This window comes from Ptychodera flava, chromosome 4 (genome assembly GCF_041260155.1).
Source record: "Ptychodera flava strain L36383 chromosome 4, AS_Pfla_20210202, whole genome shotgun sequence".
NCBI lineage: Eukaryota > Metazoa > Hemichordata > Enteropneusta > Ptychoderidae > Ptychodera > Ptychodera flava.
The window spans coordinates 27,575,989-27,720,167 of record NC_091931.1 but is presented as its reverse complement, the minus strand read 5'-3'; the positions used below and the strand labels follow the sequence as shown (position 1 = coordinate 27,720,167).

At 38.1% G+C, this 144,179-nt stretch overlaps 9 protein-coding genes and 1 long non-coding RNA gene across 11 annotated transcripts; 6 read left to right on the top strand and 4 right to left on the bottom strand.

The window, feature by feature from the left end:
* The first annotated feature begins 6,737 nt into the window (after window positions 1-6,737).
* On the top strand, window positions 6,738-17,268 carry LOC139132203 (uncharacterized). Its single transcript, XM_070698593.1, has 5 exons — window positions 6,738-6,793; window positions 7,623-7,738; window positions 13,346-13,399; window positions 15,102-15,152; window positions 16,670-17,268. Exons 1-5 carry the CDS (start codon window positions 6,738-6,740, stop codon window positions 17,266-17,268), a joined length of 876 nt encoding a protein of 291 aa, XP_070554694.1.
* A 28,353-nt stretch (window positions 17,269-45,621) lies between these two features.
* LOC139131354 (pirin-like) lies at window positions 45,622-68,932 on the bottom strand. Of its 2 annotated transcripts, none has more exons than XM_070697367.1 (8): window positions 68,798-68,932; window positions 58,173-58,505; window positions 54,421-54,594; window positions 53,283-53,489; window positions 52,104-52,233; window positions 50,462-50,544; window positions 49,507-49,573; window positions 45,622-45,971 (listed from the first exon to the last, which is right to left on the bottom strand). In XM_070697367.1, the coding sequence occupies exons 2-8, from the start codon at window positions 58,458-58,460 to the stop codon at window positions 45,856-45,858; spliced, it is 1,065 nt and encodes a 354-aa protein (XP_070553468.1). In that variant the 5' UTR covers window positions 58,461-58,505; window positions 68,798-68,932; the 3' UTR covers window positions 45,622-45,855. The 2 variants fall into 2 exon arrangements, with proteins under 2 accessions (XP_070553468.1, XP_070553469.1); XM_070697368.1 differs by having other exon boundaries at window positions 58,173-58,356; window positions 68,798-68,931.
* Window positions 64,101-66,186, top strand: LOC139132202 (E3 SUMO-protein ligase KIAA1586-like). The gene is made up of 2 exons (XM_070698592.1): window positions 64,101-64,472; window positions 64,864-66,186. Exons 1-2 carry the CDS (start codon window positions 64,116-64,118, stop codon window positions 66,184-66,186), a joined length of 1,680 nt encoding a protein of 559 aa, XP_070554693.1. The 5' UTR covers window positions 64,101-64,115.
* Window positions 68,933-69,195: 263 nt separating the features above from the next.
* LOC139131352 (uncharacterized) lies at window positions 69,196-84,106 on the top strand. Its single transcript, XM_070697365.1, has 17 exons — window positions 69,196-69,419; window positions 69,720-69,820; window positions 71,332-71,533; window positions 72,438-72,526; window positions 73,108-73,207; window positions 73,954-74,075; window positions 74,592-74,788; window positions 75,337-75,401; window positions 75,806-75,912; window positions 76,831-76,888; window positions 77,488-77,635; window positions 79,113-79,152; window positions 79,624-79,675; window positions 80,433-80,619; window positions 81,330-81,456; window positions 82,979-83,069; window positions 83,297-84,106. Exons 3-17 carry the CDS (start codon window positions 71,525-71,527, stop codon window positions 83,387-83,389), a joined length of 1,485 nt encoding a protein of 494 aa, XP_070553466.1. The 5' UTR covers window positions 69,196-69,419; window positions 69,720-69,820; window positions 71,332-71,524; the 3' UTR covers window positions 83,390-84,106.
* A 7,178-nt stretch (window positions 84,107-91,284) lies between these two features.
* LOC139131351 (uncharacterized) lies at window positions 91,285-100,790 on the bottom strand. Its single transcript, XM_070697364.1, has 2 exons — window positions 99,792-100,790; window positions 91,285-92,699 (listed from the first exon to the last, which is right to left on the bottom strand). Exons 1-2 carry the CDS (start codon window positions 100,677-100,679, stop codon window positions 92,385-92,387), a joined length of 1,203 nt encoding a protein of 400 aa, XP_070553465.1. The 5' UTR covers window positions 100,680-100,790; the 3' UTR covers window positions 91,285-92,384.
* Window positions 100,791-105,862: 5,072 nt separating this feature from the next.
* On the top strand, window positions 105,863-108,372 carry LOC139132201 (uncharacterized). Its single transcript, XM_070698591.1, has 2 exons — window positions 105,863-106,111; window positions 108,045-108,372. The coding sequence occupies exons 1-2, from the start codon at window positions 105,978-105,980 to the stop codon at window positions 108,370-108,372; spliced, it is 462 nt and encodes a 153-aa protein (XP_070554692.1). The 5' UTR covers window positions 105,863-105,977.
* Window positions 108,373-110,016: 1,644 nt separating this feature from the next.
* Window positions 110,017-112,848, bottom strand: LOC139131350 (uncharacterized). The gene is made up of 3 exons (XM_070697363.1): window positions 112,285-112,848; window positions 111,724-111,807; window positions 110,017-111,308 (listed from the first exon to the last, which is right to left on the bottom strand). The coding sequence occupies exons 1-3, from the start codon at window positions 112,729-112,731 to the stop codon at window positions 110,238-110,240; spliced, it is 1,602 nt and encodes a 533-aa protein (XP_070553464.1). The 5' UTR covers window positions 112,732-112,848; the 3' UTR covers window positions 110,017-110,237.
* A 5,452-nt stretch (window positions 112,849-118,300) lies between these two features.
* Window positions 118,301-121,613, top strand: LOC139130479 (uncharacterized). Its single transcript, XR_011551871.1, has 2 exons — window positions 118,301-118,591; window positions 121,295-121,613. It is a non-coding gene; the product is annotated as an uncharacterized lncRNA (long non-coding RNA).
* A 3,045-nt stretch (window positions 121,614-124,658) lies between these two features.
* On the top strand, window positions 124,659-129,503 carry LOC139132200 (uncharacterized). Its single transcript, XM_070698589.1, has 4 exons — window positions 124,659-124,667; window positions 125,060-125,388; window positions 126,081-126,268; window positions 126,859-129,503. Exons 1-4 carry the CDS (start codon window positions 124,659-124,661, stop codon window positions 129,501-129,503), a joined length of 3,171 nt encoding a protein of 1,056 aa, XP_070554690.1.
* A 1,278-nt stretch (window positions 129,504-130,781) lies between these two features.
* LOC139132199 (uncharacterized) lies at window positions 130,782-131,531 on the bottom strand. Its single transcript, XM_070698588.1, has one exon. It carries the CDS (start codon window positions 131,529-131,531, stop codon window positions 130,782-130,784), a length of 750 nt encoding a protein of 249 aa, XP_070554689.1.
* Between the last annotated feature and the right edge of the window lie 12,648 nt (window positions 131,532-144,179).

Below are 144,179 nucleotides of genomic sequence, written 5' to 3'. Positions count from 1 at the left end.
CATGCCCATCAGGGCTGGTGGCAGATGGACGACACTTTAGAAAAAAGTAGACTTTACTCTAGAGTCATGTGTGCTGAGTAGTTTATTGTATCAAAATATCAAAGTATATACATTTTGATTAACTTATCATCAATAAATATTCAATAAGCTTATAGCCTTTTTTCGATATTAAATGATCAAGCCATAGAAATAGAAAGAAGTTAATACTGTAATTAAACAGCAAGGTCACTTTCATTTGCTTTTTACAATGAGCCGGAGTGACAAAGCTATCCTCCTGTCAACACCTGAAAAGGTAGACATGATGTCTCCGATCACGCTGATCACTTCTGGCAGCCAATCTATTGTACTCACATGAACCTCGCCCGTTTTGCTCTTTTACCTGATCTAAATTGTAAGTGTTATACAGTCTTAGCTGCTGTGCTTATTAGATACGGATGATGAAGGGTTGATAGATCCTGTTTGACAAAATTATGACCTTTAAGCACGAGGGGAACGTTTAGTCGTTTCCCGTTTAAAGACTTCCTCGGCGGATCGTGGAAATTAAAGACAAGTGTTATCTTCGTCGGGGAAGTATACGAGGTTAATTGAAACCTTTCATATGTGGTGCATTAATGAAGGAGAGGGTCAAGTTTTCCGTGCGTCATGCGCACAGATTTTGACTCAACTATGAGTTCTCCCGTTATTTAGACTTATAATGAACCGATTAGTTGCCAACCATTTGCGCAATTAGATATGGCATCACTGTGGGATATGTATCTTAAAAACGTGCAAATTTTGACGAATATAACATTCTTATTTTGGTTCGTGCCTTTTACTCTTCATTCTATGAACTGATAAATGGGATCCACCTATTCCAAACATTAATCCTAATTGGCCGCTATGGTATATCTTAATTTGGGCGAGTCAGAAGGCGAAAGTAATTGTCCTTTGTGCAGTTCAGTATCTGTGCATTGATACAATGTATAGCATGCAACAAAATAAACAACAATAATCAAATTTTTTGTCTGTTTTGGAAGCTCCGACACAGTAGCGTACTCTTATAAGATATTTCTACCTTCTTACTATACCAGGGTCCTTCTTAAGGTACACAGTCACAACATTTTCAGCCACGTTGTTACGTTTGGTCTCAGTAAAAAAGAAAAGATGTGGTGCATTCATTGACGTGTTGTCAGTTCTGGCTGTTTTATAGCCAGGTGAAGCCATGACTGACAACACAGATGTCAATTATCCATGATATGACTTTGAAAATCTCCCCACACTTGGGGGCTACACTTTAACATGACAGCTGGTAAAACAGAAAGCTGTTCTATGGTGCTCTCCAGAGTTCTACGACAATCAGTCGACTGCAAAAGCTCAGATACTGTGCTATCACATCTGGTGCCATAGGACTATATTTGCTGGATGATTTTGACGGCAACATACGACTAAGATAGTGAAATATAAATGGAAAATTGATGGTTGACTTAAAAGATTATACGTAAGTTTACTATCATCAATTTCGTTTATTTTAACGAATACCCATTTCATCTACCGGTTCAAGACACATTTGAAAGTTGATATTTTAAGTTTATCTCTCTTCATCACTTTGTTTTCCACTTTCTTTTGTGTTTGAATTTATTTTACAGTGGTTCCTTAATGTAGGCATATCACTATTCATATTGTTGAAATCTGCCAAACGTTGTACATGTGTCATGAAAGTAAACCCCATTGAAAGTCAGAACTACTTCAGAATTTGTTCATAGAATGAACACTATAAAGGGCTATACATGATCTATGCTCCAAGCTTGTTTTTTACTCAAGAACAATCAAGAATACTTCAGATTTTCAAGTTCTACATATTTCTCACAAGAGGTAGACTTAGTGACTGTTGTGTGGAATCGTGATACAGAACTCCCCAATTACAAGGGAGGTACTTTTGTCGGTTTACCTCTCAATTTACCGAAGACTTGACGTGTAATGGCAAAGATCTAGAACAAGGACTAGAGATTTGAATGGTTTATTCGGTATAAAACAGTCAAAATAAATACCAAAAGCGAAATCAAAACACCAGGGCTAGTGTAAGAGAGAGATTAAAAGTGCGTATGCCAACAACAAATATCAATTTTGATTTTCACCTAAAGACAAAATTTAACATCGCTGAATTGTATTTTGATAGTAACTCTCATTCTGCTTGATTTTGTAAATGAGGAGTGGTCTTGGAAACATTTCCACAAAAAACAATATTTAAGTACGGTAAATTTTCAGTTGGGTTCGAACTTACGATGTAGTCACCTATTCACCTTCTTGCGGAGAAGCCACAGACAAAACCAATCGGCCAAATCCCCCACGCTCTAACAAGAGTGGTTCAATAATAGAGCTATGAAGCAGGAAGGTAAACCGACAAAAAGTACCCCCTTTTCTGTAAAAGTGGCATCTCGAAATTTTCAGAACAAACATTAGAGTGTAACAGCCGGGTGTCAACTGTTCTTTTTATAATGATTGGTAACTCGTCCAAAATTAATTTACAAGCGTGCTACTGGTCTCTATACTTCACCTAATATATAGATATTTTAACCCAAGATACAGTTAACGCATAGGCATTACTTACTAACACAGCAGTGTTGCCGGTATATAATCTTTATATGGTTAGATCCAACCACTACAATTGTGTTGGAAAGGCCTCTACTGAAAGGAAACACATTTCATAATGTGTGAATTTAAATAATAAAGGGTCATATATTGTTAAAAAAGGAGATGGTCATTTTCATTCCAAACTCAATTTAAATTCCACCGTTGCATAACCCGTAATAAATGAAGGCCCTCTTTACCAAACAAAGTTCGATTATTAAAGCGAACCAAAGTGAAAGAAATATATGCACTTAACAGAGAAAGCGACAATGATTGCTAAACATTGATTATAAAACACCTTCTTCGAGGTATAGAGCGTTAAGGTGAAGTACTACGAATTACGTCAAAATTAGGTTGTGGTGTCATTTTCTTGAAACTTTGCACAAATATTCTTTGAAGTTGTGCAAGTGCAAAAATGAAATAAAAAATGGGGGTCACCACGCTCGTTTCCATGGAAACGGACGTTAAAATGGCGCGTTAGAAATAAATAAAAATGATATAATTCACTTAAGCTAGAGAAAGCAATTATAAAATGCTTAGCAAATGAGTAAATTTTAATAAATACCAAGACTTAAGATCCATATCTATCGAATGTATAGTTTTCATGATGTTTGTAAAGAAAATTTAACATAAGTATCGATTACAAAATGACGATATCGAAATTATATCACTACATAATTTTCGAACTTTCTTCCTGTCGCTTTGAATGGTGTCATTTTGACCAAACTTGGCGAATAAAATCCTCACATAATACCATTTAGTTTACACTTTTAATAAAAGGCTGTCACCATGTTACTTTTTACAATATCTCCAGGTGAATGGGTAATATGCGCCATGTAAATGGCAGAGAAATGTTAATTTTTCGCTCATATTGAATAAAAACCAGCTTCCTAGGGGGTCAAAATATGACAAGCTAATAGGTCACATGTATTTCTAAGAGACTGGGTCAAAAAATTAGGTAAAAACGCAATTTCAACAATGACAGGTGATGTTAAATACATGCGCTACAAAATAACCCATTTGCGGCAGGCTTGAGTTAAATCTGCGCAGAAACGTTCTAAAGTGCGTGCGCGTCCGAATTCGTCGCCCTTTACCTTAAGGTAGTGTTATGCGCCTCGAAAGTGAAAGACTTAAATCTTTACTCAAACTTTCCTCAGGAATCTTTCAACAATTCCTTTTTCAATATCAAAAATTGGGGGTCACCGTGCAAATTTTGGTACTAGAGAAACAAATTACCTAATATTTACCGAAATTTGAAATTCAAAATGGCCACCACTCCTGTGTTAACTCTATGGAGAATAACAAACATTTCGAAAAACAAAGACCGTAACTTTTCTTTCCCAAAGAGCTTAAAATGAACCCCCACAGGTGGTAGATCAGAAAAGAATTGTGAAAGTTTGAAAGTCCGAATATATGTCCCCGAGGCGCATTCTACCTTAAATATAAAGTTTTCTGACAGTGTTCAGACTTCCATCACCCATTGATGAGTATCTCTGAACGTCAACTGTCTTTTACGCTTACACTATGTACTCTGCGAACAGTCACATGCCATTAACATAGATTTATGTATTTCTATTTGCCATTATCCAACAGTGAAGATCAACAATGACCTTTGTCATAGTACTAATACTTGGAGCTTGCTACGCCTACATCTCGGTTGCAATTACAGCAGATGTGTTGGACCACAAAAATGGAACATACATAAATAGTAATGTTCAATTGGTTTCTTAGCATTTTTAGCACTCAGGGGAGAGACTAGACTCTCCACAGTCGCTGTGCCTTGTTTTGTGCGCGCCCACGATGGCCTGCATTCGAAGACTACGCTGTGCAGCTGTGAGCACGCGCTGCAAGACACAGCGACTGTCAGTTTTTGCAAGGGTGTGAATTTCATAAGGGTACTGACCTCAAAAGAAACACCTATCTAACTGGGCGGAGAGAATATATACTAGTAGCCGGTAGACCTATATACGTGGTATGTTTTTATTTTTCATTTTTTCATTTTATTTGGCTATGCTACTTGTCATTTTTGTTTTGATTAACGGGTGTGTAGAGTTCTATAAAGTACCCGGATCAGGCAGAAATCCGACCGGTCGCTTGCAAGAACGTCCAGACCCTGGGATTCGCGTCGCGTCTCTGAAGGGCGCGCGTGTTCCAACAGGGGAGAACGCGAATCGCAGGGTCTCTGCCAGACTAGCGAGTTGCATACGTACATACATACACACATACACACACACATACATACATACATACGTACGTACGTACTGTACGTACGTACGTACATACATACATACATACATACATACATACATACATACATACATACATACATACATACATACATACATACATACATACATACATACATACATACATACACACACATACACACACACATACATACATACATACATACATACATACATACATACATACATACATACATACATACATACATACATACATACATACATACATACATACATACATACATATTTTATCCGTGTAAAGGTAGGCATGTATACCTTAATGAACCAATTTTTCAAAATGAGCGAAGCACCATCTACTTACTATACCATAATATTTTCGTACATTAAGTGCTGTTACATTACATGTATGTATGTATGTATGTATGTATGTATGTATGTATGTATGTATGTATGTATGTATGTATGTATGTATGTATGTATGTATGTATGTATGTATGTATGTATTTAATGAAAATGTATCATACATTTACACATATGCATATCGGTTTGTTATTTTGTGTGTATGTGTGTGTGCGTGTGTGTGTCTGTGTCTGTGTGTATGTATGTAAGAATCGTTCAAAAGTTTACTGAGTACATTTTGTTTTGTTTTCATAGCTTAGAGATTCTGTTTCTATACAGTTCACTGACGGAACATGAATGAAAGCGAGTGAAACTTATCACAATGTTGTCCTTTTTTATTTTAGTAAACGACAACATTGGTGATCTGTTGCATGTCAAAAGACTTCGTCGAAACACGAAATCGATTTTTGACTTGCCTGAAGGCACTGACCTGATTTATGTAACTGTCGACATGCTTTTAGTATTTGCGAACCATAACACAAAGCTTGCATATGGGCCATATGAAAATACTTTTGCTACTAGAGATGTTGACGTTGGCAATGATGTGCTGCTCGGAATAAGTCCATCAAATGAACTTCAGATTATGGAATCCGTGGCAAATGATGGCTGGGAATTGATTTCACATAGCTGTTGTGTAACAAGTGCCGCCTGGTATTGGCAAACAGTTATTGGTGTCAACGAAGAACAGGTGTTGGTCACAAGACAGGATATAAACGCTGCATGGACAACCCATCAAAATAGTAGAAAAATCCTCACTGTCGATTTTTCAAATGGCTTTGGTATTTTGGCTCTTGCGACGGATGGTAGACACATTCTTGGGCTTAATGAGGATCGAGCTGAATGGGTGATATTGTCCGATCCTTCGCCCGTAGGTATGATCGACTTTGCACTCTACCAAGGGAGTGTAATGCCTCTCTATGTGACGCAAATTCAAGACTTCACGTTTCTTGCAGTTTGTGCTGGATCTGTAACATTACCAGCTTCAGGCGAGGGCCAAAACACAGGTAAATAACCCACACAAAGAAATGTACGGATATGTGAGGTGCTCGCAAAAATGTTGCCCGACTTGTCATCACGTAATTGAGCTGCTCCATAGCCCCAGGTCAAAAAAGACAATGCACTCTTCGTTAAACTAATCAAGAAAACACTTTCCCTCCCGTCACATGTTCACATGATCAACATGTGGCACTTACATGATCAACTATAATAACAAAAACAGTATACAATTGTATTGCTATCTAATGCTAAGAATTTGTACACTATATCCTTGAAAGGACCTGTGCATCTTTTTCACTCAAACTTACATATGACGTGATCTGGTGGATCTACTTTGCGAGGTTTGATTCTGATGATTGTGTTAGTTTCCACATTTGACGAAGTAGTCTAGTCCATTAGTTTAACGAAAGTATATGACACACATGTAAATGTTTGGAGAAGCGTTTTACACATTCAAGATTCATGTAACCCAAAATCTACATATTCTTTGCGTAGCCTAGTGCATGTGAAAGGTATAAATAGACAACCATGTCGCTGACGCTCTCTGCAGCACTCCGGTCATTCAAAATGGATAATCAACGGAAGTAAAAATTCCCGGAGATTATAACCAGTTTTACACAATACGGTACAAAAACACCCGATGTCAGTATCATTTCCTGTACAGACCCGCTTTAATAGCAACTTACAGATGTCAGACATTTCTGAGACATGTTACGAAGTAAGCATCAAAGCCTCCGCAGTAATCAGTTTTCTTCTCTGCTCTCAACTTGAAATGTTTATTATCCGCAAAAAATAACCACACAATGCTTAACCGTAACAGTACTTAGGTGCACAGCAAAAAAAACATTTGCCACTGTAACAGGCCCTGTAAAGATCCTGACAAAACTCTGTGGTACAGGTCTTTGTCAGCAAAGACGTCCCACTGCTGTGACAGGGGCTGATATACAGGTCTGTGGCCCATGCTGAGATGACATGGCAATATACAGTGCTGTAGGAAGAGTGATGTGACAGGGCCTAAATTTCTGTCTTTCCCATCTCTGTATTTACACAGCAATGTGAATACAGACCTGTGACAGGGTCAATATTTTTAACATCAAAATTGGTCCATTATTCTAAAAATATACACCCCTAAAATCTGAAAAATTTGCAGACCCTGTAACAAGCCCTGTCAATTCACCACGGACACACCACTGTTTGTACACCAGTATTTCAGTCATGTGGTCACAGCACTGGATACATTCAGAAATTACGTCACTTTATACATTCCTTTAATACCAGGCCTGATACAGACCTGTTGATACACGCTTGATATCTGACAGATTTTACAGGTCCTGTAACATAGGTTATTTCTTAGGGACAATTACAGGTACCGATCAGACCATGTTTTAGGCATGTACTGAAATCTACCTGTAGTTTTCTTGCCGTGGAGGAGCCACCATACAACAACAACCACGTCAAGAACCAAAGCGACCACACCTTCCAATATTACCACGCCACAACCACCATCAACAACAACAACAGCAGTAAACGTAACGATAATAATAATAATAATAATAATAATAATTTAATGATAATAATAATAACAAGGCAGTATTGCTGAAGGCAATGAGTACTTGGGCCGAGATAGAGTAATTTTGAGGACAATATATACTACTATTCAAATATGGTCTTGATTTCCTCCTGTCAATTAGGCATTTGATTAACTGGTTATTAAACGAAGCAATGGCATGACAACGGCAAAATATGTCTAGCAACTTTTGTGGAGTTTGAGGCAGGGGTTCTTTATTTATAGTGAAATTGCTTAAACTCCTTAAATATTCAAATTACAGCAAATTTCTTTTGTTCTCGATGGTAGATGTCTAATATTTAGATGGGCATATTTAGATTTCTACCCTATAGTTATCCCTATATACCAAAAATCGGACATCCAGCTCTATGGCTTGCTCAGAATTAGATATGCGAATAATTAATGAGGTACAATATGTGGTGTCATAAGGTGTCCCATCATACCAAATATGAAGGGTGTAGCACTTGTGGTTACTGAGTTGTGGACAAATATATATATTTGATGTCAAAGGTCATTGAGGTCACGTGACATTTTGTCAAAATAATTGTATTGCTAAGTTATTCCTATATACCAAAAATCAGACCTCTAGCTCTATTGGCTCGCTCAAAATTAGATATGCGCATAATTAATAAGGTACAATATGTGGTGTCGTTAGGTGTCTTATCATACCAAATATGAAGGATGTAGCACTTGTGGTTACTGAGTTGTGGACAAATATGTATATTTGATGTCAAAGGTCATTGAGGTCACGTGACGTTTTGTCAAACAAATTATATTGTTAACTTATCCCTATATACCAAAAATCAGACCTCTAGCTCTATTGGCTCGCTCAAAATTAGATATGCGCATAATTAATGAGGTACAATATGTGGCGTCATAAGGTGTCCCATCATACCAAATATGAAAGGTTTAGCACTTGTGGTTACTGAGTTATGGACAATAATGTATATTTGAGGTCAAAGGTCACCAAGGTCACATGATATTTTGTCAAAATGTCCGAGATATCTGCGTGAACCGATGGACTCACTGATGGACTCACGGACGGATATGACCCAATCTATAAGCCCCCTGGACTTTATCCGTGGGGACAAAAAACTGTGTCACTGCATCCTGTAGGCAATATGAATACGATGAGAAACTAAATTTTATTTTTCTTGGCCTTATACATGAAAGTCTATGGGGAACTGCCTTATACAGGGAGTCTATGGAGGTGTAAACTAAAAAGTCCTCTAACACGGCCAAATTCTATCGCATTGTGAAACAAATCGACGTGCATCTGTATGGGGTTGGGTACTATTCTTGTGCAAAGTTTGAAAGAAATTGACCAGGGCATGTCTGAGATATCTGCCTGAACGGACGGACGGACGGACTGACATGACCAAACCTATAATTCCCCCAGGACTTCGTCCGTGGGCACTAAAAACAACGCAACAGTTATTACAGCTACACCGGCGGTAGGTTCATATCCAGAGCCCCGTACGGTCTGCCGCCGTCACTTGAAAACAATCTCATAAACCTGGCCATATGGGCAACTGTGTATGAGCAGCTGGATACTTGACTTCCCGGAGAAGGCGAGCTGTCACGTTCAAGCTCAGGATTATTTGTCGATCAAATTTCAGTAAATTTACCTTACTCAGGGCTCGAAATTAGCGGTAGTCCCGCGTCCACAGACTACCAACTTTTCCCTGGGGCTACCAAAGTCCATGAAATGGTAGCCCACACGGACTACCAAAGCCTGGGACAGGAAATTACTTAGTGGGCGACATGATGTTGATCGCTGACGCCACTACACATGCTATACCGACGATCATACAGTCAACCCAGCTGGACACAGAAAGGACATGTCGAATTTGTTGCGACAAACTTTCAATAAAATATCATTTATATCTGAACTGATGTACTTGGATAACAGGCTCGAGAAATGATGGCCAATGAAAATTCATTTTCATATTTATTTAGTCACAATTTATCAATCACAATTGGACACAAAATTATTCAAACTGCAAAGAAAAAGCTGTCGGGCCATCCACACATTTAGCTTTCCGGGGGAAATATAGTCAAAATTGCCACGAAAGTATTAGGAACATGACTGTACCAAGTTGTCATCCTGAAATTCATAGCCAATCTATTTTTAGCCATGTTATGTTTACACGTGTGAGTGAAAAGTCGTTGTCATTGCGAACATCAAAGCTCTGCGTATGTGTGAATAGGTCGTCAAACTTTGAGGCGTCACCGTCGTCCACTACACATGCTATACCGTTCTCCTAAGGCCATGATCAGCAGGTATTGATGTCAAATGACTAGAAAATTCACTCACTGGATAGAATCATGAAAAATAATCGTTCATTGTCTAGATGCTTTTGTGACATCGCGACTTGACTTTTGTAATAGTCTCCTGTATGGGATTCAAAAATACCAACTTGAAAATTGCAGTCTGTTCAAAATGCTGCTGCACGCTTAATTAGTCGTACACGGAAATGTGAACACATCACGCCTGTTTTAATGGATTTGCATTGGTTACCGGTAAAAGAAAGATTCAAGTTTAAATTCTTCTTCTCCTCACTTTCAAAATCCTAACCGGTAAATGTCCAGAGTATTTGAAATCACTGATAGATATTCAGGTTCAACGACGTGTTCTCCGTTCCTCTGATAACTTATTGTTAATTCGGCGCGATACGAGGAACACTACTGTAAACTATGGTTTCCGTGCTTTTCAGTTGCTGCTCCAATATTATGGAATGAACAAGCGTTTACTAATGCTATTTTAAACTGTTCGGTCCAATCCTTTAAGCGCCAGTTGAAAACTGATCTTTTTAAGGAATATTACTGTGTTTAATGATATGTTTTGATTTTCTTTTATTTTCATTCTTTTCATTGTTTGAGTAAAGAGAACTGAGACGAAGTGTAGTGCGCTTTTTAAGAAATAAATAATAATAATAATAGATATAAATAAAATATTCTTTACAAAAAAACCTCTTCATTCATGCATGGGCTACCAGACCTTGTCGCTGGGCTACCAACTTCAGAAAATGGTAGCCCACTGGGACTACCAGGGTAAAAAGTTAATTTCGAGCCCTGCTTACCTAGATGAAATTTTGTCTATATGCTGAAATTTCGCCGAAGTTTGACAAAATTGCATCGATTTTTCAGGTTCATATCCGACATTTTTGAGTTTTGAGTGCAGACAGAAATAAGTTTTGAGGCAACATGGCTGCGACCCATGTTGACCCCTAGCCCTGCGTACGATGCTATGTGCTATACAGCTAACACACAGCATCGTACGCAAGGCTAGCGAGAGAGTTGCCGACATCGACGGTTATTTACGAGAAGTGAATAAAAGACTGTCATTTTTGGAAGCGATCGAGTAGCTGAGGTAGGCTGGGATACGACTTGGGCCCAAGAACGCTGAATTTCGGCAGTAATTTGGCTTTTTACGTCAAGTCCCAAAATGGATTTGAAGTCACCGACCCTACGTACGCGTACGGTCTTTGCAGGGCTGTGGTGAGCGGGGCGATTAGCTGTAGCGGAACACACAGCATCGTACGCAGAGCTAGTTGACCCCAGTGAAAATGTGTTCGCGATCAAATCTTCCTATATTTTTTTCAGAATTTTCGACAAATCATTGCTTCTTACATCTTTTGTAAAATATAAAATATTAATATAAAAATGCGATGTGCCATGTCTCCAGATTTCTAAAATATCGTTCGTTGACCGTTCGACGGAATACTCATTTCGCAAACTTGTGACGCAGTTGAAATTCAATACTGACCGCCAAATAATCTTAATGAGACGAGATCATTCTAGACATCCTCCAAATTATCCAACCATTCGCGTTAGAATTCAGCTCGCTAAGAGGATCATAACATTCTTCGGCCTTCGTTTAGATCGACCCTAATCTCTCCCATTTAGGAAATAAATACACAAGCTACCTTGACAAAACTTCGTGCACCATCCAGGACCAAACACACTACAAATCTGTCTTGACGTCATCATCTCCTTACATGGTAATCGGCATACCGTATTTTTTAGCAAGGAGACACAGAATACGTCGGAGTATTCACGTTTCAAAACGTATTACATTGTGTGATGTTGTCAAAAAAGGTAATGTTACTGCAGTGGTATAAATTACAAAACACAAAAGTTCAAATCAGTTTATTTTGGACTGGCTTTACCCAACATTTCATATTGTTTCTTATGCCAGATTTGACCACGTGCTTACTGGCGACCCCTTTACATGCAAATTTTGTGTCAAATGGTGTGTTCTCCTGGAAAAACAAACGTACGATTTCTATATGAAGGAGGCGAAATTTGCCCTCAAAACTCGAAACCACCCCTTTATATGGGGTGTACCTAGCTATTTTGAACGAGCTTCTCGAATCTGCAGCTCTATTTCGAAATGATGGTCTGGTTTTCTCAGCTCAAGGATAAGTGTTCTCCATCGCTGTGGGCATTACTATTCTCAACTGGGGGTACAGTTTCCAGTCGTAATGTTTTTCATTGTGTCCGGGATATAAAACCTTTCCTTTTCACAATTTTACTTCGGTTAACACTAGTCCACATCTTGTCAGCGATTAAACATGTTTCAAGTTTAAATGTTAAATTCTGGTCTCGAGCCCTCTTGTTCGACCAAACTGAAATTACCCCTCCCACTTTGGCTCGTCCAGTGGGTGTAGCAAGGGTCGTGCAATCGCCTAGGAAACGGAGGGTGCATTAATTGTTGCATTTCGATGCACATTTTGATTATATTCAGAAGATTTTGTGGCAAAAACTCAGATAGAGAAGCATTAATATTCACATCTCACTTATTCAAGACTGGCTGAGAGCAGCACTTCCATTCAGTTAACATCATTACGCCATTTATTATGCCAAGAAAGATGAAGCCAAGACATTTTGCCCTCCCTGGTCTCAGCCAGGAATGGTTATACCTTACAGAGTTTTTTCCCACGGAATGAAAACAAATGTACTTGGGCTGAGGCCCAAGTACAATAATAATAATAATAATAATAATAATAATAATAGCAAAGACAACATCAACAATGCACTTTTATTGAAAACAAGCTATATGTTTGAACATTTTTAGTCCAGCAAGTATTTTGTTTGAGATTTATTCGTCTTATAAAAGCAAGGCAGTCGTTTTGTCTCAATGCCATACAAAACATTTAAGATATATATATTGTCCGTGGTTCTAAAACGAAAATTGATATCCAATCATTGGTTCATTTATTGATCGAGATTCGACGTGTATATTCCTCAATGATTAATTTGTCCAACTAGTGTTTCCGTAATTGGGAGCAATTCGGGCTTGATTGATTTTATTGTAAGTTTTTCAAAACGTGTAAAGTTTCTCAAATCCGTTCCTACATCCCTTATTACATTTGAGCATGTATACTTCAGCAAAAGCAAAAGGAAAGATTGTCCTCGATTCATGCTTGTAGTCTGGACTCTTGCCATATTGGTCAACATGGACGAAATAATACAGTATTTCGTGGGATTTCACCGATCTTGAACGATTTTTGTCCTGAACACTGAGCTCAGAAAATGTCACATGGGTAACAATCATTTTTTTCAGGCACACCTCAATCACCAGTAACGGAACCACCGTCAGGAATTAATGCGAACGAAGGTAAGTAAAACTCAAGTAATAGAAATACGACGACGACCTATGCTGTACTAGCAGAATATTCAGCAGAGCCGCCATACCAATTACTAGTAAGTAGCTTTCAGATGTTGACTAGCAAAATTGAGATTCCGCTTTGAAAAAAATGTTGTGTCCACATGCTTTCGTTCATATACTTAATGAAGTCACTATGGCGGGAAAGGAGCTGCCATGACTATGGACAGGTTCAGTCGAAAATTTAATTGATATCCATTACATACGGAATGAGTTCCATTAATGGCTGGGTAGAACATACTTAAGCATTTTCTTTGGCACTCTTTCCTCCTACCTCCGCCAAAATACATTTTGAGAGCCCCTAATTGTTGGCGAGTTCACCTTTAATGTAGCACTACTGGAATTAGCAGTGTAAGTTGAATGTTTCATCTGAGAACGATCTGAGTAGAAAGCCAATTACAGCATTGCTACTTTCTCATATACGGCTTTGGTTGAACGAAAGCGTACTCTTCGTGTAGAACGTGCACAGAAGATTGAGCTTAGCACTCATGAATTTTGATAATCCTGACGTTTGACTAAATTTGGTCATTTTGTTAGAGAATAGTATCTGTAAACGAGACACGTACGTGTTGATCTAATGACTCAGATCCAAAGATGTCATATCGTACGATGAATGTACGTTCGTCCTATGAACTGTATTGGAAGCCTGTGGGCCTCTCACTTGTAAGACTGATTGCATAAACACCATATTTCCCGATAAAGAATAAAATTTATAGGAAATCTTATTTGTGCATTGATGGGGACATTTGTACTGACAACCGAGAGTACGCGTGTTGGCGTTCATATCAGGCCGGTATCAGATTCGGCGTTGATAAGTAACCCCTCGATAAATACCAAGGCATTGCCAATTGGAACAATTCTATTTTTGCTTTGTTTTACCTAAAATTATGTAAAAACGTTTAAATGTCTCAGAAAACCTTTCACAAGTCCTCCATGTTTTGCGCATGTATATTACAGCGAACCTCCCTACAGTAAAGAAAAAGGCAAAAGGTTTGTCCCCGACCAACACAGGGCATCTAGTTGGCATTGGTTCCAATCGGTAAATCGGAAAGGGGTGAAATTTCATTATATTACCATGCCCTGCCCGTCGCATTTTGATTGGTCGAGCTGAACCACGTGACTGACCACAAAAACACAGTAATGGTCTGTTTACATGCCCGTGAATATGAATAATAAGATTAACAACTCAAAGTATCGTAACTTTACAGCTCAAACGTAAATCATAATCAATCACAAAATAAAATGGAGCACTTGTAGGTCAAGTTGAGATACTTTTTTTCTGAAAACATCTCCGGATTTGCCAATTTTTACAGCGCGCGTGACAGTGCGTCGCGTATTGCTCAGTTTCTGGGGCCCAGTTGTCGTTCGCTCCGGAATTTTTTGCAAATTTTGACGGTTTTCTCGGGTTCGCTGATAATATAATGGAAATGACAGACTCCGCTCTGACCATTAACGTTTATTTGTGGGCGCGGGCTCGAGGAAAGCCAAATTAACGGGCTCGGCAAGCCTCGCTCGTTAATTTTTGGCTTTCCTCTCGCCCTTGCCCACAAATAAACGTTAATGGTCAGCGCGTCGCCCGTTATTTCTATAATATCAGGAACGTTTTGTACACAAGGAGATCAGACACCTCACATCTGTAACATCAATTTTGCAGGCACACCTCAATCACCAATAAAGAAACCACAGTCAGGTATGAAGAACATAGGTAAGTAAAATTTCACTTCTGTAGCAACAAGTGTAACAAATTATGAGGTACCAGCAGAATATTCAACAGGACCGTCATATACATCAAGTATAAGAACTTTTTCCGATGGTGGCGCTAACTTTTCTAAGAGACAACAAAGTTTCGGCAATCAGAAATGTGGTGAGTTAATTTGTACTGTTAGCAAAAACTGAACCAGTTCGTGTTCTTGGCGATCACCACAAGGTTAACATATGTATAGCAAAACATTATATTGTTAATGTACTAAGTGGCAATACTACGGTAGCAGAGCATCCATCAGGATTTTTCAGTAGAAGATTGAACATAATTGGTGAACCAGTTCAATCAACGGTAAAATTTGGGGAGAAAATGAAATTTCTTTCGCACCCTCCACCCACACCTTCAGAAATGATTTTAGAGAGCCACCTAACCGCTGGCGTGAAAACATTTTCTTATGTAGGGGTGCTGTGACAGTGGTTAGCATATATTGTGAAACTTCAATTTTTCAATTATATAAGTATACTTTGAGCAGATAGGATGCACAGCATTGCAGCAATAAAGTGTAGGTAGAACGAAAGCTCTTCCTGTAGAAAGCTCACAGAAGATCGATTTTTTATGCAATTATGAATTTATATCACGATCTATTAACCAAACTTCGTCTTTTGGTGAGTGACAAATTGCTCGGCTGTTTACATATGCCACATATACTTTAGTCGGTCCTTTATCAATTTCTTGGTTTATCTGATGGTTTATTAATTAACTTGTGTGTTTCTTTGTTGTTTCTTGGGCTGGTTTTTTTGTCTCTTTTTTATCTGTACATGTTTCTCCTTTTGTTTGCTTAGTTTGTTATCGTGTCCGTGGTCCTCGAGCACAGCAGTTCACATACATTTTAATGTTACTCCAATCGACGGGGAACGACACCATACCTGTCTCCTAGATATGTAACACTCTTTCACAATCTAGTATCGCCGACATACATTCAAATCATAACAAGGTTTCTTCAAAATTTCAAGTTTCATGCATTTCTGTATTACGTCATATACTTGCGGCACCTTTTGCCTAAGGTAGAATGCATCTGGGGGACAGGTATTCTGACTCTTACACTTTTCCCATTCTTTTCTCATCTACCACTTGAGGGGCTCATTTTCAAGCCCTTGGAGAAAGAAAAACTTTCACCGTCTAGGTTTTTTTGAAAGTCGAAAATTTTGTTTTTCTCCATAGAGTCAACACAGGATTGTCGGCCATTTCGAATATCAAATATCGGTTAATCTTGGGTACTTTGTTCCTCTATTACCCAATTCGCACGGCGACCCCCGATTTTTACTCTCGATTTTGAAAGAGAATGGTCGAAAGTTCCTTGAGGAAAGATTGAGCAAAAGTTTAGGTCTTTAACTTTCAATGCGCATACTACCTTAACCAGCAAAGATTCTCCTTTGGTGCTTTAACATTAAGCTCCAACCATCGGTCTGAAGCTGTAATGCAGATAATCTTTCAGCATGATTTGTATATTGCAATTCCAGGGAAGTTCATGCTCTTTGTTGGAACAGATCACAATATCTATTTTGGCCCACTTATTGCAAATGAAGTTCCCAGAGACCTAGTACTAGAAGATACCGAGCCAGTTATTGACGTAGAAGTCCTGGCCAATGGGGACCTCGTGGCATTAGACAGTACAGGCAAGGTGAAATACAGAAACAGCGGTGAATGGTCAGATGTAATCGACACGTCATGCTGCATGATTGGTATCGCGGTGGCTGAGAATCGCATGGTAGGCGTTGGAAATGATTACATGTTGCACCCATGGTCAAAAAACACGTCATCGTGGGAAGAGGCAATACCGAACAGCGGAAGCGTCATAAAAGTGTCTTTCAGTCTAAACAGCGAAGACATCCTTGGACTGACGTCAGAGGGTAATGAACTAGTTATGTCGACTGCCTCAAGTATTTTCTGGAGTGAATACCACACATACAATAATGGCAAAGTCATAGATTTTGCACTTCTTCCCCATAATCAGGTTCATCCATTAAAATCTGGTGAAGGGTGGATAGCAGTTGCCTATGGTCCTGACTTCATTCCTCAAAGCTATTTGCATGGTGAGTGGAAAATTCATCATGTGTAATAGATAGATAGATAGATAGATAGATAGATAGATAGATAGATAGATAGATAGATAGATAGATAGATAGATAGATAGATAGATAGATAGATAGATAGATAGATAGCATAAAGATGCACGCACGCACGCACGCACGCACGCACGCGCACACACACACACATACATACATACATACATACATACATACATACATACATACATACATACATACATACATACATACATACATACATACATACATACATGTATATGAGAGAGAGAGAGAGAGAGAGAGAGAGAGAGAGAGAGAGAGAGAGAGAGAGAGAGAGAGAGAGAGAGTATGAGTTTAAATTCTGCATGCCCTCTGAAAATACTAATGGCGACATCTGTATCCTATTCAACGATGAAATTTTTGAGGTTATTATGCGAATTACAATTTATACACTCTTGTCATTTTCTCAAACTTTTGCTTCAAGAAATGTGTATTAGAAATAATAGTTTGAGGTCATAGCTACTCAGAGGAGTGGATAATGTTACCATTTTTAGAATTGAAACTTCTGTTTTTGTTGGTCTATTTTTCTTGGTCCATGTTGGGTTTTTGTTCTGATGTTTGACCCTAATGGCATTACTTGAAGTAATTGTAATTTTGTAACAGGTGAGAAGTTGGTTAAAGCAGAATATCAGATTCGTGAACTTAAGGTAAACCTCTTTCTGTGGACAGACCTTATCACTGACAGTTGCTTGGGTCCTCCTCCCCACAAAGCTCTCACTGGTTCTATTTCATTGTCAACGAGAAGTGGGCGAGAGAAATTGAGTGGTCAAGCTTTATCGCAATGAGAAAAGGCAGTGGCACAGGCCTAAAGAGTATAAAGAAATAGGAAAGTAGGCGGGTTCCAAATCCGTAGGACGAACTTTATGAAGAAACAGGAAATATTTAAGCAATAATGCACCCCCTCCCGGCCCATAATGGACGAAAGCAAACTTTGCACGCCATAATGTACGAGGCGAAGCCGAGTACATTATGGAGTGCAAAGTTTGCTTGAGTCCATTATGGGCCGGGAGGGGGTGCATTATTGCTATTATTTTATAGTTTTGGCAATGCCAGTGAATTTGTAGTTGTAGAAAACGAATAAAAAAGGAAATTTAAACTGAGTTTGAAGCCAGTGAGCGTCCTGACTCTGTACACATCACATGCACTCCACACTGCACTGCACTGAACACGCACGTTCAGCACAAAAAATGACCAACACTTTCACGGTTCAATTTTGAATTGAAAAACGATGTATTTTCGAAGGAAATGAAAAGGAACTGCATCCCTACCGTCTATATCAAACTTGAAACATCACCTTTAAATATCATGCCATTCAAAAAGCCGACACGGTGAAATGCCAGAGATGAAGAAAACGAAATGTTCATGCATCGACATCAGCATGATCAGCGAGCTGCATGCCATGGTATCAGCTGATCAATACGATCATTATTATGTCGCTAGTAGTACAGCATTCATTGCAAACGATATCAACAGAGTTCAACATTGTTATTCTAATGTTTATATTTCAATAATAATGGTGTCTATAAATTTAATTTTCGATGGCTTCTTGAGAAGAGCTATTTTATTTCGGCGAACGAGAAAACTTGACGTAAACGGGTGCTTGAAAGGTACAGTTGACAAACATACTGGAGGGTTTCCGTACCGTCGCGATATCGAGAACAAGGCAAGGTAAAACCACAGACAAGGAGAAAAAAACGATGAATGAAAGTTGTCTCCGATTACAGTCAGTGCATCAGAATTTAAGGCCGAGATGTTAGATCAACGGAGAAAAGGTCCACGGTCGTCATGACTGTTGGTAGTAGCTGACCTTGGACAGAGACTTTGAATGGCTCCGTATAGTAATTTCCGTAGACACTTCCGGTCAAGGTTGATGACAGCCTGAGCAAGCTGCCGTTGTTGGCCCGTTTACGGCTGGTTCGAGTAGCCTTTCACGCTTGCTTAATAGTTTACATGGCTACTGACATACATAGTATGCCATGTGTCAAACCCAGTATCGTCTAGGAGTTTGCAAACGTACTGAGTTCTGTTTCATCTATACGGCAACGAAGCGAACCATGTTGTAAACAAACGTAGTAGTACAACCAGCGTATCGGACGGGGACTGCATGCTGAGCGCCAGCCAGACAGACGACAAGTGCATGCGTGAGGACTCAAAAAATGTGATAAATCGTACAGTAAGACATTATTATCAATATTGTGCACCATTATCAAGATTTATAGTTTTGTGTATTACATGGTTTATCCGATACTTTCCCTCCTTTGAAATGCGCAGTCCTTTTTACGTTTTCAAAAGAAAAACTTGCTCGCTGTGGGGCCGCAATGCTGAATAATGGAATACATTATCAGTAATAATGTATGGATATGACGTCACAAAATTCACTGGTATTGACAAAGCTATAATATAATAGTGCATAACCGTACAAAGATGAAATTGTAACACATACAGAGCGGCTGACTCTTACGATCGAGTGTTACATTACGATGTTGAACGTTCGGTAATTAACCCTTTGCCAGTCAATCAAATGTGCTTCTTTCTCTGTCTGGTGATTTTTTCGCCCCGCAACAGCAATCAAATAAGTTAAATTGTTCAATTGACTGCGTGCGATCTACTGTGTATTAAAATCATTTTATTCTTTCATAATGTCGAAAATAATATTGTAAGAGGCCATCACTATTACATAAAGTGTGACAAGAGAATAACATAATTTACTTGTTTTTCAGAAAGCAAAAGTATGATGCCGCAAGTGAGCTCCTTTTTAAACGTGTCTATGACTGCTCGTGATTTTCTTGCCGTCGGAAGTGATCAGAATTTATACTATGGCAGGGCTACTAGCAATGGAAGCTATGTGTATGAGGGTCCACTTGACAACGCGTGCTGTATTCTGGATATCGACGTCCTGCCAAATGGCATGCTTGTTGCGGTAAGTGCAAAGCACGATCTACGCACCAGACGGTCAATGAGCAAAGCCATAAAGGGTTGGCAGGATGATGTTGCCCGCAGTTGCTGCATTACCGACATAAGTGTTATGAACAGCGGAGCCATGATAGCAATATTAATTGATAATCGGCTGGTAATGAGGACCATTCTGACAGCGAACTGGGCACCACTCCCACCGCAAAGCAGCATGTTGAAAGTGGAGGCGATGCCAGACGGTATTATGTTTTTCGGTGTGAGTGCAGAGCATGAATTGATGATTCTCATGGACGTTAGTGAAGAATGGATTGCCATCAATAATGATGTCAGTGAGATGGAGGAAAACATCACCGACATTGCCATAGGGGCTGATGGCTCATTTGTATTGCTTTCTAGTGGAATTAGATCGACCGATAACGTGACTATCATCGCTGCCTGCATCGCAAACTTACCCCATAGGTTAGGTAGGTTCCTTGATCAATGCATTGTCCATTTTCTGGATGGACCTATCACATTTTTAAGGGCAGGCTTGAAGTGTTTGGCAGGGGGCTCAGGAAGTTGGACTGCTTCGTAAGCATTCGAAACATCTGCTAAAATTATCGTGTTAGGAACGTTACCCATGTTGCACGGCGCCTCTTTTTAATAACCAAATTGCCATTTAATGGTCATTTAAAGTCAAAAGAACTCTTTCTTCCGATGCTAGAAATTGAACATTTGATATGACGCTAAAACCCCAATAGCTGCGAATGTGTAATCAACAGATCTCAAAATATCCTCAGTTTTCCAGTTTTCTTGGAATAAGACCCATGAAAGACTGAAAAATTGTATAACACTATCATAAGTGTCAAAGGTGACGTGTATATTCAAACGTTTTAACATCAGTTTAGATTTCCCGCCATTTTCAAAAACCAATGTGATAGAGAAAATAAACCACAAATCCATCATGCGCTGTGCATTCAAGTAAACGGTATCATGCTTGTTTTTTTATGATCACGATGTGAATGTGCAGCAAATACTTCATTTTTTTACTTTTCCGTAGGGGCGCCATTTTATGAGTGCGACGCCCATTTATAACCTGTCAAAATGCGTAGACATGGTCCAAATCAGCAAGCAGTCAGTGATAGTTCAAGCAGTCAGCGATAGTTCTATACATATCCTCCAGTTACCACATTTACACGAACCAACTTTGGTTTGAAAAGAAAATCATAAAAATAGTGCATACAATTCGCAGCTATCGGGGCTTTAACAACAATAGTATAGTATATTGTTTCAACAAGAGCAGCAAACCACTGACTGACTCACACTTTCCCAAAATAACTATTGCTTGTTATATTAGTACAGGTGAAAGGTTTGTCCAAATCAAAATTTTAAAGAATCAAGCTTTGATTGAGATAGTGATGTTAAACTTCAGTCGTTAAACACCCAAGTATGAAAGCATTTGATGCGAACTGTATGCAGCTGTGCAACTTTCGATCACATGTTGCAATCAATGTCTGATCTTTGAATATAGTCAAAGATGGCATTGAGTTTGTGATTTTCAAGAAAATGGGAATGTTCAGTTCTATTTAATCGATGTCAAAGCTTCTTGAAGACTGTGCGAGATGCCCCTCTTCCATGAGTGCCATGTAGATGTAGCCTACGTTCATGAACGCGGGGCTTTAAAAATTTGAGTGTACTTGAAATTACTTTAGGACTGAAGCGGTTAGAGGAATCGAAAAAATGCTTCTGCTAATTATTTGGAAGTATAATAAGGGACCAGAATTCAATGAAAAGTAACCAAGAAACAATATACTTTGACAAAACTATTCGCAGTTGCATACTCATTGTACACATAACTAAAATGTTCCTAGCGTCTTTCAGGCTCCGAAAACCTCGGAATTGCAGTAAGACTGAACATAGACCATTAGAAATTCTGTATTTTTCATCGGGTTCGAGCTCACAACATACGGCATCCAGTCACCATGTAGCAGAGAAGCAGCCGACACTAACCACTCGACCAAATACCCACTCTTAAAAAAGAGTGTTTTAATAACCTGGCTATTAAGCTGTCACATTTTTTCTGTGAAAGCAAGGTTTTTAAGGTCCTAATTCCCGAATGCGAAGTTTGAACCGACCAGCTGGTACAAAGTTTCACAGAGCGCAGCACATGGTGACGCCCATGTAGTGTTGGTTTCGTAAAAATATAACCCAAGGGATTAGTATATTGATAGCGCTGTTGTGATTTCTTTTACACAGCGAACGAAGTACAAAGACTCCTTCTTGATGTAGTTCCAGGTTCAGTCGAAGAAGGTAAGTTTCGATATTTCATTTCCCTTTACAATATTCTATTGTTCTTCTGTAGTATAAGCATGAAAAACTTTAAAAAGATCTAAAGAGTGGTTATGATGGAAGAGACGGGTATCTCACGAGAGGAACTTGACCTTCTGAATGTTTATGAAGATTAACACAAGATTTGATTATTAAAAAGGTTTAGAGAAGCAGAATTGATGTTGACATATTATGATAGATATAAATCGTTGATTTTTATATATTTTGTCATCATTACGCTAGCTAACTCGCCGATATATTTCCATTTGAAGACTTAAACTTTTGCTGAAACTTTCCTAAATGAAACTTTCAACCATTCTCTTACCAAATCGAGAAAAAAAATCAGGAGTCACCGTCCAAAGTTTAGTACTAGAGTTACCTAACATATACCGATATCTGAAGTTCAAAATGGCCGCCATCTCTGTGTTAACTCTATTGGGGAAAAATAAAATTTTCGATTTATGAAAAACTAAATTCTAATGTCGGTAATTTTTTTTTTACTCAAGGAGCTCTAAAACGAACCCCCTCCTCCCCGGCAGATTAGAAAAGAATTATAAAAGTTTGACTGTTAAAATATCTGTTCCAAAGGCGCATTCTACCTGAAATCCTTTTAGTTTCAAAGGTGGATTCTTTTTTCGTACAAGTTTGAAATATTCCTGCAACTTTAACGTCTAGATATCTAATGACCGTGTCATACAGTATATAAATTCGTTCATTTTGAGTCTTTGCTCAGTGCACGTAGTTCAACATACATGTAACGTGCAGAATAACAAGTTTACTGTAACGCATAATCACCCATTATCCAAGATTTCCTTTCACGTTTATTGGAGGTAATGTTGAAATATCTACCGAAGACTACGATGCGACCGAACCGGATATAGATGTGAGTAATACCAGCGGTATTGGTCCTGGCGGTCATGATTCAGGGTCCAAGAAATTAAATAACCAAACGTTGGAGGATACATTTGTTCGTGGTAAGAAATTAAACACATTCGGTTAAACATAGATTTTTTTATTTTGATATCAATATAAAGAAACAAATTATGACCGTCATTTGAATTCTCATAAATCGAAATACGACAGACCTTAAAGAGTCAATCAAATGTCTTCACAGGCCAGGGATACTGTTAAAACAAATAATTTGTGTTCCGATGACGATGATACATTTACTTGTATCTTTCAAGCAGGTCGTCAGTCTCATGTAGTGTTTTGAAGCTTGAGATACTGTCAAATGTTTGCATAGGCTCTTTCTTAATGAAGAAAATCTCATCCAGAATTACTTGTCATCCTCACATTTGGAAAATGAAAGAAATAGTTTTACATATTTACTCTTGTTGCTTGTCGCACTTTATGTACTCGTCCAATTCGCAGTTGGTGCTAAAAATTAAATTCCATGTATGCTTAAGGTTTGGTGCGCCTTTTATTTCTCACCAATAGATTTCAATTAAAATTTCTGGAAGTACCAGGAACCCCATATAGATTAATATTGTCAACAAAAATTAGGGTGTCACCATGAAAATTTTTGAGATATCCAATGATTAAAATTTATGATTTTTCATATATATGCACAGGAAAACAATGGACTGAATAATTAAGAAATAAACATGGCAAAATTTAGTATTTCCAAGCAATAGATTTTGATGAAACTTCCTCAATCGAGGGATAAGTGACCAAAAAGTATATCAATAAAAAAAAAATCGGGGTCACCACCTTAGTTCTTTAGATATAGCCAAAAGTTCTAAAACCCGGAGACTTTGTTGTTGAAGTGCGCCCTCTGAAGGCAAAGATGAGAAATTATGTTTCATAATTTATGGCAATATTTACATGATATACTCTTAAATTGTGAAATTTTTGACAACTTACAACGATAAAATATGTGACATAACAAGTAATTGCATCAATAAAGCCTTTAAATCAAGTTTACTTCAGCTTTTGAATGTTACTCTACCATGACAATCATGCATACAATGTTTTTTTTTGTATCAGTGCTAGCGCTGTGAAATTGCTGTAAAATTATTTGGACTGAATAATGATGAGATGTAGGTATCAATTTGCTTGAATATGTTGAATGGAAACATAATTAAATACAATGGAACATTTAATGAGGGTGTTTTCCTATCTTGAACTCAAAAACTCCTAGACAACATTGTAAGACTGAATTACCATCAGTGTATTGGTGAATGAATAAAATTTTATTCATTTTGAAAACTAAACTACTAGACAAGTCTGTAATGTGTAAGAAAAAACTCTCTTTATTCAAAATACACTGTTATCATATTAGGTACCACTGAAGTGATCAAACAATGAATCAATATTTTTTTTGTTTTTGGCTGGGCCATGGCCACTGACTGTGGCGAGCACGTGACGTCGTAGTTGTATTCGCGGTACATGTTTACATTTTTTCAAATGGATTAGAATTGGATAATGTTTCTTGAATACACGAAACAGGTCAGCTACGGGCATATAGAACTTTTTAAATTCACTTACATTATTTGGGAATCAATATTATTCGTGGGATTTTAGATTTGGCATCAAATTTGTTCATGTTTATACATAACATACGTACGCTACGTAAATCTCAAACTGTAATAAACGATGTTGTGCTGCTATGCCACTGACAAGAAACAAAGTACCTGTACGCCATTGAATTCGTAACCAAAAAAAAACATGAACGGGATAATAATAACACATGAGAGCGAGGGCAATATCACGATTTATTGCCTGCCCAAGGGATGGTGGTCATGATCGAAATATTGATGATGCCCGAGCCGTAGGCGAGGGCATCATCAGTATTTCGATCATGACCACCAGCCCGAGGGCAGGCAAAATATCGTGATATTGCCCTAGCTCTCATGTGTTATTGTTTTTATTAAACCGAACAAGCAAACATGCAAAGACACAAAAACACAAAGACTTCTTCGAGTACAGTTCGCCGTTCTGAGTCCGTACCTCAGCATAAAAACTAAAATGTTGTAAGTGCCGAGTCTAGGGTTGCCGCTGAGAGTTTGCCGATCTCCTCGGTGGCGTATCCAAATTTGTTGCTTGCATAGTCGCTGAACACAGAAATTGCATTCCTTGTTGCCATTTTCGTTCGTTTGCTGTTTACTTGCATCAAATATCATCTGTGCCGGTGACAGCTCTGCATGACGTTTCGCAGCCATAGTTGCCGACTGCAATTACAAGCGAACGACAATTTGTTGCGCGCAGAAAGGATGCGCAGTAAGTAAAATGACGTCATCCAGGTAATATCGAATGCAGAGGGCATTATCAAGTTCGCAGAGGGCATCATCACGTTTGCAGAGGGCATCATCACGTTTTGTAAACACCTCATCCGCAGTCTGTATTCTAATTCGCCAATTGATAGTCACGTGGGATGCGTTCTTTTTGTGCTGATCCACGTAAACGACGTCATCAGGCATCATTCGTTTGAACTGTTGCCTGCCAGGCATCAGTTCTGAAAAATGATGCCCGCTGACGTCAAAAACGATATTTGACGCGAACGCGGACCGGAATGTAAACAAAGATGTCGTCTGCGGCCGATCGAAACGATAATCCAGAAATTTCTTGGTTTATCCTACTTTCTGAAGAAGAATTGAATGCTTTGGTTTCCAACAAGGACTCGATACGGACAAAAACTATAATCAAAGGTGAATTGAACGTTTTGCAGAAGTATTGCGGTCTTTTTAGGAAAAACTTTTTCTTACTGAACCACTCCAACATATTACATCATAGACCTACATGCGACAAGTTTTGTGTATACGTTCTTATGCATGGTTACGGATGAGGTGTGTTACAAAACACATATTGACTGGCATGAGGGCAACAGCATACGTCTTTAACCCCTCGGGCCTGTGAGTCACCCCCAAAAACAGACTGTTTCCCTCGGCCTACGGCCTCGGGAAACAGTCTGTTTTTGGGGGTGACTCACAGTCCCTCGGGGTACAGACGTATGCTGTTGCCCTCATAGCCAGTCAATATGTGTATACTTTTACATGTCACGTGAGTCGTGTTTAACCAATGGCAGTGCACGCTGAATGAGTGAGGTGTAAAGTTCATTATGTACCTTGTTCAATTCTTCCAATTTTTTTTTGAGCTTGACTTCGCCTTATTATATTACTGATTTTCTGGAAACAAATTTTCCCTGCCGTCGCTGACGCGGACTGTTGCATAACGCTGCCATCTTGACTGGCCTCTATAGTGCGCAAAATACGTTGCACACTATAACGGGCGCACCAAACCTTAATCGATGTAAAACACCAAGTACACCATGCATACCGGTCACCCTGAACTTGTCTTCCTATTAAATATCATCATGTTATAAGACTTCGATCGTCGAGAAAAAAAAATTATTCATGTAATCATTTATTTATTTATTTATTTATTTATTTATTTATTTATTTATTTATTTATTTATTTATTTATTTATTTATTTATTTATTTATTTATTTATTTATTTATTTATATGTGTACCAACGGGTTGCCAGAATTACAGGTTCATTCCATTAAGAAAGAGTAAAGATAAAAACGACAATGACAAACAAGAAAACATAACCACGACAAAAATGGTTTATGAAAATAAAATATAAACTAAGAAAAGAAACAAATAAACAAGTGAAAAACAAATTACACCATATATGAATTAATCAATAGCTGATGTGAATTGCGTCTAAAAGTAATAAAATTACCAAAAAATTTCTAAATTTTGTTCATTAAAAATAGTATTAAAAAGTTTTGGTTCCTTGATAAAAAAAGAAAATCAAAATGTTAAATATTCGTACCGCAAGATGCTGGTCTAAAAAGGAAGTGTACGACGCAGAGTTATAGGCGAAACTATATACATACATAGTTTCCAGGCGCCCCATCCCTTGCGGCTGCATCTCCGCGTTCACTGTTAATAGGTTTCACCATTGGACGAGTGTCAGAAGATGATATTAAACATCTATTATCTGGTCTTGAGGGTGGCGCCCGTTTATTACCCAGAGGGGCTGTGCGTTACAAGAAACACATCGCTATTCGCTGAGGCCGTAGGCTGAGGGGTAACACTCGGGGTAACACACGGCACTTTGGCCTGAAAAAAGAGTAGGTCATGGGTGTTTTAATAACATGCTATACGCTAATGTTGTATTATGTTATGGGTTAAATGGTTTGATATTACGCACTTCAACAATCCATTTTGACTTTTTTACTACTCAGTGGCAACCGTAATACTGATTTCTTCACAAAATATTATCAGCATACACCTTGTCGTCGATGTCCTGTTCAAATTCAAATGCTGTTGGAACGGAAAACCATGCTGTTTTAGGGAGAGGCTCGTCGCTCATCACAGGCGGCCATCACGTCCTAGTCACCCGCCATTGTTTCAAAGCTGCAGGCGACTTTACGCGTGTGGTCACGAGACCGGGCACTTTTCAAAATTTGGTCAAAAGCTATTTCCCTAGGGAAACAGTTTAAACTACCCTCTGACGATACTTTCGTCGATTCAGTGCAGACTAGTAAACACCTATTACCTGGCCATGAGGGTTATAGCGCCCGTTTACCCCTCGGCCTACGGCCTCGGGGAATAGCGATGTGTTTCTGGTAACGCACGGCCACGAGGGGTAATAAATGGGAGCTATAGCCCAAATAAAGACCAGGTTATAGGTGTTTTATAACACACCACACGCTCATGTTGTATTGTGTTATAGTTTTTAATGTGCTTTGATATTTTGCACCGCAACAATCCATCATAAGTTTAATTGGCGATATTTCCACGGCTGTTACACAAGTAGATAGTACCACTTTCTTCCAAAAAAAATTCCAAGCATACCTAGCAACATCCTTGGTTGCACTTGAATCTTTTTCGCCGATGAGCTGTTCAAATTCCTACGCTATTGAAATGACAAATCTATCTGTTTTAGAGAGAGGCTCATCCCTCATCCCGGGGGCACATCACGTTCTAGTCACCCGCCATTGTTTGAAAGCTGCAGACGACACTACGGCCACGTGATCGGGCACTTTTCCAAATTTGGTCAAAACTGTTTCCCTAGGGAAATAGACTTTCAAAAAATACCCTTTGATTCACCCTTTGGGACTAAACGTGTTTATTTTCTTGTCATGTGACGTATTCTGGCGAGTCACAACTCGGAATTAGCATGTGGCGTGTTATAATTGGTTTAGCAAACGATGACCACATAGACTTGCAAATTGCAAAACTTTATTATGTCACAAAACATTGAAAGGTTAAATGAAACCAGCGCGAGGTCACACTTTCGTCAGGAAGGGAAATTCCCATCCCCACCTCTAATAGGAATATTACAAGATACCTAAGCTACTGCTTCGAATAAATATATAACATTCTTTTCTCTCTACTATTTGCAAACGATGTTAATAGGAGGCATCGACCGAAGCGCTGTCAAATTGGAGATACTTCTACCTGTCATCGCTCTCGTCATAGTAATTCTATATGCAGCTAGAAGATATATCACTATAAGGGCTAAACAAAATACGGAACAGCAAGAAAATGCCAGAAAGGAGAAGAAACGTACCGCTCGTGGAATCCGCAGCAGGCAACGATCTTCAAAAGACACATAAACAGGCAAGACGAGAATTTCTGTACAGGAATGTCGTCTGTCCCTGTGTTGAAATGTAGTACTTTCAAGTTTGAGCCAGCTTTTATAACGGTACAGAAATATAATTGCACCAACAAATTCTATCACGCAATTCTTTAGCCTCATGGATTTGTATATTCTAGTAATGATAGTTGTTAGAATAATGCTTTTTACTGATAAAGGCATTTTTACAGAAAAATAACGAGATTGACGCGGTTAAAGCGTTGGCATTATGCCTACATATAGAAAGTGGATACGGCAGGTTGTCAAATGAACTATCATTGACACTCTGTGTCAAACCGCATTATAACACAAACGTAAACAACAGGAATTACATCTAACTTTTATGTATAAGGTTTAGTAATGTTGTAAAATTCTTTATTCTCTTTGCGATCTCATCATGTGACGAAATCATTGAGCATAGGTTTGTCCTTGCCATTTATTTGTAAAATGAATATTTTCTATACGTGAAGATGGTTGTACATGTGTTTCTATAGTATGCTATCTATTTTTCTGTAATTCTTTGATTATAAAGTCAAGTATACTGTGAAATTTTTTAAATTCTTATTACTGATCTCAACTGACATGTGAATATGGGTTAAAATTCCACACCTATACGTAGTGGCAACAGTTCTGACGATTTCGGTTTCTGCCGGGTTCAGGGCTAGACTTATGGCAACGGAATATCACGGTTGAAGATACGAGACGGAATGCATGCAGGTGACTGAAATAAGTTTTGGAAACAGAAATTACAGTTCGGAAGTCTTTGACGTGACCAATTTACCTCATACGGACATACTGTTGTTGTCGCTAGTGTGTTTCCAGCTGCTGTATGCATGACATCACAATTTCTAACTCATAAGAGTGCGGATTCTTGCCTGAGAAGCGAAACGACCAAACAATGAAAATAATTAAACACGGGATTTGTGCGTCGGAAAATGTTTGTAATATTGCATATATTCATCTTACCTTAATGTAGATATAACTGCTCTTGTGTTCAAACTTTTGTGACGTAGCTTTGGTGCGATTTCTAATTGTCACTCTAGATCTAGGTAAAGCCTTATGGTTTTTGGTCAGTTTTGGTCCTCGAAGTTCAATGACAAAATGTGTCTGTAATATTTTTCCTCGTCCATCGACGCTTTCAGATGCAGCGGTTAAGGCACGGGTGAACCAACACAAGCTAATGTACTGGATTTTGGAAAACAATCCGTCTCGTCTCGATGGAAACGCATATTTTTGTTACACGGAAGTATTAATTTTTACAGAAGGTATATAACCATGTGATTATGTATCGTGTTGATTTGATTGGCGTCGTCACGCATAATAAAGGCTAAGACAATGCCTTCTTAAACTCAGCAGCTAATTTTGGAGTATCATATTGTTCGTGAAACTGGTGATCCTCAACATCAACAAAAACCTACTGTTTCTTTGAAGACAATGCCGACTTTGAAAAGTCTCGACTGCTCAGTGGCAATGAGATAATAGACTTATTGCAATACAGAATTGTATAGGTGCAGTCTAAGAAGGGCAAACAGGCATCGGACAATGGTTGCGTAATTTAGGTAAAAAAAACCTGTATAATTATAGGTTTTTATCAGAGGATGTCAAAGGTTCAACTTTTTCAAAAGACTGAATATTATTGGTGTTTTTCAATGACTACCGCATACTGCCGCAGCCTGCGCGGCGAAGTAGGACGAAGCTTGTCACGTGACTTGCATATGATCTCAGCTCAAAACAAATGTACAAAGTACACATACTCTCTACTCACCTTTTGTACCAAGCAGTAAATTCATAGTACGGGTCTTTGTCGAACTTTAGTCAGACAAAGTAGTTCCATTAAAGCATGTATCGTTTCTGAATTGAAATGTCCACTGAAAGGGTTCAAGGGCAGCAAACTACCGTAACCTTGTTACCTTGCGTGACCTGAGTGTCGTAATGTTGGAATTCTATCACATAGGTCTATTATCAGGAAGATAATCAAAATATAGTGTAGTGTTTACCATACCTTATTTGTACAGTCGCCATCTTAGAATATGTTGCAGCAAACAATCGGGAAAATTATGTTGGTCGTCCTCCAAAGCTGACATAAACTGAGGTTGACCAGACATTTCTCTCTCTCTCTCTCTCTCTCTCTCTCTCTCTCTCTCTCTCTCTCCTCTCTCTCTCTCTCTCTCCTCTCTCTCATATATATATATATAATATATATATATATATATATATATATATATATATATATATATATATATATATATATATATATATATATATATATCTGTAAGTCACTCGAAAAGCAGATATTGCATACATGTAGCACAGACGACGCCCGGAAAGGCAAACGACACTTCCATTTGGACACCTCGATACAGAATTTATCTGACCGACATAACCACTGTATCAGAGAAAATCTGCCTATGTAGTGACGTGGGTGACGTGGAGTTTGAGAATGATCGCCTCACAAAGTAATTAAACTGAAAATTTATAAGTTGGATGCGCGTACGCCTCGACACTGCCGTTAAACGTACGCGTAAGTGTAGCGAAACCTCTCTATATTAATACTTTCACTTTCACTTTATTGCATAACAACACACTTCGGAAAGTGCAGTATAGCAAAAACAAAACTAAACATTGCATAAAACATTGTTGTCTATGTCTTTACCTGCAGCTGCTGGGGAAACATAGTGTTTGTAATATATTTCATGAGAGATAGCGTATATCATCTGAAGTTAAAATGTACAAAAACTTATCTCTTTCATTTAAACTATCAAATAATAATACAACTTCATTGCAGAAAAGAGAACTTCTCTATCATACTTGAATCGCACTGAACTGTTATACGTCAAATATGTGAAAAAGCTTGGTACCGTGTCGTCATGCAGTACCGTTACTACCATCTAGCATCGGTATGTCCAATTAGGACGTGCTTGCTAGGAGAAAAAGTTCGCCATTTCATTTGATGGTATGATAAGGGCTTGCGTTACCACACATGATACAAAATTAAGCATTACTTTTTATATAGTCACCGATTCTTGTCGATCGTTGGCTGCCAACAACTAGCGTGATTTAAACATGTATTGATCCTGAAGTCAAATGTCGACCATAAAAATATTCAAGTGGGATGCAAACTAAAGTTGGAATTATGTCACATAGTTCTGTTTCCAGAAACATTCCAAACAGTTTGGTCACTGTTTGCCAAACTTCGTTTATACGTTCGCAATCTTTGAGTTAATTGCACCACTTAATATTAAGGTAAACAGTCACTCTATTCGGTCAAGCGAACGGAACTCCTCGCTCACTTTAGTCGCAAGGCCTCCGCAGCGTAGACTCTTTTCTCGGTCTTTCGTGTCATGGATTTTTCTAGGGAACGAAGCAACTGTGGCACCGCTGTACCGCGACTGATTTTCTTGTATCAATTGGATAAATAAAACATGCAACTGCAACTGCTCGTGTTCATTCTGTTCTCTTTTGTTGTTATAAACGCACAAAATTCGGTCACTACCACAGTGGGCTGGGGTTCTGGACCAAATATCAGAAGACGGAGAGCTCGAAGGTCGAGAATAGTGTTCTGCCCTTGAGCAAGGTACTTTACTCCTCGTTGCACCAATTTATGATAGAATTGAGGGTGCTTCATCCTGTAAAGAGGTCGAGAAGTCATATGATAAGTCTGTAAGTATACCAACAGAATCGCCAATACCAATTACATCGATCCCAATACTGCCTGATACACGTGGGAGCTTTACTGTGTAACTAACGTCTGTCGCAAACGTTAAACCAGAGTTTCAAATTTCAGGGAAATATTTACTTGGTTTTTTTTGCCTGTCATTGGGATCCAGAGGATACTTGGTTATTTAAACGGGGTAAAATCACTTAGGGTAAAAGACATCTCGGAGTCAGACTGGCTTTACAGATTGTCGGGACTCATTTTGAAGCTCGGGGAGTAAATAAATTTTTCGTCGGCCAAGTTTTGGTGAAAATCGGGAATGGTATTTTCCCTATGGATATAACACAGGGATGGCGGCCATTTTGAATTTCAAATACCGGTACTAAATATTGAGTAATTTGTGTCTCTTGTACAAAACTTTACACGGTGACCCCAATTTTCAGTCTTGACTTCGAAAGAGAATGGTCGAAAGTTTGCTTGAGGAAAGTTTGAGCAAAAGTTTAAGTCATTCATTTTCGGAAAAAGATATCCCAATGCCACCTCCATCATATACGGCCAATTATCAAAGCCAGGAAGGTTACAGGCTGGCTATACGGTGGAAATGAAGATGATGAAAAGAAAAACGTGGATTACAAAGATTGCTCTTCTGTACAGGTGAATCAGTGCTTAAATAGTGCTGAACATTACACATAGAGATACCAATGTAAAATATGGCTTAGACGTTTATTTCAGATTGATATCATTCCATACACTTCCCTGCGTAATGAAATTTTAGGATAATAGGTGAACTAATCGACATACTTAAAAATAGATTAAGGCGAATCGTATGCAAATAATAAGTTGCATAGCTGTTGTAATAAATATAAAGAATGATTACATTGCGATTCTTCACGTCCTGCATATAAATTTTCCTACCAATAGTTTCGAATATATGACAGAGCGAAAGAGGAACAAAGTAAGCCAACTATTTGCTCACAACAAGAATAATGGTTCTAATCCGCCAGTTTTTGGTTGTTCAGAATGGATCAGAAACCGTGTCTGGAAAACTTGAGCTCGTACGCATGCGTTCATGCCACCTATGTTATACTTAGTGACGACTCAGAGACCGCTCAGAAGCGATATGATTTGAGTTTCTTAAAGATATCTGCGTGGCATTTGAACCGTTCAGATTGGTAAGTCATACTATTACTCTAAAATTCTCGGTCAATCTGTGCTATTCAGGTGTCGGGTAGGACTAGGAAGTGCTCCTTGTAATCGTCGTATTTCATTTTACCATTTTCTTATCAGTTGTTTCTCAAGATTGCAAAAATTTCAACCTGCAAACGCTTCCGCATGGCAATTTTACTCAATGTACATGAATGATGGAAATCTTGATTTTTATTAAATAGCGAGTACAATGTTGCAATTAGACTTCAGTTTTAATCTCTATCGAATAGCATACACCAGTAGAACTACATATTAAGTGTTGTAAAACTTAATTGTTGTTATTAACTTAGTTGTTGGAGAAATCTCCCAGTGTGTAAAAAAAAACCCGAAAAATCACTTGCTGCCACATTTTCTTTGTCGAAAATGAAAATAGTCTATTTTTCACTTGGAAAATGTTCTCAAAGTGATTTTCATATCAAAATATTATCTTGCAATCTACAATATTTGGGAAAATATATTGGTAGTCCAAAGCTGTCATTAAGGTGAACAGGCATTTGTCAGTCGCCCCCCCCCCCCTCTCTCTCTCTCTCTCTCTCTCTCTCTCTCTCTCTCTCTCTCTCTCTCTCTCTCTCCTCTCTCTCTCTCTCTCTCTCTCTCTCTCTCTCTCTCTCTCTCTCTCTCTCTCTCTCTCTCCGTCTCTCTCTGTAAGGCACTTAAAAGCTAGATGTTCCATATGTGAAGCCTAACTACGTTCGAAAAGGCAAATGACAATTCCAACCTTAGTCATCATTAGTTCAATATACTAGACTAGTGTGAATTTTTCTCGTAGTCTTCTTTAATTTTGGCGAGCAAGCTTGTAAAATGTCCCTGTAAATTAGCAAGCATCTTTCATATCCTAACTTTAGTTTGCACCAGCACCAGAAGAAGTCAGACATAAACGAAATGTTGCTTTCTCAGTCCACTTTTCATCTATAAAGAAAAACTGCAGCCAATGTAATTCAAGTGCGGGTTTAGAGCATATTTGTCACATAAAGAAATTAAAATGAAAATTCACACATTGAGTTGGATACGCAATGACGCTGGTATGCGTAACGTGCAGCAAAACCTGTACGTCAAATATGTGCAACAGCAAGGCGCCATGTCGTCTTAAAGTACTGTTGCTGTACTACCATCTAGCGTCGGTATGTCGAATTAGAACGACGTTACGTGTTTGCGAAGAGAATTAGATCACCGTTTTATTTGAATATATTGTTCGGAAATGCCTTGCGTAGCAAAATAGATACAAAATGAAGCATCATTTTTGTTAAGTCAGTCCTATTTATAGTTACCGTGACGGATTTTTGTCGATCGTGGGCGGCATACAACAGGCGTGATTTACCGTAAACATGTATCGTTTCTGAAATCAAATGTCGACCATAAAAAGATTACCATGAGATGCAAACTACTGTAATCTATGTGTAATTTATGTCGTGTGTGAGTTATGTAAATTTGGAATTATATCACATAGTTCTGTTTCCATAAACATTTCAAACAGTTTGGTTAGTGTTAGCCAAACTCCAATTGTACATTCGCAATCTTTGAGTTAATTGCACCATTTAATATGAATGTAAAGGTCGTTCTGTTTGGTTCAGCACAAGAAATTCCTTGCTGACTTTACACCCGCAAAGCCCCGCACCATTTAGCTGTTGTTCTGGGGCTATTGTGTCATGGAATGTTCTCGGTAACGAAGCAATCTGAGGCACCACCGTACCAGGACTGATTTACCTGTTACAATATCAGTTAGAACAATAAATTATACAAATATTGCTTGTTTCGAAACATGGTTCCCATTGTTGTAACGAATGCGCACGAATTTCATTACAGCACAGCGGGTTGGATTATTAAATATCAGAAAATGACCAGCTCGTCTCGGCACAAGCGCAAAGCGTCCTGCCCTTGAGCAAGGCACTTCACTCCTTGACTCACCATTTTGTGATAGGAATAGAGGGAGCTTCATCGCTTTAAAGGGACTTTCTGCGAAGTCATCTGACAACTTAAAAAAAAACAGAATTACCAATTCTAATTACATCTCAATACTGCCTGATACACGCGGGAGCTTAATGTGAAATAGTGTCTGCGGTAAAGGTTAAATTCTAATTCATTTTTTTTTAATATTTACTTCGTTTGTTTGTGGGTTTACCATCAGCTGAAGGTCCAACGGATAGGGTTTTTGAAAATAGATAAAATGATAGTCAAGGAAATAAAAACATGTGAACACAATTATGAATTAAAATGTCAATAGCAGCTCAAAATGTATGCGACAGGTATTCCATAGACAATATAAAGTGAAACCTGTCATTGTGGTCGACCTCATCGAAACAGCTAATTTTTTCGCAGACTGGCTATACGGTCGAAATAAGGATTATGACAAGAAAAAGTGTTACAAAGATTGTTTCTCAATACAGGTGAATCGGCACTGAAATAGGGCTGGACTAATCTAAGATGTGACTTAGACGAATATTAATAACAGGCCATACATTTCACTGCGTAACGAAGGGAGTAATAGGTGAACTAATCAACATATTAAACAGAAATTAAAGTGATATGTCGAAAGACACCGTGGTTTCAAATCACATTACGTGCACGGCCGCGACATAGCTTATGAAGAGTTTGGCATTGTGCCACTATCGGAGCACTACCATTACTTCAACAGTCAAAAGTACTTTGCAATGGAGGTCAAAGGTCGCGAATAGACGTTGCGCGTTCGACGTTTATATACAGGTAGTCTGGACGTTACGGAATGTCAGGGATTGGTGCTCCCATCAGAAATGTTCATTTATTGCATCGAAGGCTAACTTAGTACATCTCAATGGGAGAGAGTATATTCCATTTCGAGACCTTATGTCTTCAAACTTTAAGCGTACTTTGCTCATTATTGTGTTTTGTACAAATTTTGTGAGTTCATGTACTTCAATTCAATGTTTTCCAGAGTTCGAAGACTTAAGAATTAACGTTGCGTTTATTTTGCGTGTAACCTACTTAGTGATCTATTTTAAAATTCAGAAGACTACTTAGACAGCAGCAAAAAACACGCATTGAGGGACGGGAGAAAGGGTTTGGCTCTTGAAAACTGGACACTTTATCAGGGAAGGGCTATACGGGACTTGAAAATTTAGTTAATGCCAAATGTGTACAGTGTTTATTTACATGTACCTATCTTGTGACAAACGAGAAACATCATGTAACGAAAAATGGAATACTGAAGAGTGACAAAGTAGAGACCAACAGGTGCTGTCGTTATCAAACTATCAAGGTGTTGAACTCCCAACTTTCTTTTTGTTTTCACAATTTCGACGCCTAATTTTTTAAATTACTTCGATTTTTTAAAATTATGTATCTATTGCCTGCTTTTTATCACCATGTTCACCGCCTATGAACACTATGTTAACCTGACAAGCACTGCTGCATCCTGGATCGAATTCTGGGTGGTGGTTCCTAAAGTATACTTTGGTAATACCTTCCTCCATTTCATGATTAAATCCAAGGTGGATGACAAACCATCTGGAAGTAAATATAATCTGAACTTGCCGTACCATGGCGCTAACACCAAACATTGTGTCCTGTCTGTAAGAAGTCATCAAGGACCCAACCTTTTCTGTCAAATGCTAATGAAGTGTACGCAACTGTATGTTTGAACTTGAGGCTCACTCATCACTCCTCCTCTTTTCGCTGTACTCCTCGCTGCTTGACCCGGGCCTGCATGCTCTAGCTCTAGCAATATAGAGCCCTATCATGCAGAGCTGGGGCTGCCCCTGCTCAGTATGCCGGGACTTATGTTACTACACGGTGTCACAACTAAAGCCCTCTTGAGCAGAGCGACAGAGCATCGAAACAAGCACTTGGTGTGTGTGCAAGTTGTACCTGAACAGAGACGATCACGACATCCCACGGAACTGCCGTATAGGTAGAACGCACAGGGTCTGAACTGCGGGACCTCTGGTGCTTGGACGAAGGACTGTGCATACATGCTAAAGTAAAGGACTAAAACGGGATCTACCTTGAAGATACTGGATCAAGGAATTGTGTGCTTAAAGAAACAGTGGACACGGCAACGACGGATGCTTGCCTAACCCAGGCAACTGTTTATAGACTGTATAACAGATTTCTGCCTCTACCCTATAAGCACAGGAGTCAGATAAATTTTCCTCCTTTTGATTATTGTTGTTAATAATATTTCCTTCACATTTTAGTTAAAAAGAATATGAGGATTACTTTTATTTTACATTCGCGCCTTGATTACTATTGTATGGAGCATAGCTGCTAACCGGCACTGATCACACGAAGAGTTCTGTACCCCTTCTACCCAAGGGTAGTTGAGATCTGGGCCTTCCAAATTAACCAATAAACAAAATTCCGCAAACAAAAGTAAGACCTTCGCAGTGGCCTGATATAAAAGTAACCTTTACACCAAGTTACTGCACAGATAGTAGAGCGGAACTTCCCCTTTATTATGTACAGTTACAGCAACTTATATAAAGTTAGATACTGGATGGAATTCTTGTGAAATTTCGAGCGCCACAGATCTTATCTGAGTACCTTTTCATGTAGCGTTATAGGTGCGTCTTCGTAAAGAGGTGGTACAGAATCCAAGTACATTGAATGCACATTTGAAAGCGTATGAACAAAAAAATACTATCGACGGCTGTCTTTCTCGTTATTTGGATGAATGTTAAAACAACCGTACAGACTCATTTCTTCCGTTGAAATGTTGATATATGAGTAATATTGTTTTCCACGATTCTTATATTTGTTATAGCTGTCTCTTACCAATCTTTACCGTTTCTGGAAATGCTATTCGTAGCCTAATCTTGACGTTGAAGTTTTTTCTTTGCAGAGGAACCTCGAATCTCTGAGCTGTGCGGTTTGACTACACCGAACATCAGCACAATGAGCCAGGATTCACGACAAGCCAATGCCTGGTTGACCGTTTGAACTCTCTCTTCAACAGTCTGGACGAGAAATTAACGTCAAAGGAAGTCCTGGCTATGAAACACCTACTCTCCAACAAGCAAGTACAGAAACGAGACGAGGAGGAAATAAACAACGGGTGCGACCTTTTCCACTATCTCAACGATCACGGGCACATCTCGGAAGATTCTCTTTATTTACTGGTAGAAATATTTAATCATATAAAGCGACCACAGCTGGTAAATGAAGTGGAAACGTTTCTCAAAGGAGGTACGGCCCCGTTGCACATAGCACGAAACCGTATTTACTGTAAATTTGTTTTGTATGCATATATGAGTTACATACGTACATATATGAAATAAAAAGGGCCACGGAAGGGAATTCAAAAGGAGGGGCATTTGACTCGCTTGGCTTCGCTTGAGGTACACAGGAACTTGTGAGCTGGAATCACTTGGGCACGTACTCAGTCGGAGACCAATTGCAAAGATCCTACCTATGGAAGGCCGTAGCTGTCTTAAGTGAAGTAGAATGATTATTTAATGTGCATTTGTTATAGCAAATGCCCATCACCATATAACAAATGTTCATCAAATCATCATTTTACGTCACTTAAGACAACTACGGCCTTCCATACCTACCTATTGATATCTCGTGGAGCCACCTTGAATAGTGCCCGCGTGGACGGCGATCATTTTTAATGTGCGCCAACCTTGGGCCTCAAAATCAGTATCAGTCGACAAAATGATATTCATACTGTTTTACATAATTTTTCATTTGGCTCTTTAGGAATGTCGAAACAAGCCGAAGAAGCCGCAACGAATTGCAGAGAAATCCTCATCAAACGCTACAAGCGAAACATGAGCAATATCGATGTAATTCCATGGTACCAGGGTCGCTTCAAAGTCAGTGACTTGGTCAATGTGTACACTAGATTAGAGCTACATGAAACAAGTCGGGTAGGAGAGGTTAAAAAAAATACTTCTTTTCTCGGAGTATTAGATACTGGTGACAGTTGCCAGCGGATTGCAATCGAAGGACAGCCTGGGATAGGAAAGAGCACTTTTTGTAGAAAGCTAGCGTTGGACTGGGCAAACCAGTCAGATCCGGCAAACCAGTCGGATCCCGTGTTAGGAAAATACAAATTGTTAATTTTACTAGAATTAAGGAAAATGGCGAATAAGAACATTATCGATGCCATATTTGATCAGCTATTTCCGAAAGACTTTGCGGAGTTCAAGGCGGCCCTCGAAGAGTATATTCTGCGACATCCGGAAAAAGTATTGTTCGTTCTTGATGGGGCTGATGAGCTAACTTTGGATATGAAAGACTGCATATTGGAGGTAGTTGACCAACAGACTTTACGGAATCTTCTGTTATCTTCTCATGTAGGAGTTTTCACTGCAGTGACTTAGTGAAATTAGCAGATACACATTTTACTATTAAGGGGTTTTCCAGCGAGAATGTGCAGCATTTTGTGATGAAATTCTTCAAGGACTTAAAAGTCAGCAGTGACCCGGGAGATTTCATCGATGTATTGAATAACGAAGAAAATATCGGCATCCTTGCACAAAACCCATTAAGTATCTTATTGCTTTGCGTTCTGTGGAGGAATATGAAAGGGGAACTTCCCAGTACACTATGTGATTTGTACAAATGTATAGTTGAAGTGTTATCCGTGGCTATCGAACGAAAAAACGTTCTCCGGACATCTACGATATTATCGATAAAACAAGACACAACTAATGCGCCTCGGAAAGATGGCCTATAGTGCCTTAAAAGAAGACCGTGTGATATTCAGAAAAGAAGATTTAGAAAATAATAGTTTATCTGAAAGCGATGAGGTGCTTTGCTGTGGTCTTCTACATCAAGACATTGGTACTGATTCACTTAGCGCTGACAAATTTTGGGTATTCGTACATAAAACATTCCAAGAGTATCTAGCCGCCTTCTATCTGTGTGAAAACGGTGAAATTACCAACACAACGGTGTTGAATACCTTAGTTGAGTGTGTTGAGCTTCATACTGTTTGCGCCTTCTTTGCCGGCATGATTGGGAAGACTGCGGCCCCGCTCTTTGATGAGATAAGGAAAGTCTTGAGCTTGCAAGCTAACCACAGTAAAATGCTTCGTTACATAGAGTTGGGCCTCAGATGTTTACACGAATCAGGCGGTCACGATATCCTGGCTAGCAAGATCGCTGACAAAGTAATCCAAAAGGAGACTATCTCGTTCGGCAATGACCCAGCAATCACAGTTAGCAAGGCCTGTCAAGGGGGCTTGACTACACTAATCAAATATTGCAATGCTCGTGATGTGAGTGAGGTTGAAAAAAAACTTGTTACTTTAGAGATGGGTCCTAATAGTGTATATTTGACTAATACATTATTTAACGTCTTGTCCGAGTCAAAAGACCTTGAATATTTGCAAATGAGTGTTTACAGTCAACATAAAAATCCCATTGAGAATTTTGTATCAGTTCCTGCTAAATATTTTCAACTTGCCATTTATTTTGGACATATCAGCGACTGATTTTGTATTTGATTTGACCAAATCACTCCAACTCAAAAAGCTTATCATTGCAGTGTATGATATGGAGTATTACCAAAACTTCAACATTTACAAAAGTGCAAATGAGAAATCGACTTCCATTCATCTGAATGAAGGTCTTGAATATCTCGGTTTCAATGGCCAGCACAGAGCAGAGGAAGTGTTCTGTAAATGGAAGAACAAATTGCCCATCACGGGTCGTTGAAATGCCTCTACAGCACGTTTGCGTCAAATGGTAAGCTAGAAGAGAGGAGAAGGGTTATGGCCAAAATCTTGAAAACAAATCAGTGCCTAAGTGTGTTGCACATAAACACCGACGTGTACAGTAATGGAAACAGCAGAGACAGCAGACGACTGTCCTTAGTGGGAGATTATGTCTTTGAACATGAAATTGCTCTTGACAAAATATATTCAGGGAATCGGGAGTTTTATGACGCTTTAAAAGAAAACAGATCTTTGAAGTGTCTAATCATTGACCACTGGGGTGAAGATGATGATTTAATATCTATATGCTACAGCATAAAGGAAAATAAAACACTACATCACTTGTTGGTATTCCTGGGCAAGGTGACGCCGGGGACAGAAACTGTGATATTAGACTCGGTAAAGAAAAACAGAAGCATTGGTCTATTTGGTATGGTAAGCCAATCACGAGTAGCCTGTGGGTTGGAGGGTTACCAACGAATCGAGTTGGAGCCGAATCCTGATTTTCGTTACCCCTCCGGAATTACGGAGGCTGAGGATAAAATGTTGTATCTACTGCGCAATCTGTACGAAGATATCTCCACTCTGAATGTCGGGGATATGAACTTCAACGCGGACGTAAGGGACAAGCTGGTCAGGGACACACTACCGGCTTTCGTGGGTGCTGACCAGCAAGTTGTCGCGTGGGAAAGGAAAGCCTGTTTGTGAAAAGGCCATTGGTAATACAGTTAAGATTCACATTTACAATACTACAGCAGAGGGTAGCTGACATATTAAGTATGCAACCTTTTATCAACACTGAGTCTTCGGTCGTCGTACGATTAGGATACCAGAGATCAACCAGAGTAGTGGCTTGTGATAAATAAGAATCTCTATGTCTTTGATAAAGATGCTGAAAGAAGAGCCCGCTGAAGATAAAAAGCTGCTATACTAAAACTACTATCCAAATCTTAGCTTAATTATAAATGCATATTCGATAAAACCATTATAATAACTCAAGGTGACACTAAATCATACAAACAACTCTAAAAACAATTAGCGGGCAGTAAGTTACATATCTTAATAAGTGATTGTATTCATTAAGAAAAACTCTCGTAAATTTGTTAACCACTAGCAAAAAACATATTATTAAAAATGTCTATCCTCAAACTTCAAGCTTGTTTAGTTTGACATCACCTTATGCTGACATCAGCTCGATTACTTGGTGGCTGTTCCAACAATTAAGCGTATGTCTAGATTATATGTAGATTGGTTAACACTTGGGTATTAATTAATCATCAATTTTGTGTTTGTCACTGTTTCCAATCAACATATGACCTGACCTTAACTTTTTGTCGTTTGTTACTGTTTCCAATTAACTTACAACTGTCCGCATTCATAAAGTCGGCTTACGTAAAATGTGTGGATGTGTGTGTATGTATATATATATATATATATATATATATATATATATATATATATATATATATCTTTAACTTAAGATTAAGACCCACTTGTCATTAATGACAGAATGTGATGATATGTATTTCTACTTTCTCCATTGTAATTTCTTACAGTCATAATTAATCTTTAAAACAACTGCAATTTGTTTGTCGATGGTGTAACTTGAAAATATCTTCGTGTACGAAATCATTTTACTAACTTGTGATTGGTCAATAAAGTTCTCGTCTAAATCACCTATTGTCCGTTCATTCTATAATGTCTTGCTAGATCCAACGGGGATCTCAGTTGACGCGAACCGAACTACTATTGATTGGAATCTGAACGCTAGTTAATAATCTGGGCAAATTGGTTGACGCCGGCGTTGCGACATCCATGATTTTCTCAAATTTGCGACAGCGCCCCCAAGCGACGAGCCGTTGTCACTTACAACGGCCGACAAAATTGCCGAATTGTAATCTCCCCACAAAGGATTTGAAATCAAACAGGAGATGAGTGTTCAAAGTTGCCATTTTTACTTTAAAGTATATTTCCTTCCAATTGTAAAACAATGAATCACCACTCAATATCACAAGAGAAGACACAACAGACTGCACTTTGCATATATAAATACTGTTACATTTAATTCAGTTATAGACAGTCATGTGTGCAATAATATGGTAGGTGCTCAGAGCAGATGGTAAAAGGTAATATTTTCTTGAATATTCACTGAAGCTATCCACAAAGACAAGTAGCAACAGGTGATAAGTATAAAATGTGTATTTTTGTTCCCTTTACTCGATAAACTTTACATTTCTAAACTAAGCACATGGTGTGAAAAGAATATTCTAGAAAAAACTTCATTATCAGCATGATCTATTAAATTTTAGACTTGACAATTCATACTTTATATTCACTTTGTCCACTTACTAGGAGATTGAATTTGTATATTGATGACACATTTTGTGTGGATCACCAATAAGTATTCCGTATCCGAATATTTCAACTTTGCAAATTTACCAGTGTGTGACTGATATACAAATTACTTGATATTGTCATTCTTTCCGTAGACACACATCGGACAATTTATTACATTCTTACTTTGCTATATAAATAATCTTTTTTTTGTTTTAAAATTTCAAAAGTTGACAAACTATATTTCCTTTAGAAAAAATACAATGTTACTTGGACGATTCCGCTGGCAAGAATATACATGAGTTAAAAATGTCCATTGAGACTGAATTTTGGGACATTGTAAATGGTAAAGGCAAGATTTTTCACAATGAGTGTACTTTCTATGGAGTAACAGAAGTTAACCCTTTCACCCCACTTCCCTGTATACAGGTCCAACTTAACCATAGAAAACAATGGATTTGGGACAAACCATGGTGGTGAAAGGGTTAAATTTTAAATGCATGATCCCTTGTGCTGAATAGATACTTAAAAACTGTCATAAACAGAAGAAATTCTCTACTAACAGTACTATGGTCATTGTATGGTACAAGTCCCACTGACTCTTGTATAAAATGCTTTTAGAAACACACCATTGCATTAAAACAAATCTAAATATCCCTGACATATTACCATGGTCACATTGGAAACTGTTGCAATGACATTTTATTATGATGAGCAAAGTAAACAAACCCAGGTGAGTGAACTGAAAGTCAGTTTTTACCACTGACCCTCAATTTTCTTGAGGGTCTATGCTTTTTTAAATTGAAACACATGGTTTTCCTCCGATTGATTGGTCAGCAATAAAGTCTTGTGATTATTTCAATTTTTGCAACTCACTCAGTGAAGCCACTATTTTCTATTCATAATTTGAATGTTTTGTTGCATTGTTAACAGTATACACAGTTGGTTGACCTCTTTGGGTCAAATTTCTATTCATTGTTACCAGAGAGATTTGCCTTTTAGGTCATTACATATTTGCATGCCTGGACTGAAAGTCTGCTTTATATCTATCCCAGCATGCATTAGGCAAATGGAAAGCATGCCAACACTAGGGTATACTTGTCCCTCAATGCTAATTAGCCAAACCACTGTCGCTCTCTATACTTTTGGATCCTACCATGGGCATAGAAATCTACATTAACTATAATGTACTCCTGCATGCCTACATGTGTGTAGTACCTGCGTAGAAGTACTTGGAGATATCAAATAGTTGCGAGTGACTGACTGGATATGAAAAACTTATGATCTCCTTGTCGAATATTTCCAGATTAAAAGACTTTGACAGAAAATGACAAACTTACAAAATGAGATATATTTACTCTCTCTATACCTACACTGACTTCTCACCTGTACTTGTTAAAAATATGACCAAGAAACTAATCGAATGGTGAACTTGAAATGACATTGAAACTTCCATGATGCAGTCATGCAAGATTGATATAAACTACAAAAGAAACACAAATAATACAAGACTTCAGCCTATCACTTGAGGTAAAACCTGCAAAAGTGTATAAATTTTGATAAACCCTTCATCCCTACACATCTACACACCTAAGTAACAACCTCTGGTGTAACTTTGCACTTTTTAAAATTTTACTTTGCACATTGTTAAACTTGTCTCTTAAACAAAAAGGACATCCATGCAAACTTAGAAATATACAAGCATAATAAAAAAAAGCAGTAACTCTTGAGACAATCTCTCTTTTCAAAAAAAATGTTGAAATTCTGTTTATATAAACATGCAAAATCTGGTAGTACCATGTGTGTAAGACCTCATGACAGTGAATATACATAACATAACCATACTGGTCAGTATTGCAATATCCAGTGATACTATCCAGTACATCTACGTGTATATTCTTTGCTTTCAGAATTTTTCTAAGCATTTCCTGCCTTTGACTTCCACATAGGAGCATTCTCGAATCCATTCTTTCCACTTCGGTAGTCATTGATGGCCTGCTCGATCTCTCCTCTTGTTGTCATGACGAATGGACCTGCAGAGAGAGTATAACAACGTAATGAGTAATGGTGACCAAGGTGGAGGGAATATGAGGAGGGGAGGGAGGCTGTGAAATTTTGAAGATCATCACATGCGTGTTTGTACACAACATAGATTTCATTCAATGAGTTAACTGGCTGGATGCTACTGAAGTGCATCGAACCCAAAACACCAGCATCTACTGTATGAAATAATCCTGAGAATATTACACCAGCCCTTTCACCACCATGGTTTGGCCCAAACCCATTGCAACCAATGATGATTATGGACCTGTTTACAGGGAATAGGAGAATGCAAAGGTCAAAGGTCATTTACTTGTGAACACTCGCAAGTTTTCTTCGAAGCACGGTGATAATTTAGTGCCATTCACTTTACTTGCACTCTGTCAAATGATTTGAAAGACAGAGTGCGCAGAACACAAATTAGAATGACGATGTACAATGTGTGGACTAGAGGAGTACGTGGCTCATCCCTTGACGTAACCTTGAATGACAGAAATTCCAAACCCCATAATAAATAAATATACATCTGAATGCCATGATGCCATGAAATTCTAGCATGACCATAGTACCCTTTCACAGTGTGTTTGATACAGCAATTATACTACATTGAGGTAGCCCAAGGCTTAAAGCCTACAAATAGCATGTAGCTGCTGCAGTTACTGTGGTAACTATCTCTCTGTGCAAAAATCACAATCCATGTGAAAAGAGTGAGCGTCTTGCTTGCATTACAGGATGGCTACGCTAGCCAACATGGAAGTGTACAAGGTCAGATAATTATCCATCTCTACCCCTGTGAGTTATGTAAATGTGACTTTCACACACCATAGATGCTACAACAAGACTCGCTCTTGGGTCTATGAATACATGTAACCTTTTTGCAAGCAATCTGTTAATGATTCAGATGGCATTCAAGGTCAGCAGTGTGTAAGTTATGCATGTAAATTAATATTCATTTGTGACTTGAATATTTCAATCATTAGTCTATGAATTCAATTTTGAAATCTCTTTGATTTTACCATATGTACTTATGACCGCACAGCAGGATTGTCAGTTGTAGTGATTTAGATTTGAAGTGAACAAACTGCTCTCTATATCAAATTTTGGATGGAATTTGTCACTGTATCCAGGCCCTTTAGCAAGAATTGATGCTTGTTTCTAAACTTCAAGATGAATATCCCCTTTGCCTTGACCTGTCAAGCACACTATGTTCTCATTTTGTAAAATTGAGTTCTCAAATATACAGACTTGCATTTTGTAGTTCTTGCCGTTATTAAAGACTGGGGTTGGGTTTCCTCAAGCAAAGCAGAGTATAAACATAAGTCATTTTCAAAGCAAGTAATAGTCCAACAATCTGATAAATCTATGTGTGATACCAACTTCAAACATTACAGACATAGACAAACATTACCTAATATCTTTAAACCATGTTGTTTTAAATCTAAAAGCCCTCAAAAAACACCAACTAATCAGACTACAATTTACTGAACCAGAGACTGAACCTCCATGGCCCAATTAATTGAATAAATGATTAATTTCTACATTGGACAACATAGTGATTCTCTGCAAGGATAACCATGCCCATTAAGACGTTAGCAGATAAAGACACCATACTAGTATTTAAGGTGGTTGGAAAGGCTATTTTTGCCCAATTCTTTTCTCAGAGTTAATGTCAAATTTCAAGTGTTAGAATCAAGATATTTAGTTCAAATTTTCAGGATAACTCCCTTAGTTAATATTTCTCCAAAGAATACAAAAATTGTATATTTGCAGCCATGGTTTTGAAATATGACACCAGTAAATATTAAAATTTAATTTTTCATATTTGTTTTACATATTTGAATTTAATAATAATTGGATAGTATTAATATTACCAAATAAGTTATAAATATGTTGACACTATTATTGTAAGATTTGTACGGCAGGATTTGTAAATAAAATTTGTTTTTATGATTTTACTTGGGTTTATATATCAAAAAATTATTAAAAATTCTTTCAATTTCAAAATGTGATTTTTCAAAAAGTACTTCAAATACAGGAAAATTGTGCCGTACAAATCTTATCTGTAACCTTGTTAATAGGCTGTAAAAATTCCATGTCCATATCTCATTTCAAAGTTGGATTAAATTGGTATACAATTATGTAGGAAAACTGTTATTCTGTCAAAAATGTTGAAAACAAGCCATATTTGCACCCCTCTTTTGAAGTCATAGAGCAGTCTTTTTTGGTTAATCTCACTTTTGACACCTCTTTGACACTCAAAGAATCTAAAAATGCATTTACAATAGCAGTCACTCACTCTGAATGCCAGCACCGCCTTGTCAACTTTCCTGAAAAACAGCAAATAATGACTTTCCCTTTTCAAACATTTTATTAAAAGCTAGGGGACCTCTACCATAGTTAATACACTAAGGACTCCCCAACTTCTTCTTATTTGGTCAGTTTTTCAGAAGTTTTAACAGGCTATAACTCTGCAATGCCTTTGTGCCCAAATGTCTAGTTTTTTATTCCACAGAGAATGTTGACTACTTTTATATTTTAATAGTTTTGTTGAAATTTATAACTGACGCTCTAGCCTTTCCAACCACCTTAAAGTGGGTGTTTTTGTAATACATCTGCACAATGTTGTCACAGCTCTGCATCTTATTTTTGATTTACTGAACACAGCACACTGCATTTGAGTTATCTTGCCTTTATTAAGGTTTAATGCACCTCGGGGAAAGATATTTGGACTCTCAAACATTTTCAATTCTTTTTCTGATCTACCAAATGTAGGGGTTCATTTTGAAGCTCTTTGAGTGAGAAAGACTTTAACTGCCTAAGTTTTTTTTGGAATTCGAACATTTAATTTTTCTCCACAGAGTTACCACGGAGATGGCAGCCATTTTGAATTTCAAATATTGGTTAATCTTGAGTAATTTGTTTTTCTAGCACTGAAATTTGCACGGTGACCCCTAATTTTTATTCTTAATTTTAAAAGTGAATGGTTGAAAGATTCCGTGAGGAAAATTTGAGCGAAAGCTAAGCTTTGTACTTTTGAGGTGCATACTACCTTAACACCTTCAAACCATGTTATTTTAAATACAAAAGCAAAAAAAATACACCATGGTCTTGCAATTCAATTGCCTGTCAAATTTTTTGAAAAGATTTAATTTTCGCCACTGGCACTCTTTTAATCTGAACTGCCGAGGTGAGACTATTTGAAAACAAGTGAGAATATGGCAAGCTGCAGTGTAGTGGCATTATGCTTTACTTCTTGTGGACTTGGGAAATTAGTATCTATCAAAATGATAACACCAACCTTCAATGTGTGTCTGCTCAACATTTCAAACACTTGTGAAATGTCAGATTCTGAATGTCAAATCTCTTTTTTCTCAACTTTGCCAATCGCAGAGCCAAAGTTAGACTGTTAATTTTGAATTGACGTGTTCAAAAATTATTACGAAAAAAATTGCAGAGCGTACAAAGCAGCTGTGCGTTAGTAACATGAGAAAGTGACGCAAGTAGAAGCCTGTGACACTGTCTACCTACCATACTGGGAGACTGGTTCACCGATTGGCTGGCCAGCGATCACAACAAAGTGGAGTTTCTCATCGCCCTGGAAACAAAATTTGCAACAAATATGATCACAATAACAACTTCATGGTGTGGACTTTGGAATTTGTTCTACCACTTTTTAAAACGCAACATGAGAAAGTCTTACTTTTGAAAAGTATTTTCAGGATGTGTTAAATAAGATATCTTTGATCAGGTAACCTTTGAGATGTCACCTCTAATAATATTTGATCTTAATCTTTTTTTACTTTTTTACTTCTTTCTTATGAACGGAATTTAATTTTCAGCAGCATACATGAGCTGACATTCCAATATGCGTGTGTTTTATGGGGCAAATATGAACTGTTGAATATTGAATTATTTACAGTAAATGTTTAAATGTGATGGTAAAAGAAAGATTACTTTGCAGCCTATGAGGAAACTGAGACAGAGCAACTAGAAGTTTGCACAGAGAAGAAATTTTCGGAAGAAAAAATGACTAAGACTTATGGTATACTGCATCTTTGTATGGCAATATACTACAGCCAGAATATTGATACATAGAGGTTGAAAATAAAAAGCTATCAATTGAACATAACATTTGCCTCGCTGGAAACTTTGATATTAAGAGTCAGATCCACCAGATAAAGCTGCCCATATCTCGCACATTAAAAACCTTGATATGAATCAGCTAAGATTGTCCACTCACAAAAGAGCCGAGTTGTTAATCATTTCAGTTACTATGGAAACAGCAGCTAGATTTCCACATCAAATAAAAATGTGCAAGTCTGCAAAGCTGGTCATTGAGACAATAATACGCAAATTAATCAAGGAAAACCTACAATGATTTCAGAAGGGCACACTGATTTCGCCCCAGGGAGTCTAATTAAACATGCATGCATGTACATCGTAAATGTCGTGCAATTCATCTCCATGGGTTGTGTTCGCTTACCTTGTTTTCAGCCTCTAGAGTATCGCCATCACTTAGCACTAAGGTATAGTGCGGTTCACTCTCTTTGGCGTTACCTGGAGGCCCTGGGAAGAATGTAGACACATAAAAGATGCTCAATGCATTAACAATGGAGTGTAATCAGCACCGTGAGAAACACACACAGACACGCACACAAAGACCGTCAGTGATGTTATTCCTTTCACTACCCAAGTGTGGTTCAGTCCAATTGTTTTGCATACGGTGGGTGGATCCATATATCAAGAAATGGGTGAAGCGGTTACAAACAAAAGAAGTGAAACGCAGACCTATTCAGTTTATGTCTACACATCTCAGTATCACGCACAAAATCATTTCATAATGAGAAAAGATGCAGTGTGTTTAGCAGTTTTATTTCCCTCTTTATAAATTTCATGCACCTCAAGAGCCCTTGAGTAGAAGGGTAATATCTTGCCAGCTTGAAGCAGTTCCCAGCAAAATGTTGATTACTGACATAAGAATTTATTTAAACTTCTATGTGAATTGCCTGCTGTATATCTTGAAAAATTATGATAACACTGTCTAATAATCCTACATTTCTGTGAATATACCGGGTTAATTAATTTTCAGCTTCAATTATTACAGATACAAATTCACAATAAGCTATAGATGTGTAGCCGATAAAAATGCACTGATGTATTTCTATGTCAGACCGAAGTTCAAATATAAAAATGGAAAACCGCTGCAGGGTAGCCTGATTAAAAAGCTGCAAGATGTGACTTGGTTGAATACACACTTTCTAACTGCTCTGAGCATTTTTTTTTTCATCTGTCCAATTTCAAAGGCACTCACTGGGTTGGAACTGTGTTGAAATACTGACTACCCCTGATCTGAAAATAGAGTCATCGTTACAAAATTTCTGGAAGTGTTATTTTGATGACAGCATCGTGATGATGGTACTTGGCAATATTTTGCAAATGTGCTCCTTTCATATGCTTGTGAATTTTATGCTACCGGCGCAGAGAATATACAATGTAAAATCAATATCATTTCCAGATGTTCATAAGAAATTGATTTTTTTTCTGTAGAAAAATCTTTGCCTTTGAGAAAAATAACATATTTACTTGTACTACAGCCTAAATTTTCCTGAGAAGGATGTAGTTACATGACACCGACATAAAAGAAGAGTCATCAAGAAGTGAGGAAGATCCAGAATTAACCTTTTCTATTTCCGGAGAATTCTATTTTCAGTCGTGTATTTAATTATGGAATTAAAAATTTCCTTTCAGGAGTGATTACTCTATCAGTGAAATATTTCATACATTAAAAAATATTATTTACAGCCCCTCTCAATGATAGCATTTACAATTTTATGTACATGTATGATTGGAAAAAGCTTGAAATGGCCTCTAATCCTCTTCAATATAGGTATTATAGATTTTCTTTCATTTGTATGTTCTATGATCTACTAACATTTCTTGAAAAAAAAATGTTTCAAAGGGAAGTGATATGAATGTATCATATGCTAATGAGGAGGGTAACTTTCGTTGAAAGTGAGAAAATGAGAGAAAGAAAATGACGTTATTTGCGATAAGTGCTATTTGTAGTATACCTTAGGTACCTATAGTAGAAATTCCCATAGAATAAAAGACTACATATCACTTACCAAAATGGCCCTTGCCTGCTAATGTATATACAAATGCATTCCAGCCCTTTGGTAATGCCTGGGTCATCTTAGCTCCTTTGTCAAGTTTGAAATCGAGGTAATACGTTGGTGTCCTGGTTCTTACAGGGGACTATGAAACAGAGAGGAGCCATCAAAATGGAGTTACAATGGAATAATTATCATTCTATAAATAAAATTGTCCCTGTTATCCAAATGTTTGGCATTTATATGTTGAAAATGTGTAATAATTAATGTTAGTGTAAAATGCGCATAAAGGACATTTTTAACGAAACTTTGTAAATTTTTTCCGGTTTAGTGATTGAGGGGACTTATTTTGGAGTGTGTGGTGTCTGGAATTTTCAGAATGATCTACTCACCATGTTTTGGCCTTAATATTGCTAAAACACCAATTGTAAGAATTGTGACTAATTTGCAGACCTTTTTGCCTTTGGCATGGGAAAACTGACAGTGTACTTTACAGAAGTGTTGTAAACAGCATTCTAGCTTTACGTAGCGCAGACAATCCAAAGTGCAACTGGCGACAATGTCAGTCTTGACAAATATGCACTCGTGAGAGACTGTCACCTGTACACGATATCAGCTGCCCTGCCATTTTGAATTTTCAACTTACTGGAAGAGTTTTCCAGGAACAAATTTTTTGACTGTATACGTGAAGCATCATCAAAATCTTTTCAAATTTTGGCAAAATGCTTTTACGAGAAGATGCGTTATCCAACAGTTGCATTTTTTGAAGATTGATAGTTTACTTCCTGCAGTTTTTATGGGTAGCTAGTTTTCCGTATACATTAACGCAACTTCACCCATAACTTTCTGAGTTTTCCAATACAAACACTGCTATAAACATATTTCTCTTTTGTTACTTTAAAGAGCAATTTTTCATGGTTTCATTGAGCCAGATAGCAACAAACGTTAACTTGTTTTTATTGTCATGGCAGATATATGTATCAGTTTATACATTTGACAAAACATTTACATAGTGGTAATACATATATTAAGGACTTTTAATTCTGAGTTGCACATGCTAAGGTCTAAGAGAACACCGAGGCTGTGATATTTTGAATGATGTGAATGAAGTGGCCAGTGTTGACTTAAATTTGTTCATAGCAGCAGTTGCAAGCTCATGAAACTATAGGTTTAATTTTTGTACAGCATAATTACCTTTATACCCATAGACTCCCCGGCAATGACCTTCACCGTAACACCATCTTTTGTAACCTTTGGGATGTCCTTATCTTTGAGCTCCTGGTACTGTGGTTTTGTCATTTTCTCTGCCGATTTCAAATTCACCCAAAGTTGCAAGCCGTGGGCTTCTTCGCTGCCGTGGGGCATCTCAGAGTGTAAAATTCCACGTCCTGCCGTCATCCACTGTGCAAGAAAGAACAGATACAGAGCTTTGTACATCAGACAATATTGGAGACGTACATGTACAATACGCATGGAAGCACTTCAATATCGGAAGCATTTTGTATTTCGATTCTACGTCACAATCAATCACATACAGTTATTAAAGGGAGGCTGTCGTCAGAACTCTGCTCAAAGGTTGCTAGGGACCCCTGCGACCGATGTAAACATTGTATCTAGGGTACGTTGGTGATTGATGAAAGTTAAAACATTTTTGTTTAACAATAAATATCGTTAAATTTAAATTTTGCAGCTACACTGTATGTTGACGTGATGCATTTAGATATCATAGGACAGCCTCCCTTTAAATTGCTTCCAAAATGGAGACTGGATCGAATCTGTTTTTTTCAACTTTATAAGATTCTGCATCATCAACAGTTGTTTATTACATCAATCTATGACAAACAATGTTTTACATTCTTTTTTAATGACTATCACCTTCTAAAGAGAACTTTATATGTATTATGTACAATACTTGAAAACAATTTTAACAACAAAAATTACAGCTTGTTATATCTAAGAAAACTACAATATGCAACTAGATGATAAGTTAATAATTAAGTGACTCAATAAGGCTTCTTTGCACCAATGGCTGAAATTACAATTTTATATGTATTATTTTATGATAGCAATTATAATTAACAGTCAAAATGTGTGTTTTGGATTGCACAGTTTGACTCACAGCAGTAGCGGCATGATAAAACAGAACCATCTTTTCTCTACATTTATTTGGTATAATGAACCCAGTAATTTTTCCGGTAAATTTGAATATTGATAGAGATAATGGAAACGGATTGAAGGGCTTACAGCCTGAGCAATTATAAACAATGTGGCTGACAAAAAAGAGGTAATACAATGTAGTTGAAGGGGTAACCCAAATCTTGACAGGCCTTACTTGTAAATCTCCAGGGAATATTGTACCGGCGTGGCCGCAGAAATCTTCGTGTGTGAATGCCCCTGACACCATATAGGTGACGGTTTCAAAGCCTCTGTGTGGGTGGTCTGGGAAACCAGCAGGCTTCTTCACTTTGAACTCGTCCAGCATCAAAAAAGGGTCGAAACTTTTCAACTGATGGATACAAACATACAATAAAGCATCAAACAAGACAGTTTGACAAAATTCAATTCAGAATTAACATATCTCAATACCATACCATCCTTTGCTATTCTACAACAGCACATACCCATCTAGAAACTTAAGGAGAAGTTAATGTTTTCAATATCTCCTTTTTCCCCCCATACTATTTACCATGACAACTGGCCACCATTTTGAATTCTCACAATTCATATATGTTTTGCTTCAAACGCTGTTGCTGTACATGGTATGAAACTTTAGAAAAACATAGGGCCAAAGTCCCTGAAGCTACTATAGACATGGATACAAAATTAAATATTTCCTGACTGTATGAAATTATCTCACTAAGGTCATCCTAGGGACATGTAAACCAAATATTAAAGCTGTCTGACCAGCGGTTTTGAAAAAACAAGCGACTCAACAGTTGACAGAGCTCTGCTGTGTTATGTAGAGAATAACCTTTTGTGACACATGTATTGATGAAGAAGGTGGATATCTTGATAGCTCATTTCAGGATGGCCTGACCAAAAATGGAAAAAATTCCGTAATAATACAGATTTGCATATTTCATCAGACTATATTAGTCTATAATACATGTAGCAAATAAACGAGAGTTAATTGCATTCTAATTAGAGTAAACAAGGCTTGTAAAAAACAGCATATCTGTCAGGTTTTAAAGAATCCTGAGCTGGTTATCTTTTAATATCAGTATTTTAACCCTTTCACCACCATGGTTTGTCCCAAATCCATTGTTTATGTTAAGTTGTACTGTATCAGGGAACTGGGGTGAAAGGGTTAAAGAATCCTGAGCTGGTTATCTTTTAATATCAGTATTTTAATCCTATTAACGAAGCACATTTTAACTTTCAAATTAACATCATAAGTTCTGTTGAATAAGTTGAGCCTGTAGGTAATCAGAGAAAGCACACAGAAGAGACAAATGTTTGAAACTTAAGAAGTTCAAGGTCATCAAAAGCATTATAAGGAATCATGTTACACTTTCATTGCACTGTTTACACAGATTGCATAATTGCTATAAATAGCACATGAGGAATCTTACAGCCCCGCTTTACCATAAAAACCCTATCACTTTGACCACTCTTTTAATTGACCACTCTATTTTTTTCCTCAAAAATAATCTTATTTTCTCCTTTCCAAGTCAACCATAAATGGAAATTCGAACTTTCTCTATCTCTATTTATTTGACCACCCTATCATGACAAACTATTATGAGCAATTTCTTTTAGATAACATAAATGGTGGTTCAGAATGTATCAAAGTTGGGATTCAGGAAAGTTGCCTTTACATGTTTTAATCCTCAATTCACTATGAACTTTCAAAAAAAGTTGAACTTTCTGATAATTCCACACCAAATTATTTTGGCTTTGATGATTTCCTATTAATTCAATTATTTAAAATCATATTAATTATTTTTTTCCGGGTGAATTGATAGGGTTTATACAGTACAAGATTACATACAATGTAAGTCAAACTTTGACCAAAAATGACAAAAAAATTCCTTAAAAATACACATTTGCATATTTCATCACAATTTGAACAAATCTAAGTTGGGTTATCCCTAGGGACCTGTATACCAAATAACAAAGCTGTCTGACCAGCGGTTATGAAGAAGAAGATTTTTTACCAAAAACACCTTTTTTGGCATTAATTTGCCTATTTTCAACAATATCAAACATAGGGCCAAAGTCCCTGAAGCTACAATAGACATGGATACAAAATTAAGTATTTCCTGACTGTATGAAATTATCCTAGGGACTTGTAAACCAAATGTTAAAGCTGTCTGACCAGCGGTTTTGAAAAAAACAAGCAACTCAACAGTTGACAGAGCTCTGCTGTGTAATATGTAGAGAATAACCTTTTGTGACACATGTATTGATGAAGAAGGTGGATATCTTTCATTAACATTGTAAGTGAGTTCTGTTGAATAAGTTGAGACTGTACATACGCAGAGAAAGCACACTGAAGAGACAAATGTTTGAAACTTAAGAAGTTCAAGGTCATCAAAAGCATTATAAGGAATCATGTAACTTTCATTGCACTGTTTACACAGATTGCACAATTGCTATAAATAGCACATGAGGAATCTTACAGCGAAGCTTTACCAAAAAACCCTATCACTTTGACCACTCTTTTAATTGACCACTCTATTTTTTCCTCAAAAGTAATTTTATTTTATCGTTACCAAGTCAACCATAAATGGAAATTAGAACTTTCTCTATCTCTATCTCTATTGACTATTTTGAGCAATTTCTTTTAGATAACATACAGGGCACAATAATGACGGTTCAGAATATGTCAAAGTTGGGATTCAGGAAAGTTGCGTTTACATGTTACAATCCTCCAAGATGGTAAGCATTTCACTACGAACTGTCAAAAAAGTTGAACTTTCTGATAATTCTCCATAAAAATTATTTTGGCTTTGATGATTTCCTAATTAATTCAATTATTTAAAATCATATTAATTATTTTTCTGGGTGAATTGATAGGGTTTATACAGTACAAGAATTACATACAATGCAAGTCAAATTTTGACCAAAAATGACAAAAAATTCCTTAAAAATACACATTTGCATATTTCATCACAATTTGAACAAATCTAAGTTGGATTACTCCTAGGGACCTGTATACCAAATAACAAAGCTGTCTGACGAGCGGTTATGAAGAAGTAGATTTTTTTCAAAAACACCTTTTTTGGCATTAATTTGCCTGTTTTCAACAATATCAAAAAATTAAAAAAACGGTTTCTCAAAATCCTATTTTTCATCTACACAAGAAATATCAAATCAGTAAGTACTGCGGTTCTCAAGATATTTGAGTGGACGGACGCCTCACAAACGGACATACATACATACATACATACATACATACATACATACAGACTGACGACGGACGCCGGACGGATACCCATCCCAATAGCTTCTATAGACTATAGTCTATAGTAGCTAAAAATTAAAAAAAATCGGTTTCTCAAAATCATATTTTTCATCTACACAACAAATATCAAATCAGTAAGTACTGCGGTTCTCAAGATATTTGAGTGGACGGACGCCTCACAAACGGACATACATACATACATACATACAGACTGACGACGGACGCCGGATGGACACCAGTCCCAATAGCTTCTATAGACTATAGTCTATAGTAGCTAAAAAACGATGATTGATCGTCCCATAATTATAGCTTTTACCATTCAACATCAAACGCTAGGGTCCAGTACAATTTCATTTCAAACATACAGAGCACGACATTTACGATTCAAACATCAATTGTTGCTTTAGTGCAAATTTACATGTAGCAAGACCCAATACATATATATTTTGTACTCATTAAGATGGTAAATATTTGAGAAGCCACATTCTCCTTATGAATTATCAATTATTAACTAAAACTTGTGCTTGTAAAGCATAAGGTAAGTGCATGGGTTCTCTGTAAATATAAGTTATGAATAACGGTAGCCACAGTGGTACATTATCCCTGGCTTAATTCCTACAGAATATTAAATAAAGAACAGAGAAGGACACAGAATGGAAAACAAGAGAATACCACACCTCAGGCCGGCCCACACTTCTCCTAACTCTAGCACCGACACCTTCTGATTGCTCCACACTCAAGATGGCCTTTGCAACTGTCCTTGATGTCATAGTGGAATTGTTGGCTGTGAACACGAATTTGTCGCTGAGGGGTGAGTTGGGGTGGAATTCACGCTGCGAATCAGCTCCAGCAGTCCTGCCTCTGTTTAAAGACAACACGGTAAAAATAAGGAAGGTGCGACTGACTCTGCTGTTGATGCTGTGACCAAACCGGAGCAGGGAAGCTCTTGCAAGCAAGCTATTCATCAAGGTTAGAATTGCAAGCCAATGACTGGTGAGCTGTCTTGAAGCCTGTGTATCAAACAAATGGAAGATAGACACCGGTGTCAAGACCCTCACATGCCAAAAAAGGTGTAAATTGAGCTTATCAGCTAGAATGAAATTTGAGCATTAATGAATAAACCCATACAATTTCTTCTTGTAAGAGTTTATAAGAATCGGATTTTGATAAGTATTTTTATGAAAATTAGTTAGCGTGAGAATCTGATAAGATTCTTATAAGTATTTTATATGAAAATTAGAGTAAGAATCTTATAAGATTCTCAAAAACTTCTTATAAGAAACAACATTTCTTACATAATTCTCATAAGAAAATAAGTTGGAGGAAAAATGAATAAGAAATCTTCATAAATGAGTTTAAGAAATTTTGTTTGTTTCTTGTAATTTCCCTAGTCAAAATTGGTTTGACTACAAATACTTATAAGAATCTTATAAAATTCTTACTCTTAACTAATTTGCCTAATTTGCATTAAAATACTAACAAGAATCTTTTAAGATTCTTATGAGAATCTCATAAGAAGATTTTGTAGTTTCTAACTACATTAGACATTAATGTATTTTAGCCCATGCAAAGTCTATGATAGAGATTCACATAATATGTAAGACAGATTGAGATGGCTGAAAAAAATTCAAGTTTGTCAATGTGAATTGTGTAATGTCCAAAATTTCAAGATCATCAATCTGTAGAAGGTTCTGGTGGTAATTTGAATTGTCAGTAGAAAGTTAGGTAACCCATTGGAGGAGATTAGAAATTTAAAATGTGTGTCAAGCCTTGTCAGTATTTGACTTAAATGACGCGGTAGTGACAATGTTATGTAGGAAATCCATGGTTAGTAAATTACACATCAAAATCTTGTCATCATTTACTGGGTATAAAAATACACTGCATGTATTAATCCTCTTTCTCCCAAGTGGTTTTTATATTTATGGTTTGTCTATGGGGCCTGGTGGAAAGATTAAGTATAAACATAGACTGAAGGCTTTGATTCAAAAGGCAAAAGGTAAAACATCATATAAAATTTATGCAAATTGAAAATTCTATTACTGAGATTCACGGAGATTATATGCCAGAAAGAGATTGATGATTTTACAATTGAAATAATTTCCAGATCTTCAAATTGTGAAATGTCCTGGTGGTAATTTGAATAGTCAGTGACAGTCACTCATCTAAAGAGATCAGAAATTTAAAATTTAATGTTGAGTCCTGTTGGTGATTGACTTAAATTATGAGTTAACAACATGTTATCTAGGAAATCCAAGGTTAGTAAGGGATCGTCTCAGATTGCCGCATAAGTTAGAAAGGAAAAACTCATTTGTTTATAAGGGAAAAGGGGGTTTGACCTCCATTCAGAACTTTACTTTCACACTTTTATCTCGTGATCACAAGTTCTGTTTACATTGTGTGTAAAGATAAACAAAACTGCACACTGGTACCGACAAATATAATCACATAATAATAATAATAACGGTAACCGCTTTCAACTTGTTCGTTTCATGCTATTATGTTTACTCCAAAACGTAACTTACCAACTGCAACATTGTATCATAAACTTTTCATTCATCAAATTATAAAGATAACAAGGATCATTGACAGGGAGAGGGGTTTAGATCTAAATGAAGGAATTTTGTTTCTTGAACTTTAATATACGAAAATCTGAGGCAGTCCCTAAATTAGACAAAATCTTGTCATCATTTACTGAGTATAAAAATTGACTGAAAGCTTTGATTCAGAGTAACACATTCTATAACATTTTATTTGTAAATTATCTGTGGATGTATTCCACTATAATTCCTGTAATTTGTACTCATATAAGATTATAGATAAATATGAAATTAAGCAACAATATTCTCTTGCTCCTTTACGTTATGATTAGATTGCAGTGCCAGAGTACAAAAAATTCTAAGTGCACATGAGGAACTTTGTCTGTTTTTGGCAACTGGGAACTTATTAGGGTGTCATTTGTACCAATAATATCTGAAAACTATTAGAAGTTCAAGTTCAAAACAATTCAAGATGGTACGGATAACTTCTGATATTTAAAAGATGAACATTTTTTATTCAGACCATTGATAAGCATCGAAGAGATGATAGTTTCAAATCAAATGGAACGGTGGAAGGAAATGTACTGAAAGTTCATCAGAAGATTCTATTGGGCAAAAATTCAACTCAGTCAGGTAATTGTGAAATGTAGATTTCCCATAATTCATTATGATTTGTATTCTAAGAGATTCCTCAGTGAAGTCTACCATGTCTCCCATGTGTAGACAAATTCATAGACATGGTTGTAAAAATTCTGAAAACATATTTTTAAGCACACCATTCTGAACAATGCTCATTTTAATGAATGAAATGTAAATGATTTGTGTAGGCTTTTAATTTATTAAAAATTTCCTGAATGGCAAATAATAAAGAAACAGGAGTGTCTTATATTTTATATTTGACTAATGGCATGCTATAACCTTACTGTATTTGCTAATGCAGTGAAAAAATCTTAATTTGAATAAATTTGCATTATTTATTATAGCCCTCCTAAAAATCAGAACCACATACCCGTATATTTTCAAGCAGGGGTGACATTCCCCCCCCCCCCCGTCGTTATTGAAACCTGTTGAAAGTACTGCCCTCCACCCCTCCTCCACATACTATTTTCACCCAATAAGACAACAGACATATTAAAGGTAGAATGCACCTATTCTGACTCTCAAACTTTTACAATTTATTTTTTTTGGCCTACCACTTGTGGGAGTTTATTTTGAAGCTCACTCAGTAAATTAAATTTTATTTTTCACCAGGAGTGAAAACAGAGATGGCAGCCAGGTACTTTGCCTATCTAGTATCAAATTTTGCATGGTCATCACGATTTTTTATTCTTGATTCGAAGGGAAATGGTGTAGAGTTTCCTTGCAGAAAGTTTAAGTCTTTAAATTTTGAGGTGCAATACTATGTCTTTAATGGGACATGGAAACTTTCCATGTTACATTTTAAAATTGCACATGTAAAGATTGGCAAATCTTTACATATGCAATTTTATGCAACATAGCTGTCTTTCAATATTACACTATTAGTTGCTAATAGCCACCGTGAAGTGCACTCTAGCTATTAGCTAACCAGTGGTGATTGCTGAGAATTCCTGGCAAGTCAGCTATTCAATCTATTAGCTGTTATTAGCTATTTTAAGCTGGCTACCAGCTTGCTGCCAGCTAACTAACCAGTGGTGATTGCTGAGAATTCCTGGCAAGTCAGCTATTCAATCTATTAGCCGTTATTAGCTATTTTAAGCTGGCTACCGGCTTGCTGCCTGCTAACTAACCAGTGGTGATTGCTGAGAATTCCTGGCAAGTCAGCTATTCAATCTATTAGCCGTTTTAGCTATTTTAAGCTGGCTACGGCTTGCTGCTGCTAACTAACCAGTGGTGATTGCTGAGAATTCCTGGCAAGTCAGCTATTCAATCTATTAGCCGTTATTAGCTATTTTAAGCTGGCTACCAGCTTGCTGCCAGCTAACTAACCAGTGGTGACTGCTGAGAATTCCTGGCAAGTCAGCTATTCAATCTATTAGCCGTTATTAGCTATTTTAAGCTGGCTACCGGCTTGCTGCCTGCTAACTAACCAGTGGTGATTGCTGAGAATTCCTGGCAAGTCAGCTATTCAATCTATTAGCCGTTATTAGCTATTTTAAGCTGGCTACCGGCTTTGCTGCTTGCTAACTAACCAGTGGTGATTGCTGAGAATTCCTGGCAAGTCAGCTATTCAATCTATTAGCCGTATTAGCTATTTTAAGCTGGCTACCAGCTTGCTGCCTGCTAACTAACCAGTGGTGATTGCTGAGAATTCCTGGCAAGTCAGCTATTCAATCTATTAGCCGTTATTAGCTATTTTAAGCTGGCTACCGGCTTGCTGCCTGCTAACTAACCAGTGGTGATTGCTGAGAATTCCTGGCAAGTCAGCTATTCAATCTATTAGCCGTTATTAGCTATTTTAAGCTGGCTACCGGCTTGCTGCCTGCTAACTAACCAGTGGTGATTGCTGAGAATTCCTGGCAAGTCAGCTATTCAATCTATTAGCCGTTATTAGCTATTTTAAGCTGGCTACCGGCTTGCTGCCTGCTAATTAAAGGAAAACAGCAATTTTCGCTCCATATAAACAGTCAATTTCCACAAGGTCTCATGTCAGAACAAGGTAGTGAGGACTGCAACTTTAACTTTCTCTGAGTTCAAGAATCTATATTTGGCATTTAGTAAGTTCCGCATGAATGCATCATTAAATAGGCATTTACATGCAAAATAAATATATGAGATGGGAATGCTGCTATTTCAAAATTGATCAAACACCCTGAGATATTTATGTAAATATTTGTTCTGTAGATGTATTTACTATAATTACATGTATGTGTTCAGTACTACATCAACAGGATTGGCTGTTTCTTTCTCATTAAAATCAACACATTCATGGTAGAATCATATTTATGACATTTCCCCGACAGTTTTGCATAGATTCATAGATTTCCTTCAAGGGTGTAACGGGTATACTGTGCTCTCGCTGTCGCTCGTAACGCTCGTAAATTACGAACAAAAATGAAAATTTACGAAAAAAAAATGAATGTGTGATCGGCCATTTACGAACAATTTTGTTATTTTTGAAGCATGATTTTCGTTTGAAAATATCAATCACATCTTGATTCTAGGCCGATGGTCGAATGCAAAATTTATCCTGTCATTTTTGAAGCCGGATTTTCAGTTCAAAATAAAAATCGAGTCGCGATTGCCGGCCGATAATCGAACGCAAAAGTTATCTGGTTATCCTGCATCGCGCATGTACATGTACACAAGTCACATGGTTATTACCCTTTGACCGGCCTCCGGCTACATGAGCATGCATTGCGCTAAACGTTTCAAGATCCCCGTTCTGTACGCGCGATAGTAGTATGCTTTCATGGATCACCTGTATCAAGGTAGTTTCGAGATACCCTACATTAGCATCAAAATTGAAAATGGCAGGAAGGAGTAGTGAGTCTGCTTGATCGAAGTGGACATTAGCAGCGGTAAAATGCTAGATACATACTTACCTGAGCTAAAAATAAAAATGACAATCAAAAACAAGCTAATCAGGAAACAACAGAGAAAAGTAGAAAGGTGGATCGAAGTTGCACAAAGTTCTTGCCTGAGTCGAAGGTGAGTCGGTCGGTCATTTGACATGTTATTTGAGCTGGGTCACATGTTTTTTCCTCGCTTGGTGATCGAGTTTGCAAAATTTGAACGCATTAATCAAATCGGTTACATTTTAAAAACTATTTCTATCGAAATCCACGGCAAATTTAATTACCTAGTTTAGTTTTCCATTGATGATATACTATTTAAAATGTTCATTTTTGTTCGTAATTTGTGAGCACACGGCGAGAGTACAGTAATGGAAAGTACTACTGTCAAAAAAAAATTACTATCGGCAGCTCTTTGTGGGGGAAATGGTTTCTCAAAAAAAACTAACGAGGACCCAAGATTCAGTCATGGGTCAGTCAAAAGTATTTCAAATGCTTTGATGAGCATCAGTCTAGTCGGGAGTCGGACACGGCCATTTATTCACATGTCAATGTGATAACACTCATCCCCTGAACTATACACTAGATGATGAACAATTTCACTTTCCCTCTCAAGGCATGTTTTCCGTGGCTAGAGTATGACCAAGACTCAAAACTTATGAGCTGTAAATGGTGCAAAAAGGCTGGGAATAGAAATTCGTTTACTAGTCCTGGGTGCCCATATCTCCTGAAAGATTACTGCACAAAGCATGCCAGGATTGGTGACCATAAAGCTGCTGCTGATGCCCGAGTATACGCGCCTGCCTTTCAAGATGTGGTGTCAAATGCTTACTGCAAGGAAGAAGCCACTGTGAAGGCTGCCATGACCAATATTTACTACATGGCAAAGAAGAACTGTCCAAATGATCATTTCAGTGACCTGAACTGGCTGACCATAATGCAGGTAGGGTTTCTGCTGAAATTTTTCGGATTTTATGCATAGATTCAAAATTAAAATAAAGATTTCTCTTAAAATTTGTGTTTATGAAAACACTGCTGATGTAAATAAAGTCAATTTTTCTCGCCTTTATAAAGTATACCCCAGTCATTTTTTTCAGATTTTTGCCAAAATTTTGATAAAAAAGAGTAGCCAATCAAATATGATTTCCATTTGATCAAAAATTATCAATAAAATTACAGAAATATCATAAAATTAGTAAAATAAACTACTAAATTTTGAAAAATCACAGCATTCAAATGGTTAACCTGTCTTTGTATAACATGTCTTTAAAACATATAAAAAAATCAGTCAGAAACATGATACAATTTTCATGTTTTCATTTTCTTATTCATAGGGTTGTGATGAGCTGAAGGGACTAAAGGTTGATGCACATACTAATTATGAGCACCCTAATTCCATCCACAGCTTCCAAGAAGCCATGAAACTGGTAATAGATGAGAAGATGGTATTGGAACTTCTGCAGTCTGAATTCTTTGCTGTACTGACTGATGAGATGGCAGATATAGCCATGGATAAAACTGTTATCATTTATTTAAGATACCTTGTACAAGGCACAATCAAAGTTAGATTTTTTGAGGTTGTAGGTTTAGATGGAACTTCAGCTGATGACATTTATAACACAATTGTCAGTGTTTTGGAGGGCAAGGGTTTGAAACTGAATAAAATGTGTGCTGTTGCCACAGATGGTGCCAGTGTTATGACAGGGAAGCACAAAGGTGTCACAACTTTACTGAAACAGGACAACCCATTTATTATCAGAACACACTGCATTGCTCATAGGCTTGCCCTTGCAGCTGCTCAAGCTTCACATGCTATACCATACCTTGACAAATTTGGAGAGAAACTCAACCAAATTTACAATTACTTTCACTACTCAACCAAACACAAATCAAAACTGACCAAGATCTTCTCTGTGTTGAATATGGAATTAAGGAGACAATTTGTGCGTCCCTGTGATACCAGGTGGTTATCTGTTGGTGGAGCAGTTGATGCTGTTTTAGCTAATCTCAATCCTCTCATCATGTGTCTATCAGATGATGCCTACCCTAACACTGGGACTGGTGATGCCACTGCTGTTGGATTGTTTAAATATGTGACAACATACCAGTTTCTTGCAACTTTACATTTCATGTCAGATGTTTTAAAACAACTGAATTTCCTGAGTAAGACATTCCAAAAGTCTGACAGTGATTGTTCAATTGTGTACTCACATGTTACAGCTAAAAGTGACACTTTCAAAAATATGAAAGTAAATGCTGGTCAGAGATTACTTGAGTTTCTGAATATGGTACCCAATGAACCAGATGAAACTGGTAAATTTTACCTGAAGATGTTTGAGGTAGGCAAACCTGTTCAGCCATCATTTGTTCTCACTCTCCCAGAAGGGGCAGAGGGTATTGCTATCAGTGACAATCAAAACTACAGGAAGTGGTTTCAGAGTAGCAGGGAAAAGTACATAGATAAATTAGTATCAAACCTCAGTGACAGATTTGATGATCTTGGTCTGCTTGGTGCATTCAAAATTTTTGTACCAAGTAATTATCCACCAACTTCTAGTGAGGAGTACAAAACATATGGTGAACAGGAGATAGATGCATTGTGTGAGCACTATGGTTGTGAAAGAAATGGCAAAGATGGTAGAATTTGTAAACAGTGATTGATTCTTCTGCTTTGAAGGATGAATGGCCTGATGTTAAAGGTATATTGTCTTGCAACTACAGAGGCATGCCCTATCAGGCAACTTGGCAGCAGATACTGAACATGAATGTTTTGAGCTCTTATCCCAATGTGTCCATACTAGCAAAAATTAGTCTTATCATACCAGTCAGTACAGCAGACTGTGAGAGGGGTTTCCCGTTATAATTTGATCAAAACAAAACTCAGGGCATCCCTAAAAGTATCATCTGTCAGCTGCCTGATGACTCTGGCGATAGAGGCTCCCCCTTTGAGAGACATGAGTACTTTCAACTTTCACAGGGCTTTCCAAATATGGGGTATGAAAAACAGGAGACTGATGTACAATGTTCAGTCTAGAGGTACAACTGCTGATGATGTGGTGGTCATGACCTGATGTGTAGATTACTCAATAATATTCAAAGGTTGGCCAAAATGGCACACTGTTTGGGTGAGGATATCCCTGAGGATGAAACTTAGAACAGTTGAATTGTATCATGACTAATGTATTCTGTAGTTTTATTGAGTTTTGCAAATGTGTTCAGCATTAATAACAGAATAAATGTGTGAAAAGCATGAAGTGTTTGTCAATTTTGTATGTCTGTCTGATTAGGTAACTGAAATGATCATTTGGGCAGTTCTTCTTTGCCATGTAGTAAATGTTGGTCATGGCAGCCTTCACAGTGGCTTCTTCCTTGCAGTAAGCATCTTGAGATGCTGGAGTAATACTTGGGCACCAGCAGCATGCTTTGTACAAATATTTTAGTATTTGTGTCTTGATCATACTCAAGCCACAGGAAGCACACCTTGAAAGGGAAAGTGTGAAATTGTTAGTTTATAACTTCTATGTAATTTCCAATGATGAAATATGGAGTGACAGTATTGGTTTGTAAAAATCGGGGGGGGGGGGGGGGGGGGGGGCTGTAATTGTACTTACTAATTTTTTTCAACCTAAATTCGTAAATTTACTAACAGTTTTGAAAAGCCAGGGAGAGCACAGGTATATATTCACGTGAGTTTATGCCCATTTTCCAAATTCAATGTTCAGTTTTTCCCTGCACAAAAAACCATTTTTATTGTTCCACCCCAAAAATATAATGGTACAGACTGTTGGGTGGCTCTGTGCAGCTGTAGCAGGACAATTGAATTGACATTATGGGCCCAATATTACCAGGTTGTTTACAAATGTGAAAGGCACAAGGCACATCAGTCTCCTTTGGGAACTGGTTGCTATTTTTTTTCTACACAGACCAAAAGTTTCTTTTTTCATTCAAATAATTAAATTATCTAAATATTAGACAGTTGAAAACCTTTGCTTATGACAATGGTCCATGGAAATGCTGACCAATGCTTCACTCGTGCACCATTACAAAGTAGTCATGATGAATCCTTGAATATGCTGTACTCATGGTTACTGGAAATGTCTGAGTTGCCATAGTGATCACTTTGAGGCTGATAATTTGACATACAGGCTCACTTACTCAGAAAACCCCACTTTGCCATGGATGCGGTTTGAAGCACAAACGTGGACCATGGAGGTACAAAAGACCTTGTGCCTTGAGGCTTCATGGTTAGACAAACAGTGGCCATGGTACCTTAATAGCACTTGTTCGATAACCATTCTCATCGTATACGCTGCGTGATTACACAGGGCACTCACCCCCGTACCGAGTGAATCATCGCCAAGCTGGTCAACAACAGCCACCGTGGGTCGATGAGAGAAAGTGCTGAGTCAGCACATCCTTTGGCTTGAAAGTTGGCAATATCTCGCTCCTACCTCAATAGCCGAAGTTATACACTGCAGTGTCACGACAACTTTATGTTTTCATCTCAAAAATATTTTTCCGGTAACGAAATTGCAACATGGAATTACCGTATCATGAAAGAGAAGCTGTCTTCGCGACCCTGCTGCTGTGGGCTGCATGTGCACGGATAACATGCATCCAGCTGCAAAGCTGTAGCTCGAGGTTTTGCCTAGGTATTTGGGTCGGACAGCAATTGCCGTCAGATCCAGCTACTGTAGATAAAAACTGTCCATTAAAAAATAAACTGATGAAGAGTGTGACTTTTCCCCTCCGTCACGTTACAACGTAATGTGAGAAAAAGCGTGATCACAATGACTCGACAAAACAAGACCTAATTTTTACGGGACAGCGGACATTCAACTTTTGCCAGTTTGGGGTTTCATGTAAAGTCAATTCAAATTGTAAACTGTAGCTTTCTCTCCCGATTCTGCAGTCAGAATGAAACATTTAACCTGCATTTCCTGAAAAATTACTAAGATGATGTTACACTTTTACGACAGAACGGTACAGAACCACACACACAAGGCGGGGAGCTGCGAAAGTCCTCGACCGTGGACAGTGTAATTTACGTCTGCCAGCTACAGCTGCCGCGCCCCACGGCGGCCTATACAGGATAATTATGTACAGCGCTACACTGAATGGCTACAATGTTCGTAATCGCATGTTCATTGCCACGGTACATGCACTGGTATCGTAGTACCACTACTACGGTCAGTGCTATGAACGGCTCGGATTGTACATACAGATGCACTGGTAAACCTTCATTGAATAACATAGATTCGTACTTACCGATCTAAGTAATGTTGCAGCACCCTGAGTTTCCTACGCGACGTTATTACTGACGGTAATAGCCTTCGTCGCCGTCCAAATCGATATTTATACACAAACAGTCGAATGATGACGAAGTTTCGCGAAGTATCGCGGCATACATGACAAGACGACTATAAAGCAGGGGTGATTAGGTTGTTATGCAGGGTTTTGGAACAATTCAAAATCTTCGAATATTATTTCCGTAAAAGTCATTAAAGATTAAATATAAACATTCATCCTTATTTACATCCCCTAATAACTTGACCATGAACCATAATGATCCATTGCATGAATACACATCTATCATACCTCGACACCTCCCCGCTTTACATGGTCGCTTCTGGGGGCGGAAAACAACCACAACACTAGCTACAAACTTCGACCTTTGACCACAAGATGGCAGCAGTCGTCTGCATTTCAGCACTCAAAAGTGGTTCAAGAAATTGCGTGAAGGAACCATATTCCTCCTTTAGAAAATGGAGGCAAAGTTGGTCCTTGCTTGCTCAAGCTTCAGTCCGTCGCCAGAGCGGGGGAGCGACGGACGAGAAAGCCGTGAGAATTGGATGTGCTTCGGGGTTTTGGGGAGACACAGCGTGTGCAGGTGAGTTCTTTCAATAATGTGACAGGATACAATTATACAGGTATTGGTTGAAGCTCATTATTTGGGCAGATAACCCTGCCAAGTTCAGATGGGTCAAGGATCCCTGCACGAATATGAAGTCGTAGTGATCAGCTGGCCAGAGAGAAACGTGTGACAGTCACCCCCGGCCAGGCAGGACTTCACTGCTGCTCGTCCCAGCAGAAACCTGAGAAACATTGATTGATGCACTGGATCACATAATGGTGCTCAGATACTTTGCACATTTTAATTGTGTATTTTCGATCTTGTTTTGATTTTCAGCACCACAACTGGTCCACAAGGGCGACATAGATTACTTGGTGTTTGATTATTTATCAGAGATCACCATGTCATTGTTAACAGCAGCAAAGCAAAAAGTGCCGGTGAGAGTAATTTTAAAGAAATGACCGTATTCAAAGTATGTTTATATCATTTGTAGCATGAAGGCGGTGTTCACTTAACAAACACACTTTTTTCAAAGCAATATTTCTTATCAAAGATGAAGTGAAAACCTAATACTGTATTTTCAAAATGCAGAGAATTTTAAGTTCAGCATGGTAGCAATAGTTTACTCCTAGGAAGAAGGGGATACACATTTGGAATATAAAACCTAAATTTTGGTATTAATAATTAATGATAAAAAGTTATTTCAGTCAAAAAGTTGATACCACTTTATGAAATTTAATATTTCATTTGAAAGAGAAGTATATGAAGAAAAAACTGACAATTTTGTTTTGCATTATCTATTCTCATTTCTCAAATGGCAGGGGTTGAAGAAAGTGATTAAATTAAGTCATGATAGCAAAATTGAAATGACTCTTATTCAAAATTTGAGAACTTCATTGCCAAATAAAATTCTCTTTTTTATTGTATATAAAAACATACTGTGAAAACTTCACAAAATTTGACTCAGCCTGAGTGAAGTTAAATATTTTGAAATGTTGAAACTAGGAGAAAAAAAGAAGTAAGGAAATCAGGTGATTTGCATAAATTTGCATAAAGTTACAGTTCTTTCTCATCAAACTTACGACTGTTTGTCATGCTAAAAGGTGAACCCAACAAATATTTTAATCTTGGGTTAACAAATTAATGAAAATTGAATGGATCTTTGCAAAAAAAGTGATTTTGAGCAAAATAAGCTGTGATTCGTGCAACACCACCTTATAATTAATCAAGGATGTTTATTTGCAATCCTTAACCATATTACTGTTATAGGTGAACAGAAACCAACCAGTTCAAACAAAGACCTATATGTACAGTAGACTATCGACAGTTCCTTGTGTCTTTTCTGTCTCTCATTGGTGTAGTATCTCACACATACGACAGTAGGGGGAACAGAAGCAAAAGCATACGTTGACACTGGGAATGCCCAGCTCGCGCCTTTGGCGCTACACTTGCGATTGTGCAAGAGACTACACCAATAAGAGACAGAAAACACACAAGGGACTGTCGACAGTCAACTATGTAGTTGAGCATCTGTTTTTCAAAGAACACTGCAGTATTCAGAGAACAAAATTTATTCCAGTGTAAGGCCTAGTGTGGGATTTCAGAAATGGGAACCTTTTTCTCTTGTTTTGAGCATACAGTGCATCTTTAACATTACAAAATCAACAAGAGGAAATCAAATGAGTATGTAGGAATACATGTAGGCAGACTTTCGAAGTTTCTTTTTGCTATGAAAACTTCTGAATCAGTGAAAGTACTTCTAAACATTGGCTTAATTATAGTAGGCCTAATGGCTGTCTCCCTATACATTTCATGAAAACAAGCATTTTTATATTTTTTTATGCAAACTTCTGATTTAGAGATCCTTCGAATAGCAAGTGGTAGTGATATAGTTAGATGCAATATTTTGGTCGACAGTGCTAGTTAGTCTGTTTATTATTCCTTTCAGAAATTTGGTTACACACCAGACTTTGTTTCAGTTGTCATGGCACCACTCATGAAAGATATCAAACAGAAAGGTATAAAAGTGATCAGTAACGCCGGCGGTGTCAAACCCACATGGCTGCGCCGCAGCTTTGCAAGAAGTAGCAAAGAAACACAATGTGGATCTGAAGGTTGCAGTTGTTACTGGTGATGATCTGATGCCTGTGGTAATATATGTTTGAAGAGTACATTGCACATTTGAAATATTATGTGAAGTTAATTTTTTTTTTTAGGGGGGGGTCTTTTTGCATTTACATGTTACATTTTAACACTAGGGTCGGCATTGCTTTTATGATTTTATGATTGAATCTACAGAAGGAAATACATGTACACATATTTAATTTGGGAATGGTCCTAATTTACTTGCCTCTACCATATACTTACAGCTACAAAAGGCAAAGACATAAATAGAATGTATACTCAGTGATCACATATGTTTATGCATCAACACATTGCTGATAACCGTCACTCATGGCACATGATTATGTATTAAGGTAGTAAATGACTCGAAAGTGAAAATATTAAACACTTGCTCAAACAGTCCTCAATGAAACTTTCAACCATACTCTACTAAATCAATGAAAATCAGGGGTCATCGTTATCGGCAAAATTTGTCACTAGAGATACAACTTACCGTACATTTACCATTATTTGAAATTCAAAATGGCTGCCTTCCCTACGTCAACTCTATGGGAAGAACTAAAATTTTCGGCCTTCGAAAAACTAAGACAGTAAAATTTTTTCTTACCCTATTAGCTGTAAATTAGCCTCCTCTTGTGGTAGATAAGAGTTGTAAAAGTTTGAGAGTATGAATATCAGTTCCTGAGGTGCATTCTACCGTAAGTCAAATTCAAACTACAGTGTATGTGGTTATTAAAAACACACTACATATATACACTTTTCTGTTTACTCATATTCTAACATATTTACAAATAATTTTTTGGCAAAAGAGATTGTCAGTTGAAAGTCAGATATAAAAAGAATGAAAAAGCTATTTCCTAGAGTTTTAACTACAACGTCACTGTGTCCTTCCTCGGAACATTGGCACTCATGTTTCTATATCAAATACAGAAAGGAGAACTTGCATCACAAGGTATCACAGAGATGAAATCTGGACAACCATTTCCCAAAGCAATGCACAGTATGAATGCATATCTTGGGTAAGCTTTTAGTGAACACTTCCAGTCTTACCTCGGTCAACCAATCACCACCACCAATGCTAGTACATGTACGATGTATTGCTACTACTGCACATTTATCTTGAATGCATATATATTTTCAGTAAGGTTGATTAACTCATCTAGGATGTGGTGGCCATGATGAAAAAGACACTCTTTTCTCTGTCATAGAGTATATGGCTATTGTTTAATTCAATAAACTCATTTACATCAGTTTATCAAGTGTTCAGTCAAAGAGAGTACTAATAATCAAATAAATATCTTTATATTGAAAAGAAAAACTACCACATGTCAATGAATTCTGCAACAAACAAAGACAAATCAAAGCTAGAAGTTACCCTGACAACTTAGGTATATAGCATCAAAAAGCTTCGAAAAGGAAACGTACCTATCTTCAATATGACCAGTGCTTAAATATTTGTCATAATGTCATACATGTACATAGGAGTATTCTTGCTTGACAACGTTACTTTTTAAAAAATCTTGAAAACTTTTGGACAATCCCTTACTTGAGAAGCTGAAGGACCCTGAAACATGGAATTATTGTTTTGTATTGATATTAGGGCTGGCCCTATTGCCAGGGCGTTGAGTATTGGTGCTGATGTGGTGGTTACTGGGAGATGTGTGGATAGTGCCGTGGTGTTAGGACCTCTATTGCATGAAGTAAGTTGCTGTTTTGTTGGGAAAGGGGTTGAGTGGGTTGTATCTAGATGCTGTATCATGTATTTTTCTCTGTGACCAGTTTGTGTGGTGGAGTAGAATTTGAAACCTTTATACTCCTAACATACATGTATTTGTGATAGAAAAGCGTTTGTCAGAACAGTGCATTTGTGGATGACTTGGAAAATACTGGGCTATAAAATAAACTTCTACCTGTACTTTCTTGAATGTACTTTTTGACTGAGTATTAAGACACGAACAAGAAGACAAATCCTAGCCAATTAGTATCAATGAAAGATATGATAGTAGTATATCGCTAAGAAGGAATCATTTTACAAGTACATGTAGTCAACTAATCTAGTACCAGTATTTTATACAGATTAATTCATCGCCTTTATATGACATCTTGATACAGACCTAAACTTTTGTATGAAAAAATTGTTCTGTGTTTTTTCCATGTTCTGTGCTGTAATCTTTTTTTCCATGTGAAGTTGATTTGTTTGACTGATCCTTTTTGAAAGAGCATATCACATGGAAGGACTCTGTATTAATATCATCGGTTTTTATACAGTCATGTCCTTGAGCTCGATCTTTACAATTGCTTTGAGATTGTAAAGTAGGCAATATTTCTCAACAAAGGTACTCTGTTACATGTACTTGCTGCTCAAGGGTTTTTAGAGTGTACTTTTACAAGATCGCACATCTGAGCCACATGAACTGATCCCCTTTGATGTGTCTTTTTTTCTCAGTTTGGATGGAGTACATCGGATTATGATCGCTTGGCTGCTGGAAGTCTCGCTGGCCATCTCGTTGAATGTGGAGCACAGGCAACAGGGGGTATCTTCACAGACTGGCATATGGTCCCAGGATGGTAGGATACACACATGTTTGAAGAGAATCTTTCGTTTCCATTTCATCAAACTACCCATTGTACAAATACATCTAAATTTGTTCATTTTGTAATATATTACTTTGCTGTTTGTCAGTATGATGAAACGCATCACTCAAAAGGGATTATAAAATCTTTTTTTAAATGATTGTGTTAGTTTGGTTCAAATTTTTTGATCAATTTTATAGAAGAATAATATAAACCATCACTTTTAGCTTATTCAGCATTGTCTTTTCATTTCATGATTTTTTTCAGCAGGTTGTAAGTGAAAGGTCAAAGGTCAAACTTCTGAAGGGAATTAATTTACTGTTAAATTTTCAAGTAGTCAATCTTAGTTGTGGATGAGCTTTCTCAGTGAAACCATGTTCAGCATTTTAAATATTTCAAGTACATTCAGCCATTTCCTAACTTTCAAACTTGCTCTAAAATATTCTTTCTCTGATATAAACTTTCTTTAAATGTACAGTACATGGAAATATTTTTCTCCAATGTTTGCAGGGACAACATAGGTTTTCCCATTGTAGAATGCTCTTCAGATGGAAGTTTCATTTTGACAAAGCCGCCCAAAACTGGCGGTTTAGTCACATTTGGAACTGTAGCAGAGCAGCTGGTGTATGAGATAGGTGACCCAAGGAAATACATGTTACCAGATGTGACCTGTGATTTTAGCCAGGTCCAGATTGAGGAAATAAAAGGTGTGTGGATATTGGCATACATGTATAATTATCATTAAATGTGATTTTGACATGCACTTTAGGAAGGGTAGGATTTGTATGACTTCTTGGTTGTGTAGATGTGATAATGAAGATTACAGTGGTTTGCATTGAAGCAGTCACAGTACAGGAACAAGACATACTGTCTGAATAGAGGAGTTTCCAACTTTACCAAGTGTAACTATCAGTTAAGCAGTAGTATCAGTCGAGTAACAAAGAAATCAACTCTTCAAAAATTTTAACATTGTCTTGAGGGGGTACGACAGTATATCTCGTTCCTGTATTGCCACCAGTTCAATTCAAACCACTATAATGGTGCACTTGAAGGATTCAAACGTACAAATGTCATTGGTTATTTTCATGTGTTTTTACACCTTTTTGTCTGGCACTTTTTGGCTTTATTAGTTATCTCTACAAAGAATGAAAATGCAGTGCAGTTTTCTGGTGAATTTGTCTGGCAAAAGTTCCATCAAGTCATAAATGCTTTCAGCTAATTAAAAAAGAGCAACATTCTTCTGTGACTTTTACAGGTAGAGAAAAGGAAGCTGTGCTAGTGAAAGGTGTGAAGGGATCTGCTCCAAGCAATGATTACAAGGTAAAAAATTGCAGATTTGTATCCATTGCATTATCCAATGACCATCATTCAGAAATGGTTTGAAACATGGGAATAAGACAAAAAATAGCGGCTTATTTCTACCATGCTTTCCGAAAAGAAAACTGATACATTTGTCAATGACTATTTGCTACACTATGTGTATTGGTACTCAGTGAAACAATTTATGAGTTTCATGTCTGAGAAACACATGTCACTGTGGCACTGGTACAATCTCAGTCAGTTTAGTAAGGGAAAAATTATGTACATGTATGAACCTTAATATCGTGCATACAATGCAATACCAGTTTGATATTATGAGTAGTATTGCCCATCATTAACAAGTCTATCTGCACTGATCAAAGTGCCTGATTCTGACTTCCAGTGCTTTCATTTACAATCAACAGGTTAGTGCCACCTATGCAGATGGATACCGTGTGACCGCTGTCTGTCCAATAGGTGGTCCATGGGCTTCAGAGAAAGCTCACAGAACAGCTAAAGCCATACTCAAAAGGTAGTGTGCTGCAGTAATCAATTCCTCTCAGTGTTCTGTGCTCTGTAATCCACTTCACAAAGATTTGGTTGTACTTGTGGTACACCAAACTGAAAATTATGGTTGTGTTGTACAAGTTGTGATGTAAGCACAGAAAGCAGCAACAGCTGTAGTATTATCAGACAGACCACTCATGCATTTTGATACTTTAAGAAACCTGTAAGATCTCAAAAGCATGTTACTGTATTAGTAATCTTTACTGTATAACTGCTTCAAAGGAGTCATTTTGAAAACTAATCTGGAAATCAGGTGCTTGTTATCTTACAAGCCTGTATGCATATCAAAACTGACAATGGGATTTTTCGTCTGACATGATCCATTGTCTGTTGTACATCATGAATTTACAGGTTATTTATTTTTTAAGTAGTTTGGCTCTGTGTCTTAAAGTCTACAAAATCACTACAATTTTTTTCTTGGTATTTAGCAAAAGGAATAGGGTGGTTTGTCATTCTTAGTCTCTCTAACAAAATGATGATGTGATGGAGCATATTTTATGTATTTGTTTATTTATTTAGTTTATTTTGTTACTTTATATATATATATATATATATATATATATATATATATATATATATATACTGAAATAACAAACAATAAACATAAAGACTTGTCAACATTCATGGCATGTAAGATTTCATGGAAACAGCCCTTTTAGGCTCAGAATAAAAATCTGAGCTTTTCTTCATAAAACTGAAGCCAGATACACAGCGTCTCAAATATCTATATCATCATTCAGTATTCGCAAGCACGACAACTCTAGAAACTGTACCTATATTTGCTATGTAAGTACCTTTTTCATTACAGAGCTACACATAAAAAATTGATACTAATTTCATTTTTCCACATAATCTTCCCCCGATTCTCATTCTGTACCTGTAGGACACAGAACATGTTCAAGCAGCTAGGAATTGCCGATTACACTGATACACTGATTCAGGTAATGGACTGTTTGGTGCATTGTACCACATATGTGCACTATTTTTCAAAATTTTATGTTTCTGAAGCAGCCGGCACAAATGTTTCTGAAGCAGCACACTGTAAATGACATCATGGTAAGCCTGGATGAACATTTTTTGCGAAAACTTTGATTTTTTCCATGAATAAGTCTAAAAGTGTATTTTGACCCATAGTTGGACCATGGTCATCTAACTTATTGGCTAAAATTTAAGACTAAAATGAGCGTGTCTCATACTAGTAAGACACAGACAACACAAAGTCTGCACTAAATAATATTTTACCTTTTCATCCAAATGTTTTTGCTGATCCTGCTAAAAACATTAGAATGTTGCCAAATTCTGGTGGTTAAAAGTTTGAGTCAGCTGTCACCACAAATCTTTTATTCCCAGCAGGAAGTGACCAACCTACATCACAGACAATTTATTTTGGTACAATTTTTCCATAATATCGTAAATTAGTCTTTGCCTTCATTGGCCATTGTACAGTAGAGTTGTTCCAAATGTCACAAAGACATCATTAGCAAGCATGTAGCACAAACTGAACTGTGATCATACATCAAGCTATGTGTTCTGCCTTCAGGTGGTAGGATCAGAACAGACGTATGGTCCCAATGCATACATGGACAACAATCCACGAGAGGTTATGCTGTGGCTGGCAGCTCACCATTCTGATAAGAGAGCACTGGAGATTTTGTCCAGGGAAGTTGCCCCGGCTGGAACTGGAATGGGTATGGTAACTTACAATATTGTATTTAAAGGGGAATTTGAATAATATACTTAGTTGATGATTGTGATAAATTCAGATTTCTGTGATGATAAAATTAATTATTGTATTTGAAATAGCCACTCTATGAATGGTACCTAGTGGCTACAGGTATATGTGTGTATGCTGCCAGTTGACCATTTTACTGTCTTTACTTTTCCTCAGCACAAAAATCTAGCATCTTTGTTTAATCATTGTTCTAACGCTCACTGAAACAGGAACTTCCCCTATAAAAGCCGGATTATCGTAAATCTGTGCAAATGTCAAAAAAGCCACGCTACCGATTGGATGTGCCATGTTTGGTCCCAGAACCCTGTAATTTTGCCATGTTTCAGGCGTTCAGTGTCTCTTGCATATGAAGTCTGTATAGCGACTAAACTTGAGTTGAAAATAAACTGAAAAAAATGTTCCAATTTTTGTCGGAGAAAGTATATGTTTCAAAATGTGTTCCCTGTATGACCATTTGATATCTCTTTGCATATGTCACATAAGTGCCGATCATGATTATTCAAATTTCTCATACGGTCAAAGCGATGTTGTGAGAATTCAAAAACTCCTGTCCAGTGTATGCAAATGACTGCATCATCAGTAATCCCCCTATTGTGCCCCAACGGTTCTGTAACTTCCCCTTGAAGGAGAGGCTTAATGACATGGGTTATATGACAAAAATTTCAACATTGTATTTATATGAGAGATGAACCATAGACCCTCGAGAAAAACAGGACAGGCAACTGCGGTAAAGATCGATTTCTCGAGGGTCTATGGATGAACTTTTCATGTAAAAACTTAGGAGTATCTCTAAAATCAATGAATTAATGATGCAAGGTACGGAGTTGGACCAGTTATTCAGTCTTATGGAAGCTGAGAGAGTCTCAAACAGCAAACAGTGCAGCTACACACATAAACATGTTTCATTTCAGGAATCTCCACAGTGAATTTTTAGAGGTGGGCCATCCCCCTGTTTTTTGGAGTAATCTATTCATATGTTAACAACATGTATAAAACTACATTTTCATAACAAGAGGATATGCAAATTATGTATTGTTATGTAAATATCACCCACCTGTTTTTCCAACCTGTGGAGGACACTTCATTTACGTCTGTCCATGATATGAAATAGCTGCTGTTATTGTTAACATCAACATTTAACTTGTGCATTTATCATTACGGAAAGACTATTAACTTGCATGGTACCCGAAACCTGGATCCTTGCCTGACCAACTCGGGTGACAAACAGAAGACTTTCAATACCCCAAGGTGTTAATGTTCCATTGTTACGTTTATCTTATCCAGCTGCTGCCATTGTAGGAAAGTCAGGTCTGTGAAATTGATCCTCTGATAACTAAGTAGGGAAGAAGGGTATTCCTAAGTTAATGGAGCTCTCCCGTAATGTATACCAGAAATCACACTATGGACACCCTTGTTCTACTTTCTATCCACAGCTCCAGGATTTATGACACTGGTTGGTGGAAGGCCAAGAGTGTAAGTACATTACAAATTTCATTACTCATACTCTTGAAACAAAATAATGTACTTATTTATCTTGCAAAATGTTGTTTGCAATGCAGGGAAACGGTACATATTGCTTGCAACGTTGCTTTTGGAAAGACATCTGACTTTATCGTAGTATCATTCTGTGTTGTTTGATAATATTTGTTGGTTTGAGTTTCAAATTTTGTTTGAGAAAATAATGTATAACTTCTGGCACCTTTGTAAACTCTCCCTTGCACATGAAATTGTTCTTATTATTGGGCATTGCTTTGTTGAAACTTATCAAATACAGCTTTCAAAGAGTGTCCGGCCTTGATTACTTCTGGAACCTGTGTTAACCAGAAACATATGACTTCACAAACAAAGAGCCTTTAGAGTTGAGGGATCAAAAGACATATCTCCACATACATGTATTGTAAAATTGATTGTACGATGAAAAGCTAACTGTGTGTTTGTCAACAGATCTCCTGTGTTGAAGCTGTTCTCATTCTTGTATCCTAAGGATAAACTTCAGGTAAATTATTGTAGATTCATGACATGCTTTTGGTCTTCTTGTGGCAAGTAATGCAAAATATAGTGAATTTCAAACTTTAATTTTGGATTATTTGGACGAAACATCAATACAAGTTGTTGTGCATGTCACATTGCAGTCATACATAACACTGTGCAAGAAATCAAGTGTATACTTAGCTCTGAACAAAGTACATGTACAATACCAGAAGACATTCACCAATGTGGGAACTTGAATATTTCAGTACTTAAAGTGACAATAAATATCGCTTCATATTATGTACAACCAATAAATGTGTTAGTGATCATGGCAGCACACCGTACATGCACCATCATGATATGGGCATCAAAAAGTCGGTATGGAATAGAAAAGTTGTATATATCGTAATGTCAGCACCTTTTTTATGTAGTATTTTTTTTGTCATTGTTACCCCTAGAATTCTACAGATTTCTGCAAAATGTATCATTTTTTTGACATTTGTAAAATGTATTATATTTTGAAATGCAGAATTTCAATGTTAGCAGAATGGTTTGTTTGCCAAGAAAACGATCAGTATCAATTTTTCAAAAGCCAATTTAATGAGATATAATTTAATGAAGAAAACATGCTCATAGTTACTTCAAAATATGTCATTTTTTTTTTAACTAGTAAACAAGCAAGGCCAAGCCTTGCCCATGGATCACTTTACTTAGACATCAGGAAAAAAAGACAAATGCAAGTTGTAATTTGTTTTTTTTCATGCTGTCATGCTACCGTTAAGGTTAAAGTTCATTGTGATGAACATGAGGAAACCATTACAAGTCCAGTTGTCCCAGAGAGTACACAAGATGAAGTCCAGGAGTCAGTGACAGAAGAGGGACCCCAGCTTGGAACGGGTACCCATACCTTCAGCCTGGGAGACCTGGCATACACCAGGAGTGGAGACAAGGGAAACACATGCAATATAGGTTAGACATCGGTTTTGTTGGACTATTGCTGGACACTATACAGGGGCTGTGTCTGGAAATAGTAGATTTGGAGTCAGTGTAGTGCCAGGGTAGAGGGAGATCACGATGCGTCCCAAGACCCAAGGGACTTTACAGCATAAACTCTGTGAATATGAATATTCGTAACTATGGTACAGTGTGAACTGTATGTAACATTTTATATGAACCTGAATTAAAACAGAAATAGGGAAGGTTTGAAATGAGGGCATACAGAGTGCCTACATTGATATCCTTAGTCTTTGAATATGAGGCAAGACTAGACTGTAAAAATATGACATAAATTGCACGGACAGCTGATCTACATATATGTGATACTGTATATTTATATATACATGTAACAAACAATATACAGAGTCTTTACAATGCATGTACAACACATATGAATGGCTGTAATATGAGGATATTTCACACCAGTGTTCCAAACTAATTTGGGTACAATAATTGAAATTCAAACATGTCATTTTGAACAAACACATACAAGTAGCCTATTGAAGCAAATATAACAGCTGTAAAAGTTGGTGGACTATATTGTATTGTAATATCTAGAAGTGTTCAAAAGTATCTTAAAGTGTACGTGTTTGAGATATGAATGGATCACAGGCAGGAGATTAAATTTACATGAACTTGCTGGAAGAATATGATTCATTGTGTCTGTCTATTGTCCTCAACAGGTGTTGTAGCCCGCCATCCATTTTATGTGCCTTACCTCCGCCAGGCGCTAACAGAAGAGGCCGTTCAACAGTATTTTGATCACCTGATCGACGCACCAGACAGTAGAGAGACAAAGAGTGTCACAAGGTAGGTACATACTAAGTTGGGGCTGTAAAGTTACTCTACAAATACATGTATCCATCTCTCATTATATTACCATGCCCGGCTCATCACATTCTGATTGGTCGAGCTGAACCACATGACTGACCACAAATACACAGTAATGGTTTTTTTACATGCCCGTGAATATGAATCATATGATTAACAACTCAAAGTATCGTAACTTTACAGCTCAAAGGTAAATCATAATCAATCACAAAATAAAATGGAGCACTTGTAGGTCAAGTTGAGATACTTTTTTCTGAAAACATCTCCGGATTTGCCAATTTTTTACAGCGCGCGTGACAGTGCGTCGCGTATTGCTCAGTTTCTGGGGTCCAGTTGTTGTTCGTTCCAGAAAGTTTCGCAAATTTTGACGGTTTTCTTGGGTTCGCTGATAATATAATGGAAATAACAGACTCCGCTCTGACCATTAACGTTTATTTATGGGCGCAGGCTTGAGGAAAGCCAAATTAACTGGCTCGGCAAGCCTCGCCCATTAATTTTTGGCTTTCCTCTCACCCTTGCCCATAAATAAACGTTAATGGTCAGCGCATCGCCCATTCTTTCTATAACATTATGTACACTCATAATGCATTGGACATACCTAGTTTAACTCCTCTACCACCATGGTTTGATCCACTTCTGTTGTTTTCAATGGTAAAGTTGGACCTTTACAAAGAAAAGTGGGGGTGAAAAGGTTAACAGTACCAATGCAGGTATTTGCATTAAGGCCATCAACGCTGTTATTATTTTGCCTTTCTTGTAGCAGCATTATGGTGATAAAAAGCAATTCCAAGCAACAACAAAGTTCACTTTATAACATTGCCAGTTTGAATAGAATGGCTTGACTTGCTTGAATAATGTTACTGTGTGAAAACATTTGAAACTGATAAACACTTCAGAGGAGTCACTAAAGTACATCAACCTAAATAGATTATAAAGTACCCGCATGTAAGTTTCCAAGGTAAACTCTTGCATTTCTGATTTGTGACATCATGGAAAAAGAGGTAGAAACAGACACAGTGTACTGAATTCAACAATGATTATTCTTTAGTAGAAAATATATGCAAGTACTAGTAATAACTGCAAGTAACCTGGTATTACATATTATAGCTTTGTCAATACAAGTGAATTTTGCGACGTCATCCCCCTAGATTATTACTGATAATATATCCGATTATCCAGAATTGTGGCCCCAGATGTTTTCTTCATCTACAAATTGACTGGCATCGCCAAAACTATAAAATAATTGCAATAATGTACCCCTTCTCAGCCCATAATGGACCCAAGCACACTTTGCACTCCATAATGTACTCCTTCACTGCATACATTATGGAAAGCGAAGTTTGCTTGAGTCCATTATGGGCTTGGAGGGGGGTACATTATTGCTCAAGTATACAGGTCATATGTCTATTAACCCTGACTTGGACGTCCTATACACAGTCATTACACTTACAGTAGTCACTTTTAAACGTTGCAATTATCCTTTTTTTGTATTCCCTCACAGATACGAGCTTCCAGGAGTGTATGGTTTCAACTTTGTGCTGGATAACGCATTGGGAGGCGGTGGAATAGCTTCTCTGAGATGTGATGCACAGGTTAGAATACAAATTCCATATTCATGTGCTGGTACTTTCCACATGGAAATAATCCCAGGTCCAACATTCTTCAATACATGTATGTGCCAGTTATCGATGCAAAGTGTGGAAACTCAACATGGTGTGGGAATCTGTTGTCAAGTTCAGTTGGATTACCATAAAAACAAAAGAAACGTAACAATAATTTTACATCCTACATGCATTTTTATTCTCTCATCTTTTCTCAGGGGAAGGCTTATGGACAGATGTTTCTTGATTTCAAGATTGAAAATGTTCCAGACTTGCCAACATTGGCAAAGAAAGAAAGTTCAGGACCCTAGATCTACATGATTTCATGTGTACTGTACAAATACAGTAGCTTTATACCAAAGCAGGGTGTTCAATTCCAAAACCAAAGTTACAATTCTTCAAACAATAAAGAGTGGTTTATGTTTTTAAAAAAATGAATAAGGCGGATCATTTCAGGGATAGAGATGTGATTGTGTTGTAATATACATGCATTTGCAAGGGGCAGGCAATGTCCCTCAAACTTCAAGGAGTACAAAATGATGTTTTTTTCTAAATTTGTATCCTCGTACAAAGAGTAAAGGTTTCCTGCATCACAGTTCCCGCTGTTACACCAAAGGAGTGTTTTGGGAAATTATATACGGAATGCATTTACCTCTACATGACTGCTTGAAAATACCCCAGCCCTGGAAATTTTTATCATCTTTTCATTTATCAATGCAATTCCTACAAAAGATACATTGTCAGGTGATGCGACAGAGCCAGTGCCTTTTAATTTTAGCCTGTTTGGTTTCTTTGGACAAATTTTATCAAAGTTGCAGTTCAGATGGCATATGCTTTCTGCCGCAAGATGATGTCAGTTTCCATTGCTCTGCTGTTCTTTTTGATTTATACTATCATTTGATGTTATTACAACAAAGTCTGTAAAAAGTTTGTAAAAAGCCATGTCTCCAGAACTTCCGGTGTGCTACACATGTAAAAATGATCAGAAGTCATGAAAAAAAAAAATAAAAGTAAAATTTTGAAACAAAGTATTGTCTAAAATTGTATATTTTTTGCAGTGACTGACAAATGAGAACAGCAAGAACGCCTGTAAGAAACATACATACAAATAAGAACTGTTACAGTAATAGGATTAGTGTATGTATTCTAAAGGCTAATCTGTTGTCACCATATGTGATTCAATGATTGTTTTAAGGTGGAAAATCCCTATACAGGGCTCGAAAATTAGCGGTAGTCCCGTGTCCACAGACTACCAACTTTTCCTGGGGCTTACCAAAGTCATGAAATGGTAGCCCACACGGACTACCAAAGCCTGGGACAGGAAATTACTTAGTGGGCGACATGATGTTGATCGCTGACGCCACTACACATGCTATACCGACGATCATACAGTCAACCCAGCTGGACACAGAAAGGACATGTCGAATTTGTTGCGACAAACTTTCAATAAAATATCATTTATATCTGAACTGATGTACTTGGATAAAGGCTCGAGAAATGATGGCCAATGAAAATTCATTTTCATATTTATTTAGTCACAATTTATCAATCACAATTGGACACAAAATTATTCAAACTGCAAAGAAAAAGCTGTCGGGCCATCCACACATTTAGCTTTCCGGGGGAAATATAGTCAAAATTGCCACGAAAGTATTAGGAACATGACTGTACCAAGTTGTCATCCTGAAATTCATAGCCAATCTATTTTTAGCCATGTTATGTTTACACGTGTGAGTGAAAAGTCGTTGTCATTGCGAACATCAAAGCTCTGCGTATGTGTGAATAGGTCGTCAAACTTTGAGGCGTCACCGTCGTCCACTACACATGCTATACCGTTCTCCTAAGGCCATGATCAGCAGGTATTGATGTCAAATGACTAGAAAATTCACTCACTGGATAGAATCATGAAAAATAAATCGTTCATTGTCTAGATGCTTTTGTGACATCGCGACTTGACTATTGTAATAGTCTCCTGTATGGGATTCAAAAATACCAACTTGAAAAATTGCAGTCTGTTCAAAATGCTGCTGCACGCTTAATTAGTCGTACACGGAAATGTGAACACATCACGCCTGTTTTAATGGATTTGCATTGGTTACCGGTAAAAGAAAGATTCAAGTTTAAATTCTTCTCCTCCACTTTCAAAATCCTAACCGGTAAATGTCCAGAGTATTTGAAATCACTGATAGATATTCAGGTTCAACGACGTGTTCTCCGTTCCTCTGATAACTTATTGTTAATTCGGCGCGATACGAAGAACACTACTGTAAACTATGGTTTCCGTGCTTTTTCAGTTGCTGCTCCAATATTATGGAATGAACAAGCGTTTACTAATGCTATTTTAAACTGTTCGGTCCAATCCTTTAAGCGCCAGTTGAAAACTGATCTTTTAAGGAATATTACTGTGTTTAATGATATGTTTTGATTTTCTTTTATTTTCATTCTTTTCATTGTTTGAGTAAAGAGAACTGAGACGAAGTGTAGTGCGCTTTTTAAGAAATAAATAATAATAATAATAGATATAAAATAAAAATTCTTTACAAAAAAAACCTCTTCATTCATGCATGGGCTACCAGACCTTGTCGCTGGGCTACCAACTTCAGAAAATGGTAGCCCACTGGGACTACCAGGGGTAAAAAGTTAATTTCGAGCCCTGCCTTAAAGGGTGAAAATGTAAAAACTCCAGGGATTGGGCCCTTCATCCCTCCAATATACATGCAAATTTTTTATTACTCGTGCGCATTGCTTGACATTATAGTACCATGCCCTGCCCGTCGCATTTTGATTGGTTCGAGCTAAACCACTTGGACTGACCAACAAATACACAGTAATGGTTTGTTTACTGCCTTGAATATGAATAATAAGATTACAACTCAAAGTATCGTAACTTTACAGCTCAAAACGTAAATCATAATCAATCACAAAATGAAATGGAGCACTTGTAGGTCAAGTTGAGATACTTTTTTCTGAAAACATCCCTGGATTTGCCATTTTTACAGCGCGCATGACAGTGCATCACGGTATTGCTCAGTTCTGGGGCCAGTTGACGTTCGCTCCTGAAATTTTCGGAAATTTTGACGGTTTTCTTGGGGTTCGCTGATAATATAATGGAAATAACAGACTCCGCTCTGACCATTAACGTTTATTTGTGGGCGCCGGGCTCGAGGACAGCCAAATTAACGGGGTCTGCAAGCCTCGCCTGTTACATTTTTGGCTTTCCTCTCGCCCTTGCCCACAAATAAACGTAATGGTCAGCGCATTGCCTGTTATTTCTATATTATTGTACGTGTTTGTTTTCAGTTGCTATAGCAGCAAAACTGTTATTTTGATACAGTAACAGGTAGTTCCAGCCCTAGTTGTGATGACACAGCTTGACCCAATATCATGTATAGGGAACTTACAGTGTATATATAAGGTATTCCACTTCACCCAGGGCTAACAACACTTTTTGAAAATGGTGGGGAGAGCAAGATAAACGTCTATGGCTTATTGTAAAGGAGTTCAGTGATAACCCACTAAAGTGTGATACTAAGGTTTCGTTGAAGGAGAGCTTTGAGTGAAGTAAAAGACAGTAAAGTGCAGGTAATGTTCTCTGCTTACAAGCGGTATTTTATTTGTCAGGTATTTATTTGTTATTTTTGCTGGACTTGAAAATAGGAAGGTTAGGCAAAATGGCAAGCAGAGATGCACTCCCTGTGAGTTATTTAAAAGGGTATGTAGTGAGAGTGGTGGACTCACATGAGTGCTTACTCATGGCAAAGAAGGGGTATGCGTTATTTCATAGGTGGGATTGTATTAGAAACTTTTTAATGTGTCACTTATTGACCAGACTCGTAAACAAACAAAAAGACAAACAAACAAACAAAGACCTTTGTTGACAAACATGAAGACAAATACAACTCTTTATTGGTTCTTTACTGGATATGGAAATAATATGTAACAAATATACAAACACGCATAAACAAACAAACAAGGAGCCAGAGTTCCCTTTGCTAATACTTACATATCACCATATGAAACCATTAAAATGTACATCAATATTCTTTGTGGGAGTGGAAAGAATAACTGATTGATTTTCTGTAAATAGCAGGCTTTTGCCAGTGTCACTAATTCCCATTGCCGTTGAAGAGATGTATATTCTAGCTATGCACCAAAATGCTTTTTTCTTGTAGGGATTCAAAGAATTGAAAATTATGCGCATGTAGTAGCCCTGAGAGGAAATTCACCAACTTTGATAATTCCATCACTACTAATATTACCTAGTCATTGTATGATTCAGTTGTTTACGTACTTGTAGCTTTGTTGCCCAAACAGAACCCATCGGGTTGTAAAAATACCGGTATACACATAGCAGCAGTATGTTATTTTGTTCCAAGCCTGAAAACCCTAATCTGCTTGCAAATATGCCAGATGAGTGCCATCTCCCATACTGTACTCTGTCAAGTATCACTGTCAACAAAATTAACCATTACTTCCTAAAATCTCAGCTAAATTTCATTTGGTGTGAAAATTTGCTTTCAGGTATTGCTGTAGCATTGGAACAAACTCTTTGATAAACCAGAAAGAGTGAGTGTTCACATACATGTATTAATTAGGCAGGTGTTTGGCAATTGGTTGAAGAACTATAGAGTTAGCTCAGCCATAAAATGCAGAGTTTGAATGAGTGAATGCTGGAAAATAGTGTGAAGGTCAAAGTTTATGCATGGTGTCCTTTCTGTAAGTGTACCTCATAAATGTGTGATTACCTGTTTGATGAAAGCAAGGACGTTGAAATGACTTGGATAATATTGCGTTTGGGATCAATCAACCCCATGGTTACATTTTGATAGGATTACTGTACGAGTACTTAAAAAGTAAATACAGCATTTACAGGCACCAGCAACTTGAACTTTATGTGCATGGCTATGCAGTTGCAAACCTACCTGCTTTGAGATCACAAATCCCCCGATATTGCATACATTCATCACTTTAGACTTTGCTATTTACAACTCACCAAGCAGAAATAATGCTGGCGTAGTCGGATACTGCGTAAGACACGGTGAATATACAGAGGTTTATTTACGTCTCCCAAAGCGTGTACTTTGAAAATGTGCCATTTCCCTGTGACGACATTCTTGTTACAGTTTTTCCTTCAGTTTCAAACTTGAAACAAAAACAAATATTTAAAGTTTTCAGCAAAATTTTTTCCACTTCGGCACTGAAACAAAATATCCTGCATAGAGAAACATCTACACACAGATGAGCTGAGTTGACTTGCACCTGTCAGTGTAGCCACTTGATGAGCACTTCTGCCGCTGCCAAGCAAACAGAAAATATGATCTGTCAGGCACATTTGGAAAGAGAGCAGAAAAATGTGTATTTTTATACAAACAAGGTCTGTGTGCATAACTAAACCCTGCCACACACAACATTTTTCTTTATACAGAACTAAAGATTGAATCAACAGCTTTTGGTTGAGTGTATTTATTTTATTCAATTTTTGTGTTTGTTTTTCACTATTGAAGTATGGGGAAACAAAACTGCACTCTAAATCCTTGGAAGTGGATCAAAGTTTACTCCTAAATGTCAACACTAAATGCATATACTTAATGTGTAATGTTTCACAAACATGATCAGTTAACAACTCCAATCACATTCACTACACGGATTTAAAACCTTGTACAGCTCAGATCTGAAACAGCAGTAACTCTTAGCGGTGAAAATCAGCATGATTAGCTGAGTATACGGTGTCTGGTATGCTGTACGCCAGCTGTCTAATGAGAAAATAATTCATAAATCACAAAGCTATCAACAAATATTGGCTGAATGACTACCGTAAGGACGTAGTCCTGGTACCAGTAGATTTACGCAAAGCAAAGAGAAAAACAAACACTCTGAAACAACCTCTTCAAAGAAAATGTGCAATTCACATTTTAGTTCTCTACGATGAACTTTGCCCCACCCCACTCATTCATTTCTTAGTTTGGTTCGACCCCATGTATTCAAAGCCTATTGAAAAGTGAAGTACTACTTTCGGCCACAATGGAAAAGTTCAGAATATTCACAAACTTTGATTCAGTAAAATGGAGCTCTTTAGATAGGGGTCACTTTTGTTAGAATCACAAACACTGCACTACAGACTTACTTCAAAATACAAAACACTTTTGGGTTTTTTTTAATTCTTAATGTTGCAGTATCGGATTAGCTGAAAGATGCTGACGGTACTTTCAGAACCGTTTTTAGTACTGGTAAAAATTCTCAAGCACACAGAAAGTAAAAACAGCTTGATATAGACTTGTACATGTAAGCATTTGAATTAAATTATGATCTGAAAGGTAAAATTTGTTATAGCCACATTATTGGGTAAAAAACAATCAATTGCACTGAAATTTAAAACTTTATTACCGTGATAAACTCTCTTGTAAGAACAGTTTGCCTAGTATTGCACAATTCAGTTTTATAGCCATTAATTCAATCTCAACCCTTTGAGCACCAAAGTCAAATTTTGTTGCCTTTATAAAATATACCCCAGTCAATTTTTTCAAAATTTTTGCCAAAATTTTGATAAAATACTGTAAGCAATGAAATGTGATGTCCATTTGATCCAAAATCATCAACAAAATTACAGAAAAATTTCATAAAATTGATGAAATGTTGCACAAAATTTTGGTGGGAAAATTTACAGCACTCAATGGATTAATTCCAAGCAGTACAATAGTTTAGGCTACACGAAGCCAGTAAAATGCAGTTTCTCTTCAGAATTAACAGTGAGTTAATCACAGAATACGGAAATATGTGCTATAAAGTGTGCATTCTTTGATTCTGTCAGTGTAATTATCTACATCACTTTGTTGTCATGACGATGCAGATTGATACAAAAAATGTTTTTGAGACTCGAAAGACTGGTATGAAGATGATAATTGACAAGTACAGGCCTTCAAGCATTAAGACCTTGTATATTCCTATCCAGATGTACTATTGATGTTGTTGTCATTGTTTTGTAGAAATTACAACATCTGTAGATTTCATTTTTATCTTATCACTGCCATTAAATTACACAGAGATACACTGAGTTCAGTTGACTTAAGTACTGAGAGTATAAGTCTCATACTTGCATTTTCAGGCATTTTAATCGTAAACAACTTAAAAGTACTGGCTATTAGAATATATGAACTTTAAAGATTATAAGCTTTGGCCTAGAATATAATTGATGGTCATACTTGAGTATTTAAAAAAATTCTGCGCACATCTGTGCAAAAAAGGTTGACTCAAAAGAAGTTACTGATGTATTGAATATATTACCTTTGGTAAGAAAGCCATTGAGATTGTTTTGAGCACCATTATCTCTGCAAAACACGACAATCTGTCTGCTTCAGGTTTTAGAAAGATCAAACCATTTCAAGGCAAATATTATACCGAAAACAGACACTAAGTTTTATATATTTCCTGACCGCCATCTTCATAATGCTCAACCTCAGTAAACCTCAGTAAATGTCACCTTTAATGATCATTATATATGTATATATATATATATATATATATATATATATATATATATATATAATATATATAATATATATATATATATATATATAAATATAATATATTATGTGTGTGTGATATAATATATATACACACATACATATATACATATATACAATATATATATATACGTATATATATAATATATATATATATATATATATATATATATATATATATATATATATCCTATATATATATATACAGCATGCTGACGTTGATGTCAAGTGCTGCGCAGCTTGTCAGCAAAGCCGGAAAATTTGATTTTTGGTGAACTGTCATCATTGAGAACTGAATTTCTTTCCAGACTTGATTTCACTTGAATTTAGTTGAATTCAACAATAATGATGCGCAGTACCTGAGGAATTGGGTGCACAATACTGAGTGTCTCAACCAGTGTGAGCATTACACAAAGAAGTATAAAGTAATAAAGTATATTGTCAAATGTACTGGGGCGAGGCTTCAAGAGAAAGCAGATCAAAGTAAATGAGAAAATAGTTGCAATATTTGGAATTTGTGCATTAGATGTCTCTGCATAGTTTCTATGCTGTCCTGGGACTCTACTACTCAAACCATGTCACATGTACGGCAAATCTCAAACTTTTAAACCCAAAGTAAAACTCAAACCTCTCGCAAAATAAGTTTTTCAACTGTGACACTCACAAACAGAAACCTGCAATTATTTCAAAGTGACATGTCCATTTGTACAAACAGTCAAATGGCAAATTATAAATTAATTCTCAAAAAATAAAAAAAAAGGCATCTTTCGGCTTTTAGTTTAACCAGCGTTAAGGTGATTTCAGGTTCTAACCCGAAATAGCCAGACTGTACATGACCTCACCCTTCTGTGTTACAATACGTATAGTTAAGGTAGAATGCGCCTCGTGGACAGATACTTTGACTCTCAAACTTTTACAATTCTTTTCTGATATACCACTTGTGGGGGTTCATTTTCAAGCTCTTGATGTAAAAATACTTTTCACCGTCTTATTTTTCCAAAAATCGAAAATTTTATTTGTTTTCCATAAAGTTAACGCTGGGATGGCGGTCATTTTGAATTTTAAATATTGGTAAATCTGGGTAATTTGTTTCTCTAGTACTTAAATTTGCACGGTTAACCCCAATTTTTATTTATGATTTTGAAACAGCATGGTTTAAAGATTCCTTGAGTAAATTTTGAGCAGAAGTTTAAGTCTTTCACTTTCAAGGCGCATACTACCTTAACCAAACACACAGGTGCGTGGAGTTGCTGTGTACAGTATACGTACAGAGGTGGCAACTTCACGCACCTGTGACCAAACATATGGAAGAAAATGACGGAAATAATAGAATCCTCTATATAAATGACACTGGAATTGAAAATTACAGAGGAATGAGATGTACCTATAGACTTGGTTCAAGTTGACGAATACAAAATGAGTTATTTTTGAAACAGCCTTTCGTGCATGTCTTCATGTCATGCAAAACATTTGATTTCGGTTGACTTTCAGTTCATGACAGATTAATTAGCTTCAGAACGGAGTCTACACAGCAGGGCAGGCGTAATCCAGCAAAAGCTGCTCTACTCGACGTCGCATTCACAGCACCACTCAAGGTCAAGTATTTCAGCTTCAATGCATCACACGAAGAGACTGAATAATCATGCACTTGAAACAATCATAGATGCATCTATATAGACAGCCTTTTTTCAGGCATTGGCCCTTTCACTACAATGGTTTGGCCCAACTGTATCGTTCCCCATGGTGCATATGGACCCCTGCTTACGTAGAAACTGGCCTGGAAATGTTAATAATCAGCTGGATAGTTCATACCAAGTCTCATGTCTGATAAATTAAGCCGCCTTATTAGATCTTCCTCTCGACGAAGCATACCTTCCTTGTTGCCGTAGCTACTGATGATAAAGATAGCTGCCTGCTTGCCCAGCAGGGTTGCCAGTGCTAGGCAGGCTTCCATGGTACTGACGGGACCCGGGTAGGGAATGAAGGTGTCGCCCGGACAACTCCTCAGGTGTTTCAAGACTGCCGACACCGCCTTGCAATGCGCGTGGGAATCATGGATCCAGCGTTGAAGAGTACCGTGGACAGCACTGCCGATGTACAGCTGAAAGAAAAACGTGAAAACACTGTCAGATACAGCATTGACTGCATTTTTCAGCAGATTAGCTTGTTATGTATAAAGTGCTGACTTGATGCAAACGTGTTAGTAGTCGTGTAATTCGTTTGAATGAGGTACCACACGTGCATTGATGATGGCAGAGAAGGAAAGAACTGCCTGCATGTCAGCCCTGGAATATATTTTTTGCACTGGAAAGGTGAAGTTTACAGTTACCTTCCCATGGATTGGTGGAAATAATATCTCAGTTTTTGAGTTCTTGAGATGGGGGGTGTTACACTCAGTATCCACTATGGAAGACATTTAAATGTAAAATGGCAGGTATTATTTGGTCAGACAGGGAAATTTTAAAGTTACCTGAATGTCTGGTTGTGATTATCTGCAGATCCCTCACGCGCCGTGGTGCACTGATATCACTACATGTATTATGAACAAGCATTGTACGCATACGCATGGGGACATGGCTTTGGTAGAGAGGAACAAACAGAGCGGATGACGAGACGAAGTGATATATGAGTGTGGGTGTGTGAGTCAAGTGCAGGACCTCCAAAGTTATTTTACTAGTGACCGGAGGAACAGTGAAAATGACAAACAGACTATAGTGTGAAATAAGTGTATGTAGAAATATATAACAACTCTGGTGTAATTCTATATTACCAGTCCTGGTAATAACAAATAATGAACGGGATTTTTTCACTTCCATATGTAATTGTCTGTAATGAATGTGTCAACACCATCAATTTGTGTGCAAAGAGTGAACAATTATACATTTAGTATTCCGTATTTAGGACTTTTATTTGTATCGTGGTGAATTCAGTGACCTTAGTTGCAATCACCTGCCTAGCTGTTGACAGTTAGTTGTCGTACATTTTCACTTTGTATTTGGGTGACTTCTACTTCTGTCAGACCGCTAGGATAAGATATTAACTGGCTCAGAACAAGAGCTTTCTTGATGTGTACAGGCAGATTGTCTATTCACACTAGTCTAGCATCTCGTCTTTTGGCCTTCGTCCACTCCAAAAGACGAAGCCGAGATGCTGTACCAATATACACAACGCATACACATATACCAAACTATGCCAAATAAAAGCATTTCTGCCCCACCATATAGGCAGTAGATTAAATTACAAAAAAAAAACATATAAGTAAAACAATAAGAAAAATCCTTGCTTAAAATGCTCCTTTTTTCACATAGAAATGAGTTTTTCATCATTACGTGATTACATTTTTAGAGGTCACAAAATGTTTGTGATAAACGAACGATCCGCTTGTTTGTTGTCTTTTTTCCATTTTCTTTTGTTTTTGTCGGTATGGCATTTGCAAATTTGACATAATTTTATTCATTGATAATAATTAACTCACATCGGTAGATTAATAAGCGTCCCACTGACTCTATAGTGCGCTCTGTGCGAGGAGAGTTTTGCCGAGTATGCTCCTCCTGGAATGGTCAAAGGATTAACCGTTAGGGGTTGACCAGTACATATTTAAGGGGAATGTTGGGGGGGGGAGGAAATCTGCAGAGATGCGACTTGAAAAGTTGAAAATAAGAGCGCACACACATTACGCTAAACAGAGAAAAATAACTGGCCAGTGTCGGAACATGAAAAATAGCACCAATGGCACTTGATCACAACTGGCACATTGTGAAACTACTCATAATTAATGAGGTACAATATGTGGCGTCATGCGGTGTCCCATCATACCATATATGAAGGGTGTAGCACTTGTGGTTACTGAGTTATGGACAAATATGTTATTTCAGGTCAAATGTCACTGAGGTCATGTGACATTTTGTCAAAAAAATTGAATTGCTAAGTCATCCCTATATACCAAAAATCAGACCTAGCTCTATTGGCTCGCTCAAAATTAGATATGCACATAATTAATGAGGTACAATATGTGGCGTCATAAGGTGTCCCATCATACCATATATGAAGGGTGTAGCACTTGTGGTTACTGAGTTATGGACAAATATGTATATTTGAGGTCAAAGGTCACCGAGGTCACGGGAGATTTTGTCAAAATATTTTATATATCTGCGTGAACGGAGGGACATGACCCAATCTATAAGGCCCTGGACTTCATCCATGGGGACTAAAAACTGTGTCACTGAATCCTTTTTGCAATATGAATATGATGACAAACTAAATTTTTATTTTACTTGCCCTTATACATGGGATTCTATAGACAGCTGACTTATACATGGTAGTCTATGGTGGTGTAAACTAAAAAGTCCTCTGACATGGCCAAATCGACGTGCATCTGTATGGGGTAGGGTACTATCCTTGTGCAAAGTTTGAAAGAAATTGACCTGGGCATGTCTGAGATATCTGCGTGAACAGACGGACGGATGCACACACGGTGCAGGCACGCACACACGGACATGACCAAACCTATAAGTCCCCCGGACGGTGTCCGTGGGACTAATTAGACAGACCACGAAGTCAATGAGCAACATACAGCTGAAAGACTATTTTTCACATTGCGATTTTAAGCCCATTTTTATGAGAAAAGGGACATGTATATGTATGGAGAAAAAAGCAGAAGACATATTTGTAAATTGTTTGTTAAGTGACAATCATATATGCATCTCTTGAAATTTTGTGGTTATAAGGTATAACAGTAGTGTAAGAATAATGAGGTTAGAATAATAAGTTAGTAAAGCTAAGTTGACAGTAATTAAGATTACAAAATATACACTAAGCTGAGGAAATCTGAATGAAATAAATGTTGAAAAGTAGCAAAGTCATGGTCATCTTTTGTCTAATACCTTGTGTAAGTTCATGAACTTTACATAAATCTTGCTATAGATTTGTTGCTAATGGGCAATAACTGTGTTTCAGATCATTTGAGAGCAATCCATCCATGACAGGTTTAAATTGTTATATACTTCTATTTAAAGGAGAGAAACATCTCAAATAATTTTTTCCCTGTAATTTGCTGTGAGAACACATGGACATGCGTAGGACTCTATGCTGGTGCTACCTTGCAACTTGTCATGGCATTGTATAACCTGTTCACCCCAATTTCCTGTAGACAGGTCCACACTCACCATTGATAACAATGGGTTTGGGCCATACCATGGTAGTGAAAGACTGTAACATGTGAGGTCATGGATACTTAATCTCAGGAATGTCAAAGTCTGTATATTGACTCAAGGATGTTTACATAACAAATGCTTAGGGTCATCTCAAAAGTGAGAATCTAAACTATGAAATATGTTTTTTTTTATTGCTTTTGATACCCAAAAGAGCATAGAAATCTCTTATACTTTGAATCAGCCATCCTGCATATTTCTAACATTCATCAAAACCTCATTTCTGTTCCACAACTCATAAAACAGTCCACAATGCAGGATTGGTGTACATTCCAAAACTACATATATGAAAGACCCCTAAAATCAATTAGTTAAAAAGGGGGGTTAGAAATTTCCCAAAACTATATAACCTCCGCTCCGTTTGGCTCCATTTTTCCGAATTGGAACCTTGGAACCAGTCTATGTATCGGTACCAAATATCAACGCAGTCTGTTCAGCAGTTTTGACTTTTTGTCGTTTACGGAAATGGACGACATCAAACACCGGTTGAAACCACCTCTATATCACAACTTCCAGTTGTGATAAAAAACCATTCATGTTAAAATCCTAATCCACCCTCAACGTTGCAATGATTCATACCTTTCGGCGTGAGCGGTACATATACTGGAAGCGAGAGTCCATACAAGTACGCCGACGAATGGCTTCAGCGCGCACTCCCCAAGTAAAAGTTGCCTAGCCAACAGCTTTTTAGATTCTTTATTTATGCTTAACTTGAACTTCTTGCCTCGTGCTGTTGTGTATCTTGAAAGTTTTATTTCTCCCCAAGAGTTACCGCAGAAGATGGTGGCCACTTTCACTTCAACATACTGAAAAGTTTTTGATGATTTGTTTGTTTCTCAGATGCGAAAAACTTCATTGATGCCTTATTTTTATTCTGCGGCCTTAGGAGATAAAAGGCAACGTTTAAGTTTGAGATTACGCCATTTTATTTTCCTTTTCGACACACCGACTGGTAAATATACACCCTTATCGCGTTGTCCCCGGAGAGCGACATGTACAAGAGAGATAACTACGGACATGCGCAAATGTAACTTTGTTCTCCACGTGCACCGACCGTATCGATGTTGATGCCATAATAATAACTCAAGGGCAATATTTATTTACAGAATGTACCCCGCTCGTAATGCAGTACTAGTAAGAGTTCAGGAAGTGTGCAGAGAGATGATAAGCTTACAACAACTGTCTGACATGGCGATCTCTTTATTTTACCTTTGACGTAAATATACCTGTCCGGGCAGGGTACCCTTGTGTAGAAAAGCTGATCACGTTTTTGTTGTTTTTCGCTGTTTGTTTGTTGTTGTTGTTTGCGGGGGTCTTGTTCCCGGCATCGCGTGTGCAACATTTGCCGCTTAGAGATATTCGATCAATTCTGTGTACGTTTGTCAGTTTGAAGTCGAAGACCTCAAAATACGTGATTTTGTGCAAAGCTTAAAAAAAGGAGGACAGTATGATGGCTCAAGGGGAGCTGCGACTGGCCGTCACAATTCATTACTGACTCGTTTGCAGCAAAATTAATATTTTGAAAAAAGTTTCAGAAATTTCTCGCATCAATCAGTTGGTCTCCAGCTCTGTAGAGAATGTCGATTATATATGATTTAGCGGTGAAAAAGGTAAATAACTTAAAGTGGAAAAGAGAAAAACATGCGACACACGAAATTAAGGCTTATACTGTTTCCCTATAAAAAGGTTTGCTTAACACTGAAATTAAATGTCGACCAGCACACCTCTCTCTGTGCTCAAGAAGCATCTTTAGTCATCTGCAATTTATGTGTGGATTGCCACATTCAGAGAAGAAGGAAGATTTATCTCACCAGGGGGGAAGCTCAGTAGTGTCTTCTCCGTCCCCGGACAGGGCTTTGTCATCTTGCAAGCCGAACTCCAAAACGGTTCAAAGTATGGGACCGGCCCGTTGGTTTGTTTATCGATGGACACTCGCGATTGTCCTGACTACCCAGTATTTATCGAGATGCGATGCAAAAAAATTGTTTGCATTAGCTAGCTAAGCTGTCAAATTGATACCCGATGACCCCTCCTGACCCTCGCACATATAGATACTATTGGAAACTTTGATGATACCACTGACATGTATGCAATATCTCGACATCTAGCTAAATATTAACGATGATATTTGGTCAGGTCTCGCCATCAAAGGTGCACCTGTCAGATTAATCAAAACAAGGCTGCTTTTTTCGCGATTTAATACACCGCTGAACAGAGCGTACCTGACACAAAAACGGGACAAGATGTGGAGTTTTAGATATTCAGGCCAATTGTGTATCTGCCCACAACTTCTGTCGGGACGACTTGGAGAACATGATGATCTTAAAGTATAAATTTCGATTGTCCTTCCCCTCACCTTCTTCTATTATTTTACAATAATGTAATGAATATTTCACATCTCTGGTGAGTACAAAATTCCGAAATCGGCTTGTTGACGTGCCCCTGGGTATATCCTAGCCACCAACATCGTAAATCGGGTAGTTCACGCGACCTTCTTAGTGACTCTCACGTCTGTGTCAGATTTAAACAACAATACTCTATGATTGGATTTTGTCATATCGTACGACGAAAATGAAAGTAAAAGTTTAGAATTGATCATAGGACTCCATGCAAACGAGTTGATCATTCAATTGCATTATATGATGAGCTAAACAAAAATATAGTAATTATCACATCGCGTCATGTCACGTCGCACGTCACGTCACGTCACGCTCGTCACACCACATCATACCATGAAGGTGAGGTCACGTATCGGCGTAAAAACACTGTTGGCTACGCGTGTATGGATTCATCTAATTCACCATCCACTATTATATTAAAAACTAAACTCGATGGAACTATGCTTTTGCCCCTGGCCCTCTTTGGTGGCCAAGCAATCTACAGTATCCGGAAAGGGGGTCGACCACCTTTAAACACCACTGATGAACGTGCCGGTCAAATTAACGTGCCTTGACTTTAAAAAGCAAACAAAAACTTCAAACTTCCCAAATAAAGTTATACGGTTTGCCCTTGGTGTGTCAGCAAGAGCACACCTTGAATCGGTTCACTTCAAACAAATGGGATGGCTACCTGTTAGCCACAGAGTCGCATATATAAAACTCAATCATGTTCATAGAGTTACATTAGGATTAGCACCGAAATATTTGTCTGATAATTTTGTTTTTAACAGTCATGTCCATAGAACGAAATCCGGACCCTATTCTATTTTTATTCAAGGTGGGGCTCGGTTTTATCAGAATAGTTTTGTATATACAGCTAGTGTTGAATGGAACAAAGTTCCAAGAAATATACAGAGTATTACTTCAAATTCTCTGTTTAAAAGAAAGTTAAAGAAGTATTTTTATGAAGCAATGATTCAACGTGAGCAAAATGATTTCGTTTTTTATTAATTGTTGTCGTGCCGATTTTCTTGTGATTTTATTTATCGTGGGACCACAGTGGAAATAAGTTTTTAACTTTTCTGTGTTATCCCAGCACTTCTGTCTTTTGTCTTTTTTCTTGTTTGTACTGTATGGTTTTTTAAGTGCTAAATAAATCAATCAATCAATCAATCAATTGGTCGATGCATTGACAACGGCAGTGAAGAACACGAAATTTTGTACATAAACTACAAGTACCCGAACAAATAAAACGTTACAGGGATGGGTGCTCAGAGTGCGGACTTGAATTTTTTTCCAACCGTTCCAAGATTTGACATGATTTTTAAAGGGTGAAACACATGCACATTTTTTCAACAGTTACAGGCATGTAACTGTCTTTGTTTCCGATATGCGAATATTTTTTTTACCAAGACTGAGGAGGTACAACTGCTGAAGGTGTCCCAGTGGGTAGATTTTTCCACTTTGCGACGACTCCCTCGAAATATCTAATGGTCGATACTTGAGAAGAAAGGTTGTCGTATTGGCAACATATCCCCTAAACCCTTGTCTGCTTTTCTCTTGAAAATTACTTATTCTCATTGGCACCGTCGTTGGTTCCCTCACCTGTAATTCCCTTTGCCCTTTCTTACTGTCTTTGCCAGCGCTCCTCCTCTTCCCGTACAAATCATCCTTCAAAACAAGGCAGTACACGGCAAAGTTTCCGTGGACGTAGCACTCCTCCTGTGACTCTGCATTGAGGAAATCCTGGATTTCCTTGTCGATCCAATGGGGCAACTCTCCGATTTCTGTGCGCAGTTCGGGTAGTTCCTGCCCACTGTTTACGAATGTCCATTCGTACCAAGATCGCCAGGCCATCGTTTTGGCGTAAATCGGGGGACACAGGTTTTCGAGTTGGTAGTGGTCGTGAATTTGACCCCTCTCTTTGAATATTTGGTAAATCGTCAGCGCCTTTCGGAGTTTCCAGGCCAACACTGGCGGATTACGGAAGATCTCGCTATGCGACGGAAAGCCCGACTCCGTCTCCCAAGTTATATCCAATTGGTGGTTTAACAACATATCGTGGACATAGCCCGGTATCTTCGTTGGTAAAGCATCTGCGAGGGCGTTCGGCCCTGATATGCAAAACCCGTCCTTGTACCTGAGCTGCAGTATCTTGTCCACGAGGACTTTCAGTTTGTCTTCCATTTTCGGGTCGCGTTTCTCGTAAGCCAGAAGGTCTCGCAATTGTTTCAGAAGGACTTCCTTGCTTGAGTACCTGAAGTCAAGCTTGAGTCTGTGCGGCGGTGCAAAACTTTTGTAGACTTGCTCCAGCGTGGACTCAATCGGACCATCGCCATTACTGGATGACCCCAGTATCATCTGCAACTCACGGAAATCGCTGGTACCTTTCCTCGCGTCAAATTCAAGCCGACCGTAAAACTGCCTGACTCTCGCCAGGACGTCCACGTAGTCCTTGTACAGAGAAGAACCCGCAGTGTTTCGGCTGGTCATGTCTACACCGTGCGCATGGTGTCATTAAAGTGTCCGGAGACCGAGAAACCAGCAGATACAGGCTGTGTGACCTAACCACGGGACAAACCACGGGCAGCTGATGTTTTGACCTTTGGCAGGACACAAAGCTACACGCCTCGTTGAACTGAGCAAACAAGGGGTCTCGTGTCACACGCACACCGTCCGCACGGAGCTGCGCAGCAAGGATTCAAGGTTACTGTATCACTCTAACTCCACGCTCTCTACGATTAAACAACAATGTTCGTCTCTACATGACGGAGCAAATACGGAACAAAGTGAATCTCATTATTAGTACGATGTTTGAAGTGACATAGTATCACCTCGTCGCGACCAAAGCTGGAATATTTCCAGTTAACTGTATTCGAAGCAAGACTATGTCTATGGCTCGCGTAAAAGCTTGCATTACTCTAAATAAGCCGTAAGAAAACAAACTACAAATGTCACATGCAGAAAAATTACAGGAGATGAAATCGCGATCCATAATATTGAGCTTGCCTCTGAATTTTGTCCGCGCCTGTGCAAAAACTCATACATGAACTGACATGAACTGAAACTGCTCTCGTGTTTCATTATATAAGATTCGTCTAGTTTTGTCGTGTCTTCAGATATAGATCCTAATCAGGAAAATTCGTTAAATATGGAATTAGTAATTAAAATTGAAGTAAAGATGGTAAATGTTTTCAATAACGTTGTACCATAGTATCTTCAATGTACATAGCAAGCTTGGTCAATTTTGATCATGTATATCCAGATATCCCTAAGCAGGAAAGTTCATAAAACATGCAAATTAATAATTATCTGCTGTCAAAATGCTTAATGATTTTCAATAATGTGATCTCATACTATCTTCAATGTACATAGCATGTTTCATGAACTTTGATTAAGTCTATTCAGGTATATAACAAATTAGGAAAGTTCATTAAATATGTAAATTAGTAATTAGCTGAAATAAAAATGCTAAAGGCCTTTCAATAATGTTATACCATAGCATTTTTAATGTACAATTTTCGTCAACTTAGACCGAGTCAATTCAGATATACATCCTTAATCTGTAAAGTTTGTTAAATATGAAAACTTTTAACAGCTGGAGTAAAAGTCTACAATAAATGTCATTTTATCATATGAGAGAATCTTCAACGTACACAGCAAGTTTCGTCGACTTTAATAAAATTAATCCAGATATAGATCCCCAATAAGGAAAGATCGTTGAATATGCAACTTAGTAATTAGCGGAAGTAAAAATGCCGAATAACTAACAATGATATAAGACCATAGTATCTTTGATGCATACTAAGTTTCATCAACTTTGGTTGAGCCAATCAAAGTATATATCCCTAATTAGGAAAGTTCACTAAATATGAAAATTAGTAATTATTTTTCTCCTTAATAGCTTTCATGGTTGATATATCCTAATGTGATCAATATTTATAGCAAATCTCATCAAATTGTGTGAAGTCGTTCAGGTTCTCCATGTATATCAGATTTTTTTCTAATAAATCACTAATTATGCTAATAGGCAAAACTACGCAAGCCTTACCTATCAAAACTAGTCGCTTTTTGCCATTCCTAAACAGAATGCATGTGATGGACTTCATTCCAATACCAGTCTTGAGATGTCGCGCCAACAGAAAGACAGACGACAGATGTCGGTGCGACATTAGCTCAAGTATGTGAACACGTGGGCTAAAAGGTATATTCTTACTGTCTTTCTTTCTTTCTGTCTTTCTTTGTTTCTTTCTCTCTTCTTTCTGTCTTTGTGTAGCTATATTGACAAAAATCTGATTTCTAGGTCACCGCCGACCAGTCTTAATATTTAAATTCGTATAAATTTCACATACACGTTGCTTAAAGTTTTAGCCTTTCAACTTGATTATTTTCAATTTTTCCTCAGAAAGTGCACGTGCAAATTATCGAAGAAATTCACTACCACTTACTCCTGAAAATTGATATTCCACGGAACTTCAACATGCCTGGGCTGCGGAGGCAGCATTATTCTATATAAACATGTAGGAGAAGTGTGTGTACTATAAGTACATGAGCATCGAAATTAAAGTCTTGCTTCTACTCTTTATGTTATAAGTAAACAACTTGCTGCCCTTTCCTTTAATTAATATTTACCTGGTCGTTCAAGCAAATTGTCGCCTTACTGGCAGATACATTTCTGACGCCCGCGCGTCCGACCCACAGCCCCAGGAAAAACCTCGTTCAATACCGTGTGCGTACTTATGGTCCAATGACATGCACGTTAGACATTTTAGACACGTTAGGTGTGTACACGTTAGGTTTGCACGATACACGATAGGTTTGCACGATTGGCATGATAGATTTTGACCCGTGTTTAGAACCTAAAATGACATGCACGTTAGACATTTTAGACACGTTAGGCCGTAGACGTTAGGTTTGCACGATACACGATAGGTTTGCACGATTGGCATGATAGATTTAGACTCATGTGGAGAACCTAAAATGACATGCACGTTAGGTATGTACACGTTAGGTTTACACGTTACACGTTAGGTTAGCATGATTGGCATGGTAGATTTTGACCCATGTTGAGAACCTAAAATGACATACACGTTAGACATTTAGACACGTTAGGTCCGTACACGTTAGGTTTGCACGATACACGATAGGTTTGCATGATTGGCATGATAGAAATTGGAGTCATGTGGAGAACCTAAAATGACATACACGTTAGACATTTTAGACACGTTAGGTCCATACACGTTAGGTTTGCACGATACACGATAGGTTTGCATGATTGGCATGATAGATTTTGACTCATGTGGAGAACCTAAAATGACATGCACGTTAGACATTTTAGACACGTTAGGTCCGTACACGTTAGGTCTGCACGATACAAGATAGGTTTGCACGATTGGCATGATAGAGGTAGACCTTACCGTGTTTGTAGGCCATCACGTGAACCTTGAGAAAGATCGTATAACGTGCCGACCTAAGATTCACGGAGCTAACGTGTCTAAAATGTCTAACGTGTATGTCATTTTAGGTTGCCCTCACTTGGGTAATTTCAATACCAAGGAACGTCCCTTTGACCCTATATGGGCATATTTACATAACAAGTGACTGTATACCTTTAATCGACTACATCGCATTCACTAAATTAGTTTTTTTTTATTCACAGACTTGTGCCAAGTATCAATCAACTTTATTCAGTACTATAATAGGCCACAGGCCTTTCGAGTACAATACATACATTTCAAAAGTTTTACAGTCACTTGAGGTCTTATCTAGGCTGTTACAGACTCAGTAATATCGATCAAAAGCTGTTTTCGTTTTTTGAAAGAATAAAAAAGGTATCTACCAAGATTCTCTAATGTGTGTGACTTATCTGTTTGAAGGAGCAAAATAAATTTCCATTCACATGCTGGGGAGTAGTAGAATTTTGGAATAAATCTGTGTCTTATATCTTGATAGTTTGGGCAAATTAAAAGAAAATGAAATTCATCCTCAATAGAGTTACATTGAAATGGGCACAGTCTCTGTTCATATGGAATCCCATGTTTCCTTCCCTCTTCAATATTAAGGTCATGTGATGACAATCTAAATCTAGACAGGGCTAGTCTATAAAAGGAATCATTAATACACCTTAAATACTTCTCACATATCAAAGCATTCTTAAATTTACAGTAAGTTTTTAGTTTCGAACTACTAGTAACTTCAGCGTGCCAATCCTGAATAGATATATCTAAACATCTCTGTTTAAACTGTAGTAAAAAAGACTGCTATTAACTGAATGCTGATTATCCCATACATCTGCAAATCCAAATTTACATAACAAGTTTTTCACAAAATATCCCCAGCAGTTAAACCCTTTTTCTGCCCTATCATATTGGTATCTATAGCAATCTTTGACAATCTCTGGTGAATCAGTGTGAATACATTTAAACCAAAAACGAAGAATATCTAAACAAATATACATTCGAACAGGGTGTCTCCCTAGCTCACCTCTTACTGCAGAATTTGTAGCATTTGTACGCACTCCTAAAACAAACTTACAAAATCTATGATGAATCTTTTCCACATCTAAAGAGTCATGTGTTCCCCATATCGCACTACCATAGAGTAAAATTGGGAGTATTTTACAATCAAACACCCTAAAAGAAATGTCTGGATGTAATCCATCCAGTTTATAAAGATTACTTTCAAGAGAGTACAAAGCTTTTCTAGCCTGTTCTGAGATAAATTTTTGTGCTTGAAACCAAACACCAGAGCTGGAAAACATTACACCTAAATAGTTATATTTTGAAACAATTTCAATTTTTTGGCCATTCCAGAACCATTTATCACTTTTCTTTAGGCCACCAGCTTTATGAAACGCTCTAATTTTGGTTTTGGTAAGATTCACAGTCCTTCTCCATTTCTTACAATAATCAGATTTCTATTTAGAAGACGCTGCAAACCAATTGGAGAGCTACTGTATAAGACAAGGTCATCAGCATATAACAAATAAAAGAGTTTCATCATATTTGCATACACAACCGTTTCTGTACCCTGTTTAACGGCTTCCTAAATATCATTTATATAAAAGCAAAACAAAAGCGGGGAGATAACTGACCCCTGCTGCAATCCTAAAACTCTGTCACACCACGTGGGGTTTTAACTGCAGCTTTAACATGTGTGTACATAGAATATAAAGATGCCAAAAATATACCCCTCATCCCTTTTTTGGCAAGTTTATAGAACAACGTGTAGTGATGGACTCTATCAAACGCCTTTTCATAGTCAATAAATGCACAGTACAAACGACTTTTTAAATGAAAAACATACTTTTCAATAAGGGTACGTAAAATAAATATATTATCAAGAGTGCTTCTCTTCTTTCTAAAGCCACTCTGTGGTTCAATGATCTCATTATACTCATTAAGCCAATGGGTTAATCTATCAGATAAAATATTTGTATACACTTTACTTATCACATTAAGAAGCATAATTCCACGATAATTACTTGGGAGGTCTTTATTCCCCTTCTTATGTATAGGACTTATTAACCCAATTGCCCACTCCTGAGGAAAGATTCCATGGTCAAAGATTTCATTATAAAGTATGTGCAGCATATCAAAGATTTCTACAGGTGCATGTTTCCAACATTCAGTAGGTATACCATCATGACCTGGGGCTTTATTATTTTTTAATGGCCGATTTGCATAAAGATGGCGATGACGTCACGGCCGCAATGCATTGTTGTCCTCAGGGGTACAAGGCGTTGCTAGGGTAGCCATTTGTAAACTTTTACATACATATTCATAAGCAAACATGTCGTCTGCAATCCCTGGTACAAACTTAAATGGTCGCAAACCTGAAGAATTGACCATTCCAGAATTGAAGAGGTGGCTCAGATGCAGGAAAGGTGCAAGTCTACGAGGGAACAAGCGAGAACTTGTTGAAAGGTAATTAAAATTTCATAAAAGTTGATTTTTACAACTTGCAGCTTTTGAAGTCTCGTGTAGGCTACGTGTGGTTCAATAAGAGCGATTCGTCGCTAAAGAATTATGAACAGAATTTTTTTCAAATAGTAAGGAAACATCAAATTCCTAAATCTATTTATTCAACGACAAAAAACCTAATAGGTACGATAAATATTATGGATCTATGTACATTTGCTGACTAAGTCGGCACGGTGAAATACGTTGCGATAGAGACTTGCAAGCGGCAACAAGCAGTCAGGATCCGCAGATAGATAACTACACTGACGCGAACCTTCGTAACGTCACGACTTTGTGTGTAGTATCGATGAAAATACCATACTCCCTCCCTCCCCATCACTGAATCCAACTGCATAATAGTACGAAGTATAATTGAACGTGAAAAGTGAGGATGTGTTTGCATATTGGAAGAGCCATAGAAACTTTCCGCCGACGACGGCGCATGTCCGAAAAACTTATAAAATGGCGACAATGCAGTGTCTCCACTTCGTCTTGATTTCGTAGCTAGTTTGAATTTTCGGAAATATCCGCCTTAAACCAGGATATCATCGAAACGACTGGCATCGGATACCAAATATGTTGCTTTATACCGCTAGTGATATGCTTTCAGTTTGGTCTTTCATTGATAACTTGGTTAGCCAAGTCACTAGTCTGAGTCAGACTCAGAGTGTAATGTCTGGATTACGAAGCTATGCAGACTCATTGAAGCTAAGTATTTCTTTCTGTTTATCAAAGACAGACATTGGTCACGTCCAGTATTACATGTAATGCATCTTTGGCAGTGGTATCTCAACAGAAATCTGTAATTTCCGTAAATGTCGCGTCATCATGCACGGTAGAAATTGCGCACTCAATGGCCATGGTGCGTGGTGGAAAGTGGAACGGGCTCTTTTAAATTTAGACGTTTGGTGCTCTCCACATCACTGCCATGACAATATAATCCTACAGAGACTATAGTGAGGAGCGATGATAGTTGGTAGTGGTGGTGTGACAAGCGTCCAACTGTAAAATGAGTCTGTGTATTCCACCTTTCGGTCAATGAGTCCAGGGATTCCCTGACATTTGAATGACCTTATAGGGCACGGACAGAATTAACCGGGGGGGGGGGGGGTATTTGGCTGGTGCGATTTGGAAGATGGTCACTATCCTTCATGCAAGCATTAAGGGGGTTACTAAATTTTGTGCAAGCATTTATTATTTAGTGGAGATTCACCATTTCACCATTTTTCATGAACGGACTTTACAAAACCATATTTCTGTTAGAATATTTCAATATTTCCCAAGGTAAATAGGGAACCCCCCTTGACTCTTACTATTACTTTCATCACAATACCTAACATACAGTTTAAATAATAGAAAAGCCACAGAATCGCATTTTGTTAACATATTTTTGTAAACCTGCTAGGATGATAATAACTTCATACACTCTAAAATGCATTAGAATAATAAATAATTATGATTGGAATACAAATATTTTATATTAAAACACCACCAAATCACAGCATTTTGTTAGCATGCATACTTTTCATATCTTCTATGTACTCCTTATTTAAAATTTTCTCACAGAATGATTAACACTGCATTGTATTTAATAGTACTCAATAACAATAATAATAATAGTAATATAGTTGGTGTGTGATTGAAGTTTGGTGTAAGTAGCACTAATAGAGACACATTGGAGTTCACCATTTTTCATGAACAGTGTTCAGGGAGGACCTTTTCTTAGTGTAAGAACTTTGGGGAGGGAGAGTCACTACTTTTAAAATTTCAAAAGCACCAGCCCTACCATGGTTAATTCTATCCAGGCCCTTATGCAGTAAATAATTTCAAATATTTCAATTTTTCACCCAATCAACTAATTATAATTGAACTCATACTGTGTTTTCTATTGTCATAGGGTGTACCTGTATATTGGTCATGGATGGGATGACCAATACCTATTTGATCCTGATGGAGAACATAGTACTGAAGCTAACCATGTACCAGTCTCAACAAACACTGTGGAGTCTTTGCTGACATACCCTCCAGCAGGTGGATGGACCAGGAATCTGAGTAGTCTTCCTGACCTCACAGATAGCAGCATTTTTGATTATTTTATTTCAAGTGTGACAACTGCCTCAGTACAGCTAGGAAACACAGGGACAGTGGGTGGAACTTTTACAAAAGTAACCATGTCAGGAACATTTTCTTACATGACAGTGAAGACCAAACAGCTCTACTTATAAAGTCAATGGTTGTTAAGTCATATGCAAAGACTGACAAACCAGTGCCTCTAAGTAAACAGTACTCCACCTTAATTATAGTTCATAAGGACACCGGTAAAATACTAGGTGGTAAATGTGTTTGTAAGGCAGGTGTGGGTGGGTATTGTAAACATGTGGCTGCCACTGTTTTTTCTGTTATGGATTTTCAAAGATGTGGTTTGAATGAGATACCTGAAACTACAACAAGCACTGAGAAATTACAAACCCACCACCACCCTAGTGTTTATGGCAACACAGCTGTCAAATTTGACTCAATTGATTGGATAAAGTATGACTATGAACGAGACTGCAATTCAGATAAAATATACCGACCTCGGAAAAGAAAAGATGATTACAACGCATGCCCAACAGAAGAGAAAACTGTGACAAAGGACAAAGTTCAAAAACTTGCAGACTTTTTAAGTGCCTGTGCAAGATCCACCCATCTTGTTGAGATATTGTACTCTAATAATTGTGAGCCTCCCAGTCATAATACACACCAAGTTCAGGTTGACAAATCATGCACAGTGAAAGGTGTTTTGCAAGGAAATACAGATGATAATTCTGGTGATACTGGTGTGAAGTCAGGTACAAATGTCCACTTTAGCAGTCAACCTTTAGTTTTTAATGTTGATGAAAATGAATTTGATTTTTATGAATCCAAAGTAAACATCAGCAGTATTGATGAGTCACATGCAATAGAAATGTCAACACAGGGTCAGTATAGAAATCCAAAATGGCATGCATATCGTAAATTTAGAATCACAGCCAGTAAATTTAAAGAGGTTGTATGTAGGCAAAAATTTCCCCCTGATATTTTAGTTGATAGAATAATTAATCCAAAGAATTTTTCTAATAAACATACCAAATGGGGCCTACAAAGTGAGAGTATTGCATTAGCACAGTATATACAAGATGTAGAAAAAAATGGCTACATAGTAACAACAAAAGAGATGGGATTAGTTGTCAATCCAAATTATCCTTTCCTTGGTGCATCTTTGGATAGATTTGTCACTATTAAACAAGCAGGTATTGCTAACATTGCCCAACATGGTTGTGTGGAAGTCAAGTCCTTGTCAAAATATGCAAAATATACACCAGATGAAGCTTCCAAAATGCCTGATACTTTCTTTGACTTCCCAACAGTAAGCTTAAATTGAGAAGAAATCATAAATATTATTACCAGATACAGGGCCAGCTTTATGTATGTGGGCTAGATTGGTGTGATTAGTTGTGTGGTCACCATGTGGTTTTGCTGTTGAGAGGATTCACAAAGATCCATTTTTGTGGGGGGAAATGCTACCAACTTTGGGGAATTTTATTTTACCTATATTTTGCCTGCATTGGCCACAAGGGATACTGATGAGTAAAGTGTGAAAATCTGTCAGTGCTGATCCATGTTATATTTCAGAATTATCTGTATACTTTGGATACATTCAAAATTTTTAAAATTGAACTGACATCATTCAATTTTGTCATATAATGGTGACCACTAAACAGACATCACATTTTACCATCATACAACAGTGCAAACTGCTTTTTACCATAAATGCAAAATTATTATAGAAAAGAAAAATTCAGAAATAAGCTAGTCTATGGTAACAAATGACCCATACACTCAAATTTAGTGGTAAATATTTAGTTATTATTTATATTTAAGGTTGAAAACTATGTAAATACTATTTATTATATGATAAATACAATTTTAATAAATAATTCATGTTCAAATTCTTTATATATAAATTGCAATAAATTATTGAATTATTACATTAATGTAAATGTGTATTATTGTAAATATTAATTTAGAATTTAGACACCTTGCTGACACAGGAATGACGTCATTTACCTTAGTCACTACGATCATCAATGAGAGGCGGTAGAAAATTTGTCAGGTGACAACAAACATGCCATATTTCATTTAATTGTCTACATAAAGTGATTGGAATTGTCATTTGCAATATTCTAAAATTTTTAACTCTCTCGATGGCTCTTTCAACATGAATTCTCAGACGAGCAATTCTTCGTGTTTCAGTTTCTTGACTGATGGTCATCTGACTACATCCTCTTAAAAAAGGAGGGTGGTTTACACGTACACCAACAGAATCAAACAACTCTTGTACTTCAAAACCTTTGTCAGCCATTACATGTACACCAGGTAATTCAGAAAATTTCTCCACCAAGCCACATTTCTCAGTTAGCTCTTTGTCTGAAACTGACCCAGCATATAAATCAGATATGAAGGCTACTGGTCCATGCGGTAAAATGCCAGCCAGACCCTTAGCAGTATGATTATTTTTATACTTTGAAAATGTGATGCTCTGTAAGGCTAAACTGCTTGGATGTTCAATGAAAATTTCTGTACAATCTACGATTAAAAATGTATCTTCGTAACCTAGAGAACTAAAAACATTGGGAATTTTAGAACGAACAAAATTTGATGATGGCCAAATAGGGAGTTGGGAGAATTTACTATACATGATATTGATCCAGGTTGAGAATATTCTACTTACTGTTGATTCAGAAACATGAAATCTATGAGCCAGATCTTTTTCAAGGTATGCTTGGCGAAGCTTATTCAGTGTAAGAAATAGCTCATCAACGGCTGCCAAACTCCTCTCTTTCCCCCTTGGTGTAACATAAGAAGGAGCGTTACCTTTACAACTAGAACCCCAATAATGTAATTTCCCATCTGTATTTAAAAAATCAAAAACAGCAAGAAAACAAAAGTAATCTGGTAATCCAGTGTAAAACTTAAAATCCTCATTGCTACACATAAATCTCCTCAAACCAAAACGTTCAATTTCTAATTGCTGTTCAAGTCTCTTATTTTTCGCTTTTTCCTCTTGTAATTGTCTTTGCAACTCTTCTAATCTGTTTGCAGCTTTTGTTTTAGTCCCAGAAACAGAACTTGTAGCTACCTGTAACAAATGATATCAAATTAATTCACAGCCAATGTTTATTCATAATTCGGAGTAAGTTTTATTTCAGAAGGTAAGCTTATATCAACTACATACCAACCTGTCTATTAATGAATTAGAAATTCCAATTTTCAATTCACTTGTCTATTAGCAATGGCATTTTTTCACAAAGTATTTTCACCCAAGGACAAACAAGAGTTCTACTACTGGAACAAACTGTTTTGATCAATGCCTAGCTTCAATATACTGGACAGCAATAAGAAGTCATTGCACATATCAGTGGCTACAATTATTGCAGGTAACAACATGCTAAATTGACCTTATACAAATCATTTCACAATCACATATTACTCACTGGCATTATTGTGACATGATGATCTGAAATACTTGAAACAGCAAATAGTCATCGTCTTACCCCATCTGGTTCCTTATCTTCCTTGGCTTGTAAACTTGCCAACTTGGTTGACAACTTTGGTGATTTCTCCCCTCTGTTCTTGCGCTGAAACAAGGTTGAAAGAAGGTCAATATAACGACTAAAATAAACAGTGAGCTAAAAATAGCCATAACAGACAGACGCAACCTGTAGCTGCAACAGTGTATCTCCTCAAGAAAACATTGTATCAACTGGGGATTCCCCAGACTAGACGCACAGGACTACCAAAACAACATGGGATTCCCTCCCAACAACCAACGCTAAGAAACTATATTACAGGTCTAGAAATATCACTGCACACACGCTCTTTTTTCCGTTCATTTTCCGGTAACTACCATGCGTTGCATTCTAGAGAGTGGAAAAGATAATCTAGCCCCCATGGCTGCACAGGTGTCGGTCAGTTTTTACGCCATTTGTAAATGAAGTCTGGCTCGATCTGCGGCTTGCTGGGAATGCCGACGGTTTTTTTCATTTCGAGTATCTAGTTTTACATGCACTGTATTGCCAAATCTCAAAAAACACGACGAAATGGCTAAATTTTACCTCATTATTTTCCGTAAGCTCCTTTCGCTTCAAATACTCCAACTTCTCCGTCAACGTCAACATCCCACTACTTGTACTTGTCTCGTTGTTGTTGTTATTGTTAACAGAAAGGGGTGACCACTTCGACAACCCTCGTCTGACAACACTTCGTCGACGTGTATTGGCATTTTGTGGCCACACAATATCACCGTCATCGCACTTCTTTGGGAAAATCGTTGGGATGTTGTGAAATTTGGTTTTCGCACCTCCATGGAAGTGACGGCTGCAAATGCAAACGTCGTTCAAATCACTCTGTCTTTTCACCGTCGATCTTGTCAACATTATTCTTCTTCTCCATATCCTCTGTATACTTTTAGGTTGATGCTTCAGTTTGTAAAATTGTACTCCTTCAGATCGGCGGTACGACTTTTCGGGACAGTGTCCGACTGCACAGGCGTACCGACCCATGATTTACATGTCAAAAGAGACAACAACAATGGCGACCCTCCTGACCTTAGCAACGTTGCGTTGTACCCCTGAGGACAACAATGCACTGCGGCTATGACGTCATCGCCATCTTTATGCAAATCGGCCATTTTGCAATATTACTTTTTATTTCGGCCATAGTGATAGGTTGGTTCAAAACTGAACAATCCACAGCAGTATTTTCCTCCTCAAATTTAAACCATCAATATAATCTTGAATAGAAGAGAAGAAATCTTTCATGTCTTCTGCCTCTAACATCTCTTGATTAAATAAATTTTGAAAATAATCAAACCAGTCTTCTTTGTTAATTTTATCAGATGGGCCTGTAGTCCTCTGACGTACTTTCTGCCAAAATGACCTACTATTTGACTTCGCAGCTAAATGAATGAATTCCTCCCTTTTATGCTTCTGATATTGTTGTTTTTTCTCTCTGATTAACTTTCTATAATTTCCTTTGGCTTGTAAATAACTATCTAGACTATCTCTGTCACGAAAGCTTCTGAAATGGTTGAGACAGCGGTAAACTTCTTTCTTAGTTGTTAAACATTCCTTGTCAAACCAAGTGTTTTCCCTTTTTAATCTATTGTTACTTATATCTTTAACTTTCATATCATTACAACTAAAATGTATTATCTCAGATAAACACATTGCAGCATCCTCAAGATTTCCTTGAGCTATACTGTCATAAAAAGTATGACATAACTGACCAACTGTATCTGACTGGAAATTACAATAAAAACTGTCTTTTTTTCTGGAGACCATCTCAACCTAAAGGTATCAGTTGGATGGGTTTGGATGTTCTGGTAATAAACATGTGAGATACTTTGAAAAGTAAAAACAAATTCCAAAGGCAAATGATCTGAGTCTATGCGCTTGCTAACACTAAATCCTTAAATTTTGAAAATAAATCACCAGTTGCTAAAACATAATCATTAACAGCTGTACCAACACTTGAAATATACGTATAATTTCCAACATCCCTATCTTGACCAATCCTTCCATTCACTATACTAAATCCAGTACGAGAACAAAAATCTAATAATTGTAAACCATAGTTATTTACCCCCTCATCCTGTGAGTTTCTCTTAGGTAAGTCATATATATTACTCTGTGTTTCTCCTATAGGTAAGTAATCAGTACTGATTTCTACATAATCAGGTCTGTTTCCGGTTCGCCCATTAAAATCTCCTGCTAACACCAATCCACAGTTATAATAAGAAGACAATCTGATCATATCATTTTCAAGCTTGTCGAAGAAGTCTTTTTCAGCAAAATCTGATCCCTCAGGGGGTCTATAAATAGTACCAATCAGTAACACAGGTTGACTCTTTTTTGTAATTAACGTCCAACAAATATTCTGAGAATGGTCACTAGTGAAAAATTTCACTTCAAAATTACAGACATTATTTTCCCGAAAAAAGATTGAAATACCACCAGATGCTCTTCCGTATTTCCGCGTTCTTGCTCCTTCTACATGCATGCTTTTAAAGCCATCGAGGCTTATATCAGACTGTTTATACAACCACGTTTCCGTTAAGCATATTAAATCGAATGAACTAATATACTCACGAAAGTCACTGTTACCGAGCTTGTTCAACAAACCATTGACATTCCAAACTAAAAACGACAACTCTGAGTCAACAACTCGTTCAGAATCAACAATCTCATGTTCTTGTCTTTCAATATTTGTCCGACCCTGGCCATTTTCCTATACCGCTCTTGTACTTCGCTCTCCGTCTCGCTGACCACTCAACGGGCGAATCTTCTTGTGCTTTCATCATAAACGTGTACAACGTTGTCAATTTTAATTTATCATAGACTATCTTCGCCGTTTTCCCGGCTGACCGAGCTTCCTCCACAAATCTGCCTAGCATCCTTCGAGTTTCACGAACTTTCGGGGTAAAGTCCTCGCTAACGCGATATGGAGTTCCTTTCAGTTTCGGCGCAGCACGCATAACTTTATCACGCTGTTTATATCGAAGGAACTTGGCGATAATTGGCTTCGGATGGCTACGTGCGTGGATAAGGCGGTGGACACGCTCAAACTCCAACTCCTCCCTGATTTCCAACTTCTCTTGGATGAAGGTCTTTAATATTGCCTCTGTATCATCCCAACTCTCTTCACTATGCTGCTCTATTCCATAAACGACAATGTTATTACGTTTCATTTGTGACTGTGTCTTATCCAGCTCTTCTTCCAACTTAGCAGATCTCTTGCGCAATTCTTTATTCTCCTCCACGAGACTACCAATAGCTTCACGGTCTTCATGAATTTCGTTTTGTAAATCCTTCATCTCTTCCGCTAGTTTCATCACTCGTTCATCCACTGCCTTTATTTGACCTGTAATGTCATTACGCAGACCCCGAATTTCAACCATGACATCAGCTAAAGTCACTCCTTCGTTATCAGGATCCATACCAATATGGCCGCCACTACGTTCAGGTGACGTTTATCCTCGTGCGATGGTATAGATGAGCTCCTCAGATTCATAACTTCAGTTATCTTTCTGGGTTGACCGCTTTTTGACTCACCCTGTTTCTTGTTGGGGCCAGGATTCTCCTCTATATCCCCAGATAGTAATAAATGTAGGGAAACCAACGCTGTGCCAAGTATAAAACACACGTTTAGACTTTCGTCTCCTGTATTCTCTGTTTGTATCACTGCATTAGCGTAGAGTCTCGATAAGAAGGACTGTTGTCGGCGGGACCTCGAGACCTACATTATTTCATAGAAATTAAAGCTGTGTACCTGGAAATCCGACCGTATAGACGTATGGAGTTTTACAGGTAAATCGTTGAGAGTGCGCCCTCAAAGAGATTCTATACACTACTACGATAGGCCTGACCAGCATCACAGATTAAAAAAAAATAAGTATACAGCATTTAACCATGGACAGTAGAGAAACTATCTATGATTTAGCAACGTGATATCGATGAAAAATTAAAAAATGCAGGGAGACAAACAGACATTCGTAAAGTGTGTGGGTCAGCTACTTTCTACACGGTACAGTTCACGAGTGTCTTGGGGAACTTGAAGCGTCATTTGTGGCGTTCGGATCCTGTATCGCAAGATGCGGGACTGCTGGACTGCTCACACATGCTCTGTTCTGTCATGGACCCTAAAGGACTGGTCAGTTTCTTCGGCCTAGGGGGGGCCGGTGGATTATTTTTTGCCGACGTCAAAAAGTGGCTGACCCCCCTATTCCAAATTTTGAAAACAGGGTGACCCCCCCCTATTCCAAATTTCGAAAACAGGGTGACCCCCCCCCCCCCGGCGCGCGACATAGGTAAAAGAAAAGGTGGACATAAATTTTTATATATATATATATATATATATATATATATATATATATATATATATATATGTATATATATATATGTATGTATGTATATATATATGTATGTATGTATATATATATATTATATTTTACATTTTACATACATTTATATTTTAAATAGTCATTCTATGTTTTAATGAAATTGTTGACATGTCATTTGTAAGATAGGAATTTCAAAGTGTCAATCTTAAAGTTTGAATACAGTACATTTTGAATGAGCTGTATTTTGAATGAGCTGTGAATGTATTTCACACTTTCTATGCTTAACCAGGTGTCCTGAACTGTTGTACAGAAATGGATGTCAATCATTAATATCAAAGAGGAAAAAGCAGTGAATTAAAAATTTTGATGGGTGTTAAGACTTGCCAACCATCCTATTAAATCTCCTAAGGAGCCATAGAGAGCTTTTTTAGCCAAATCTGATGTATACAGTGTCTGAGAGGACCTTTTCTGGTAACATTGAAACCATAAAAGCACAGCTAATAATGACAAAAACTGCCTTCTTTAACTGTTATTTTGTTCACAACATTTTTCTATCTCTAAAATAAGTCATTGTATCAAATATATATTGTATTTGTGCATGTTGCTTTCTCATACTGAATTCTCATAGAGAGAACAGAAAAGTATCAGGAATTTGTCATCCTTTTCATATGAAATGCAGATTTCATAATGGTACACTTTCACTTGGCAAACATCAAGATATCTCTGATTTATTAAAGTATGGCGCCCGAAGGGCGCACCGAAAAATATGAAACATCCTGATATCTCTGATATATATGCCTTGTATATTAAAGTCATGCACCTGAAGGGCATGCTGAAAAATGTCTGATATATTAAAGTAATGAGCTTGAAGAGCACGCTGAAAAATATTGAACATACAGATATCTCTGATGTATGTATGCTTGATATGTTAAAGTTGGGCGTGCTGAAAAATATGACTGATTATTAAAGTTACGCGCCCGAAGGGCGCGCCGAAAATAAAACTGAATGATGAAATTTGTGGCTGACACTAGCATTTTAGGCAATGATGAGCCTGTGTCAAAATTCAAAAACACACTGACCCCCCTATTGGGCATTTCAAAAACATGGTGACCCCCCCTATCACCAAAGTCAAAAACAGGGTGACCCCCCCCCCATGAATCCACCGCCCCCCCCCCAGGCTGAAGAAACTGACCAGTCCCTAAAGGGGTCTGTAGTTCTATACATGTAGTTTGTGTTAATAGATTTTCGTGAAAAATATATCAAATAATAAAGAACTTTGATTGATAATGTTGTCGGTTATTTGTTGGTAGTCACATGACAAATTACAAACAGCCCAGCACCTTTGCTGTGCTCACTCACTGGCAATGCAAAAGGGGCCATGACTGGCCATGGTGTGAGCATTGTTAAAGCGCCGCCAACGCTGGGTGCATGGTGCATCATGGGATCATTCTGTACATGCAAATGATACTGGCCTCCGACCTGCTAAGTGCCCTTACATCAAAATCTTAGGGCAGGGTCACCATTTCCCATGCATCCAGTTTTTGAACCAGCCCCCCCCCCCCCCCCCCCCCCCCCCTCGATAAATGCTGGCAAGTCAAAACGTATGGAATAAGACCATTCGGGAGATGGGAGCTCTGCTTTTGTTTAGTTATCGGTTTACGTCTCACATTTTGATCACTTTTTGTCCTTTAACAACACTGCCCACCCTATAATAGGTGTGACAAATGTTATGACAATAAAGTAAAAGTATGTTATATACTACCGAAAACTATTAAAGACAGTGGCTACATACAGTGAAGCATAACATTAGTAAAATATCGGCGTGGAGTCTAGTGTCGTGAAGTTACCCTGTTGAAGGTAGAAACACAGTCCTGACTGTGCTAGAAATAACTCTGAGACGAGATTTCCTGCTGATAGCAGTTTTGGCGGGAAAAGCCCATGAGGCTAGGCACATGATACTGATTTAGCAGATTGTCTCAGCTGATTGGTAGAATAAACAGTAGTAGGAAGCGGTGCCTCAAGGCTGAAATCTTTAAACATGATAAAGGTCTTGTGAAGAGTAAGGCTGAAATTGTTATTGCTTGTTTATTTTGGTGAATTAAATGGTCAAAAAAAAATTGCACAGGATTTTTTCAAAACTGCGCTCAAAGTTGCGAATAAAGGCCCCAGCAACGCCCTTAGCAACAAATCTTCCGTAATCTTCGGCAAATATCGGGTATGACGTCGTTTAGAGAACGTTGAACCACAGTGTGCGGAGGCCCCGGGACAGTAGAGCATTCTCTCAATCCATTGTAAAAAGTTGTAACAATGCCTAAACGTTGTGTCGCTATGCATTGTTCTCATTCAGTATCAAAATTGTTTCTATGGCCGAGGGATGAAGATCTGGCGAAAAAATGGACCAAGTTTGTGAAAGCAAAGCGGGTTAATTTTACTCCTGTAGCCACGAGCGTGCTTTGCTACAAACACTTCACTGACGATTGTTTTGCCAACCGCATGGAATACAATCACGGATTTTCCAGAAGGTAAGCCCTATTTTATAAGATTAGTGATAAAAAAGTGATTTGCTTAATTATTTTAGTGGTGTAGCTCTACCCCGGGAGTTCTACGTAACTGAAGACAACGAACGTCTACTGTAACTGCTTTCCAAGCATTTCTATGTGGCCAATAACCATGTTTTGCATCAGCTCTGCGTTACACGGCCTCAGTGGGTGGCCTTATAACTCCGGTAACACCATAGACCCAGTAACACACACAGCCCTGTCACGCAGAGCTAGTGTTGCATGCGCAACATCGCCCAATGTACTTTTCGCTGCGAACGATGTGATACCGTTCACACTTGACGACTCAATCAGTGTATAACTTATACAACTACAGCAGACCTAAGGGAGCCTTCAGTAATTACAGGGGGGTGGGCCGGGGGAATTGGGGGGAGGGTCACTTTTTAGAAAACAGTTCAAGGGGGAGGGTCACTTTTTATAAACCTATCTTGGGGGGAGGGTCACTTTTGACAGAAGCTGATATTATGGCCAAAACTTTGATTGTCCTTGTTATATTTCCTGAATAGGAAATCAGCAACAAAATACGCACACACTTATAGACCGCCATGCATAGTGAATTGACATTTGGTGAGATTCCAAATCAAATTTCTAACACAACCATAGACTTGTAACCACTCTAGTCTAATCAAGAACAATAATCTGAATAATCAAGCATACATAAATGCACAGATTTATCTAATTTTGTACTGAAAAAAATTATTCATAGTTTCATCATAGACCCCAATGCATAGTGAATCGACATTTTGGTGAAATTCCAAAATCAAATTTCTTGCGCAACCATGGACTTGTAACCACTCTAGTCTAATCAAGAAAATTAATATCAATAATCAAGAGTACACAAATGCAAAGATTTACCTATTTTTGTATTGGAAAAAACTATTCATAATTTCATCATAAACACCATGGATAGTGAACCAACTTTTTAGATGAAATTCAGAAATCAATTTCTTGTACACAAAAGTTCATTTTACTTCCCTATTCAAGCAAAGTACATTTAAATACATTATCAAACATATATAAAATACAGATAAAGCATGTTTTGTGGGGGTAAATTGTCAATAATTTGCCTGATAGACTCCATGTATTATGATTTGATATTTTTGGATGAAGCACTAAATCAGCTACATCTTGCCTTCTTATAGTTGCACAAAATATGGTGACCCTCCCTAAACTGTATGAAATACCATATCTCTTCAAAAATTCTTGTCGTGAATTTGCGACTGTCCCTCCAAAAACACCAGCCCTCCCCTTCTGTAATTTGTCCCTAACATAACAATTGAACCAATTGTTATGTAAATTAGCTGATACTGTTTTAGTTATTCCCGGGGAGAATACCGCAGTGGTTGGGGGGGGGGTCAAGTTTTAGAATGTCGGACAAGGGGGAGGGTCACATTTTAGACGGGGGGATTGGGGGAGGGTCACATTTTACGGTACAGGTGTTCGCGAAATTCCCCCGGCCCACCCCCCCCCTGTAATTACTGCAGACCTAAGCTTACATTGCCGAAGAAATTCATCTGTGAAAAAATATCAGAAATCCACAGTTGCAATTACGTGAGCGGTAGAATGTTTCATTGAAAAAACGTATGTGCCCTAGCTCGGCATGCCTGGCAAGGCTGTTTGTCTTACAGCTTTATGCCTCCAATGTGGACGCGTATGATTTGCCGAATGACAAATGCCACGCAGAATTAATGCCTTTGTATTATATGAACACAGTCACCTGTGTTCTATTCCGCGCTGCGCCTATGCGCCCCATAGCCGTGTGTACATATGCCTTAGCGCGTTCGATAGACGCCACACACGGGCGCTCTTTTTAGTCTTTTGCTGGTTAGTCTGCTAAATAGAACGATTTTCGGCTCGATCTATCGGTCCCGTAGTCGATATGCCCGCCATTTAGGTTGCAGAGGTGTGGATATCGACTACGGATCGATAGATTGAGCCGAAAATCGATCTATTTAGCAGACTACCCAGCAAAGGAGCCCCTGTGACGCTACAGTACCGCTGCACGATATCACAGCTTCCTACCTGCATGCCCCTACTCAGGTTTGCGTCAAAATGCAGACTATTCACGCTTTAATCCAAGGAATATTTTGAAACATTTCGGGCACACTGTTATCGTTACTGAGGTTTGCACATGACTTTTGTTTTCTCACTTGACAGTACACGGCTTCACAAGATACAGCCTGAGTAGAGCAAATTGATAAGCTGAAAGCGATTTTACAAGTAGAACGTGGTTCATATCTGTCCACATTTCGTGTAATAGGATATGTTTTCTCAAAGTTCAGCTTTTTCTGGTCCTACAAAACTATTGATTAAATTAAATTAACCTTCACTACTTTATTATTTGCTTCTGAAAAACTTGTTTTTCTGATGCTAGCCAAGTTATTTTTCTTGGAAAAGTTAAAACGTTATTCAGCAGCATTGTGATTTCAGTTCAACTATTTTAACTATTTTTGTTTTTGAGAAAAAATTGAAATGTCATTTTAGTGTTCGTTATACTCTAATGCACTTGAGACGTGTTGTGGAAGGACTATTCTTATCAATGTCATTACTTGTCTTGTTTTTAATGACCTTGTGCGGTTTTTATTTCCCTCTCTTTTTTTGTAGTTCACAAAGTTCACCAATAATCTGGGTCACTGGCTGTAACATTTTTTTTCTTTTATAAACCAGACTGATGCTCGTTGCAGATGCCGTACCCACAATTCAACTTCGTCCATCTCCTCACCTCAGCGTACCCACTCCCCGAGCTGCAGCTGCTAAACGTGAACGGAAGAGTTTGGTGGCTGTTGCTGTCAGTTCATTACAAGAAGCAGCGAGTGCAGAGCCATGGCCAATCCAATCATCAGTCAGCCTGCAGAACAATTGCAATCAAGTGAAATGACATCCTTTGTCAACTGACAAAGGCAAGTAGACTCACAACAGCAAGACATCATCCGATATCAAATTCAGGCACATAAGTTTCAACCGACCATGGTTTCATTCATTACAGGTCTGTGTAATTTTCCAATAGTCTGCTACAACTTCATAGCATTGTTTGTGAAATTTCATATGAAATTCCTTTAGAAATGTATTGATTTATTTTCCTTTTTTCCCACAGAAGTACAGACACTGTACACTCCGCCATGTGAAAAATGCAGTATGAGACCCCGTCATAAATCCACTGGTGTGCAGAGTAGCTTACATCTGCAATCCCCATACCCAACAAAACGAAAGAGAGTAGCCAGATCCATTACACATGATGAGCCTTTGTCTGACATTTTGATATTATACGTTTATTTGTGGGCAAGGGCGAGAGGAAAGCCAAAAATTAACAGGCGAGGCTTGCCGAGCCCGTTAATTTGGCTTTCCTCGAGCCCGCGCCCACAAATAAACGTTAATGGTCAGGGCGGAGTCCGTTATTTTCCATTATATTATCAGCGAAACCCGAGAAAAACCGTCAAAATTTCCGAAAATTTCAGGAGCGAACGACAACTGGGCCCCAGAAACTGAGCAATACGCGACGCACTGTCACGCGCGCTGTAAAAAAATGGCAAATCCGGGGATGTTTTCAGAAAAAAGTATCTCAACTTGACCTACAAGTGCTCCATTTTATTTTGTGATTGATTATGATTTACGTTTCAGCTGTAAAGTTACGATACTTTGAGTTGTTAATCTTATTATTCATATTCACGGGCATGTAAACAAACCATTACTGTGTATTTGTGGTCAGTCACGTGGTTCAGCTCGACCAATCAAAATGCGACGGGCAGGGCATGGTAATATAATGCATTTTACTGTATCGAAAAACCGGTAAAAACAACAGTAAATCGATGTGGCACAACACTAAAATCGACGTGGGCAACAATTTTTTAGTTACGTTTTTAAGAAAGACTGTGCAATAATATAAGCTAGGCGGTGATAGAGGAATCAACTAGATGTATGTCTGCAAAAGTTGAAACATTGTTTAGCAGGAGGTCAGGCGCTGGCGCCAGTGTCTGTGGATCGGGTGGGGTGTTGTTTTGTCTACGTCTGACTACCTGCTAGACAATGTTTCAACTTTTGCAGACGGAGTTGATTCCTCTATTACTGCCTAGCTGATAAGTTCCTTATAAAATGTAATTAACATACTGTTGACCTCATCGATTATAGTGTTGTGTCACATCGATTTTACTGTTGCCCATATCAGTTTTTCGATACACTAAAATGCATTTAATTGTAAATCATACCACATGAAAGGGGTGACGAAATATAAAGTTCGAAAAGTACATCGTTCAACTAGAGAAATGAAACTCATTCCACGTTTTGATGTTGATCAGACACATGTACATTCGGGTCAACTGATGAGAGGTCTATTATAAAAGGTCACGAGCGTTCATTGGCCGTACGATCAATTATGTCAGCATATCTAATAACGTTAAATCATGGCTCCGCCCTCTGCCCCGCTTGGCGGCTACATTCAAATTCACAAACGGCCCTAAAAGATCCCGGATGCTGTCGATATCGATTGCGTGAAGACTGCATCATTTCATTGGCGATATATACCTTCTCGCAGCCCCAAACTTCACAAATTTTCCATCTAAGTGGCCAAAACTGGGTAGATTTGATGGCTGATTTATGGACTTGCCAACACCGGGAGAAATTTTGAGAATCAACATGCAGAAGTGAAGAAAACGGAGGTAATTCATGGGTATGTCAGTTTACTGTCGAGTGGAGCTGGCTACCTTCTCATTATATACACTGTGTAGTAACTCTCGCCGTAGACTGAACCTGGGCAATGGTGTCACTTGTATATTTTGGCATAGATTGTGAAACTGTATGAGGGTTTCCAGAGGGTTGTTCACATAAGCACATTACAATGTGTAAAATATGTATTAATCATAATCATAATTTATTCATAATCATAATTATCAAAACAATGGAGTTTCCAGATGCATTTACACAAAGTAGACGACATTGTGTGTAAAAAATTTTAATATTAGTAACATTCATATTAATAATTTATTAATATTCATAATTATTTTTATGATAATAATAGGAAAAAATCATCACAAATTATGCCTACTGGACCTGTGGCTTTTCAGCCAGTACGAAAAGTGCCCCGGTGAAGTCGACACCAGTCACTGTAAATGGGAGTGCTTCTAGTAATCTCATAGATTGAAGTTGTGCTGGTATCGGGATTTTGTAAGGTTTTCTGTTTATCTTACTACACACAACACACTTAGAAGAATGGATTTTACGATTTGTCGTATCTTGGTAATCCAGAACAGTCTACGGATATAGGTAACTGTAGCATTCAGTGCCGCATGCACTGATATGAGCAAACATATGAAATGTTCGCGTGTCGGCAGAAGCAATGGAAACTTAGTTTAAAAGTCTAGAGGAGCATTATGTAGTCTGCCTCCGACTCGAAGTAACCAAACTCATCTACAAACAAGTGAAGTTGTCTGCACAATGATCCAATTTTTTGAGATTTCGTTTGCAGTGTATTTATCTCGTTCTGGTAATGTTCTCGCTGAATGCTCTTGTAATCCACATAGTTTCAGCCGTTTGGATTTCTATAGCGGAGAGCGGTCCGAGTATTCTTTTATCTCTAGGCTTTGCGATATTTGATGTGAATCTCATCACGAGCGCAGTTACGCGTAGAAGTTTGTTGTATGAGCTGTACCGGCTTGGATCAATAATATTCTTGATATTATCGTAAGTGTCACACTGACATGTGATGGTTTTAAACGCAGCCGTGGTTTCTTCTGAGTCGCTTGTGGTGGTGTCAACATCTGACTGTGGTGTGACGTCATTCATAGCACATCTGATTTCTCTTACGCGGTGTGTACAAAGACAGGCAATTTCTGACTATTATTGTTGACCCAGTAAGTACTATTTGTCTGTCTGACCACAATACGCAACGCGTGATGTTCACGAGTTTTGCGAGACTTTCACGGATGAATTTCGATAATCTAGCAGCAATTAATGTGGCCATCAATTCGAGGCGCGGAAGTGTTACTGTTTTGATCGGTGCGACTCGGGTTTTGCTCATAATTAAGGCGGTATTTTGTTCATGGCGAAGGTAGGCCACAGCAACGTAAGCCTTGGTGCTGGCGTCTCCAAATACATGTAACTCGTAGGGTTCTCTGCAAGAGTCCGTTCAACCAAAGTACTTCCTGTCGATGGAAAAGTTGCTTGTGGCGGCAGATAATTCAGCGCAGAGAGTACACCAAGTATCACTGAGTGGTCGTGGTAGCGGTTCATCCCATCGTGTGATACGTTTCCAGAGTTCTTGGATAAAGCATTTTGCCGTCACGTGAACTGGCGCGAGAAATCCAAGCGGGTCGTATATGCTTGCGGTACTCCGTACGACTTCTCTCTTTGTGACTAAATGTCCATCTTCCATAACTTTCTGTTCTGTACGTCCTCCCATCACAGCAGTAATTTCCCTTCGCCACATTTTATGGTGCCGAGACCAGGATCCAGAGTGATTTGACCAAACCAAGCATCAACCAAGCATGGCAAGGAAGAACCAGACCAAACCATGATGGATGTCCAGCAAGCTACCAAGAGAAGATCGGCAACCGAGGCCAGATGACAAAACTGTTGCAGAAAGGTGACAGAATTCTAAAGAAAGGTGAGCCTCAGCAGAGCGACCTAGACCTGTTAACAGCGACTATATCCAACATAGAAAACAGAACGAAAACAATCGAAGATCTAGACGAAATAATCCTACAAGCGACCGAAGACGGAGAAACCTATGAACATTTATTCGAAGAAGCAGAATACTATAACATTCATGCGTGCGTGAGTGCTTCACGAACTCTACAACGTGTTGAGCGGTCTCAGTCAGAAAAATGTAACAACTTAGCTGGCTATTGAAACCACTCTTTTTGGGAGTGGAGATTTAGCCCGAGTGGTTCTGTCTGTGGCCTCTCAGCTAGGCGACTGATGCCGTATGTTGTGGGTTCGAATCCGATTGAAAACTATCCGAATTTTCTACCCTGGGTAGGTAACACTGCTGGTGGACAGAATTGTCCCGAGGTTATCGTTCGCCCCATTAAAGCGATGAAATTCGTTTCTTCGCTTCGATAAAGTGTGTATGTGCGATGTATGATAGTGAGCATGCGTGCGTGAGTGCTTCACAAACTCTACAACGTGTTGAGCGGTCTCAGTCAGAAAAATGTAGCAACTTAGCCGGCTATTGAACCACTCTTTTTTGGGAGTGGAGATTTATCCGTGTGGTTCTGTCTGTGGCCTCTCAGCTAGGCGACTGATGCCATATGTAGTGGGTTCGAATCCGATTGAAAACTATCCGAATTCAAATCAACGACACTTGATCTGATACAAGCTGTTCCTCGAAAGATCGACGACTGCAGCCGAGAGAGCCACACAACCAACCGCCTCAGCAGATACAGTATCCATAGCATCAACACCCATCAACACAAAGACGACAGGTAAATCTACCAAAACTCCAATTGCCAACTTTCAACAGTGACTGTTTGAAGTGGACGACATTCATCGACACTTTCAAGGCAGCCGTTGATGACGACCCAACACTGGAAGACATACAGAAGTTCCAGTACCTGTCAGCACAGCTAGTCGGTGAAGCAGCTCGCACCATAGAAGGGCTCCAGCTGACGAATGCAAATTACACAGAAGCAATGCAGCTACTGAAAACAGGTATGGACAAACACATAAAATCATTTCATGTCATATGAAGGCGTTATGGAGTTTACCAATGCCAAGTACCAACACCGAAAGCATCCGTGTTTTTATGACTCACTGGAAAAACACACCAGGGGTCTGAAAGCACTGGGTAAATCAGAAGATAGTTATGGCGAGTTACTGGTACCTATCATGTTTGAAAAGTTACCAGCAAGTGTAAAGACCCAAATCTCCCGTGCTCACGGCGACAATGCCTGGACGATTCAAGAACTGAAAGATGCCAATACATAAAGAGATTCAAGCAAACCAAGCGGCTTCAGATCTCGAAAACCTGAGGGAAATCAGTGACATGCCAATATCAACGGCGACATCGTTTCATATCGGAACCAAACCAATACAGAAGAAATCCTGTATTTTTTGTCATGGGCCACATCCGTCAGGCAGGTGCACTACAATTACCGATCGTAATACACGCATCGAAGTTCTATCAAGAAATAAATCGTGCTTCAACTGCTTCGGCCCAAGACACAAGAGCACCGACTGCTGGAGCAAATTCTCGTGTCGAAACTGCGGTAAGAAACACCACACCTCCATTTGTGATCAAGCCAAACAGCATGAGAAGAGCCACAACAGAAATGGTGAGAAGAACGTGACACATGTCAAATTAACACCTACGCAAGGCCCTGTATTGCTGAAAACAACCAGAGGGACGGTGTCTTCAGAAATCCGATCAATTTCCGTGAATGTCTTGCTTGATGAAGGGGCGCAACGTACTTTCATAACTGAAGAAACAGCACGCAGTTTAAGTATTCGAGATGAAGACTGCCAGACCGAACATCTCAACTTGGGTTCTTTCGGAAATGAAGACACGGGTATACGCGCAATCAAAGCTGCAGATATCAAACTGAAGACAAAGTCAGGCGACATTACCATGCGAACATTGATAGTACCGAAGATCAGTTCACCAGTACGGAACCATGTAGATGCAGCTGTAAATAAACACCTATATTTACAGCAATTGCCACTCGCTCCACAAGTAAAGTCAGGTACGTTTGAAATTGACATGCTGATCGGGGCAGATTATTACTGGTCCATCGTAGAAGACCGCATTGTCAGAGGCGATGGCCCAACAGCAGTAGCATCAAAACTCGGCTATCTACTTTCGGGACCCACCAAACTAAACAACGTGTCCGTCATGAACACCACAATAATGAGAGTACTGGCCGACACCGAACACGAACAAGATCTAACGTCAAAGTACTGGGAACTAGAGACAATTGGGATATCGATTCCCGAAGAGAAAGATGGAAAGAAGGTATTTTTTGAAGAGTACCGTGACAACAAGATAAAACGCGATGGTAACAAGTACGTCGCAAGTCTGCCATGGAAGGAAAGTCACCCAACACTTCCAACAAACTACGCCTTAGCCAAGACCAGAACAAGATCGATGGTAAGAAGATTAACAACAGAGTTACGCCATGTCTATGATTCAATCATCAAAGAACAACTGAACCGCAACTTCATCGAAAAAGTAGAAAATGATGATCAATCACGTGGACATTACATCCCACATCACCCTGTCGAGAAAACATCGTCAACAACACCAGTCAGAATCGTCTACAACTGCAGCGCGAAATATCGTGACCAACCAAGCCTGAATGACTGCCTAGAACCGGGACCACCAATCACAAATGATATGGTAGAAATTCTACTTCGCTTCCGTGTCAACCAGATCGCAATCTCCAGTGACATTGAAAAGGCGTTCCTGAATGTCAGCCTAGCCGATGAAGACCGAGAATATACCAAGTTCTTTTGGTTAGAAGATCCAGACGATCCTGAAAGCAACTTTGTTGTACATCGTTTCAAAGTTGTTCTGTTTGGGTCTACCAGTTCACCATTCATGCTGAATGCAGTCATCAAAACCCACCTAGAAAACCAAACATGTGAAATTGCGGACGATCTCAAACGAAACATATACGTGGACAATCTGTTAAGTGGCAGCAACACTACGACAGAAGCTGAAGATTACTACAGAAAATCGTCTGACGTAATGAGCGATGCGGGATTCAACTTGAGGTCTTGGGCAACAAATGATTCAACATTACACCGTACCTTCAAGAGTAACAATGGCGCAGACTGTGCAAAACAAGTCAATGTACTTGGATTGCGTTGGGACACACAGCAAGATACCCTGCATTACCCACACAATGAAGAAAACAACCCCAACGACGGCAACGGACTGACAACAAAACGCGAAATTGTACGATACACATCACGCCTGTATGATCCACTTGGCTATCTATCACCAGTCCATGTTCAAGCGAAATCGTTTATTCAACAATTGTGGAAATCAAAATTATCTTGGGATGAACCGCTTCCTGACCATTTAGAAACAAAATGGCAGAAAATTCAACAGGAATTTGAGGCTATCAAGAAAACCGTCGTGAACAGGCGCTACTTCGCAGAAAGTGGAAAAGAAACCGACACGTACGAGCTTCACGCCTTCGCAGACGCAAGTAAAATCACAGCATATGGAGCTGCAATTTACCTGCGAAAGGGAGACCAGACTGCACTAGTGATGGCCAAAACGCGCGTCAACCCGACTCAAGAAATAACATTACCACGTCTAGAACTCATGGCAGCCGTCATAGCAACTCGACTATCCAAACTGGTAGAGAGAGCGTTAACCAATGTAACCATTTCCAGAAGTATACTTTGGTCTGACAGCCAAATCGCTATACACTGGTTACGCAGTGGAAAGAAGCTACCGGTATTTGTCGAAAACAGAGTACGAGAAATCCTTGATGGAAAATTCAATGAAATCAAGTATTGCCCAACAGCTGAAAACCCAGCAGATCTACTCACAAGGGGAATCAGTGCTGATGACCTTAAACAGTCAGAACTTTGGTGGAAAGGCCCACAATGGCTGTCTACTGGAAAGTGGCCGAAATGTGAACTCTTTGACTCAACATCCACACTGCTCGAAACCACCGAATCAGAAACAGAGCCAGAAAAACCAAACCGCACATCATCCGAGGAGACATTCATTGATGTTGGCCATATCGTTGACATCGAACGATTCCACTCCCTACCAAAGCTGTTACGAGTAACTGCATATGTTAACAGATTCGTATCAAATCTGAAGAGTAACAGAGAAACGCGCAACACCGGACCAATTACAGCCGAAGAACTCAGTACAGCTGAAATTATGTGGATTCATCAATTGAAGAATTACAGACATCGTCTGTGAATAGAAGCAGTGCTAACCGACCGACCACTTACTTACGTGTCCTCCGAACTTGCAGACACCACAACCATTGACACTAGCACATTTACTACACTGACGCATGTTGACACCCTCTCCCGCAACCACATTGACACGGATGAAATATCTGACCCATCCTTCACGCCTGTACACACCAGATGAAGTCAACAAACGTGCTGATACCTGCCAGTCTACACCAAACATTCTGGAGAAGATGGTCATCAGAATACATTACAGCACTCAGAGAACGTCATCACAACAAGAAAAACAACACAACCCCAACCAAATCAAAGTTGGCGACATCGTTCTTGTACACCATGACAATCAGAAACGGCTGTACTGGAACCTTGCGTCGTCGTAAAGCTACACACGGTAATGATGGACTTGTCAGATCAGCTGATATCCGACTGAAAGTCCGGGAAAACTAGTCGTCCTGTATCTAAAGCTCTACCCTTGAATTATCAACGCGTGAAACACAACAAGATAAGAACAACAACACCATCACACAGCACTGAAACTGGTACCGATCGACCAAGGACACAATCGCGCCCCCGGAGAACAGCCGCTGCAATCGCGAGATTGAAAATTCAGGACAGTACAGAGAACTAACTGCTATGAACATTTACGCATGATCAAAACGAAAAAAGAGTACTTTTCAATTTCGTGGACATTTAAAATTAGAGAAAAATCGATACACAAAAGAGAATAATTTTATTGTAGTGTAGTATATCGTGACTTAGTAAAAGTGAACAAAAGGAACTCTCAACATGCAAAGCGATCACGCCCGTCCTTATGACTTTTGTACCGCACGGAGAATGTCGGGAAATGAAAAGATGTTAGCTTGATTGACATATACATTTAGTTTACTTTTCAACACTACCAGTGATTATCCGATATACAACTAGTTTATTTACCGACACCTTCCAAACCTCATGCAATTCACGTTTACACCTTGTAATTGTGTATAGAAAGACCACCCTGACATCACACCTGACCAAGACTTTAAGACTTATGAATTTTAATATATGTAAATGTGACTTACACAACACACATGTATATAAACCCATAGATTTTGTGAATAAAGTAGGACTTCTTAGTTAGTGTTCAAATGCAACACCTCGTATCGGCTTGTCTGTACGTCCTCCCATCACAGCCGTAATTTCCCTTCGCCACAATGAGCGAAATGTAGCCCTTTCAAATGTGGCAAAACTAGTACTGATCGATTTATCAGATTTGGCATGGGAGCAGATATTTTGGGGACGATCAATGCGGTTTAAAGCGTTGCTCTGGCGAGTTGACCTTGGTACAGTTTAGCAGTTTATGTGTAGCTTCCTTGCAGAAGACGCATTTTCGCGGTGGTGGCGGTTTTGTCTCACTTCTGGTTAAGAATGCGGCGGTTGCGCGGGGTTGAGTATCTCCATGGTTGGATGAACCTTTCAATAGTTCAAATAGCGGCTGTCCAGCTAGACTCGCATCTATTTCCCTAGATATAGCTTCTCTCAGTTCCTGAAGTGACCATTCTCGTGATGTACCATGATCTCTTGTTATGAGTTCGCTGCTCGGTAGTTTTTCCATGATGATTGGTACGAGGAGGTCACCGTACGATGATTCGTCTTTTCCCAACGATTGTAATCCTCGGATGTAAGTTTCAGTGGCGTCGTAGAACTCACGTAAACTGGCAAGATCACCGTTCGGTCTTGGTAGTTCCCACAAGGCCTTCATGTAGGCAGCCTTTACCATGTGGGGTTGGCCGTAGCGTTTAACCAACAGCTCGATAGCATTTGAGTAATTTGCGGCGGTGAGGGAAAGTCCTTCTATTGCCCTGGCTGCTTCATCCGATAGTTGGGCTCGCAAATACTGAAATTTCTGAATATTGTCCAGTGACGGATCGTTGTGTACAGCGGCTTGAAAACTATCAAAAAAGCTCTGCCATTTCAGAATGTCTCCGGAAAATTTGGCTAAAGCTAGTTTAGGTAGCTGTACGTTCTTAACATGTTTGTAGTTTTGTAACATTGCAGATGTTGGCTTGAATTCTTCAGCCGATGGATCGAGTTTTTGTGTACTCTTGGTAAATTTTTCGGACAGTCTGTTCAAGTGTCTTTCGCAAACGACTAACCTTTGTTTATTAGCGCTATGGTAATCATCTGCTTCGACGATGACGGTTTCTAAATCGGCATCTTCTGTCTTGTCGATCAGATTTTGGTCTAGAACTTGTAGTTGCTGAAGTTTGGCGGAAGCCAACTCCGAGCTCTACTTCGCTTGGATCTTGTCCAACTTGCTTCGTTCAGCCCACAGGTGCTTAAATCAACCAGTGATCGAGGAGCCTCCTGTAAACGTATAATGTACGTTTGTAGAGTTTGTATTATCCCTATGGTCAACACAATATAGCACGATGTACTATGAGTACAAATGTTGTTGTTGTCTTCAAAAGTAATAATCATTGTGAATGTTTCTGGCCATACAGCCAGTCGCAGTATAGTCACTGAGGCTTTTAACTAATAAAGAAACGTAGATATATGTCTGTGAAATGACATCCTAAAATGAGGGGAAATGCCAAGAGGATTTGACCGGTTAAAGCCCGGCGCGAAATGGACCGGGATCCGGATTAATGCCAATGCCAAGTTTGGGTGGGCGTTTTGGGGCATGGCTCTGCATAATGAGTCTGTTGGTAACGGTTGCTATCGTTTGCATTATCTCCGTAATCTGTTTGCTCTCAAATCACGCTCGGACTATAGGTACAGCCTTCGCAATACGCGAAAGAAAAAAGAAAGAAGGAAAAAATATCAATTTCATCAAACAGGAGCTTGCTGAGTTGATCTACTGAAGTTTTTGCTGCGTTGATTTACTGAAGTTTCGGGGTCATGTCATCGTTCGAGAATGATTTGGCTACTGACCGCCATATCTACATACGGAATTGGCGCCGTACGTAGTGGAAATAATCATCAAGAACGTAATAAACATAAACATAAAAATAATCCGAAGCTGGCAATTTCGTATGTTGAAATCACGAATTACCGATCTGAACATTGACTGAGAAACACGGTCAGGAAAATTGTAGGAAATACTTGAACGACGCGACGTCATGACCGATCGCTAAAATAAAAAAATAAAGTAAGTTCACTACATCACGGAAGGATCGAGATTTCCATGAATCTCGCGTACCACGATATCTGTAAGCGATTGCAGTCGGCTACTCGGTTACCGGTTGCTTTGACGGTGACCCCGGACAACTCATCACGAGTTATGTTTATTTTCGGAGCAATGGGATGAACCACGGACTGGGTTCATAGATATCTTCGTTATTGAAAAAATTAAAGTCCAACCTTTGTCGAAATCTTACGATGTAGTGCCAACTCAATGAGCCGATCTCGGACACACGTATCCTCTTAGGCCTAAGCCTTTCAAAGAAGATCGGGTGATGACGCTCACTTGCTCACCTTGAACTGGTAAATACAACGACTGTAGCCTACCGGTACTTTCGGCCGTAGATTTGGAAGGCTGTTTAAAAAAGTGGCTCTCTTTGACTGAGTGTAATAAATTGATCATGGAGGCTACCGCCATGCTTTGATGTTTAATTGTTTTCGATGTCATTGTCAATGCAAACTATGGACTCTGCCTACAGTTTTGTACAATACAGTGTACGCATTTTTCGCAAGATTATATCGTACCGGTACTGACTTATCTCTTGCTAAGTCACATCCGAAAAGGGGTTCACTTTCGCGATGTCATTGCATCATAAACGCTTGTTAGTAAAATAGTTTATGACAACCACGAAGTTTTCATCCTGTGTGCACGCCAATATACATGTAACTCTAAGCGTACAAATGGTTTGTTTACGTTCTCGTATGCACAGCAAATGTTTGACAAGTTTACACCTCTGCGCGTCACTGAATGATTGACAGTTGTTTGAATCAAGGAACTACTGTTCCCTAGGGGCCATTTCATTTGTTACGAAAGCGATTTTTCCCCTAATCGTCGTAACTTTTAAATTCTTTGTGAAACTTTGCGTATACCTGTATGGCCTACGTGTTTATGAAACAGTCTATGTTTATGGTATGCCAATAATGTTTGTTTGAGAATCGCTTCTGCTGATTTTCACGGAGCGGTCTACCTTGCTGTTGCCAGTTGTGACTCAAGCGCATGAATTTTCGATGAGTTAGGTGTCTTTTATACCCCAACAGTAAGTGAGGCTACCCACAATTCTCCATGATCCGTACACACGGAGATCACTCACTGAACTGAAGCAAATTTCTTCTGTACACAGAATAGCTCGGTCCATATTTCAAAATTCTGCGACCATAGTTTTTGATAATCGTAGTTCTCTAATTTCTCACTGTGAATAATGAGAAGATCAACCCTTTTGCGCAGAGGAGATAGCAATTTTGTGATTTGTCAACATAGATTTTTTGACATCAATATGCAATATTTTCAAGGAAACTAAGGGAATAAGTTGCATCTGTGCTGGCAAAAGAAAGGTACTGATTTTTTTGAATGTTTGTAACAAAGGAAATTAACATGTCTGACAGGTGGTATGATGAGACCATCTTAGTTGCTGATAACTTTACTTTGACAAGTGTACAATTTTTAGCACCTTCAAACATCGAATTCTTATTCAATTTACTCCTGAATTTTAAACATGATCAATAATTTTGGAACATAGTTTTAACCAATAATCCTTAAATTAAATTCTAAGTTTCAAATTGTTCAGAAACTGATAAAATTGAAGAAGCCTTTAGCAAATAATGTCTGAGCACACAAATCAAGGGGAATTGTGGGTAGTCTCACTTACTGTGTACCCCGCACTGGGGTTCAAGAAGGGCTTGACTACGCAGTTTCTGCGTAGTGAAGCGTCATTACGTATTCGTGGTGACCCCTGGCCAGCTGTCTTTGGGGCTTTTTGTCTTTTGGCCTGCTTTGCATATGCGTCGTCGGACACGACCTGCCAATCACCCAGGTAGTCAATTAAACTATTATTGACTGTTTACCGACCCAATTAACACTATCCAGCAGTATCAGTCATATTTTAATCGCGTGGCCCAGGTGGGCACAACGTAGGAACGCGTGTATTTCTATGTGTACGTTTCACTTGTGGTGTTGTTTTTTGCTCACGTGTTCACACACGTGAGCATATGGTTTAGCCATGTCTGTCTGTCTGTGTGTGTGTGTGTCTGTGTGTGTGTGTCCGTGTGTCTGTATCCCCATTATCTCAAAAACGGCTGAACGTATTTCAGTCAAATTTGGTAGACATCTTCAGAATTCAAATGGCTAGAACTGAAAAGGTTTTGGTTGGCGTTGCTTGCATATTAATGAAGTTCACAGTTTTAATTTTTCTGATCAGTTGGTTAGGGGTCGAGATGTCCAGGTACCGTGTTGCCGGTATCTGTGGTTTGAGGGCGCTATCCCCACGTTACACTCTGGCTAGAGTAAAGCCGTAGTACTCATCGTCAGAAATACCGTCGAAGGCCAGCTATTGCTGGCAATCTAAAGCAAGATAACGGCACTAAGCTGCTTCATAAACCTTAGTGCATCTAGAGGACCGTCACAGGAAAAAGTCAGGTAAGTGTTTCACTCTTTTGTATGGTAACAAGTCGCGATGATACGTGTTACTGTTAGTGTTAGTGGAAAAACAAGGTGGCCGATGTGGCTAAGGTGTACGGTATGCGTATCCTTACGACGTCGGAAGATTTTGCGTCAAAAGATTAGACTTTGTATTTGTGAAAATAGACAAGATTTCATCTAGCTAAAGGTAAATTTGTTCATTATGGAAGCGATCAACAATTTTGAATCTCGAGAACGGTGTCCTTGATGAGTCGTAAATATGAACAAGTGGTGAGGACACGTGTTAGTTAGTGGAAAAACAAGATGGCCGACGTGGCCAAGGTGTACTAGTATGCGTATCCGTGCGACGTCAGAAGTTTATTGCGTCAAAAGGTTAGACTTTGAATTTGTGAAAATAGACATGATTTCATCGAGATAAAGATAAATTTGTTCATTATGGTAGTGATCAAAAATTTGAATCTCGAGAACGATGTGCTTGAGGAGTCGTAAATATGGAAAAAAAATCAAATTCGTTCAATAAAAAATAGCATCTCCAATAGAAATATGGCCGACTATGGTCATTCAAGACACAGTACACATTTTTTCAAGGAACCAAACATTGTATAGAGGGGGAAGTGTAGTTGTTGTATATAAGGGTTGTTTTTCAAAATATTGAAATTGAGCAGATAAATCATAACGTTTACCTGGAAAATGCCTAGGTTAGGTCGTTTATTTGCATATTTTATGGTATATGTCTTCCTATTTTTTGTCAAAGAATTTTAGAATTCGATAGACTGATATATTATACAGTTCATGATGGGCTACATACATGACTCAAATTTGTTGCAGTTATTTGAAAAGTCCTGATCAAATGGGAGCAGTACTTTGGCAGTATTTTTGATAGGGTGACATTTTGTTGGCATGAACTTTCTACTGGGTATTTTTTGAACTTTAAATTTAGGGACGGACCATTAGACTTTGGGAGGGGGGTGGTCACGACTGGATTCTGAAATTTTTTTTTACGTCTGATAATTTTAAATTTTATTTTTTTCAAATGAAAATAGACTTGCAAATTTTTTGAATTTTGCAGAATTTTTTATTATCGGTTACTTTCTGAATATTTTTTTTTATTTTGGAGAGAAGTCTGAAATTTTTTTTTTCAAATTTTCTGCTCTGAATTTTTTTTCCGGTTCTGACCACCCCCTTCCCAAAGTCTAATGGTCCGTCCCTTAGCCCATGCTGCCACTCAAATCATATATTGATTTTATTTCTTATACAGATTACATCTACAAGCCGAAGTCCTGCACCACTACTGCTCAAGAGGTTGATTTGCTGTAATAAGGCTTGTATTGGCCGCTAGAAGGCTCATATTTGCACATTTGGCCGCTGGAAGGCTCATATTTGCATATTTGGCCGTTGGAAGGCTCACATTTGGCCGTTGGAAGGCTCATATTTGGCAGCTAGAAGGCTCATATTTGCACATTTGGCCGTTGGAAGGCTCACAGAACGCTCAGACATTTGGCCGTTAGAAGGCTCACTTTTCACTCTTATAACAATCACACCATCATAAGAATCAAATAAATATTTAAAAATTGGAAGATTTGAGTACTTGGTTTAATTTTAGAGTGACTGCCACAAGATATATATACAAAACATACAGAGATATATTTATTTATTCTTGGTGTTTTATCTGATAATCCATCCATCCTAGAGAAATACAATGATAACTTGTACACGAATTCTTGAGTGAAACACAACAGCATTTATTCCAGATTATACCTTTTGATACTGCAACAACTACAATAATCTGAAGGAATCTTATCACATCTGTTAGAGGTTGAATACATCAATACAATGAGAGTAAACGAAATTAAGCCACAAGGCCAAAAATGAAAAGAGAAAATTGCATCTCCAACATAAAGACAATGTCCACAAAATTCTTACAGAAAGGTGGTTATGAGGGTGATGGCAATTGTTTATTTAGGGCTATAAGTCAAGGTCTCTTTGGATCTCAGATTCATCATAATGCTGTAAGATTACAAATTGTCAACTATATAATTGATCATTGGGATCAATATGAGCAGTTCATTAAAGGTGAATATCAGAGATTTCATGTAAATAATCAAGATGACTACAGACAGTACATGTCTATATCTGACCCAGGTTTGGCAACTCATGGTGGCCATATTGAAATAAATGCAGCTGCTATGGCATACAGTGTAGACATTGCTTTTTTACCAATCGCAAGCCTGTTCACTAGAGACAAGCTAAAAAATACTTAAAAAAAATAAAATCACTATGTATATGTCAATACTATATCACAGTGTCATAACGTACTATATCTGACAGAAATATAAAAATGTAATACAGCTAATATCTTATAATCTACAAAATACCAAGACTAACTTTACATTGACTTTTCAAAACTTTTACTGCTATCTCAGTTTAACAACGAAGTCATCTTCTACATGGCCATTTCACCTATATTGAAAGTTCCCTGAACATTGAGTACTATAAACTTTCCATTTTCCGGTTTTCTGTAATAAGAACAAAATTTTGATCCAGAACATATATTTTCATGTTTCTATATGAGATAAATACAAAGTTAACAGATTGTCGAACTTTCATGAGACTGAATTCTTGGCAGAAATTTGACGAAAAAGCCAAAATTGTCATTTTTCATTATTAAAAAATTCATAACTTTTGATTGAATGGATCAAGCTCCTTCAACCTTTATTTTTCACCTTCGTACCATACCACTTTACTGTCAAAAGTAGAAAAAAATGCCTTGGCCACCCAACTATAAACAAAATCGGTTCCAACACTTTTATCTAATGTTCTTGTCATTCTGTCAGCCAATCACAGTAATTGCCGTGACATATTCATTTCAGTCTGGTTACCATCGTGTGTTTCAAGTCCTTGTTTCACCTACGCATTACCTTCAAGGTGACAGGCTTACTATTAATGTTCAGTATCATTGTACCGAGTTCTGCCCACGGTGAAAAACCAGCTGTTTTGCCTACTAATTACTGCCCGTCGCTGCCCGTCCTGAATGTAGCCTATCTATAGCTACAGTAATCACATAAATCATTTATCAGTTTTGATATATACTCCTAAATTGTAAGTTTGATCAAAATCGAGACCACATTCAAGGGCTATGCAGACTGTCCATGTACGCACACACAGTGACAAGAAGGCGGCAAACACCTACTCACCAAGCACATCGAATCGGCGAAAAGAAGCATAAAAAAGCTAGGCTCATCGCCAAAACAAACGCGCCAAGCGCTAACAAAAACTCATACCAAGCGGCCCTTTTCAAATACTCCAAAAAGAGAACTACCAAAAAAACCCATAAAATGACATAGAACACACAAACACTTAAAAGAAATAACAAAAATCGTACACATAACAAACAACTGAAACACAACATTAAATACAAAATAAACAATCACCGTAACGTAACAGAAAACATGGCCGTGGAAATAAATCAGCTATTTCCAAAGAAAAGCCGACAACAACATGAAATTCAACAACAACCTATCATCGCTCAAACTATGAAACTCCGAAAAATAGTACCAGGCAAAAGCCTTAAACTCATTCGTATTCGGACATCAACAAAACCAAACAGAATAAAACCACCTCAGGATTTTAACACATAAAGTCGTATAATGTGACTACGCTACATCGTGAGACACAAACAATCGCAACACCAATTCAAAGAAAAGTCAAATTGGACTCCACGAACAACAAAAAAACCCCAAAAACTTGAAAGCTATCTGAACCTGCTAAACTCGCACTTCTAGAGATACCCTTTCAAACAAGGAAACAAAACATGTCGCGTGCCAAAAGAATCGCGATAACCAGCTTGCAAACATTGGACAAATTTCGGGAAAATAACCCTTCGACAAGGGTCGGTTTTTCGTTATTGTCAACACAAACGATTACGTACTCGAATGCGAAAGGCAATTACGCAACACTCAGTATTATACACAACAAGCCAGAACAAACAGTAAACAAAGTAAACGAACTATTAATCAAAATGTACGAGAACAAGCACATCAACCAGGATACTTGTAAGTATCTTGATCCAATAAACATAAAATCCGTACCCCGCAGTGGTACTTATTGCCTAAAAATTCACAAACCTCCGCAAAAATCTAAAAGACACACCAGTCAAAACAAAATTTACCGAAGTAAAGAAATATAGAACAAACAAACCGAACCACCAAACGGACTCACAACGTGACCAAAATTAATATACTTGCCTCGCTAATCGGAAAGCAAGACCACTAAAATGCATTAAAATAAATTTTCACAAACACAACTAAGGAAAGAATCTACACTGCGACTGATGAGAAACCACACTCGGGTTTCGAAACGCAAGCGTCAAAGGGCGACTCTATCAACTTTTGTAACAACATAGGTCCGGCTGCGTCTCGCCATAAGCTTTCCCCACACAAACAAAACGTTACCGTACACACTAATCCAAACTTCTCTACAAATATCCAAAGCGAAACAAACATTTCATTAACACAAACAATCGGATAAGAATGTAGGAACACATTTTCGAAACGAATCAAACACAAACTCGACACAAAATCATTTAGGATAGTTAGGTGGGGAGCCTGTTTCACATTTTTTACATCTCGCTATACTGTCTATGATTCTAAAAATAAAGTCATCTGTCACTTTTTCTGTATACGCGGTTTGGCAAAACTCATCTCTTCAATCGAAAGTCGGGCGATTTCATGGTTCTTTGGGGCACTTAAGTGTAAGGAATGTGGTTACATTCGCGATGTTTTATTCGAAATTATTTATTTCTTCAAGGGCAAATGCACATAATTTATGCTGTTGGAAATACTGGCCGCTCATAAACAACTTACAAGACAATAAACTCAATATATGTGCATCTTTACTTTATTGTCAAAGTACCACCGACACCCACAAAAAACCAAATGGTTCAGTCCAGGTATTTGCCACTCTGCCATCGGACTGGTCAACAGGAAATCAACGGTGTCTTTTGGCACGCGTATACGCCAGTGACTTAGGCTACGGTAATCTGCACCACTTATCACCATCGGGAAGGTACTGCTCCCCCTATACCACTGGCGATCCCACCCTCAAGGGACTGCGTCATTCGACCAAGCATTTTTATTGTAATTTCCAGCATAAAATTAACAGCGAGGTCAACCGGTCACATCCTCTTGGGATTTCCTGGCATGAGCTGAGTAAAAAAAGCACTCGTTGTAAGATAACATTTTCGCACTCCCGAAGAATCATTCATGATTTTGCCAGATTGTGCTGCCTTTATGATGGATCGCCCACTGTTAAAATAAAAAAAAATAAGTTCTCAAACGACCCACCCTATTTTCTGAAGGCATGTTCACAGAAACACATGTGCACAGTGTTGGCCTTATGCGGCTTACAAGCCCATTCTAGCACCTTTGAATATCGTTTTACCACATATATTTAACCCTTTGCCCTTCTCGTATAACTGCCAAGCTCATGACAAGGATCTAACTGATATATTCTACAGAATATTCGTTCCTGAAATACGACTTACTGGTGCGAATGAGCGAGAAAGACGATGTCAAAATGAATATGTCAGAATTAAGCAAAGGGACATGCTTATTATGTGTATTTTGTACTTTGTTCTGCATTGTATTGATGCTTATCATGTGTATTTTGTACTTTGTTCTGCATTGTATTGATGCTTATCATGTGTATTTTGTACTCTGTTCTGGATTGTATTGATGCTTATCATGTGTATTTTGTACTTTGTTCTGCATTGTTGGTACTAATCTAGATGATGTACAAATGAGACCCATATTGTCGACGTCGGCCCTGAATCGTCAGCAATATCACCCTGTGTCCGATGATCTTTGTTAAACTTAAAGAGGCACTCCCACTTGGTAACTTTTTAAAACACATTTTTTAAATGCCAACGGTCGATATTTAATGTGGCAGCTTGGCGCAGATCCCGAGATATCGATAAAAACATGTTATTTCCTGAGTGTATTTTTCACATCCCGAAGTTTTACGATCATTTCTGGTTATGACCCGAAATCCCCCGAAAGTGTGTTGTTGTGCTGATTGACGACATTCTAAGGAGTCCAAAAACGTTCGAATGATGCAATTAATTTACCTCATACTGTGATGACTTTATATACATCATTATCAATGCCTTTACCTCTGGTAATTATTTTTAAAAACTTCTCCTTAGTTTTTGTCGTTTTCATTATTCTCTATCAGTTGTATTAAATTTTTAACAATACCACATAGATATCAGTTTTTACGTGTAAAATATTAGTTGCCTCTGATGACTACATTTTGTCGTCTGCCACACAGTTACGCATGGTTCGATACATAGCGGCCGCCGCGTGTGGTATGCGCGCATACCACGCGGCGGCCACTATGCATACTATGTATCAACCGCACCTATCTGTGCTAGTCACCTATGCGAATAATTCTGGTGGAATCAGCAAACTTTGTTTTTCGTTTTTTTGCCGAGTCAGTAGGACTCGGTTTTCTCCCATGGGACATGACCGCTCACCGACGCGAGTGGTACTGCTGTGGCGTACAGCAGCGTCAGCGTAGACTCGTACTCCATAGCTTAGTTGACAATGGCCCCAGTGCCGAACGTTCTATGTTCGGAAGCTGAATTCAGGTGGGCCACCGGAATTCAAACTTTAACTTTTTTGAGGACATGTTTTTATCGATATCTCGCGATCCGCGCGCAGTCGCCACGTCAAATATCGACCGTTGGCATTAAAAAATGTGTTTTAAAAATGTTATCAAGTGGGAGTGCCTCTTTAAGTATCGCCAATCAAGATAAGGCTTCCAAGAGATCGGTTAATCGTTCTGAGAAACCATGCTTGCCCTCCCTCCACCCAAAATCGCCAGCTTTCATTTTGTAGTTCATTTTACACAACAGTTTAACAACAGTCATTAATTCCAATTATGTCAGAGACGCACATACTGCAGCAAGAGATCAAAGATGCTGAATGTTATGTAGCATTTTCGTTAGAGAAGTTTTTCTCCTCAGATCTGAAGTTTGAGGTTTTTGTCTTCCTTTTTGGTGCGGCTGAATCATGATGACGTTGCACAGCTGCTAGACTGAGGGACTGGACGTAAATTAGCAGGGGGAGGGCCGGGGGATTTCGCAGGAGAGTGGCCGAAAAATCATGACCCTCCCCAAAATTAGTCCAAAAATTTATGACCCTCCCCCAGTTTCAAAAAAATAGAATATTACAAATTGATCGAATCTTCAGCGTTCACAAATTGAGGTGGGAATTTACAACACAGGGCAATATAGATAGACACCAGCAAGGGATGCCTGCAAATGTTTTATTTGCTTCTGCTTGTGACAAGAAAAGGTCCAGATTTGGATGTCAGCCTTACCTAAGAATACTTTCAATGACTCGGTGTCAGTCACATTTGACCAGCATGGGTAAAACTAATCTTGTAGACAATAATCTGGATAATTCTATGCTACAGATTTTTCAGTACTTTTAATAAAGGGGATTAACCCCTGATTTCTCTGCTTACACAATATGCATTTCAATTGTTATGATAATGGTTTAATATACTGTTTAAACAGTATACACTGTTTAAACTTAGTAAACCAATCACCAGATAAAGGAGTACTGGTATTCTTGTTTCCAGTGTGGTATGGGTGGATTGTTCTGGGGAACACCATAGGATAAACTCTATGACGAAATGAATTCATTGTTTGATTTTCTGCACAAGTTTGATGAAATGCTCAATTTTCCATTTTGTCAGCACACTTGTAAATATGGAACAGTTTTAAGACTTCACTGGACACAAAAAATGACACCACTGCTCAAGTGTCATCAGGCTATGCTGACAAACTGAATCAATACTGAGCATATCATGCTAAAATACAGCAGCTAATACTGAAAAATTCTGAAATCTTATGGATTTATGTAACTCTGAACTGCAAAGTAAACAACAAAACCAACATCTTGTCCATACACCATTGTTTCAAATTACAGTGACTGACAGGCAAAAATAACAAAACAGCAAACATGGAATTTAGCCATTTTCATTGGCCATTAAAGGGACAAAGTCACTCATTTTTGACAAAATTTTGGTCATTTAATTTCTGTTCAATATATGCTTTTCTACTGCTCACTGAAATAGGCTAAATTGCAATCTCTGGTTGTCACAGCTCAACTCATGTGCATGCATGGATATAACATGTGAACACTTAATAATTTAATTTAAGGTATGTACCAAAAATTGTAACATAGTAAATTTCACATGTTACTGTCGTATGCAGATAAGAATGGACCGTGAAATTGATCTAAATGTTATCACACTTGTGTAATTGGTTTGTAAAATTGTTTCAAAATGTACTACAGGATCGGTAACTATAGTTGAGTTGCAGCAAACAACAGGCGGATGATAGTGTTGTTTCACAGTAGGCTACTGCTGTAATTGTTGATATAAAGCAATAAAGTAGACACTGAATAGTGTCTGTGTGTAGGGTAAAGATTTCCTGACTTTCTATCCCTGTACATTTCAACAACTTTCTCACTTATTACTTCTGGCGTATGTACACCTCTTTTCCTGTAAATCATGATTTTTTTTGCCAAAGAACTTCTACAATGCAAAGGCAACAAGCTTCTGATGACAACTAGACTCTGACTTGGCTGTGATACAATGTAACTCAAAGCAGTTTATAAGGAATGTAATATGAGTCTGTGTATGTGAAGTGCACTTCAAAGTGTACTCCCTGGTGTGTGTTTATTATGGGTCCATAAAAGCTCTTTGATTTTCACTGCAGTTATAACAAGTCAGTGCAACTTCTGAGGCAAGTTTTGGAATAACTTTACAAACCAATTACACAAGTGTGGCAAACATTTAGATCAATCTCACTGCCCATTCTTATCTGCATACCAGTGTAATGTGTCTTATAAAAAGTGAGAATTGAATTGCAATAACCAAAGAGTGAGCATATTTCAGTGAGAATAATCTATCAAAAGAAATTTTAATGGCAAAATAATGTCAAAATTTAGCAACTTTGTCCCTTTAACTTGGTACATCTAGTACGGATTCTTTTCATTTAAGTGTCAAGCAGCATGACCATTGCACTGTTGA

Coding starts and splice junctions, on each gene's coding strand:
- LOC139132203 (XM_070698593.1), top strand. CDS start 6,738: ATGTCGCTGACGCTCTCTGCAGCACTCCGGTCATTCAAAATGGATAAT. Junction 6,794..7,622: donor AAAATGGATAATCAACGGAA/GTAAAAATTCCC, acceptor ATCTACCTGTAG/TTTTCTTGCCGTGGAGGAGC. Junction 7,739..13,345: donor CAACAACAACAGCAGTAAAC/GTAACGATAATA, acceptor CATTTTTTTCAG/GCACACCTCAATCACCAGTA.
- LOC139131354 (XM_070697367.1), bottom strand. CDS start 58,460: ATGAATAGCTTGCTTGCAAGAGCTTCCCTGCTCCGGTTTGGTCACAGC. Junction 53,490..54,420: donor TATTCCCTGGAGATTTACAA/GTAAGGCCTGTC, acceptor TTTCTTGCACAG/TGGATGACGGCAGGACGTGG. Junction 49,574..50,461: donor CTCTAGAGGCTGAAAACAAG/GTAAGCGAACAC, acceptor TTTTGTTTCCAG/GGCGATGAGAAACTCCACTT.
- LOC139132202 (XM_070698592.1), top strand. CDS start 64,116: ATGATGAACAATTTCACTTTCCCTCTCAAGGCATGTTTTCCGTGGCTA. Junction 64,473..64,863: donor ACTGGCTGACCATAATGCAG/GTAGGGTTTCTG, acceptor TCTTATTCATAG/GGTTGTGATGAGCTGAAGGG.
- LOC139131352 (XM_070697365.1), top strand. Junction 72,527..73,107: donor AGTATGAATGCATATCTTGG/GTAAGCTTTTAG, acceptor TATTGATATTAG/GGCTGGCCCTATTGCCAGGG. Junction 77,636..79,112: donor CCCGGCTGGAACTGGAATGG/GTATGGTAACTT, acceptor TTCTATCCACAG/CTCCAGGATTTATGACACTG.
- LOC139131351 (XM_070697364.1), bottom strand. CDS start 100,679: ATGACCAGCCGAAACACTGCGGGTTCTTCTCTGTACAAGGACTACGTG. Junction 92,700..99,791: donor AAGGGCAAAGGGAATTACAG/GTGAGGGAACCA, acceptor TTTTTCTTTCAG/CTGTACATCGGCAGTGCTGT.
- LOC139132201 (XM_070698591.1), top strand. CDS start 105,978: ATGTCGTCTGCAATCCCTGGTACAAACTTAAATGGTCGCAAACCTGAA. Junction 106,112..108,044: donor AAGCGAGAACTTGTTGAAAG/GTAATTAAAATT, acceptor CTATTGTCATAG/GGTGTACCTGTATATTGGTC.
- LOC139131350 (XM_070697363.1), bottom strand. CDS start 112,731: ATGGGTCGGTACGCCTGTGCAGTCGGACACTGTCCCGAAAAGTCGTAC. Junction 111,808..112,284: donor AGCTTACGGAAAATAATGAG/GTAAAATTTAGC, acceptor ACCTTGTTTCAG/CGCAAGAACAGAGGGGAGAA. Junction 111,309..111,723: donor AAGATAAGGAACCAGATGGG/GTAAGACGATGA, acceptor CATTTGTTACAG/GTAGCTACAAGTTCTGTTTC.
- LOC139132200 (XM_070698589.1), top strand. Junction 125,389..126,080: donor GAATACTATAACATTCATGC/GTGCGTGAGTGC, acceptor AACTTTCAACAG/TGACTGTTTGAAGTGGACGA. Junction 126,269..126,858: donor AATGCAGCTACTGAAAACAG/GTATGGACAAAC, acceptor TTTGTGATCAAG/CCAAACAGCATGAGAAGAGC.
- LOC139132199 (XM_070698588.1), bottom strand. CDS start 131,531: ATGTTACAAAACTACAAACATGTTAAGAACGTACAGCTACCTAAACTA.